The sequence below is a fragment of the Pelobates fuscus genome, chromosome 3 (assembly GCF_036172605.1).
Source record: "Pelobates fuscus isolate aPelFus1 chromosome 3, aPelFus1.pri, whole genome shotgun sequence".
Lineage (NCBI taxonomy): Eukaryota > Metazoa > Chordata > Amphibia > Anura > Pelobatidae > Pelobates > Pelobates fuscus.
In genome coordinates, this window is record NC_086319.1 from 40393916 (window position 1) to 40538094 (window position 144179).

The 144179-nt window shown below is 39.7% G+C and overlaps 1 protein-coding gene across 4 annotated transcripts; it reads right to left on the reverse strand.

The window, feature by feature from the left end:
- Positions 1-6213: 6213 nt before the first annotated feature.
- Positions 6214-97214, reverse strand: SLC38A4 (solute carrier family 38 member 4). 4 transcript variants are annotated; one of them, XM_063446955.1, is made up of 17 exons: positions 97115-97214; positions 42633-42740; positions 37924-38154; positions 36553-36646; positions 35944-36059; positions 31349-31422; positions 30811-30903; positions 28434-28515; positions 28229-28311; positions 27965-28023; positions 25822-26091; positions 25280-25359; positions 24597-24697; positions 22425-22549; positions 12685-12829; positions 9688-9785; positions 6214-7565 (listed from the first exon to the last, which is right to left on the reverse strand). In XM_063446955.1, exons 3-17 carry the CDS (start codon positions 38040-38042, stop codon positions 7464-7466), a joined length of 1641 nt encoding a protein of 546 aa, XP_063303025.1. In that variant the 5' UTR covers positions 38043-38154; positions 42633-42740; positions 97115-97214; the 3' UTR covers positions 6214-7463. The 4 variants fall into 4 exon arrangements, with proteins under 4 accessions (XP_063303025.1, XP_063303024.1, XP_063303026.1 ...); XM_063446954.1 differs by having other exon boundaries at positions 42608-42740; XM_063446956.1 differs by lacking the exon at positions 97115-97214 and adding an exon at positions 60720-60777 and having other exon boundaries at positions 42608-42740.
- Between the last annotated feature and the right edge of the window lie 46965 nt (positions 97215-144179).

Genomic DNA, 144179 nt, shown 5'->3' on the forward strand with positions numbered 1-144179 from the left:
AGTAAAGGAGGAGACTATATTTAAAAGAAGAAAAACTACCACAACAAAAGAACATAGTCTTAAATTAGAGAGGCAAAGGTTTAAAAATAATATCAGGAAGTATTACTTTACTGACATGGTAGTGGATGCATGGGATAGCCTACCAGCTAAAGTGGTAGAGGTTAACACAGTGAGGGAGTTTAAGCATGCGTGGGATAGGCATAAGGCAGTCCTAGATACAAGAGACTAATGCAAGTATTAAGACAATTTGGCAGACTAGATGGGCTGAATGGCTCTTATCTGCCGTCACATTCTATGTTTCTATGTTAATATGCATCTTATTATTATCTTTGTAAAAGACTAAGATGCCTACATTTTTGCAGGTTACAAGTTTTGGAAAAAGCCAGACGTTCAGCTTGAAGACATTAACTCAACAGAGAAAATCAGTTTTACATTGTTGTACTAGTAATCTACAGATTGAGAGTGTTACTTTCTAACAGTGTTATTCGCTAAGCTCAGAATTTTAGATAATTCAATCAGTATGGCTAAAGTGGGACTACTAATTGCCCAGATATGACTATAAAGAGATCGTGGCAAGTTTGTGTCCAGCAGCTTGTTAACTAAAAGCAGGCGCTATCAATAATCAATTAAAGGGAGACATATTTTATTTGTTTATACTGTCTACTAGTAGGTTTCTTTCAATCAATAAGAAATGTATTTGTTAAATACTGTATCAGCTCGAAAATAATTTGTGACTTCATTCAAAAGCATTTTGATTCCACATCAAGAATTTCTCAGGGTCAACGAGGGTCAGTTTGATTGATTCTATTTTGAAACTCGTAATTATCATTCAACTCTAAATTACATTGTTTATATAACTGGAAGAAAATATCAAATTCCGTTAGATTCATATTGAAGAAAGCGTCTTCTTGACTTTACAATAACCACACACCAACATATTTTCTAAATATTCTTTATATACAGTTTATACATATATATAACTACTAAAAAAAAAAAAAATCTAATTTTAAATTATATCACAAACTAATATAGTAAAATATATTACAATATAATTAGGTGAAACCATCCAATGACAATCTGGCATGTTGTATTGAAAAAGTACAAATTCCATTTTTTTTTTGCAAAATGTTTTAGAAGCAAATTCAAGTTTTATCCTATTTCTAATAAAAGTATTATGCAACGTCAGACAATGAGATACAGCCTACATGTTTCCCAAATCTACATGTATGGGGTGAAAATGAAAATGAAATAAAGGACAAAGTAGATAAAATATTTCTAAGAGACTTTGTGATTACAGTACATAAACAATGGCACACAATTTTATATCAGAAGAAACAGATAATAACAAATCACTCCTCAAAGTATCATGCCTATAGCATGTACCAATACCAGCCATGATCCAGATTTCAAGTCAGGCAAACAAAACAGCTGGTCTCCTCCAAATATTTTTGGGTCGAGTTGTTTATAACTGAAGTAGTGCAATTCGTGATTAAGGAATCAGGGTTATTGGGGTCCGTGCAAGCAAATCAATATGGAGATACTGATATCCTCGATATTAATCACTTTATAGACTTTCTGTCCATAATTGCCAACCAGTGAGAGAGTTGAGTAAGTACCACATCTCTCTTCAAGATCTCAAAATAAGGACAATCTATAAGCCCGTGTTAATGTGCAATATTTGTACAGTGACAGGGAAATTCCATTGACTTTTATATCTTATAATCTCACTTAATTTACAATCGATTTTCATAGCTTCGTTTTGCAAAGTGCCAATGCACACAAGAAATTTAAAATACAATGTAATCAGAAAAGAGAAAAGAATGCATGATGTAATACATACTAGAAGCACTGCCTATTAAAATGCAATACAGTGTCTGACCACTAGGGGAGCTATTTCTGTATTTATCAGTTTATTTATTTAGTTATTGCAGCTGGTCTGATAATAATTGAGCAGAAGTTGACTTTGTTTTGTGTTTTAACAAACGTAAAAGTAAAAAATGTGTTATATAGCCATTATTATTATTATTATTATTATTATTATTATTATTATTATTATTATTATTATTGTTGTTGTTATATCTAACACCCAGAGCCTAGTTTTAGGTGTCTTCGTCCAGCTAATCATCTGTAAATTACATTCATATGTTGTCATTTATTTAGAATCAATAAAGATCTCAATCTGTATTATGATTTATTGAACACTCTGCTAGCTTAATTATAATATTAACATTAATATATTTTATTTTTTAAACACTAATGTACTATGTAACACTGTACAACATATCCTAAGGGTTTATGTACAGAAGCCAGAAGGCATATATTTTTTAAATATACCTTCAACAGAGAAATAAACATTTGAATCTAAATTATCTTACTTACTAGTTCGAGTTTTGTAAGTCAAATGTAACTCCTGAAAAACAAATAAGAATTGTATACAAATGTTTTCAAACCATTTGTTGGCACTCAATGCAGTTATTGGAAGACAAAATTATATAATGAATCAACACTGTTGTAACTGAAGCACTAAAAGAAAAACAAACTATCTACTACCACCACTCTTCACAGGAAAAAAATCGTAAAGAATAATTTTAAAGGAAAACCTGATTAGAGAGGCCGGGAAAGAGGCAATTTAATTTGGAGCTCAATTAACGAATGTAGGATAATTTTAAAATTACAGGAAATAAAATAAGGATTTCAATTTATATAGATTTTTCCCCAAAAAAGGAATTCAAAATACTTAGCACAAGTCATTAAGCTTAAAGCAGAGCCAAAACATGTTTAGCAATGACAATGTGTAGGTTTGAATACAGTTATTCCGTGTGAAAGGTTTTGAAAAAGTAACAATTGGTTTTGCTCCTTAAGCCCATCTGTTCTGCCCTCAAATTTGTCTCCAAGATTATTGTAATACTTGGCTGCATAAAGCAGACAATAAAAGTACAACTATCACAATACCTTACTCGGCCCAAAATGAGACCTGTGTACTGTGAGAATATTTGGTTTGGCCTGACGATTTTTTCCTGAAAATAAAGAATTTTCCAAGACACCATATGTCAGTATGGCTCAATAGAATTGTGGTATCGTAAAACCGAACTCCAAACCAAAAGGGGGCAAAATTGTGCCAATATATGTACTGCAAAACACATACTACTATGTACCATATATATTCAGCAGTATGCTAATTGGCTCAGTTACGCACAATTTGGTTCACAGATCAAGTGGGAAAAAGAAACCAATAAAGGATAATCAGGAGGAGCAATAAACAAAACTATATTTGAATATTTACTAAATATATAATTTAGCAATATAGATTTTCTTTTCTGCTCATCTCTTTTCCCTATATTGCTCTCTTCTCACATGACCTGTTTGTAAAATCAAGATTTTGTGACTGTCTCCTAGCCATCAAGCATCTTTTTTTCCCCAATTAAGCATCTCTTTTTTTGCGGTATGGGTGGAATTCAGAATCCCAAATCATAACGAACATGTTTGGCCAGTGCTTGTTTGGTTCATGAGTTGGAGTTCAGGAATTTGTTTGACCTATCATGGACAAATTGCAATTCAATGCAAAACAAATGTCAAAGTCTACTCAAAATGCATTGCATATAGTATAACGTCATAGTAGCTGTTGAAAGTGAGCATCACGATAGACTTAATCACTTTGTTCATTTGTGAGAAATATGTCTGATCAATTCAGAGCTCTATAACTCGCTATTTAAAGGAACACTCAAGTATTGTAAATAAATACATGTATTTATAACAATGAAGTGTTGGTGAATCGTCTGAGCCCCATTCCCTATTAAAGGTTTAATCTACCTTCGCCCCCACACCATTCCATGCCTAAAGACTAATCTGATTCTACTTATGTGAAAATCTCTCAGAATCTCAGAGAATCTCATTGAATTAAATGATTGTCTGCAAGAAGCATTGATTCCACTTTGTGCTTGGACACAAAGCAATTAGGAAGTGCACCCTCCTGGCTGTCCGATTGACAGCTGTGAGGCTTCAATTTAAAGGGACACTCCAGGCACCCAGACCACTTCGGCCCATCGGAGTGGTCTGGGTGCCAACTTCCACTACCCTTAACCCTGCAAGTGTAATTAGTGCAGTTTTTCATAAACTGCACTAATTGCCTAACAGGGTTAAGTCCTCTTCTAGTGGCTGTCTATGAGACAGCCACTAGAGGAGCTTCTGGGTTCTTAAAACACTTTTAATGTTTTAAGAGATGCTGGACGTCCTCGCGCAATGCAATGCATTGAATAATGCTTTCCTATGGGGTGGTGTAATGCGAGCGGCAGTGGCCACGCATGCGCTTTAGGTCTCCCCCGCCGGCTGACGTTGGCGGGGGAGGAGAGTTGGAGGAGCCTGACCCAGCGCCGAGGGACATTGGCGCTGGATATAGGTAAGTCACTGAAGGGGTTTTAACCCGCTCAGCAACCTGGGATGGGGGGTGGGAGGGGGAGGGGACCTGCAGTGCCAGGAAAGCGGTTTGTTTCCTTGGCACTGGAGAGTCCCTTTAACACCTTTATAAAAGAACTAAAATTAGAAAAAAATGATGCAGTGTGAATGACGGGACAATCTATTAACCCATAGAATACTTTAAAGTTGAAGTGCTATAGGAGTATGCAATGTTCATTTATAAACAATTTGTGCATGGACTAATTAATTTTTTGTTTTTGCTGGCATAACAAATTTTAGTTACCTAATTCAAAGAAAGCAAAAAAAAAAAATGAAAGCATTTTCTATGAGATTGTATTCAGCTACATAACTGTATGACACATCTGTACATTAGTATCCAATAATTTATCATTTAAACCCTATTTATAGAAATCTAGCTGTTTTTTTTTTTTTTTAAAGGGGGTACTACAATGGAATATCCCATACCAAACCATATTAATATTACTGAACTAAAATGATATCTAATATCGGGATGGTTAGAACTTTTTTTATATAGATTATGTCTTGAAGATAGCTTAGAGAAACAATAATATGAAAATAATGTCTTTGTAGATTGAAAAGCTCGTGTTATTTGCTTTGCTTCTTTCGAGTAACTACGAATTAATCCTGAAACCTGTGTCTGCTTGCTCTCTGTGAAAACTTCAACTGGATCTCACTTTCTGAATTTGATTATTCAGAGATCAGTGAGTTTGAAGGTGTTTTTGATTAATCTTGTATCTGTAGAAATATACTCTGGATTAGGGGCTTTCTAAATCTGCTGCAATGCGGCCAGAGATGATTTAAATAGCTTTACTTGTTTTATTGAAAAAAAAAAAAATAGATCTTATAACAAACAATTTGGGCAAAAAGAGCATTGGAGCATTTGCAATTTTATGAAATCTAGTATCGATATTGAATAAAAAGGGACTGTAAATATCAATAATGTGCTCTCTGCTCAAAAGAGAAACACGCTAAAATAATAATTGAAAAATCATGGTAGTGCTATATTGGAACTAGATATATTAAATATATTTAAAAGGTTATGGAGATAATTTACATAATTTTCTTACCAAGAACTAAATAACTAAAAAATATATAATAGGCCAAAAGTACATTATAGTAATCTTGCCTCACGCAAACTAAATATGTTTTTTTTTTTTATCTGTGAATTTACAGTCTTTAAGTGAATGTTAGAGTTCACTTAACAAACCGGTAACAAGCCCTAAAACAACTATTATATATAATTTATCATAAAGATAACTGAATATTCAAATCACTTTGGTGCAGTGCAATGGCCACTCACCTCCTCTCTACCATTGCAGTGCCTCTGTGATTGAAGGACTGTATTTGATGCAGTATTGTAACCCTCTTGTAATGCCTTTTCTCTGTTCCCCTAGAATATGATTGTCCCTACTGGGGGACACTTCCTCAACTTGGACAATACTCCCTAATGATGCTGTCATGCTGGATTCATTGCACATCAATGTCAGAGACTGCTGGTTGGAAATGTACTGTGGTGAAGAGCTGGAGAGCCAGCTATGCTCTCCCTGTCACTCAGTGGTTGACATATACCTCCATGTCATTGGTGTAGAGGTTTATGCAAAGGATCATTTGACAGGAGGGGGAGCGCCCATATTTAAACATATTTTCATTACAATCTATACATTCTGCTAACATTTCTGATAAAAATGTATGTGGTTTCAATTAACGCTAGGTTATATGTGACATGACTTAATTTTATAAAAACACACTCTCTCAAGTTTTTTTTTTCAAAAAATGGTCTATTATAAAAATACACATTTTATTACATAGACATTATAATTCCAGTTATAGACATTATACGTCCAGTTACTCAGCATCAATGATAAACTAATGCTTAATGATACAGTATATTAAAAAAAATATCTTGCTTATTCTAATATCCTTCGATAAAAAGTCTACTTAATCAGAAAAGTCAACTGTACACCCAAGCTGAGATATGAAGCATTTTGCTCGACAGTTGTACGATCAAATAATTTCTCTATTTATCTCATGGAGTTTTGTTTGTAAATATAGGACGTATATTTGTTTCTTACGTTCCTATGAAAACATTAGTTGCAGGAATTTCTCACTGTGGGGCACACCCATCGTACAATGTTACTCCATGAATGAACTTGTTGATACGATCTGCTGATTCATGAAGCAGCTTTGTAACACAGTAAAACTCTACAGAACGAATAATAACAATAACAAATAATAAAAAATGCTAGAATGCTTCTGAATTGATTTTTTTAACCATCTCCTAAGACGCGCGACACTTTACAGCTGAACAGGTTCTGACCTGCACACTCTACCTACGTAACACATTCTGGTAGATTTGTACATCGAGATAAGGTATATAGGTAGTAGAATTTCAATTCTGCCTATGGCATCATTAAAATGCCCTCCCACTAGAAGAGTGAATCAAAGTAATATTCAGATTAGCAGGTGGTTTAAAAGCTATAGAATAAAAAAGGTGCAAAAACAGGCACTAATAAGAAGATATACAGTTTTTTTCGAGACTGTACGATGACCATTTTCATCGTGATCAATTAGTATCATTTCTCTACTAGTATACAATTCAGTGCTGCAATATAAACTAAAGACGTATATTAAAATGCAATATGTTTGGTTTTGTTACAGAAACCCTTCAAAATAAGGACTTACAGAAACTTGCAGTGAATCCTGCCTAAGAAACAGGTCACAGAGGTATGGACACCTTCCGTTAAGAGATAAAAAAAAAAAAAAAATAGAATGTTCTCGCTTGGTTTGTAGCCAAGTATATCCAAAGGATGATTACTCAATTTTAAAATATCTAGTAAAACAAACATTTCTTTTTCTTCAAATGTTTCAAAAATATAAATAAACTAGCAGTAAAAAAAAAATGTATTCCACATGTTGGTACCAGCAACAGTCTCTGGATTGTTTGAAAGTCTTTGTGAGATCATTTGTCACTTGTCTACACTGTTATCAATCCACGATTCATTGAAAATCTTCTCCAATTGTAGAATTGGTTAATGGTGTTTTGAAGACGGGGGATTGTGGATCCAGTCAGATATGATAAGGGACATGCTTCCGATCATAAATATGATTCCGACAATCAGGAAAATTAAGGCCTGAAACACAGAAAATACAATTAAATGAAGACCTATTCTCAATTCTGAAATACTTTGATATGCGGCGATACAAAATGATTCCTTCTGTCCTGCATTTCGTTAACATTTACTATTTCCACGACTTTTTCTCGTGTGTTCTATTACAGTTTATTGTGCATTCTCTTATTTACATAATAGGCGTCATAACAAATATACATCGAATAACTATGTTTTGCATGCTTTTATGCTGCTGTATCTTCTTTGCCTTGGGAAAACCATAATAAATGTATTAACACTTATCTATTTATAACCAAGAAAGGAACTGCGACCTCTGCTGTCAACTAGTACATACAGCAAGGATGTGACTCATTTAATGTACTCAAGTGCAATGCGTAATGCATTCAAATATTCATTCCTGTCCCAACGAAAATATTGAGTCACGTATTAACTTGTCGAATCTTGTGTCACACACCCAAAGAAAGCACACATGTGACTGGTCTAATTTGAAGAACTTTGTTTTAAAACAATTGGCCATTTATAATGTTATACAAAAACATTGCTGATTACATGCAACCAACCCCCCCCCCCCCCCCCCCACCTAAAAAACAACCCCCTAAAAAACATGTAATTATCTATTAGTTGCAGGGCTAGGTATTGCATTTGAGTATGATACATTCATTTTGGTGGGGGAAAAAACTGTGATTTGACAAAACATATGCAAACAAGTAGCATTTGAACATGTATTAAATTACACTATACATGTTGCATCTGCATTTTTATTGAATATTTTTACTAACAGTTATTTACTGAAGTGAGAATTCATAGTGAATTTAAAATTTAAGGCCAGAATATTCAGGCTAAAAGCACAGCAGACTCTTTTTGTTCCAGATCGTGTATTTTGACTTTCAATTTGGACTTCACTTTGAATTCTCACAGTAAATTGCTCTGTATATGTCAACTGTTAATAATGCCAAATAAAATGTTCTCACGTATAATAATATTTTACTTGGATACATATTTTACATTTTTGAAAGTGGTTAATGTAAATAAAGAATAATCATTTATTTATCCATTAAGTGTAGTTATATGGCTAGCAGCGTACATGGCCTGTATATTGATTTACATTTGTAGCTATAATATGAGCTATGACTCACTACAAAAAAAAAAAAGCCAAACATTTCTTTAAATGCCACTGCATATATTGTTTGTTTATTGAAGGGAAGAGATTATGATGCTGTATTTTATCCAGCATAGACAATCGCTTGTCATGAAGTTATGGGCTCGAATAAACCATTAATGTTTGCCGATCACTAAATATAGGTCACTAACTCACAGTTATCCATGAACAGATTTCTACATACAGGATTCACCAATGAACTAACCCAAATCATTTTTACTGGCTACCAGGCATTGAGAGTAAATTATAAAGCCCTAGGTGTACGTTTATATGACTGGGTCAAAATGTTTAGAAAGAGCAAAGCTCCCTCTTCTGATCAGAATAAGGTACTGCATATTTAATGCTCACTAAATGTGTACACCGTGAAGGCAGATAACATTTCATGGATAGACAGCTGCATTAAACAAATATATGCATCAAAAGAGGTTCCTCAGTCATCTCAACAAACGTATCATCAGATACACTTGTGTGGGCAGACTATTATGCTTTTCTGCCTATCTGTTATCCTTCCAGTCTGCCTGTCTGCTTTTCTGTCTACAAGCCTTCCGGACTCCTTCTCCGTCTGTATTCTTGCCTGTCTGCCCATTCTGTCTGTCTGTGTGTCTCTCTCTCTCTCTCTCTCTCTCTCTCTCTCTCTCAACCTTTCTATCACAATATACATTTGGAGGAAATGTAATCTAGTAATCTGGACCCAGTCCTGAATTTGCCTTAGTATCCGTATGTGTAGAAATTGTAATTTGCCTTTTGATAAATAAGTAAGCTAGGGGTTTCTCATTTGGATAATAATGTTTCCTAAATCCAGAATCGGCATGCCGTGTACCCATTACATTAATATGAGTTAGGAACTTTAAGAAATTAATCAAATACAAGACAGGACTTAGTCATATATACTTTTTATGATTTGTTAGACTATTTTGACCATTTTGAGTATTTCCTTAACCATCTACAACAGATACATAAACGTACCCCAATTTTCTGCGGTGAACGTAATGGTTCTTTTTTCACTATTCGTAAATAAAACGCTGCTGGAAGAATAAAGATAAGCAGCGTTGCAGCCGACGCACCTTTAGAAAAGAAGATATAAGACATGTTTAAAAACAAGATTTCATAAATGAAGTAACTATATGGACTCCCATTTTATTTCATGCCTAACTAAAGGCAGTGCAGAGCGACACTACATTGTAAACATTACAATATTCAGATAAAACTCTTTCACTGGTCTAATAACTGCTATTTGCATTCATTACCAATTAATACTACTTCCAACATTTCTACACAAAATCTGTTACGATGTGCAGAGTTGACAAGAGTTATAAAACATTGGATATATAAATGAAATACACTTTGCAATCAATCCACTTTAAAAGCTCATTAAAGGAACACTATAGTCACCTAAATTACTTTAGCTAAATAAAGCAGTTTTAGTGTATAGATCATTCCCCTGCAATTTCACTGCTCAATTCACTGTCATTTAGGAGTTAAATCACTTTCTGTTTATGCAGCCCTAGCCACACCTCCCCTGGCTATGATTGACAGAGCCTGCATGAAAAAAAAAAATGGTTTCACTTTCAAACAGATGTAATTTACCTTAAATAATTGTATCTCAATCTCTAAATTGAACTTTAATCACATACAGGAGGCTCTTGCAGGGTCTAGCAAGCTATTAACATAGCAGGGGATAAGAAAATCTTAATTAAACAGAAGCCTAAATAGGGCTCTCTTTACAGGAAGTGTTTATGGAAGGCTGTGCAAGTCACATGCAGGGAGGTGTGACTAGGGTTCATAAACAAAGGGATTTAACTCCTAAATGGCAGAGGATTGAGCAGTGAGGCTTCAGGGGCATGTTCTATACACCAAAACTGCTTCATTAAGCTAAAGTTGTTCAGGTGACTATAGTGTCCCTTTAATATACTGATCTATTTAAAAATACATTTCTGAACCCAACAGTCGTAATGGATGAGTTAAACAAGCAGCAAAGTTTCAATGGGGAAAAGTGTTACAAAGTTAAAGCTTTTTTGTACAAATTACATGCTGTGACTTGCTTAAATAGTTCATTTGCATTAAATGCATTGGCACCAGAACTATTTTCCCAGAGAGGTTTTGACACTTAGTGAACTAATTTACCCTAAAAGACCATCTTTGTTATTTTATCATGAAATTCATAATAAGGGTAAAGAAATGTCACTTTATGCATATTATTTTTTCCACAGTCAAGGCTATAAATATTTTTAATTCACTTCCAATTTAAGTTGTTTAGTTGAATTCAACAAATGGGTTTAATAAGTGCTCGAGGCCCTTATCCTCAGTTGAGATATAAAGTGTTCATTGTACTTTATATAATGCTATCTGTACATTGTGTGCATTGTTCCTTTGTTTCTTTTGTATTTACATATGTGAAATTAGATTGTGATTACACTAGTATTGCCAAGTGTAAAATAATTATTATCTTTGTATGTCTAAAGTTGAGCATTTGGCTAAATAAAGATTTTTTTTTTTTTTTTTTAAAGAAATGCTTGGGGCACCATTGTAAACAAAATCAAGCCATATAGTAGCAAAACAAGCACAACTTAGATCAACATTTTCTTAATCATGTACAAACATAGAAACTTAGAATGTGACGGCAGGTAAGAACCATTCGGCTTATTTAGTCTGCCCAAAAATCATAAATATTTTCGTTAGTTCCTTGGCATTATCTTAGGATCTTTAAGATAACCTTATGCCTATCCCACGCATGCTTAAACTCCCTCACTGTGTTAACCTCTACCACTTCAGCTGGAAGGCTATTCCATGCATCCACAACCCTCTCAGTAAAGTAATACTGATATTATTTTTAAACATTTGCCCCTCTAATTTTGTCCTCTTGTTGTGGTTGTTTCTCTTCTTTTAAATCCTTTACCGTGTTGATTCCCTTTATGTATTTAAATGTTTCTATCATATCCCCCCTGTCTCGTCTTTCCTCCAAGCTATACATGTTAAGATCCTTTAACCTTTCCTTGTAAGTTTTATCCTGTAATCCATGAACCAGTTTAGTAGCCCTTCTCTGAACTCTCTCCAAAGTATCAATATCCTTCTGGAGATATGGTCTCCAGTACTGCGTACAATACTCGAGGTGAGGTCTCACCAGTGTTCTGTACAATGGCATATGCACTTCCCTCTTTCTACTGCTAATACCTCTCCCTATACAACCAAGCATTCTGCTAGCATTTCCTGCTGCTCTATTACATTGTCTGAAACTATTACCCCTAAGTCCCTTTCCTTTGTTAAACATAACAAATTAGGGAAAAATTCCAGTCTTATTCTTTAGACTAATTAAAGACTATGTCCTCTTGTTTTGGTAGTTTCTCATCTTTTAAATACACTCTCCTCCTTTACGGTGTAGATTCCCTTTACCATGAGTTACGGAGTTTTCAAATCAAGTACCTCTAATATCAGTTCTGATATTAAACATGTATAAAAGTCTTATTTGGAACCTTTAGAAGTACCTCATGGAGGTGTGTGTTCCCAACTCAGTACTCAATACATAACAACATACCACGGTTTGTCAGTATTCCCATTGTAACAGAATTGGTGAGTACCTTAATGCTGGACTGTTACACTTTGTTAGACAATATGGGTACTATGGCATTATTGAACCCAATGGACTTCGTGCACTTTTAGCCAATTTTACTTTTTAGCATGTATTAACAAGCCCCATAAGAGAGCAAGACTTTTGTGGTGGTTACATGTCCCAACACTGGTTGCCATATAGGATGACACATTTGAGAATAATTGCAATTGTTTACAGTCTCTAGGAGGGGTTTTACACTCTTTCATAAGTGAACACAATGGAGTAAGAAAGTGTTATGTAATCATTTTAGCTCCGCATATAATTTCACATTTAAGAACCCAAGGACACTGTCTTAAATTAATTTAGCAATATTGACTTCTAAATGTAAAATATGTGTTCACGGCATGTTCTCTTACCAATAAATCCAAAGATATCTTTAATCGTTGGTACAAATATTACAAGAGTGTTATTAAGAGCAAGGAGTACAAATGCTATTAAGAAATGTCTAAGCATGTTGAATGGTCTTCCGGGAAACAACATTGTAGTGACTGAAGTACGAATCTGTAATGAAAACAAAAATAAACAGACATGAAAAAGCTTTTTCAAGACTGCATCGTGATTTTTTTTGTTTCAACAGATATAACAATTTCTATACCAATGTCTTTTGCCGGACACATTATCTTTAAGAATAAACGTTTCTTCAAATACTAAATAGGAGCAGAAAACTCAAATAATTGATCTCACTTCAACCTTCATTTTAATATTTTTGGATGAGCTTTACAAATTGATATTTGTGATATGTAGATTTTTTTATATATATGATGACATTTTTTACATTTTAATATTTAGAAAAAAATCATTTGAAAACCTTATCCGAAAATATAACATTAAACAAGCTTATCCAGAATGGATTTATTAATTTGAATACAATAGTTACAAACCCATATATGAAACCATTTTAGTACTCTGGTCTCAATGTAATTTGCTTCTCAAAAAATCAACATTAAAGTATATAGTGATCTTTGTAAATAAATCATTTGGCAATAATATTAACCCCTTAAGGACACATGACATGTGTGACATGTCATGATTCCCTTTTATTCCAGAAGTTTGGTCCTTAAGGGGTTAATTGAGGGCTTTATTTAGCAGTCTATTTGGACACAATATACATACACACTCATCCCTGAATGGCCTTTATAAACCTTTAGCTCTAATCCTGGAACTTGAAACATAGGTACTCTATGTAGGGTACTTAGATGGGGCAAATAGTATGTTCCAGATTCTTAAGACGCAACTAAGAACTTTTTGAGATGTCTCATCCAATCCTCTGTCCCTTGCTGTTATATATGAAGCTACAAGGATGTATGTTCAATAAGTCAACATTTAAGTAAATGGAGTCTACTTGCATGGCCAACCATTACACGCGTGCCTTTCAAAGCTTACGACTGTAAACTTCCTGTTAGCAGACATGCTAGGTCTCAGCTCTTTCCGTCAGATATGAGTTAGCACGACAGTTTAGTTGTACGGCATTTTTTACACATTCAGATAATTATTATTGTTTGATATTTGATCAGATGCATGGCTGCCATGAATGTACCTTGATTGTCCCTTTAAATATTATTTCCATAAATTCTGTAATTGTCAGACTGCAATATTGCAATATGCAATAAGCAATATTACAGCAACAAACCTGTGTCCCAAGTAACCAAATTACTTTTTATGCAGGTTTATGCATTCCTCAATCCTTGTATTGCGACGGTTAAAAAGAAACTAACCATAAATCCATGTGTATTTTAAATATATAGGAGGACAAATATTATATGGGATACTTGCTAAGAGCTGAAAAGGTTTTCTGTACAGCCTTAACTTTTAGCCAGAGCACAGACAAGGGAGGTTTAATCAGAATTTGTTATTCTCCATTGCTTTCCTGCTCAGCAAACAATGTTATCAACGCTCCCACTGTTTAGTAAAAGCCTTTTAAATGCCCTCTGCAAGGCCACACACACTACAGTAGCTTACTTTGGTCATTATCGCACAATTATTTTGGTGCTGATGTCATAAATGACAGGCTTTCTGTGAATGGGCAGGGCGATTGGAACAGGATGTTCAGAGCTAAATTTAAAGATCGTTTGCAAGCAGCCCTTCCTTGGCTCGAGAGAAAGTGTGTGAAAGTTCAAAGGCATTTAGTAGGTTGGGTTAAATTCCGTATATGATACGGGTGCAGCCAAGACACACTGTAAATCACTTGCCTGCAGTTACTGTGAATTGTAAACTTTTATTATTATTATTATTGATATTTATATACTTATTCTACAGCGCTTTACAATATTATGGAAGGGGGAAATTTAACATTAAGAGGGACAATTAACTGGAATACTTTCTAATAATTTAACCCCTTAAGGACGCAAGACGGTTCAGGACCGTCATCGTCATTTTTCCCTTGCCGACCGACGACGGTCCTGAACCGTCCTAAATTTAAAATGTACTTACCCGATCGCCGTCGTTCCCCCGGCGGCGATCGGCGTTGCTCCCGTTGTGGGGAGACTGCCTGCAGCCCAGACAGTCTCCCCATGGCGGTTTAGGACCCCTGTGGCCATGTGATCGCCCAACAGGGCGACCACATGGTCACAATAGGTGTCCTAGTCTCTGCCTGCAGGGGGACTGTCTGTGCTGACAGGCAGTCTCCCTGCAACTGTAAAATCATAAAAAAAATTTAAAGTGAAAGTTAATAAAAAAAATTATTATTATATATGTGTATATATATATATGATATATAGACATATATTATACCTATATAATATATATCTATATATCATATATATAATGTCATGCTAAGTGTATTTTTATATTAATATGTACATATATTAATATAAAAATACACTTATAATTAATTTACACACGTATATATATAATATATATAATAACTATATATATATTGTATATATATATTATTATAAAATACGAATAATAAATAATTTTAATTAAATTAAAAAAATTAAAAATAATAATAAAAATTTAAAAAAAATTATATATCTATACGAAATGTTATTCTAACTGTATTTTGATATTAATATATATATATATTTATATCAAAATACACTTAGAATGAAATTGTATATATATCTATGTATATATAAATAAATAAAAAGAATACGAACTATTCATATGTCCATATACAAAATGACATAAATAATTATATAAATATACACGTAGACTTCAAATATATAAATATGCACATATATTTAAATTCTACGTGCGTATTTATGTAATATTTTTACATAATTAAGTTATTTTATTGATTGCAATTTAAGGGACCTGCCTGCCAACCCAGGCCGAAAGTCTAGAGAATTTAATTTGCTAGCACTGTATTTTACCCTGTAACGTTCTACGACACCCTAAAACCTGTACATGGGGGGTACTGTTTTACTCGGGAGACTTTGCTGAACACAAATATTAGTGATTCAAAACAGTAAAACATATCACAGCGATGATATTGTCAGTGAAAGTGACTTTTTTTGCATTTTTCACACATAAACAGCACGTTTACTGATGATATAATTGTTGTGATACATTTTCCAGTTTTGAAACACTAATATTTGTGTTCAGCAAAGTCTCCTGAGTATAACAGTACCCCCCATGTACAGGTTTTATAGCGTTTTTGAAAGTTACAGGGTCAAATATTTTTACATTGAAAATGGCCAGGTTGGTTACGTTGCCTTTGAGAGCGTATGGTAGCCCAGGAATGAGAATTACCCCCATGATGGCATACCATTTGCGAAAGAAGACAACCCAAGGTATTGCAAATGGGGTATGTCCAGTCTTTTTTAGTAACCACTTGGTCACAAACACTGGCCAAAATTAGCGTTCAATTTAGTTTTTTTACTTTTTTCACACACAAACAAATATGAACGCTAACTTTGGCCAGTGTTTGCGACTAAGTGGCTACTAAAAAAGTCTGGACATACCCCATATTGAATACCCTGGGTTGTCTACTTTAAAAAAAATATGTACATGTGGGGTGTTATTCAGCGATTTATGACAGAGAATAGCGTTACAATGTCACTATTGATACATTTTAAAAATATATGTTTTGAAACCGCAATATCCTACTTGTACTTATAGCCCTATAACATGCAAAAAAATAGCAAAAAGCATGTAAACACTGGGTATTTTTAAACTCAGGACAAAATTTTGAATCTATTTAGCAGTTTTTTTCATTCGCTTTTGTAGATGAATAAAAGATTTTTCACATAAAAGTCAAAAAACATGTATTTTTTTCAATTTTTCATCATATTTTTTCATTTTTTAAAAATTAAATTACATGAGATTATATAAATAATGGTATGTAAAGAAAGCCCCTTTTGTCCTGAAAAAAACAATATATAATTTGTATAGGAACAGTAAATGAGAGAGCGGAAAATTACAGCTAAACACAAACACCACAAAAGTGTAAAAAGAGGCCTGGTCGCAAATGTACAACATCGCAAAAAAAGTCCAGTCCTTAAGGGGTTAAACAAGTGTTTCCACACAGGCAGGCAGAATTCTGTAAAACACTCTTGCACATGATCACAGAGTTCCAGAATACCTCTACTGATCTCAGTATATTATAGACGTACTTGGTTCAATAGAGTGCGCATGCAGTGATTTTTTTTTAAATGGTGAACATGTTCTAAATGTTCAGTTATAAAAAGACCTTTATTTGTGTTAATCATACAAACTAATTATTGAGTATATTTTTTGAAATTATTAGCTGAGCTGTACTTTACATACGCACATAGATTAGAGAATTCAAGCCAAATTCAAACTAAAGTGCAGGTAGCAGGCCTCGATGCTTTTCAATTTTGGTGGGACAGTTGTGATTTTCAGGTCCTGTCTCACTGTCCCGACTTGTCCTGTTTTTGAGGATACTGGGGAACTGTCCCCAACATGCAAAATTCTCTACAGAATTAAATTCAAGATAAATTAAGCTGGGTAATTCTTTATCAAATCAGCTATTTTGGCTTTGATTTTGCAATTTGCTTTCCAATTTACCCCCATTAATCGTTAAGGACAGGGGTAGGCAACCTTAGACACTCCAGATGTTATGGACTCCATTTGCACTAAGCAATAATATTGCTGTAAAACATTATGTAAGATTTTGTCCACAATATCTGGAGTGCCGAAGCTTGTCTATCCGTGGTTTAGGGGATAAACCCCTATACCTTGGCATTGGGTTGCCACTGGGTACTACTCTGTTTGTACCTCTATACTATCTGTATGCTAAAGCATGTAGGCCTCAATTGAATAATTTAGGCCAAGCTCTTCAAATAATTCAAATGTATTAGAAAAACGTTTTAAATGATTTATCTACAGACGTCACTATTAAAGTCGATGAGAATTTTTGTAGATAAATAATTTGAAACGTTTATCTAACAGATTTGAGAAAGTTGATAAAAAAAATCTTAAATCAAGGCCATGGATTGCAGTTTTCATTTGTTTTCTCTGGTTGACCACCCTAGAACAGTAGGGATTTTTTGCTAATCAGAGACGGTGCAACTTGGACCTGGGAGTATAAAAAAAATGATGATAAAATTATTTTTTTTTTTTTTCTACAAATGTTCCTTGTAAAACAACAGAAATATTAATGTCCTTCTTCTAGGAATGTCCCCTTTTATTTGTGTTGTGTTCATGTTTATCAAAGACTGTTCATTCAGTAGTGTAATGTAACGTGTTGATTTTGTGTTTTTTATGGTCTTGATTTAAAAAGCTTTCCAAGAAATGTATTATTTCTGGATAAACTTTTAAAATGATTTAATATGAAAAATATTTACATTTTGTTTAAATAATATATTTTTTTTTCATGAATTGATATAGTTTTATACATGGTATATCGTTATATATGGTATATTATTTATATATTTTATATATGGTATATGTTTTGATATTGCGTTAGGTTTAAAAAATAGTTTCAAAAGTTTTTCCAAAAATATAAAAATCATTTGGAAAGCTTAAAGGGACACTCCAGGCACCCAGACCACTTATGCCCATTGGAGTGGTGTGCAGCGCCAGGAAAATGAATATGTTTTCCTGGCACTGGACAGTCCCTTTAAGCAACAACATGGAATTGAGGCCTATATGAGTAACAGTCCTAAGGCACATTACTAACAGCTATACTGAAGCAGCTTTCTTTAAAAAAAAAAATCTCTCCTTTAAGTCACTGCCTAGTGCCATCTACTGGTAAATAACTCTTTAGTTTGGTGAGTTTATCAGGAAGAATAATAGGTGTTCTATTATGCTCTCTTTAGTCACAGTAATTTTTCAGTACGGCAACCTCTTTTTACCCCTATCTTTTTTAATCCTTCATTAAGTCTCTCTGATATCTTCAGTCAAATAATATTTTTCTCTCCACCGGACTGAGAATTGTAGAATACCGTCAAGGGGAATTATTTATTTATTTTTACAATATTTTACCAGGAAAGATACATTGAGATTTCTCTCGTTTTCCATTGCAATATTTAGAAGAAAAAAAAAGCCAAATTAGAAAAAAAAATCTCCAAATCTTTTTTTCTCTATTTTGCCTAAACTTTCATTTTGTTTTTACTTCTCCGCAATCTCTAGTTTTACACCAAAGTCTTTATCACCAGGACCACCTGATAGCTACTGGTTTCAGACCATCAGGTTCTAAGAAACCCAAAATAGGAAATACCCAGGTGACCACAGGTTTTCTGGGTCGTATAGCAGTAGAGAGAAAAAGATATGCATCACCAACTGTGGCCCACCAGGGACTAAGACCACCATTCACACATAACTCATTCAAAAATCATTGGGGTTAAGGTGTCCCCAGATTATTCTGCCCAGGGCCATGCGAATGCAAAGGGTGGCCACGTTTACAATTGAATAAAATGCTTTATGCAAATCTTACATTAGTCTCAGAATATCTGAGCAGAAAACATTTTAGTATTAAATGTCGATACCATTAGGACAAGTTCATCGCTAATGCACTGCCTTATCTATAAGGGGAATTTATAGCTAAAACAGGCAGATCATAAATTATTATCCCGAATGAAATGTCATGTGCTGGTTAAGCACATGTAAATTGAGTTAATAACTGCAGATTAAAGTGCTTGACCACCTGTTTCCTGTTTGGCTTTGTGGTGCCTTTTTGTTTTGTGATCTAGATCTTTCCAATGACTAATTCAAACAGAAATGAAATCCATAAAAAACTGTGCAAATCATTTACGATGGCACATTAAGGGTTAATAAATAATATTTGATGCAATTTAAAGTGCCAAATCCTCTTATTTTCTGATGTTTACAGACTCTCATTGCTCAGCATGAGCACGCAAAACTGGTAAATACTTGAACTTGTAATGAGGATGTTAACTTTAATTCTAATACATTTTAATGTCTTAAGGTGCTGGAGTGGACAAGTGACTATTGAGAAAGCAGACGAGAAACGTACCACCTCCAAAACATACAAGACACATGGGTGGCATGGCTGTAACATTGTTATCTGTAAGATTCTGTAATTGGTCCCATCATAATAATCGGCACCAGGGCTAATACTATCTTAATTCTGCGCTGGTTATGAACTGCTATACTATAGAACAGGGGTGCTCAAAAGGTAGATCTGCAGATGATTTAAAACTACAACTACCATGATGCTTTGCGTGCCTTTAGAATGCTTTAGAATGACAAACATCATGGAAGTTGTAGTTAGACAACATCTGGGGATCCACCTTTTGAGCACCCCTGCTATAGTATAAAATTACTCCTCTGGGAGGTGAAATGGGTATGACTGTTTTTTCACTTGCTTGCCGATAAATAGCATTGAAAGAACCCAAAACAACCAGTGGCTAGCTTAGAAACTGCCCATGAAACCTAGAAGCCACCATTTGTATACAATTTACATACATAAAGAGCAAGAGAAGAGAGAAAATAATTTGACAAATATTTAGCCACGGAGAGCTCTTCCTTCACAATGGAATTTTGACATAATGATAGAAAGTTATGGGAATGGCTAGAAGCTACTAGAAGAGGTTCAGCAAGCGTGTTTATAAATTCATCCAGAATGACAGGTAGAACATGTTCTATTAGTGAAGTTTGGTTAAAACACGAACTACAGTGGATTCTATTTCTCCTTGAGGGCAAAACTGCTATTTTAAAAGAACATTTTTCTTTACCGCCATTATATATTTGCTTGCTATGCAGCAAAAAACATAAAATAAAAAAAGTTAATTGAAACAAAAAAAAATACATTTCAATTTGGCAAAGGGTTTGTTTGAAACAGGAGACCTCTGTATTCAAGTGTGATTGTGCATACTGTGTGATTGTAACGTGAAAAATATGAGCGACAACAGATTTATATTTATAGACTATGAAAGGTAATACTGCCGTAATAAGCCACCAGCTGCCCCAAGACTTCATGGCAATAGTTCCTTTTAAAAAGCTGTCTGTTCAAAACCTGGTTATCGTAAATGTAAATTAGAATGGAGATTTAAAAAGGATTCTAACGGTTTTAACGCAAACTGTAACTAACATTTTTTTTATTTTACAGTTGTACATGATGCAATCTACATATAATTATTTATCTGCTTGGAAACCTAATGTTTTTTTTTTGAAGCCTAAAATACATAGCTTGTACAAAGAATATTGTCTGAACAGTAAAGATTAATGTTTAGGGCTGCCTTAAAAATGTCATCAAGTACACCTATAGAGAAAGACAATGTTTTTAATTTGAGAGATCAAATAGAATGCTTTGACTTTATAATTCTGTGGAATAATCTGTAAGGTTGCATAATTTTTGTTAGTGTAGTTGTGGCAGTAGTAAATTATGTGTAAGCAATCTGCTGCTGTGTTTGGGAATGCAGATTCCCAAAATGCCAGCACAACATACAAAATGTCATAAAAATAAGCACAGTGATTGTGTAAATGTCACACTGACATTTTAGATTGTAAACAGTAATTTAATGCAAGATCTCTCTCTCCCAATCCTTCCTCTCCCTGAACTTTTACCTCCTCTCCAAGTGCTGTTACATAAATCTATTGAACTTAGCAACACTGTCCTGGGGCGTTGGGATCCTGGCCTTACTCTGTACTTTGCTAAGAGAAACAAGGCACCAAAACGTATATTTTAGGTAGTGACAGTTGCATAAGTAGAGTGGGCTCTTTGGAGAAGGGGTAGTTTAAAAACAAACAAAAAAAAAAAACAACAACCTAAAAACAAAAGATAAATACATTAAATATATTGATTTAATTGCAAAGGAGTTAAAATCTGGAAATAACAACAGTAAGCAGAAGTGAGGTAGGTACTAATAGGATGCACCAACCCTGCTGTCCACAATATAGTTATCTCATGTGCATGTTTCAGTAGAACAGGCCCACTAGTAAACTATATTGTAAAAAGTAATTAACATGTGAACATGGGTTACCTATCTCACGGACACGATCTACTAAATTGTGCCCGCAACATAGTACAATGTTTTCACAATGTTAAAAATATTTTCTCTGTCATTATTGGGGTTCCATAAACTTATGATGTACATTCACTAAACAATCCATTGTAATCAACAAAAGAAAGAAATTTGAAAGCGGCTTAGTTGAAAAAAAACATTATATTTCAACATGTCTATTTTAATTCAAGTTTTGCAAATCTGCCTATCAAATCTTTACAATTCAATTTTTAGAGTAACATTCTTGTAGCCTTGAATCTCTAACTGTAAAATTCTGTGGAATTGTCGACTGAAAATGAGATTTCAAACTCAAACCAGCTTTTATAAAGTTTAAAATACCTTTTTTTTTTGTTCAGGACCTTCAGCTGGGACACAGCAGGACTCTGATGAAGTGAAGCATGAAACGCGTTAGCACTGTCTGTGCTACTTTTCCTGCTGTGTCCCAAACTAACATCCTGAACAAGAAATAAAGTTATTTAAAACTTTATGAAATATTCTTTTTTTTTTTAGGTTTATTCATATTGAATATTGATGCAAGAACAGAACCTGTGACAAACTCACAGTTGAAGTGCTTTGCTCGAGCGTTGCAATTTTAACATGAACTGACCTCTAGCAGATATAAAAGTTTTTGATTTGTGTAACAAGGCAGTATGATAATGTTTGGAATCTTAATGATCACTGGTGAATATTTACATTTTTACACATATTCAATTTATCTTACTTACGGGGAATAAAACAATGGGTACTGTCAAAGTCACAGCAACCAGAACTGCTACGCGAACACACAGGAGAAGAGTGTCAAATTTGTACACCTTAGTGTAGGTGTGAAGCAGCTCGTCTCCAACATCTCCTGCAATTAAAAGGCAAAATATGAACACCAATACATTCAATCATTTAATCACAATAAATCAGCTTAGATCAATTAGAACACATCTTGTTATGCTCCTATTAAAACGGACCATGCTGGGCTATATAAATAAAAAAAACAACAGGGGTGGTAATGGAAAGCGACTCTATCAGTATTTCATAAAGATACACTGTAACGGATCGCCTGGCACCCCGACTTGGTACCTCCGTTAATGGATGCTCCTAGTGCTTCCTGAGGACTCCAAGCACTCTGGCAGACACCACAATCACCGAACCGATGCAGCATATGAACCTTCTCAAGCATAGGAATGCTGTAGACCGTTGAATAGGAACCATACGAATAGGCTTGCACTCCTAGCAGTCAACTGGAACAGCATGCAATAAATCCTCCCCCCCAATAATGAGACGACACATCACTTTGAGGGTAAAACAGGAACTCTGGACTGGCTCATCCAGCCTGGCTTTTATTTCCAACTCACACATACAGGCCACACCCAGGGGGAGGCATAAAAGAACCAATGACATAGATGTTACCTCCCACACATCCCCTCCCCTTAGTGTGACACATAATCCCATTATTCATACAGTTAAAAATATACTTTTTACACAATATTTATAACTTCAAAACCATACATCACATTCACACAAAATTACATATCCACAATCAATCCATTCAGGGGAACAACATATTAAAAAATGGCATGGATCAGACCAGGGGTTCAAAAGTTACTAAAAGTATCTTTTAAAACCCCTAGCTTTCCAGGGCCTTCTCTGTGCTGGAGAAGTAATCCAATTATCTCCCAGCACAGAGACAGACTCCATTAAGTACATGGGGACACAAAGACAGTAAAACACTTTAAAATACATAAATTCACCTTTTACACATAACACACAGACATTTCACCTATCCCCAGATAGCTGGGATCTGCGCGCACAAAACTACCGAATAGCGCGCAGATCCTACTCACACAGTACAATTGCCATGGAGCTAAAGTCTTTCCCATAGTCTTTCATTATGAATAGGCTCCATGGTATAGCTATCTGGGGTATCACATTCCCATAAAGTCTGGTCCATAGTCCAAAGGCAAGAGGCGGGCAATCGGCCCCCTCCAAGGACACGTGGCGAGGTCGGTTTCGCCACAATCCCAAAAAGTCCCAATATGTCCATCGATGATTTTAAAAGGGCCAGTTGCAGCAATATAAAGTACAATATGCCCCAAATAACCCAGGGGCCATAGTCAGCAGGTAGGAGGCTAGCAAACAGGCTTCTCCAGGGCCCAGTGGCGAGGTTGGTTTCGCCACATACACTCTGTATGAAATACTGATCCTGACTGCGTTAGAACGTCCGTGAAATTCTTACTCGATCCTTTGATACCATAAGACATAGTAGGGACTATTTTGTGTTATGGTAAATTTAAGGCTGATAAAAGTTGACAAAAATTATGATTTCCAGATTCAGACATCGATAGTCTCGCAGGATCCTCCACAGAGCTCAGTGCACTGTGTACTATGGAGCATGCACTAGAGTATCGCACTGATGCGGCTCCCGGCAGATGGAGCCAGGAGGTAAAGAACATGCACAGAGCAAAGATGCTGGCAATTTTGAGGGACAGTTTCAGGTAAGTACAACTACCTGCCACTGCACCACATGGCCACCAGACCATCTCTGGAGATATCACATTCTGGGTCACTGCAAAATATGCAAAACCCCCCGAAAGTAACAGATGGACTTTAATGACACTTATTACATAGATTTTTGCTAGATTCATAATGATTTGGGATCATAAAGTGTCACTTTTTTAAGAGTGTTCGGTCTTTTGTTGCTTTATACATGTGTATATACATCTGTATGTACATATATTTGCGTATATACACAAACACATACATGCATATAGTTGTTTTAGTTGTTTTTACTATTTAACATTTGCAGATTCTCAATCATCAAGTAACATGATAAAGATCACGTTTATGAGAATACACCACATTTCAAAGCAGTCACCTGTTATTAAAAGTAATAAGCATTTACTTACCGTAAAATGTAAGATAGCCAAAAAGGGCAGCAAAGAGATACATTGCCAGCATGGCAGCTATTGAGACATTCGATACATTCTGCATCTTTCTCCGAGATCGGCTGTAAGGGTTATACGAACATGCATGTGTTAATGTGAAATTGTTTTCTATTACATTTTGAACAAATACATATAAAAATTGAAGTTTCGTTTCCTTAAAAAAAAAAAAACAAAGCCAAAAAAATGAAAAGGACTTACATAACTTTCTACGAATCAGGGAATTTATATCTAAATTCTAAATAGTTAAAGGGAAGACAGTATTCAATTTATTTTCTTTTATTAGCTTCTGTCCTACTCCACAATCTGCCTGGGATCCTAAGGCCATTGTTTTACGTATGTACGAGTCTTTCAAAAATTTCATTTCAAGGCTTTGACTAACTAAGAACATGCCTCCAGGTCTTTACTGAAAGCAAACCGCAAAAATAAATATTAGGCTACTATGCAACAGCTAGTCACATGACTTGTGATTTGATATGTATTATTAAAAATATGAAATAATTGATTCAATAGTTAACACCACTATTATATCATGCCAATAGTACAATATTCTAAGCTGCTAAGTTAATATGACTCTTTTTTATTAAAATTAAAAAATAATTAGTAATTTTATCCCCAGTCTCCCCAAAGTTTTTTGCATTTGGTACCTTCTCAGCTCACTGTAGATTGGCAAAACTTCCGGATGACACACAAACGCAAAGGCCAAAATTGGAATGGCATAGGCTGTCTAAAGGAAAGAGGAGATTATTATTATTATTATTATTATTATTATTATTATTATCGTTCTTAGACAATATTAATTAACAAATCACTATGTATACAAACTAATGAAGACATGATTACATGTATGAACACAACAAAATATAATCCTATAATACATTAAAAATGGAAGCATATTTATTATGTTTAAAACCCCCAGCCCCCAATATTTCTGCAAAGGAGGAAAAAAAGAAACATTTTGTAAACACATCATTTACATTTTATAATCAAAATTTCAGTTTTGTGATACTTTAATATGCTAGCTATAAATCGGGGTTTCAAATAAATATAAAATTTGGAGGAAAAAAAAAGAAATGTTTTAATAATTTCATGTATCAGTTACTGAAATTGGTACAATGCTATCACTATAAGAAAGATACATTTGGATGGTACGGGTAAAGGTACATTAAAAGATTGGAAATAATTCTACCTGAGAATTGAACACAAAGTACTTGGGCTGGCATTTGTCATCTGTGTGGGCTTCATATTCCACTCGGCTGCCTTGATTCTGGTTTTCGTGGTCATTGAGTTCTGTTGTTTGTCCTTGTGTATAATCCATCATGAAATTTGCTTCAGAACTGTCAGTGATATTTTGTACGATGAATGGGTGCAGGTCGTAAGTACTGTTGCTTGTCAAATTCCCAATATTGTGGTCCAGTAGAGGTAAAGGGCATGGTATTTGCGTTTTCTTATAAATGACCTGGAACGCAAAATGAAAGAGACACAGTGTTAAAGTATCTTAATGCAAAATGGACTGTCATGAAAACTTTCCAGATGTTAAAAATACATGTTGTAAAAGTATGTGTAGTAGATTTGTGTTTGTTGTGTGAAAGTTGTATATTTTTGGTTATTTAACCCCTTAAGGACACATGACATGTGTGACATGTCATGATTCCCTTTTATTCCAGAAGTTTGGTCCTTAAGGGGTTAAAATATCTGGCTGATTCCGTTAATTTGGCAAGATATTTGTATACAAGTGGATTATCAATGCAGGATGGAAGCAGGTATAGCAATAAATAAGGTATCTAAAGAGAAATATGATGAGATCTGGGCCCTTTGGAATAGATATCTTAGTTCTAAAACTTAAACCCCCCCTCCCACCCCCTATTGAGAACCACTCTTAGGTAGTAGTTTTATGTGGAATTGTAAGGAAGAGGATAATGTATGTAACTTTCTGTTTTTGATTGTAGTTAGTGTATAATTGTATAAAATATGGTTTTACTAAAAATATGTACAATATTTAATTCACTGTAATATTTCAAACCTATTTTTGAAAGTGTGTATATGGATGGAATTTTAAAATGAAAAATGAACATTTATATAAGTAAAAAAATAAATAAAATATCTGGCTGATGACAAGATGAAGGTACACACTTGGCCGGGAGAAGAGGAGCAGGGTTGAAAGGCATCATCTACTGAAATTTGGGGTTAAACCATTCAAAAATTGTTTGACTACTTAAGGAAAGATTGCACCCAGGACCTCCAGGCACCATAACAACATCAGTGAGATGTTCATGTCGTGTCCATTGAGTTCCATTGACAGAAATCTGATAAAAGTTTTTAATTATTAAAAACCCTAAACATTTGTTTCATTGGTCCACTGCCTGCTGTACATGGTGTATGGGAAGGCCTTCTTACTCACAGATTCTGTTATAGTCTTGGAAGCAAATTTTATATTTATTGGCATGAAAACTTCAATTTGACTTTTTAGGTTGGCTTAAGTCAGTCTTTTTACTGTACACATAAACAGCTGTAATTATTTAGCTTTCCTATTGACCAATTTTAGACAAATAACTTGAACTGACTTAAAAATATGGTTGGCAGGTACAAGTGCATAGACCCCTTGTATCACTCAAACTTGCTCAACATAAGATCATGGTGTGCATTGGAGGTCCATAAACCACAGTTAAAAGGATACTGGCATTTCTCTGGAAATTAACCCCTTAAGGATACAACTTCAGAAATAAAGAGGGAATCATGATGGAATATTTCCGTCATGTGTCCTTAAGGGGTTAAACTACTGAATAAGGGATTGATAATCACTCATACATTGTGTTAACCTTTCTTGTTTCCATGGGATACTACATTTTATTTAAAATTTACATTAAAGATTTAGAAAATTTCCCTATAATGCAGTTTAGACCAGGTGCAGCCATTTCACACACCATACGAGGAGGAGAAGTTAAAAGCTGTGTTTAATTTCTCCTCTTGTCTGTATGTTTTCTCTATTCTGACAGGTGCGAGAGGTAGAGCCTATAACAATCATTGACACGGATCCAAGATGGAGTCATCCAACTGCAGAATAAAGAGGTTTAGATTTCCATCTTTTACATTTAATTTTATCTTTATACGTCACAAATGCATATTTTAAAATAAAATATAGGGCTAAGTAAATATAATACTAGAATTCTTGGGAAGTGCAAGTTCCCCTTTAAGAACTGCTGTATCAGTATATACATAGTATGTAATATATATGTAGAATGTAGAAATATAACACCTACGAGGTATTATGCCCACAATAGTTATAGCTCAGCCAAGCTATCTTCTAAATCTAATTAAGCATCACTACTTACCACACTGACAAAAAACACCATACAGCCGAGAGAAAATCCACTTGTGTATCCAAGATACCCTATTTAATTCGAAAAAAGAAATAATGAACAGATATCAAAGTACTAAATTCCTATCTTACAAATACACAGCACATCGGAACCCCTATAAAAAGAAAAATTGACAGTAAGAAATGTATTCGAAATCCTTATATGTCAAACACATCGTTTTCCCTTCTATCAGATTCTTATGTAAACTCTTCGATAAACAGTGTTTTAAATAATTACCTAAATTCTTTAGCAGAGATAGTGGAAGAATTATTCCAACTGACACAAATATGACGAGGTAGTTGCCATTCAGGTACCATTCTCTGAATATGGAAGAGAATGAGTATATTGTATCAGATTATGTCGCTGAAAACTTATAGAAAACTAATATACGTCCTTTTTATTTATATGGTGATAATCTAGGCAGTAAGCGTAAAGCACATACCCGGAATTTTCCTCAAGGCCCATAAATGTTCGTATTACTTCGGGAAGTTCATATTTTACAATAAATAGGTAACTTGACATCGCTGCAAAAAAGAAGACGGAAAATATATATTTTATTTTCCCCAAATTCACAATATACAACTGTACATTGTCACTTCGTAACACAAATTTCACAATTTCACAGATATCCGGGATTGGTACCAACATAAAACCCTTTTTTATTTGTACATTCGTAAAGTAAGTGTTATGTGGTGTACTATTAAATACTTGTCAGACAGGTTGATCGTGTCAATGGTTTATGAATGTCTTTCTAACTTGACCACTTTTCAACTGTGTACTACGTTTTACAAGTTGATTATCAAATTATGGTAACTTGTTGTGTAATATATAAAAATGTAGGATTAATGAACTTATCCTCAAAAGATTCTTGGGATGGAATGCTTCAATATTTTGTTAACAGTTAACCGAACAGTGATAACATGTGCCATTTCAAATATGATAACAAGGAACAGGCCATAGTTAGATCAAAGCCAGCTTAAAAGGATACTATAAGCACCAAGACCCCTACAGCTTATTCTAGAAAAGGCAGTGTTTACATTGCTGCCTAGTGCCACCTCCTCTATTAGCTGTCACTCAGCCAATAGAGGAACGTCCTGGTTTCATCCCTAAAATCTTTGTAGGACCAAGCTTCAGTGTTAATGGAGATGATGAACGCTCTCCACAAAGATACTCTGAGGAGATGCTGGCTGGCACAATGAAGCAATTGCTGCACATGCGCACTCGGAACCTAATGATTTCAAATGGATTGCCTGATATCAACAGTTTTGGTGATCTCAGCCAGGGGAGAAGCTGGTGTGCATGAGGGAAAACAAGGTAATTAACTAATATTAGAGTGATCCTTTAAAATTACTCTTTTAATGTGAAGGTTTGTTGAAAATTAAAACATTTATAACATACACTTTTCAGATATTATATAGTTAACATCAATGGGGATATCTGGATAGACTCTCTTTAGAGAACTAAAAGAAACAAGATTTCTCAATGTTAACAACTTGACAGAATTTAGCACAAAACAAAAGAAAATTGGTGCAAAGTAAATAAAACAAACTTAAAGGACCACTATAGTGCCAGGAAAACATACTCTTTTTCCTGGCACTATAGTGCCCTGAGGGTGCCCCCACCCTCAGGGTCCCCCTCCCGCCGGGCTCTAGGGAGTGGAAGGGATTAAACTTACCTCTTTCTCCAGCGCCGGGCGGGGGACTCTCTGCCTCCTCTCCTCCTCCTCGGCTGAATGCGCATGCGCGGAAAGAGCCGCGCGCGCATTCAGCCAGTCTCACAATGCTTTCCTATGGACGCTGGACACTGGCGTCTTCTCACTGTGATTTTCACAGTGAGAAGCGCGGAAGCGCCTCTAGCGGCTGTCAACGAGACAACCACTAGAGGCTGGATTAACCCTAATATAAACATAGCAGTTTCTCTGGAACTGCTATGTTTATAGAAAAAACCTAATAGGACCAGGCACCCAGACCACTTCATTAAGCTGAAGTGGTCTGGGTGCCTATAGTGGTCCTTTAAAAAACAAAAACAAAAAAAAACCTAACTTTTACCTTGTTTTAATAAATCAAAATGAATGTTTCTATCAACTAGTTGCTAAATCTGTTTATTAATGTTTTATTCTAACCCTATAGTTATAATTTTCTGTAGTATTATATTATTTTGTAATATCGTCAGCTAGATTTAATTTATTTTTACATTTTTTCTTACCATTAAAATATTTTTCTCATTTACCTATATGACACGAATCATTCTTTATTTTTTGTTTGCTTTAATTGTACATTTTGCCCCGGTACTAATGTAAGCTACTTATGTAACTAATGACTAAATAATCCTTATTTTACTGTAAACTAATTCATAGTTAATTGTAAGCAACACAAACTGTGTGAGCTGGAGTTAAGTATTAATGTGGATTAAATGAAACAGAATCCGTGGAGCTCTAGGGGAATTTCATTAGGATATGTTTAACCCCTTAAGGACACTTGACGGAAACATTCCATCATGATTTCCTTTTAATTCTGTAGTTGTGTCCTTAAGGGGTTAATGGATGAGACTAATATTAACCTTCCTTTATAGCAATCTTAAAGTATCAAAGACACTCATATTTTTCTCATGAGGTCATATTCCTAAAGGAACAATGCTTACCACATAAGGAAGAATCAAATATGTTCTAGTGTAAGCACAGATAGGAGGAGAATTCAAGTTTAAAATAGGCAGACAGATCTATTTGTGGAAATATTATCTCAAAAGTGGTTAATCAGGCTACAAATTGTTATTTCCGGTTTAACAATGTTTATTCAACTCTATTCATGGTGATATCTTACCTCCGATGTTCTGCATTGTGATAGATATAAAAGCTGCAAGTTTTCCTGGCCATCCAAACGCCCTTTCACCTAATTTTTCATAAATTAATGAACCTATTCGGATAGAGAATAAACAACATAAATAACACAAAGCAAGCATATGGAAAAAACAAAACAAAAAAACTTGAGTCCAAAATATTATTAACCTCTTAAAAATGATGATAATCTATATTGTCATAATAATATTTTCTATGGTTCTATTTTCAAATGGGAAATTCTACTCAAATAACTGCTGCAGTGCTGACTGGTATACCCTCTGGAATACATGTTTCTCTATGTGGGCTGCTGAATACTATAGTCACTGCTGTCACCGAAGAGTAGTGAGATTACACAAAAGTGCTGCCACCCACCCCATGCATGCCCTATGTTAATTGGTTTGTAGGGAGTCATAGGAATGCCAAGTTCTGTTTTGCCTGAAAACAGCAAGGTGTATTGTTAGTGAAGGACTCACCTAAGAGGTTTGATGTTAGTACCAATATGCATGAGATAGAAGACATACCTCCTTCTTTTGCAGTCTTCAGTAGAAGGTGGACAGAGTACAGGGATAATATTGCAACTGCAAGAAGAAGAATCCTGCAATAAAAGTAATATTAAGGTAAATCAATTTAAAATGAACAAACAGAACAAACTACATTTTTGTAATTGTTTAATTGTTGCTACACAACTGTTGAACTTCAACTCTTACGCCAAATGTATCTAGACACACCTATGACACCTATATGTCTACAAGCATATATAACAAGTAATATCAGTAATTATTCACCAAATCTAAGTTTGGTCGGTCAGTTCTACATCGGCCTGCCAGTGTTACAAAGTTTAATGTAGAAAAGGCAGTGTATACAGTACCACCTATATTACCTGTAACTCAGACAGCCACTAGAGATACTTCCTGCTTTAGGCCCTGTAATCTTTGTAGGATGAAGGTTCAGTGTGCATGGAGATGCTGAACATTCCCGTAGAGATAAATTGAGTTAACGCATCTCTGAAGAGATGCTGACTGTCGCAGTGAGGCAATTGCCGTGCACGCTCTTTTGCTCCCAAAGCTTCCATATGGATTGGCTGAGATTATCAGTTGCAAAGGCAAACTTAGATAGAACTCAGCTGAGAAGCCTTAGTAGCAGTAATGAAGTTGCTGTGGTGCCAAGAGGTCCCTAGTGTCGGCTTAACTTCAGGGGTTAAACCGTTTTTGAAAAGTGACAAAGTGACGAAGTCTCGTCTCCAGTTCTATTTATCTGTACCCCTGTCCTTTTATTTCTTTTAGATTCTTCAGACAGGAAGCCTCGGACTGCGTCGGACAGGGGAACTGATGATTGACTGAGAGTGTCAGCTGATGCTCTCATCCAATCAATGCTGCCCCTGTCCGAGGCAGTTCGAGACTCCCTGTTTAAATAATATCAGAAAAGTGGGAGGACAGGCGTAGAGCTAAACACATTTGAGTAAGATTTTGTCACCTTTCACAACGGTTTAACCCCTAAAGGTATGATGGTAAAAGGGACCTTCTGGCATGTAAAACAACTTCTTCACTTCAATGAAATTGTTATGCTGCCTTAAGGAGGTTCCTTTAAAAATGCCATATATAGAAGGGGAGAATTAGTAATTATATTTACCATTAGGAGGATTTTTTTTTTTTTAATGATACAGAACATTTTTATTGCTGCATATTCCCAAAAAAATGGTTTATTGCTACAAAACATAAAGGTCAAAATGTGAATAGCTTGGGCAATGAATATATTAAGATGTATAAAACTTTCAGCCCACCCTCTTCAAGTTGGGCAAACTTCTAACCTTTTTAAATTAAGAAGTTTCTATATGTTGCAGTGCTAAACTTGTGTTAACATTGAAAATATGGGTCATATACTCTTTGAAACATTCTAAAATTACACACAATGACTTTATTAAAGAGTGGATGTACTGGTAATGTTTTAATTAAAATTGTGATTGTACCAGTGAATTTTATCATACAGTATGAAGATTTCTCTAGCCTTTACATAGCAACGTAATAACTTTTTATGTTTTAATTTTTTTTTTTATAATAATGAAAACAAGCCCGTGTGTGAGGAAGGCATCTTTTGTGGCCATTGATGTAAATTGAACAGGCAGCCATACATCAACAACACATGACCCCATATTGCTAGAAAGAGTTTGCCTGATGCAACTTCACAGCGGAGTTGCTCACATTGAAAACATGCAAGCTATGGATGAAACTGTACCTGGTCTCAGCCATGCTGTAAGGGCCTTTGCTCTCATTTCTGATATCAACATACGTGCAAAGGTTACATACTTCACTTTTTTAACTAAATAAATTTGCGAACTACATCAAGTCAACATGCATCCACTAATCTGGTCATATTATCAGCAGCTGATTGCACCAGCAGACTAATAGTACATACTTTGTTCTCTCTATTATTCTGGATTAGGCCACAACCATGTGTATATCATGACCAGAATATGGGTTATGCTAAAATTTACTGTCTCCAAATTGAATTAGACTGCGAATACTACTGGATGAACACTATACATTAAATTCTAAAAAAATATCATAACGGAAAGTCCTGGGGGAAGAAACATCATTGTTTATTACTGCTGCAGTCACTAAGGCAACAATTATTGCTGAATTGTACAAGCAAATCCTAAAAGAAAATATCAAGGGACTTGTCCATGGGCTAAAGCGGGACAAACATTAAGCATTCCGTATCTAGTCAGATCCTGTTTCTCACAGTTCTAAAGCCCTAGTCATGTCAAGTTCTTTCCAAAGACACTACATACTGTAGCTATCATCATTGTGTAGTATCATTATAGTTAGTATTACTATATAAAAGAGTAGACATGTCTCCTGTTTTTTCCGAGGTCATGAGCTCGTTATTGAAGGGGCAATGAGCCTTAGTTTGAGCAATCAATAGTTCCTAGGTATGAGTTTTTCACATCCTCTATAACAGGGTTAGGCAACCAGGACTCCAGATGTGGACTACATCTCCTTTGATACTTTGTCTGAATTATGGCTGCAAGAGGATTATGGGAGATGTAGTCCCCAACATCTGGAGTGCTGAAGGTTGCCCACTCCCACGCTATAGAATCAGTACCAAAGCGTCAGACCTATAAAGCTCCATATTATATGTTCCAATCATCATCTAAATAAAAAAATACATGTATAGAATCTGATGAAAATATAGCATAACAAACCTTTATAGTTGGCATTATTTAAGACATTGATCCAACACTCACTGCATTTGTTATTAATTTTATTATTATTATTGCCATTTATATAGCGCCAACAGATTCCGTATCGCTTTACAATATTATGAGAGGAGGGATTTAACTATAAATAGGACAATTACTATTACAATTAAAAAACTTACAGGAATGATAAGTTGAAGTGGACCCTGCTCAAACAAGCTTACAGTCTATAGCAGGTGGAGTATAAAACAAATTAGGACAGGAAATATCAATCAAATAAGGTGGGAGTGAAGCAGAGCTGGAGGAGAGAGTAGAGTGCTGCCCTATGGGAGAGAGCAAGAGACAGGTATGTGAGGTAGAGGTTACTCTGGGAGGCCATACACTTTCCTAAAGAGATGTGTTTTAAGGCACTTCTTAAACGATTGACGACTAGGGGAGAGTCTGATGGTGGTAGGCAGGCTATTCCACCCACGAAAAGTCCTGCAAGCGTGAGTTGGCCGTACGGGTGCGAGCAGGGGACAGGAGACGGTCACAGGCAGAGCGGAGAGACCGAGAAGGGGCATACCTATGGATCTCTGCTTAGGCTTTTCTTCAGGGCTTGGTTGCTTGGGTGTTGATAATAATGCTGTTATTAGAAAACTCACAAATTGTCTTGTGAATCTGAAATTTGGCAACTTCTGGCATTTTATTTTTTAGCCATAAAATCCACCATATATTTCCTTTACCCAATGATCAATCCTGTGCATCAGCTGCACATATTTGGTACCACTCCTTTTTGAGAGAACCATTTAATGTCAATCATTTGTTCTGAGATTTATAGGCATGCAGTGCTTGCTTCAGGTTATACCAAAACATTTCTGTAATGATACAGTAAGGATTTTTGCTTGGTCATCATAAAACCTTAATTTCCTTCTCCTTCATCCATTCAGTTGGAGATTTACTTGTGTTTGTTAGATTTACTCATTTTCTGCTAAACTTGAGCCCATGGCCGAGAGCCCTGACATTTTCTTTTAGAATTTGCTAGTACAATTCAGCAATACTTGTTTCCTTAGTGACTGCAGCAGTTATAAACTATGATGATTCTACCACCATGATATGGTTACTTAGTTAGCATTTAATGTATAGTGTTCGTCCAGTAGCATACTGTACCATCCTGGTGGAGATGTATTTTTGGAGAGGAGTTTTATCTCCTTTCATATCCCTCCACTGAAAACCACATTTTTTATGATAGACGTGTGAATTCTCCATTGCCACATATATCTCCATATCTTCATAAACTTTTATCCTGAGATGTTTTTCTGTTGTACTGGATTTTTTAATAGGTTTTAAAATTGTTGCTGAAATTCATTTGAATACTATCAACCTGGTCATTGATTAATGACTAACAAGTTCAACTCTTTTTTTTTTTTTTGAGGGTCTCAAAAACCTATTTTAATTGGGGACATCATTCAAAATCAAAAACCTGTGTGGCAAATTGAGGTCTCCAATCAATTATTGTGCTTTGTTTAGAGGAAAGGGCACCTAAAGCGCAAACGTACTTGAAACATCTGTCTCAAAGTCACCTCCTTAATAGAGTTAGGTTAGGTAAAACTTCAAATATTTATTTAAATAAAAATAGTGATATTGCATCATGGGCATGAGAATAAAAACAAACATATTTTTATATTAAGTGACTTGTTTATATCACATTCTCTTGGTTGAGATTGTATAACTTTTTAAGTCAATTTAATTGTGATTGAGACCATTGTTTGATTTATTAACACAATATAGTCATTTGGGTAGCAAACATCTGTTCTCAGCAACAATATAAAGTACATGAAAATATAATAAAGGTAAGCTTTTATGTTTCTGAGGTCACATTAATGGTAAAAATGAGGTATTTGGTTTATGATTATATTTCTTATCCTTATTTGTACTTACACAAAAAGTATGATGCCCGTATTTGCCATCGCATAGGAGAGTCCAAGAATCCCGCTGCCCATGATGGCATTACCAAGGTTAAACACTGACATTCCAAATGAAGTGGTCCCAGGGTGCTTTTTTGGTAAAAGTAAACAGACGGATTAGCAAATAAACAAAAAAGACAAGAACATATTTTATATGCATGATATACCCTATGTGATTAAACAGGGATTTACGAAAATACGTCTATCGCATCCCTAGCTTACTGATTTCTCAATACTCTGATTTTTTAACGGTGAAACGAGCACAGAGTTCATAAAATTCACGAGTTAATAATTACACATTGTAAACTTATTGACACTGTCCTAGATTTACTAAGACTGCTGTGTCAAAGTAACATACGAGAGAGGGTCAAGGGTTAAGGACAGTATTTCAAAAGGGAAAGATGAGACTGGTATTTCAGTGACTGATGGGCATTGGGAGCCAGATGGTGTGCTAAGCATCTTGTTTTTCTTTCAACGAAGTCCTAATCAAACACATTTACATTATTCAGCAAATTATACCAAAATTGAGCAATTCTGCTGATCAGCCCAGTTTTGCTGATAACCAATGCACAGTCATACTTACATGTTCCTCTGTATATTCTTCCAATTTTTTCTTTCCAGGAAGCCCATTTGTAAGGAATTTTTGGCTTTCTGCATCTTCCCCATCAACATATTGACTGCGCAATAAAACAAATATATAGGTCATATATCTGTCTTTTTTTTTTAAATAAACAGTTACATCTTTTTTTGTTCCCTACATTTTTATTCTATAGATGTTTTGAAGAACGCACAAACAAGAAATAAAAATGACTTTCAGAACACCATAAAACACACATCATTTCATTTCAAAAGGAAATATAATTAAAGGACCTCAATGAAATGGTCTGGGTGCAGTGGTCCTGTCATTTTAACCATTTAAGGTAAAACATTTCTGTTTGGCAGAAATTAGAAATGTTTACCTTAAAGGGTTAAGCACACCTACAGTGGCTGTTACTCTAACAGCCACTGGAGACACTTTCACCTTAATGTCTGTGAAACACTCATCACGTGACCATTGCATTCCCCCATACAGGTCCTACAGTTCCTCAGAGAGAAGCATTTTATGAGCCATCACAGAGTAGGCCATGCCTCCTCCATGACGTCTAAGGTGGAGGCGCTGGAAAAGGTAAGTAAAACACATTGTCATTACTTGTATGGTAGACCTGTGGGGGAAGGGGACAGACCTCTATAACTAGGGACAGGGACAGTAGAGCGATACAGGCTTGTATTCCTAATACTTTAGATTTAAATACTTTAAATGGAATGTAGTTATACAGACAATGCATCAACAATTCCTCAAATATATATAATTTACGTATCTATTATTTTCTTAGGGCTAATTACTAACATTTGAGTTGTTGAGCATTCAAAGTGAACTTCACATTTTAGACCTGTATTGTAGAATTTATTAAATAAAGGTGAAAATATTTGAAAAGATTCAGGGACTCACTGATATTTGAAAAGCACTCATACTAACGCGTACAGACGACTGACACTTTTGTGAATAGCTCTGTTAGTGTCTGTTATCACAGTAAGGTACTTGTATGACATGCTCCTGCCTACTGGGCACATGTCAGAGACATTTTTGCATGTCAGAAAAAACATATTTTGTAGGTAATAAGAAAAGCATCTGCAGTTTGAGGCGCGTGTACCATAACTTATACAAGGTACAAACAATTCACGGTGCTTCAAATGACACCACAAGATTAAAGGATTAATGCTGGAAATCTGTTAATTCATTAACCGCACATTTTATATTTTATACATATAATTATTAATATTAATAAATGTATTAAAGTATTATTGAAAGGATATACAATTCAGAACGTTAATTCTTGTAGAAATTGTATAATTCTTTCTCAGTTTTAGTTACAGTTATATTTTAACATGCTAGCAGGGTCATGTTACATACTACCTGCTAATAGTAACTTTTTCAGAATCCATTTCTTTGCAATATCCATCTTCAAAGCTCTCTCCACTGTTGCTGTCATCATCACATTCCATGTTGACTTTTTGCAGTTCCATTCGATCCATTTAAACTCGTCAGTAGTTCACCGATTGACAGGTGATCTTCCTAAAGTGCAAACAGTATAGCTTTTTTTCTAAGTGTTCTCACGCAATGTGTTGGGTTTCAGGACACTTTGTTCTGCAAATAAAATCCAAAGAAGCCGTTACAATTCTTCTCTAAATCAGATAAAGGACTATGAATCATAACTTGATAATATTTTCTCTCCATCCAGAGAGATACTGCAAAGAATCTATTAAGCCAATAATTACTGAAGCCATTAATATTTGATTGACATCTCTTTTCAATGGCATTATTTATATTTGATAACATGTCTTGCAGTTAAATTTTTTAATAGATAGTAAAATAAAAAAATAAAAAAAATAAAACAAAACAAAAAAAAAATGTACAATATAACATGTACAAGTAGGCTGGTAAATTCAAATTAAAATGTATTCTAAGTCTACAAGTTAAATATGCTGTATCACAAATATCACCAAAGCTGGTATAAATGTATTTTATCCTATGTTATCTAATATTTGCAAAGATTAATGTAACAAACACAGAATTTTGCCGCATTTACATGTGCCTTGGGTTTGGAAAATATAGAATTCTGATTGGATAACTGTCTTTTCATGTTGCTAAAAACATAACTAATTCGAAAAAAATTGTAAGAATTTATAGTCAAGTGAATGTCAAATTTAAGGCCAGACTAGTCAACCTGAAAGTATAGCAGACTTAAATAATTTGTCAGGTTAAGCTATTTTAGCCTTAAATTTGACATACACTTTGAATTCACTTTGAATTCTTGCTTCTGTGAATATCCTTGCAAATATTCTTACTTTAGTAAATAATAATGTTAATAATAATAATGTTAATAATCCACCTACTCTTAAATAAAATGATTATTTTATTCAACAATGGTATTCAAACGAAAATAAAAATATATAATCTCAAATTCATATATTATTGTATCATTTAGAATTAGTAAATTGTACTGCCACTTAAAATGTGCACATTTGCAGAAACACACAAAAACAAATAACAAAATTCGAGTAACAAATTTACATTACCCTGAGATTTAATCGATGAAATTCACAATTGTATAAAATATCATTTTTCTGGTACGTTACACAAGTTGAAATATGTCCTCGTTATAAATAATCCAACAGTATCGTGTTCAAAGACAAGCATACAGTGTAATATTAAAGAATCACATACCTTCAGCTTAAATCTGTGTTTTATAACAGGATTAAAAAAAAAAAAGAAAAAAAAAGATTCTGGACAGCTACACCAGGTGAACAGTAGAGTAAAGCAAGTCCTTCACTAGTGTAATATTTAAAGACAAGAGGGAGTGTATCCTCTAAACCAATCAAAATGGACAAAAAAAACAAACCCTTTGCCGGTTGCGTCAGGTTTTGCAGATAAAGCCTGATTACGCCATTCACTGTGTACTCAATGAATTTGGCTTTACACATATTCTTGAAACAAGTTAATTGTTTTGTGCCCTGATTCACAGAAAGATAATAACACGTCTATGTTGGTGTCTGCAAATTCCTTAAACTCATTGACCTAATTCTTATTTTTGAATTGATAAAAACTTACATCTATACGAAGGCCAGGTGATGCATAGTCTCCTGGATCCATAAAGGGGTCAACTGTTCATGTACAGAATACTGGGTTCAAAATGGTACACCTAAACATAGGCTTAATGTACAACTAGGCAAGTTGTGTCACACGACCAATCATGTTTTCAATGCCACGGTGGAGAGCAACTCGATGGGCGAATATAATGCCCTTTTTATCTTCCTTGTGGTGCTGAAACTCTGTTAGACCCCACTGTGTGATTTTAGAGAGACAATCAATTCTCCTATGTGGAAAGAGATGATTATCTCTCATTAACACAAATAAATAATACAAGAAAAAGTGGGCTCCACTGTATACTTAATACACAAAGGGCCAGGAGATACTGAGTCTCCTGGGCCCATATTGGCCTCTTACAGTGGACACTGGGATGCCAAGCCTTTCATGCATTATTTTGGCACCATGAGGGGGCACTGACATTGTTAATCTCTCAAAATCCCAAGCATGTATTTTTTTTTTTTACTGTTTACTATTTATATGTACAGCTATAATCACACCAATTATTTTTCCCAGCGTTGTACATAGCCTGCACTTACACTGGGAAAATAGAACTTCTGTCAAATTATGTTTAGAAGCCAGCCTAAAAGCAGTGATAATAAATAGAACGGTTCTCAAAATTATTTCTGAGCTTAACTCCCTTAGCAGCAGTGCAAGTCTTCTTGTTACTTAATGAATCAACGTGCACAAGATAAAAAATAATCTATGATTGCAGCTCACAGATTTTACCTGTAGTTAAACATTGTGCAATATTAAATATACAAGTTTACACTTTTTTTTTTTTTTTTATTTCACGGAGGGAAAGCTCGGCGACATATAAGTGTTTTTTTGTAGACTCTCTAATGCCCCTGTGATCTGACCTGGATAAAGACAGACAATATTTGTGCAACAAAGAAGAACATTTTCAGAATGAGGCATTATAATCTAGTAGACCATTTTTTTTTTACTGCATACTGTTTGGCGGTGTTCCCAGACTGTTGCTACAGTAACTGCATGCAGGATAAAACCAGGGAAAGGCTATATAACACACATACCTATGATCAAGAAGTAGACATAGTTTAAATTTAAAACTACATACAAATATCATTGTTTTACCTTTTACTATACATTGCAACTGTCTGGGATGATACTCCATTTTATAATCTTAGCTCACCAAAGTTCAGATAATTTCTACCCATTGTAAAATACATAGACATACCTCCCAACTATCCCTATTTAGGAAGGATGGAAGATCCCTATTTTGGGCCAGAATCCCACTGTCCTACTATTCTATCCTAATCTCCCGCTTTTCTGGGACCTCCTTATTGCTTGTGTACCTGAGTGTATCACAATGCTCCACAGCAATAATACTCAGTTTGTGTAAATAAGATACATTGTTCTTGCTCTAAATAAGATTTTAATTGCATCAATTGTTATTAGTAAGTCACCTAGAGTAATGTCTAAGAACAGCCAGCCTCGTGTCACCCCCCCACTTACACCTGTAAATGTAATGTGTCCCTCTTTGTCCATTTGAAATGTTGTGAGGTATGGATAAACCTTTACTTTAGTTTCTTGACTGTTAATCTAGCACAACTACAGCTTATTGTATCTGTTCTGGTTAGTATAGTAAGCCCCTGCAGGCTTTGTGCAGTAAACCGTCACGTATACATCCTCTCCATATGCTATGCACGAGTAGGAAAAGTGCTGCTCGGCGGTCCTATGCCATAAGGCTGGGCTTTTGCGACATGCTGGTGGACACCGGCCACTGCGGATCCACACTGTTATGTAGCCCCACATCTGTTCACAGTGGTAGCGACGTCGACGTGCGGGTGACATCACGCAGAGGACGCGTGTGCACGTTTTGGGGTCAAAGGCCGGGTATGGCCAATAGGATTCACAAGAGGAATATTTAAACTCAATCATTTCTTCTACTCATTGCCCTGTCATGGTTTCCCTTTGACAGTTATCCGACAGTGTGTTCCTGATCGTGTTTCTTTGGTTATTGACTTTGGCTTCATTCTGACTTCCCTGAATTCTGGTATCCCTGACTACTGGCTATTCATTGCAACTGTGTTTCGTTCTGTATTCCTGACCTCGGCTAGTATTTTGACTATTCTCTGGTACGTTCTCTAAAGTCCTGTCATTCTAAGGTCCGGTTAGGCGTTATCCTTATTCCTAAGTGTGATATTAATACTGTGTGTTGGATCAATTGTAATCCTGACATAAACACTGTGAGATGCATGGAGACACTGAACATCTCTACGAGGAGATGCTGATTGGCCAGGAAGCTGTTTAGAGGCAGATCAGAGGCAGAGCGAACACAAGCAGACTGGAAGAAAGGTAAGATTTTACTATATATATATATATATGGGGAGTAAGAGGGGCTGGGGGAAGGCGGGGGGAGGAGAGGGGGTGCTAGATAGTAATTTTAACATAATAGGGTCAAAAATACATATTTGTGTTCCTGTCCCTATAATGTTTACTTACTTCCCATACTGAGGCAATAATAATAGTATCATACAGTACAAGTGTCTAATTATATGTCAGGATGCTACAGGTAAAGGTGAGTATAATAGCGAGGAAATTATGTCCAATCTGACCTTTTGTATTTTATATATATAATCCAGGAGACAATGTACCACAAGTAAAATACTGGAAACAAGCCTAATGAACAGAGGAAGACAACGTGATTCTGATAATAAAAAAGAAATTATAATTTGTAATGTTCGTGAATGGCTTGCAGTACACCTGCAACAAAGCAGGCCAATTTATTAAAGCAGAGCAGGGTGTTTGATGTCAGGGCTATTGTAGCTAGAGGTGTGGAGCATGGTACAAATTAACAGGGGTATTAAAAAATAAAAAGGTGCATATAACACCTGTGTCCAATATGTAATTATCTTCATCTGAAAAGGTCATTTATGAAAAGTCAGCTGATGCAACAGACTAAAATAGTTTGTAAATACAAAGGACAAACCTTAAACGAAGCTTGGGTTACTTACAGCTCACCAGTAAAAGCACTATGGGTTGTAGTTAATCCTAGATTGTGGTTTACTTGAGGCTTCTCAGAGACAGCTGGTAATCCAGGTAAAGTGAGGTCAGAAATAGCCCTGGAATCAAATTAAAGATTGCAGGTAAATGGCATAAACAAAATCACAAATTTGTAAAAATGGTTTCATCAAAAATATAAAGAAAACCATCTCAATCAACAATCACTAGCAGAGATTATACACAAAGCAAGCAAATAGAAATATTAATGTATATATACAGTCTGTGCTTGAACGTATAACTTTCATTTGTCTACATCGAATCTTATCTGTCACTTGCCTGCCTAGTCCAGCAGTTTATCCAAATCACTCTGTACGAAAGTAACATCTTTTTCATACAGTACTAACTTATCTAATTTTGTGTCATATGACTAGTGATGTACCGAACTGTCCGCCGGCGAACAGTTCCCGGCGAAATTAGCGTGTTCGCGTTCGCCACGGCGGGCGGACACATGCGCAGTTCGATCCGCCCCCTATTCGTCATCATTGGGCAAACTTTGACCCTGTGCCTCTCGGTCAGCAGACACATTACAGCCAATCAGCAGCACTCCCTCCCTTCCACACCCTCCAACCTCCCTCCCAGCATCCATTTTCGATTCATTCGGAAGATGCATGCTTAGTGAGAGGAGGGAAAGTTTAGCTGCTGCTGATTACATAGGGAAATTGATAGCTAGACTAGGGTATTCAGTGTCCACTACAATCCTGAATGACTCATCTGATCTCTGCTGTAAGGACAGCACCCCAAAAAGCCCTTTTTAGGGCTATAACATCAGGCTGCTTTTTTTTTTTTTTCCTGTGTAATGTAATTGCAGGTGCCTGCCTGCCAGCTTCTGTGTGAGGTTCACATTGGATACTGTGCCTACTTGCCCAGTGCCACCACTCATATCTGTTTTAACAATAGGTTAAGCTTTACATTTAAAATAAATATTTTTTTTTCACTGTAATAGAAGAGCAGTTGCCTGCCTGCCAGCTTCTGTGTGAGGTTCACATTGGATACTGTGCCTACTTGCCCAGTGCCACCACTCATATCTGTTTTAACAATAGGTTAAGCTTTACATTTAAAATAAATATTTTTTTTTCACTGTAATAGAAGAGCAGTTGCCTGCCTGCCAGCTTCTGTGTGAGGTTCACATTGGATACTGTGCCTATTTGCCCAGTGCCACCACTCATATCTGTTTTAACAATAGGTTAAGCTTTACATTTAAAATAAATATTTTTTTTTCACTGTAATAGAAGAGCAGTTGCCTGCCTGCCAGCTTCTGTGTGAGGTTCACATTGGATACTGTGCCTATTTGCCCAGTGCCACCACTCATATCTGTTTTAACAATTGGTTAAGCTTTCGATTTAAAAGAAATAATTTTTTTTCACTGTAATAGAAGAGCAGTTAGTTGTCTGCAAGCGTCTGTGTTTCAGGCCTACTTCAGCGTGTGCTCTGCAGACCTGTGCCAGCGTGCTTTGACAGTTGCCAATCATATCTGGTGTCTCTTTAGCGTGCTTTTACAACCAAAATTTTGTTTCCACTGTAATAGAAGAGCAGTTGCCTGCCTGCCAGCTTCTGTGTGAGGTTCACATTGGATACTGTGCCTATTTGCCCAGTGCCACCACTCATATCTGTTTTAACAATTGGTTAAGCTTTCGATTTAAAAGAAATAATTTTTTTTCACTGTAATAGAAGAGCAGTTAGTTGTCTGCAAGCGTCTGTGTTTCAGGCCTACTTCAGCGTGTGCTCTGCAGACCTGTGCCAGCGTGCTTTGACAGTTGCCAATCATATCTGGTGTCTCTTTAGCGTGCTTTTACAACCAAAATTTTGTTTCCACTGTAATAGAAGAGCAGTTGCCTGCCTGCCAGCTTCTGTGTGAGGTTCACATTGGATACTGTGCCTATTTGCCCAGTGCCACCACTCATATCTGTTTTAACAATTGGTTAAGCTTTAGATTTAAAAGAAATTTTTTTTTCACTATAATAGAAGAGCAGTTAGTTGTCTGCAAGCATCTGTGTTTCAGGCCTACTTCAGCGTGTGCTCTGCAGACCTGTGCCAGCGTGCTTTGACAGTTGCCACTCATATCTTGTGTCTCTATAGCGTGCTTTTACAACCAAAATTTGTTTTTCACTGTTATAGATTGAATAGCAGTTACTTGTCTTCAAGCGGCTCTGTCAGTCCTTCCTTCAGCGTGTGCTCTGCAGAACTGTTCCAGTGCACATTGCCAATCATATCTGGTCTCACAGTAGCTTGCACGCATAGTACCACTAATCCCCCAAAAAATGACAGGCAGAGGCAGGCCACCCCGCAGGGGCCGTCGTGGTCGTGGTGCTGTGATTCCCTTTTGCCCTAGAATAATGCCCAGTTTTCAGAAGCCACGTACCCTGAACTTGAAAAGTTCTGAGGACTTAGTTGACTGGCTAACACAGGACACCCAATCTTGTACAGCCTCCGCTCGGAACCTTGACGCACCATCCTCCTCCAGCTTAGCTTCAGGCACCTCTCAAGATAGCACTCACCCGCCTGCCGCCACCAAAACTAGCACCACAGCCGCTTTACTTGGTATGTCAGAGGAGTTATTCACACACCCGTTTGAAGAAATGAGTGATGCGCAACCATTATTGCTAGAGGATGTAGATAACAGGGATATGTCTCAGGCAGGCAGCATTAAACACATGGAGGTACGGTGTGATGATGATGATGTTGTACCCGCTGCTGCTTCCTTTTCTGAGTTGTCAGATACAAGCGAAGCGGTTGATGATGACGATGCGTCCATGGATGTCACGTGGGTGCCCGCTAGAAGAGAAGAAGAACAGGGCGAAAGTTCAGATGGGGAGACAGAGAGGAGGAGGAGGAGACCAGTTGGAAGCAGGGGGGGGTCGTCGCAAGGAGCTAGTGGCACAGTCAGACAGCATGCATCGGCACCCGGGGTCAGCCCGACAGCACGCCAATCAACGCATGCTGTGTCCACCACCAGAAGGCCGTCATTGCAGAGCTCAGCAGTGTGGCATTTTTTTTGTGTGTCTGCCTCTGACAACAGCGATGCCATTTGCAACCTGTGCCAAAGGAAACTGAGTCGTGGGAGGTCCAACACCCACCTAGGTACAACTGCTTTGCGTAGGCACATGATCTCACATCACAAACGCCTATGGGATCAACACATGAGTACAAGCAGCACGCCTACTCTAAGCCGCCATCCTCCTCCTGGTCCAGCATCTTCAGCCACGTCAACCACTGCTGTCCTTCTTGCCCCCTCTCAACCATCCGCCACTCCGTCTCCCGCCTTGAGCAGTTCCCGCTCATCTGCCCACAGTCATGTGTTTCTGTCAAGGACATGTTTGAGCGTAAGAAGCCAATGTCACCAAGTCACCCCCTTGCCCAGCGTCTGACAGCTGGCTTGTCCGAACTATTAGCCCGCCAGCTTTTACCATACAATCTGGTTGAGTCTGAGGCGTTAAAAAAATTTGTAGCTATTGGGACACCGCAGTGGAAGGTACCCGGCCGGAATTTCTTTTCACAAAAGGCAATCCCCAACTTGTACTCGATTGTGCAAAAGGAAGTCATGGCATGTCTGGCACACAGTGTTGGGGCAAGGGTCCATCTGACCACTGATACCTGGTCTGCAAAGCATGGTCAGGGCAGGTATATTACCTACACTGCGCATTTGGTAAACCTGCTGACGGCTGACAAGCAAAGAATGCGTGGCATTGCAGAGGAGTTTTTGACACCGCCACGAATTGCAGGCAGTCCTGCTGCCACCTCCTCTACTCCTCCTACTCCATCCTCTTCCATAACCTCCTCGGCTGAGTCCTCTTGTGCCGATGCTTCTTGCTCCACATCAACGGCACCCCCCCAGCTCCCCAGGTACTATTCCACATCCCGGATATGGCAGTGTCACGCCGTCTTGGGTTTGACTTGCTTGAAAGCAGAGAGTCACACCGGACAAGCACTCCTGTCCGCCCTGAACGCACAGGTGGAAAAGTGGCTGACTCCGCAGCAACTGGATATCGCCAAAGTGGTGTGTGACAACGGAAAAAATTTGATAGCGGCATTGAAGTTGGGCAAGTTGACACATGTGCCGTGCATGGCACATGTGTGTAATCTGATCATACAACGCTTTGTGCATAAGTACACAGGCTTACAGGACGTCCTGAAGCAGGCCAGGAAGGTGTGTGGCCATTTCAGGCGTTCCTACACGGCCATGGCTCACTTTGCCGATATCCAGCGGCGAAACAACATGCCAGTGAGGCGCTTGATTTGCGACAGCCCTACACGTTGGAATTCAACACTCCTAATGTTCGACCGCCTGCTCCAACAAGAAAAAGCTGTTAATGATAATGAATATTTGTATGACCGGGGTGCTAGGACAGCCTCTGGGGAGCTGGGAATTTTTTTCGCCACGTTACTGGACGCTCATGCGCAATGCCTGTAGGCTCATGCGTCCTTTTGAGGAGGTGACAAACCTAGTCAGTCGCAGTTGTGTGTGTGCGTGTGTATGGCTGTCTGCCTGTGTGTGTGACAGGGTGAAGATTTCTTGCACATGGGTGTGACAGGGTGAAGATTTCTTGCACAGGGCGCCCAAAGGCCTAAGGCTGGCCCTGCGCATGGGTCAGTGGCTCTGCACCAGACTTCCCTCCAATTGATCAAAGTTAAAGGATTTCAAGTGGACTGATTACAATTACAGGGCCTCTAAAGAGTCCTGTATTGTTATTTGTCGTCACTACCTTCCCGCGTCGGGAAGATTTCTTGCACAGGGCGCCCAAAGGCCTAAGGCTGGCTCTGCGCATGGGTCAGTGGCTCTGCACCAGACTTCCCTCCAATTGATCAAAGTTAAAGGATTTCAAGGGGACTGATTACAATTACAGGGCCTCTAAAGAGTCCTGTATTGTTATTTGTCGTCACTACCTTCCCGCGTCGGGAAGATTTCTTGCACAGGGCGCCCAAAGGCCTAAGGCTGGCCCTGCGCATGGGTCAGTGGCTCTGCACCAGACTTCCCTCCAATTGATCAAAGTTAAAGGATTTCAAGTGGACTGATTACAATTACAGGGCCTCTAAAGAGTCCTGTATTGTTATTTGTCGTCACTACCTTCCCGCGTCGGGAAGATTTCTTGCACAGGGCGCCCAAAGGCCTAAGGCTGGCTCTGCGCATGGGTCAGTGGCTCTGCACCAGACTTCCCTCCAATTGATCAAAGTTAAAGGATTTCAAGGGGACTGATTACAATTACAGGGCCTCTAAAGAGTCCTGTATTGTTATTTGTCGTCACTACCTTCCCGCGTCGGGAAGATTTCTTGCACAGGGCGCCCAAAGGCCTAAGGCTGGCCCTGCGCATGGGTCAGTGGCTCTGCACCAGACTTCCCTCCAATTGATCAAAGTTAAAGGATTTCAAGTGGACTGATTACAATTACAGGGCCTCTAAAGAGTCCTGTATTGTTATTTGTCGTCACTACCTTCCCGCGTCGGGAGTGGGTCATTTGCGCCCCTGCTGCCTTCCTTGCATGTGGTAGCTGTTTGTCAGGGATTTGTCAATCCATATCTGCCAAGTGACCCTATGTAGGGGGAACAGTCTCTATTCTGCTCTGTGTCAGTGTGTATCAGGGATCATTAGGATAGGTGTCAATCCATATCTGCCAAGTGACCCTATGTAGGGGGAACAGTCTCTATTCTGCTCTGTGTCAGTGTGTATCAGGGATCATTAGGATAGGTGTCAATCCATATCTGCCAAGTGACCCTATGTAGGGGGAACAGTCTCTATTCTGCTCTGTGTCAGTGTGTATCAGGGATCATTAGGATAGGTGTCAATCCATATCTGCCAAGTGACCCTATGTAGGAGGAACAGTCCCTATTCTGCTCTGTGTCACTGTGTATCAGGGATCATTAGGATAGGTGTCAATTCATATCTGCCAAGTGACCCTATGTAGGAGGAACAGTCCCTATTCTGCTCTGTGTCACTGTGTATCAGGGATCATTAGGATAGGTGTCAATCCATATCTGCCAAGTGACCCTATGTAGGAGGAACAGTCCCTATTCTGCTCTGTGTCACTGTGTATCAGGGATCATTAGGATAGGTGTCAATCCATATCTGCCAAGTGACCCTATGTAGGGGGAACAGTCTCTATTCTGCTCTGTGTCAGTGTGTATCAGGGATCATTAGGATAGGTGTCAATCCATATCTGCCAAGTGACCCTATGTAGGAGGAACAGCCCCTATTCTCAGTGGTGTATCCTGGTTTTGTGCTGCCCTAGGCAGGACAAAACTCAGCCCCCCCCCCCCGCGCCACCCCCACCCAACCTTTACCCCGTCCCACATTCTAAATACACACACACACATTCACTGACAGATACGCATACACTCGCTAACAGAAACACACACACTAACAGACACACTCACACTCAGTAACAGACACACTCACACTCAGTAACAGACACACTCACACTCAGTAACAGACAAACACACGCACTAACAGACACGCACTAACAGACACGCACTAGCAGACACGCACTAGCAGACACGCACACACTAACAGGCAAACACACTAACAGGCAAACACACTAACAGACGCACACACTAACAGACACACACACTAACAGACACACACACTAACAGACACACATACACACACTAACAGACACACATACACACACACTAACAGACACACATACACACACACTAACAGACACACACAATCACACTCACTCACAGACACTCACACTCACTCACATTAACACTTTTTTTTTTTTACTTTAACCCCCCCCCAGCCTCCTTACCTTTGGGAATGCTGGGGGGGGGGGGGGTCATCTTTTTTCCCTGGTGGTCCAGTGGCTGCTGGGCGGTCGGGCGGCACTCTTGGGCGGCTGGCGAGGGAGCACTTCATCTGAGCTGTCTGCTCAGCTCCCTCGCGCGCCGCACAGTGAGGCTGGGAGGCGGAGCCGGAATATGACGTCATATTCCGGCTCCCAGCCTCACTCTGCGGCGCGCGAGGGAGCTGAGCAGACAGCTCAGATGAAGTGCTCCCTCGCCAGCCGCCTGCCAGCGCCGCCCGACCGCCCAGCAGCAGCCCAGCATGTCTGTTAGCCGCAAGGCTAACAAGACATTTGCCTTGGGCATTTGGGGGGTGGCTTTTTTTGCCGCCCCCTAGAAAATGCCGCCCAAGGCAAATGCCTTGTTTGCCTCGCGGCTAATACGCCCCTGCCTATTCTGCTCTGTGTCACTGTGTATCAGGGATCATTAGGATAGGTGTCAATCCATATCTGCCAAGTGACCCTATGTAGGAGGAACAGTCCCTATTCTGCTCTGTGTCACTGTGTATCAGGGATCATTAGGATAGGTGTCAATCCATATCTGCCAAGTGACCCTATGTAGGGGGAACAGTCCCTATTCTGCTCTGTGTCAGTGTGTATCAGGGGTTTTGAGGACAGGTGTCAATCCATATCTGCCAAGTGACCCTATGTAGGGGGAACAGTCTCTATTCTGCTCTGTGTCAGTGTGTATCAGGGATCATTAGGATAGGTGTCAATCCATATCTGCCAAGTGACCCTATGTAGGGGGAACAGTCCCTATTCTGCTCTGTGTCAGTGTGTATCAGGGGTTTTGAGGACAGGTGTCAATCCATATCTGCCAAGTGACCCTATGTAGGGGGAACAGTCTCTATTCTGCTCTGTGTCAGTGTGTATCAGGGCTGGGCTTTGAGGACAGGTGTCAATGTTAGGTGATTTCTGCCCTTTATGGATTAAAAGCAGACTCTGCATCAACTGTGCAATTTTCCATGGGAGTTTTGCCATGGATCCCCCTCTGGCATGCCCATTGAAGTCAATGGCGGTTCGCGCGGTTCGCCGGTTCGCGAACATTTGCGGAAGTTCGCGTTCGCCGTTCGCGAACCGAAAATTCCGGGTTCGCGACAACACTACATATGACATACTGACACATGATTTTTAATGCACCTTGCAAGATCATTAAAGGAACACTATGCCCTATAATTCATACTGCATTAGGAATACAAAACTGTTTTTGAAAGGGTTAATATATCTTCCTATGTGAAGTTGAAGACGTGAGGATGTCCAATGTTGTGAGGACGTCCAGTGTGACAGAGCGTGAGGAGGTTCAGCGTCGTTTCACTGAGTTAAACTCTGGGAAACTGCAGGAAGCGCCTTAAGTGGCTGTCGGGCAGACAGCCAATAGAGGCAGACTTAACCCTGCAATGTAAGCATTGCAGTTTCTCTTATATTACATTGCAGGACTAAGGGGGACAGGGATACTGCATCCAGTTCACTTCAGTGAGATGAAGTAGTATGGGTGCCTATAGTGTCCCTTTAATAAACAAATTGAAAAAACGAGAATAGTCTAATGTTCTCTAGTTACAACTTTTATCAGACTTGACAGTTTCCATTTCACTGCCTGCCTCTGTATTCTTTTTAAGCTAATTTCAAGTCAAGTACAAGTGTTCTCATCTAAACTTTTCTCATTCAATCTGGGCAGTAACTTTTTGAGTCCATTTTCCAAGCTGTATCAAATACTTTAGATAAATCTAAGAAGATCCTATCTGCTTGACACCCTCATGTATACGTTTAATCACTTCCATCTAGAAAACAATTCAAGTGTACCTAGAAAATAGACTTGTGCACAGCAAATACATTTATTTCACTTGAGCATCTTCACCAGAAAATATGTTTTGTGTTGGGAACTTGTTAACAAAAAAAAGATTTGAAAAACTAACTAAAAGGGGCAAAATGGGCCAATCAGTGTACTGCAAAATATATACTTAATATAAATAAACAGTACGCTGACAGTCTCATTGTCTGCCATTTGGTTCACAGATCGAGTAAGAAATAAAATAATAATCAATAGTTAGAAAAGAGAAAAAGCAGCAAATATATGTATATATTCTTTATATATAATATAAATATATATTTTTTCATTAGCCACTTCTCACTTGATCTGTGAATAAACTCAACATTTAGTGACTGTTCTCAAGCCCCCAATTATATTTTTTCCCTATAAATCACGTCTTTTTCTGGCGCCCGCAGGAGGTAGAATTCAGAATCATGAAACAAAAAAAAAAACAAGCATCCATTGCATGGCTTGTAATTCGGCTACACTTCGCCTCAATTCTAATGATCAACCAATCGACCTAAATGAGGATGCATTGCTAATACAAGCCATTAGGATTACAAGCTGGTTATACCTCCTGGTCGTTGTACTTTTAATCCATACATTATACAATACAGTTGCTTAATGCTATTCACCTTTATTTTTCTTGTGAAGAATGCATTTAGGCACATTCCTGCTTCACGCTATACCAGGGGTAGGCAACCTTCGGCAATCCAGATGTTGTGGACTACCTCCCCCATAATGCTCTCACAGCTATAATGCTGGAAAAGCATCATGGGAGGTGTAGTCCAAAACATCTGCAGTGCCAAAGGTTGCCTATCCCTGCACTATACGTTTATATACTGATATGCAGAGACATCATACACACATACAGACATTGGTTTAACAAGCTGGTGTTTTATGAAACCTCATTTCTAAAAATGGCATCAGGTAAAAATGCTTTACTCATTTATTGCATATTAATTTCAGTTATGTACCATCTATGCACATCACTTGAATTAATTATGTACACAATCTATTAAATTAATAAAAATAAGGAGACATATTCACTGGTTCTTCTGGAGCTGACCGTCTGCTCTGTATTCTACCCTAATCTTTTTCCTAAATTAAATGATGACTATGATCATGCATTACACTAACGTGATAAGAACAGCATTTTGTTTACAGAGCTCTGTATTTTTCTTCTCAATACAGCAAGATACTGAAAGGGTTCAAAACCGATAACTAAAAAAAAGCAGGCTGTTTTTTTGTTGTTGAGATAAGAACATATACCACTGTTTAGATCAAATATTTTGTGACCTTCGTCTCTTGCAACCAAGTGGGTAGTCCTCCCCCGGAATATACAAAGAAATATAAACGAAGAGTTCGACCACTGCAGGCAAATTTCCCCACTGCTATTTCTTCTAAAATAATTCCAAATTTTATTAATCCATTATAAAAATATCTATAAAATAATGGTGAAATAAATGCTCCAACCGTGTTGCTGCCAGCACAAGTCTACGCATTTCGTGCTGTCAAAGCACTTTCTCAAGATCTTGCAAACTAAACTTGCAATTCTGCTCAGATATAGCCGCTTTTTATACACATACACAGAACAGGGAAAATCAATGGTCACGCTGCCTGTGCGGTAAGTAATAATATGTCTATTTATTGCCGTTTTTGTATTAAGGTTTAATATATACATAGTATATACACATACAAATCTGCCTGTTTTCATATGGTGTCATACTATGCAATATTGCGTAGGTGCAGCTTGGGACATGCATTCTGCCTGAGATTAATGGGAGTTATACTCTCAAGCTGCAGCTGACATAGAAACATAGAATGTGACGGCAGATAAGAACCATTCGGCCCATCTAGTCTGCCCAATTTTCTAAATACTTTCATTAGTCCCTGGCCTTATCTTATAGCTAGGATAGCCTTATGCCTATCCCACGCATGCTTAAACTTCTTTACTGTGTTAACCTCTACCACTTCAGCTGGAAGGCTATTCCATGCATCCACTACCCTCTCAGTAAAGTAATACTTCCTGATATTATTTTTAAACCTTTGCCCCTCTAATTTAAGACTATGTCCTCTTGCTGTGGTAGTTTTTCTTCTTTTAAATATAGTCTCCTCCTTTACTGTGTTGGTTTCCTTTTATGTATTTAAATGTTTCTATCATATCCCCCATGTCTCGTCTTTCCTTCAAGCTATACATGTTAAGATCCTTTAACCTTTCTTGGTAAGTTTTATCCTGCAATCCTGACAAAGTTATATTCCCTCTCCTGTTATTGGTATGCCAGGTGAGGTACTGGAGAAAGCCAATGACCATTTAGTGATGAAAGCATGGATGCCCAAAAGGCTGATTCCCAGGTGTTTTGGAAATTCAACATTCTATAGGCTGGAAATGCATCTTGGGAGTTGGAGCTTTGCAACGTCTGGGGATCGCCCTTTAAGGAACCCCTGCACTACAATATGAGAGTAAAACACAAATGAAAAACAAGTGTACACTGAGGCAAAGTTCTTGCATCACTACAGCTAATGTAGTTACTGCCACTTTGGTGCGCATAAGTGTTGTTTGTGCAAAATGTTCCAGGAATAATACTGTTCAAACAGCAATTTCCCCACCAAAATGGTCTCTGCCTCTGATCTATTTTAGTCTTGTACAGCATACAATCTTACTTCAACCGATTAGATCCATAACCCTCTAACTGCAGTCAGTGTGATAGATGGCAACCTATATAGAACATGCTTCCTCGCATATACTGGTATCAGTGGTTCAGATCACATTTGGTCGGTTATTTAGCAAACAAAGAATTGTGATAAATTGACATTCAGATTGTAAAATGTAGGTAAAAATAGCACACTTAGAGAAATTCTCCATCTAATTTCTATTTGTTTAGCTTTGCTATTTTGTGCTCATTTTCTCAATTTTGTTGCCAGTTCACAACAATTCACAGTTTGACCAACAAACCGTCTTTTGGGGATTGCTAACCAAACTGTGATTGAGAGCAGAGCAATCCTTTCCCTGAAAGTGTCAAATCCCCATTCATTTACACTAGTTAATGCTACTGGAGTATTAAAAGCTCAGTGGATGTTGGTAAAAAGCTCACTTATCTCCAATTAATCTCCATGTCAAGGAGACTTTGCTGCCAATAATGCCTCAGACACTCATACATGCTTAGACAACTTCAGTCCAGACCAGTCTAGAAGACAACCACTAGAGGTTGTCTTAACCCTGCAATGTAAGCATTCCAGTTTTTCTGAAACGGCAATGTTTTAAATTACAGGGTTAAGGGGACAGGGGCAAGCACCCAGACCGCTTCAATGAGACAAAGTGGTCTGGGTGCCTATACTGTCCCTTTAAGCTAACTTGCATGTTATGCTCTGGCTGTTCCCCCGAAAAATAAATCAATAAAAGCTAAATCTGCAGCTAAGTTTTACTTGGCTATTAGGTCATGCTAAATTGTCGCAAGTGACAGTTTTGCTTTAAGGCAGAAAGAAATGAAAACATAACTGGTTTGAATATGTTGAAAAATATTTCCAATTAGACTATTTTGCTCAAAATATGCAATTAACGGATAAACTGTTCTACACAGTTCCTGGTTTCGTTAATTAAACCCCATGGATTTTAATTTGTTCTTCAATTTGAGCAGAGCTATTTTATGCGTGGCGTTTTAAAGGTTATCTGAGGACTGGTCCAGAAATCGCTGACACGTTCAATATAAACAAATTGGGTCATATTGCTGAATCTCTCTGAGCAAACTAGCCTTAAAATAAATTCATATTGAAAGATAAATCTGGTTCTGCAGGTACACATACTTACAGAGAGTTTATGTGTTAGGTCCCTGACCTGTTTGTGAAACAAAGACGAAACAAAATTTTACCCAGATCAGCAAAGCAGCTGTTGAAAATACAGCTGCCTCTCGAGTTCTGGCCATGACCCCATATGGCCATTTTGACAAATTATCTTCTCAGTAAGAACGCAACAGAATGTGTTTGATTCTCTCCTGAACTTTAATGTTTAACTATAAACCAAGGTGTATGACTTCACTGTGTCATGGTGCATATTTGCTTGGAATCACCTTTTTCCAGATTGTTATTTAAACAACTTGTTGATGCAGATTTCACTTTTTTTTTTCCTTCAAGGTGATCAAAACAAAAAGAAAATAAGAAACTTATACTATTTACTTTTGCATCGATTTCTCTGGGTTATAGGATGATTGGTCCATATATGTATTTACAAGATCTGATGATTAATAGTGTTTCACCATGAGCCTACAAGCTTATCTGTAGGCTGCATTTTCTTATGGTTTGAAGTGTGAACCAAAAGCTGTCTGGATGATTGGATGCTGAATATTGTGGTATGATGTGAATGTCCCCGTGGGCCAAGTCCCAAGCAGATTCTCCTGAAAATAATTATTTTAATGGAAGACTTAGGCCTTTGACTTTATGGCATTAGTCCTTAGAGGATGGTAATGTAAGATACAGCTGGTGCAGTGACAGAAGGCACTAACTATTTATCCAAACCTCTTGTCTTGTCATGTCTGTCAAAAGAGGGAAGGATTAATGGGAGCCTGAAATCCTCAAGTTAGAGTGCTCCCTAAAGTTGGACTTGACCATCCATTGTGGTTTGTCTTTGACATGGTCAACTTGCACAGTGCTGTTTTTTGGTTGAGCATTAAAACATCAAGCATAAAGGGCTCATCCAACTTGGGCTTCAATTAAAAAAACATAAATTAGGTGCCTCCTATATATTCTGCTTTCGGGGCTTATTGTACAGTAGCTGCATGAGCCAATGCCTTTCAGCATTTCCACATAACCAGCATGGAACACCATCGCTCTCAAAAGATGCACCAACCAGAGTTAAATAATTTTATAGACAATTGCCATATTGATATTTCTTTGCAAAAAACATTACATGGTTACAGATGTGGGAGAATTTGACTTCTCAGAGGCAAGGAAATTGTATGTATAGTTGCTGAAGAACAATAGTTTGGCATACCAGTTTTTTTTTTAGATTGATACCACATCAACCACTGTAGTGACAACTTCAAATTCTCAGTGAGCCGGAAATTGGTGGATGTTATACTCATGGAAAGGCATTGCTGTTTGTGGCTTACATCCTAATATCATCTCCATTCCCTTTACTAATATGCCAGGATAGGAACTGCGGAGAGACAATATCACTGTCTCACTCTTAAGTCCTCTCCCAGCCTATCAATATCAAGAGAAGGACTTAAATGAACACTATGATGTTAGGAATACAAACCCTAGTTCTATATAGGCCCCCCTCCCCTGTGCCATTGACATACGTGAAATAAAAGGTTTACATGTTTTTCCAGCACTGAGGCTCCCTCAGCACTGCTCAGCTCTATGCCTTCCACAGTTTAATGGAGGAGCTATGACCTCCTCTTTGATGGCTCAATCCAAGCATTAAGATCTGAATTGCATGCACAGTGAATGTTGAACGCCCAATCAAGCTTTTCCATAGCAAAGCATTGTATTTAATGTTTTCCTATGGGCTATCCGCATTTTGTGACTGAGTTTTAAGCCTCTCCAGTGGCTGTCAGTATGACAGCCACCAAAGGTGGGTTCATCCCTACGTTGTAAACATTGCAGTTTCTAAAAACTGGACAGAGTCACTGCAACCTCAGTGAAGTGGTCTGGGTGACTATAGTGTCCCCTTAAATTATAGCAGACTGGAGACTGTGCTGTCAATCACATAATATATTCTGTTTTTCTGTTCCTTAAGGAATAAAAGATAAATAGAAAAGGCTTCCTTATTTTAAATTTTCGAGTGCAGTATCCTCATACATACTAATTTTTAATGTAACAAATATATTTAAAATAAACACAATGTACAGTACCTCTTCTATATAATCTCTCTCTCTCTCTCTCTCATCCTATGAAGATAACAATACAGTATAATAAAGTATTTCCTACCTATCCCAACCTTCCTTTTAATTTTAGTTATAAATGTAACTCTCAATGAGACTAGAACTGTTGGACAAGAGATGTAGTTTCAATGTGAATTACTAAGCAAAGTAGTTACACTCTTTCTAACCACCCAGGTAGCATCTTCACAGGTTTTCTGAATTGAATCCCAAAGTTCGTCATCAAACAAGTTAATAAAGGGGTCTAAGTTCTGGAAGAATACATTGGTAAAGATAAGATCCATGAATTAAGCCAATCTATTCAAAAGGTGTTCTAGCTAGAAGTACAGCTTGAATGAGGGCTCTGAATGGATCCATTGATGGAATATTGTTTTCCTGGCCACAGTAGAAGTCATCTCTGTGAATTTGTGGGTTTGGAAGCACACCAAATGTGGATCCTTCTAGGCTAGGGTAAGCAAGTGTTTAGTTCTTTTCAAGGAAGATAAGTACTGATTACCTACCTCCAGAATTGATGTGTCCCTCTACTAAAGGCAGTGAGTATATCTGTTCTTCCCTTTCATACTTGGGCCCTAAATTAGAATCTTGAATTTCAGATCTGTGTTGCTTTTAGGGGAGTTGTAGGCTTGATGAGATTTTTGCCTACGCATTTCTTGATATGTAGTTGATGTAGTTTATATGTAGCAATTTACATTTGCCATCAGTATGCCACTTACATCAACACATCGGTGAGAATGTTGTTCACTGTTTAACACTTTAGTCTAAGGAAGAATTGTCCTAAAATTATTACATAAATGGAATGCATTTCATTTTTTGATGAATGATGTCACCAACCAAGCAGTAAGGGATGTGAAACCATGATACGTCTATTGAGATGGCAGATAGATCATAAGTGATATATAAATATAAAATTGGCCAGGTGAATATTTGTGCTAATCAGCGGTGTCTAAAAAAAAGTACAACATATGGTGTTTCCATATAATGATTTTTTTTTTTTTTTTAGCACAGAGACCCATGGCTAAGCAATGACCAGGAAATTGCATTTCACAGATAAAGGGCTGACAACCAGACCCTTTCACCTCTTTTGCTCTTGATTCTCTTAATCACTATTGTCATTACAAAATGTTTATAACACACTGTTTTAAAACCAGCAAATATCTTGTGCTGCTATTTTTATTTATATTATATTATTTATATTATTATATATAATTATATAGATGATTTATAGCTCACCTGGATCTTCTTAAAATGGACACTATAGTCACCAAAATAAATTTAGTTCTTTTTTTGTGTGTAGATCATGCTTCTGAAGTTTCACTGCTCAAATCTCTCCCATTTAAGAGTTAAATTATTTTTTTACTGTTCATGCAGCTCTAGCCATACCTCCTTAGGCTGTGACTGACACAGCATACATTAAAGCAAAAATGGTTTCATTTTCAATCAGATGTAACTAGTTTTAAAAGATGTTATCTCCTGCTCTGTAAATTGAACTTACAGTACATCCAGTAGACTCCTGCAGGGTTTAGCAAGCCATTAACAGAGCAGTAGATAAGAAATTCTACATTAAACAGACTGTGCAATCAACAAAGTGTAAAAAATTAGCTGACTCTTTACAGGAAGTGTTTAGGAAGGCTGTGTAAGTCACATGCATAAACAAAGTGATGTAACTCCTAATTGACAGATAATTCAGCATTGAGACTATAATGGCATGATCTATACACCAAAACTGCTTCATTAAGCTAAAGTTGTTTTGGTGACTATAGAGTCCCTTTAAGACACAGGTGTAAATCACAATCATCAAGCATATCAAACATTCTTTTTACTTATTTCTGTTGGTGCACAATGGGATATTATGTCTCATGCAATACATCCTTTTTAGTCCCAGCAGGTCAATGTCACACATTCAGGCATCAAGTTATACATGGGGCACTCTGTCAGCTGGAGGTACATGTAATAGATCTCTGGTCACAGATTAGTTACAGCAAAAGCTGAAATTGAGGAATGTTATATATAATTGCAGGAACGTTGACAAACATCTATGCTTGCCCATACCATTGTGCTACAATCACTGATGTTGTCAGGTTACGAGAGCAATTAGGGAGAAACCCATGGGGTCTTTGGGGCCACAGATCAATTCTCCCAGCATGCCCTTTCTACATGGGGATCAATGTCTAATGATCTTTGCAGATGACCAAACACACAAAAGACAACTGTAGCTTAGCACAGCTCTGCCATGATGACATTGAGCTTTGTAATACAGAGTGGTAAATTTTGTTTCTCCATCTTATGCTTACCTCTTCCCAAGACCTGCTTTCCTGGAGACAGCATCTAGATAAGTGGCTGATAGACCACCTCTGTATTCTCTCTCGCAATCCTCATGCACTGGCTATATACCCCTTACAGAGTCATATTTCAATAACATATAGCCTATCTCTATGAAGTCCATATACCTTCTCCTTGATGTCCGTTTTCCTTCTTTCCTTCATTTCTCTCTTTTCCAACTTTCTAACATTCTTCTTTGTAATTTTTGGCTATTACTTTAAAAGTCTATACATGAATGTATGGATTGGCTTTTTATATATATATAGCGTCTTAACATTGAGTGATTTATCTCTGCCTCAATATATAGTGTTCATCTTTAAATAAAAATTACCAAAATAGTAATTTCAGAATAGTAATGATCAATAACCGTATATAGATACATACATACACACACACACATACATACATACATACACACACATACACACACATATATATATATATATATATATATATATATATATATTATATATATAATAGAAATGTACGTAGAGCATGTTACAATGTCTGATCATACACTGCAACTAAGTCCCCATTTTTTTTTTTACCAATGCCAGGTGTTATTTAAAACTTCTTGTACCTTATCTATTTATTGTCTATCAGTCTCCAGCAGCACCCTTATAAATATAAATGTTAAGGTGAGTGCCTTCTCTCTGTTCTAGGTATAATATAACATATTCTAATATAATTATAATAATACCATTTAATTTAGGACATTTTACTCGCCTTAGCAATTATGTACAAAGTATTACAATTTTTTCACATTTATTAATATGTATTCATACTATATGATGTATTATTTATACGTTCATGATATCAAAAGAGAGCTCTATTTATTGAAAAAAATAAAAATAAATAATAAAACCTCTATATAAGTGCACTGAATTAGAAAGTAGTAAATTAATCATGAACAACAACGAAAAAATACAAACTAGCGTTAACACATAAGTGATTGCAGCACTAAAAACCATGGTCATTAAGATGTTAAGCACATTAAACACTGTGATGAAGCCACAGATAATATGATAATATCTTCTATCTTCATTATACAATCTTCAATAAACAGACAGTCTTTAAGAAGGATAATTATATTGCATTTTTCATTCTAATTTGGTAGATGCTAGATGCTTAAGGCCATGCATCTAGAAAGTTTCAGCAACTGTGCATTTTTCAGCCATTATATAAAATGATCTAAAAAAATATAAAATGTAATTCTTGTGTTTTTTTTTCATATTACAAATAAATCAAAATCAACTAACCTTCAATGACCGAACCAGGTAGCGGGTGCCTCCAATTTACGGATATCATAATGCTATGATTTTTGCATGCATTCTGAGATTGCACATCCAGTGAATTGGAGACTATTAAAGAAGGGTGGGAGGGGCGTTATCAAAGAGGTGCTTCTGACGCAATGAGTGTCTCTATTGACACTTGGGAAGGCATAGCTAAATAGGGGATGTGTCGACCTGATAAACAGAATGCACAAGTAACAGCTAAAACTGTAATAAAATACCCCAAATATCTTCTTAGAAACCAAATGAAAGTTTTCTAAAATATCAGTTACCTGAATCTATCCCTCGCATAATATGCATATATGTATAATTGCAGAAGAGGATAGCATTCCAGGGACTTTTATCATTGTCCTGATGAAAGTTTCACATAGAAACTGAAATGTTGCTTTTTTATAGATACCTTTTGAATAAAAGGTAAGTTTTATTTATTTTGAATACTAAGTCTCTAGAGTGCTATCCTTTTCTGCAATTTTGTATGTTATGCTGAGAAGCACTAGGCAAGTGAAATTATACCCTTGAGTACAATAGTACAAGTATAGCAGTTTATATATAAATATATATATTTATTTATTTTTTAACATTTTTTTTAGCAGAAACCAATTTTGTGTGTATTAGATTCAATTATAATGGTTATATTTTACGTACTGATCTGAATGACTTAGAATTCTAGTTATAGAACATTAAAAGAGCAGAATCTCATACACCATTGATATGGCTGTTTTAGGTAAATTATTTGTCTACATGACTACTTTAAAGACCATAAGAAAATGCCCAGTGTTTTTTTATTTTTATAATTTGAGAAGAAGGATGCATCATCGCTCTCCAGGGAGATATTTATCTCACTGTATGAAAATGTGTTTTTTTATTTTAGAATTACTCATTACAATACTTGACAATGAGAAAATTGATAATGAAAGATGCAGGAGATCCATGATAGACTTTACATATAAGAAGTGGTTCCCAGTACAGTTCTCAAAGCCCATCAGCAATCTGGGATCTACACATTCCCCAATTCTGTTCCATCATGCGTACTCAGAAAATATGGACTATTCGAGTGTCTTGGGGACTAGATTTGTAAACACCTATCTAAAGAATAGAATTACTGGGAGCGGGGCTCAGGTAAACATACAGAAAGGAACATATAACCGCAGACCAGTTAACATAATAAAAACAAATCAATGGTTTAATATACTTACAGTCATCAAGACGATTTGACACTTAATTAGAATGTTTGTCAACTGTTTACCTGTCTACATAAAATTATTACCCATTGAGACTGACGTTGTGTTGGTCATTTATATCTTGTATCTATAGCACATTGTTATCGGCATAATTATATTAAAGGACATACAATATTGACAGCAGTGTATTTCTAAACGGCTGAACTGCGGTTTTCCAGATGCAATGGCTGCACTACCTGGGTGTCAGACAGGAGATTAACACTGACATGATTTAATCTGATAATTTATTGTTGGAAAGTTTAATGATACTGTGGGTGCTATAAACTCTCTATTGTATGAGACAGACAAGTGCTCTTCACCACCACAACAGTACAAAGTAGCTAATAGACTTGGGCATGGCAAAATAAATTTTGTTCAGCCGCATTGAGTCATGCGAAAAAAATATTTTGTTTGAGTGGTTCAAGGATTCATACATAGGGTATTTTATTGTCTATCAATTGCTCAATGCAACCTTTCTGTCCTTGTATGTTAAATAATATTTACTGTAATTGTTCCTTAGTCTAATAGATTTTATACCTAGCTATATTAAAGCTCAGTGATTGTATCAAAATTTTATTTTCACTCATTGTATAATTCGTTAATCCGGGTCCTAAATAAGCAAATTGTCAAATATATAAATAAATTAGTATTTTATTGTAATGATGCTGTAAATTGATTTTGCAACTTGTCTACCATAACTGTCACATTGTAAACATACATTTAAATTGAGCGTTGAGCAATGATCTCAGTAGGAAACAGATATTGCTGAGTGTACACCTTGCGTTTTGTTGTGTGAGTAAGCAATGGAAATGTTTGTTCAACTGTTCACACAGCTGGCTAGCTGATTCTGAGTCTTCGAGTCAGCTGGAAGTCATTTTGTACATGTGGCATCTCTGTTCTGACATAGGTGCTTTTGGCAAGTGATCCGTACTTTAATTACAGTGGGAGTCCTATTCATGGAAGGGATGGCATATTTATTGGAACGGACTGTGGCCAATGGTGATGACGCATTGGATCATTTTATAATCTAGATTCAACATGTAGCTAATTTCATTACCGAGGAATGCAAAGTATTCTATTTGTTTTTAAGCTGGATGGAAAACAGGTGCGATAGGTGGATGGGGACTAGGAAGTTTGTGCCCTTCTTTTACAATGTGATTATAAAAACATTTATCTTTGTAGTGGCGCAGAGCCAAGAATATACTAACATAATATGCAATGGTATTTTCTTATTTATTTCTTAATCTGTTGGAATGTCATTAATGTTTATTCACAAATATTGATATTACCCCTTCCTATGCATTGGCCATAGGACAGATAAGTGAAGCTAACAGACTCTTTTTATAATGCATAAAGTGCTTTACCTTTGTCTGACAAGTATCTAACATGGGTCTCATGCTAAGACAATGACATTTTTGCTACTAGACAGTCTAAATGTTAACATTTCAGTTTACTCCTTTCAGTGTAGGGGGTATGGTACCGAATGTAATTTAATGTTGATGCTTGTTGATGTATGTATGTGCCAGTCATACAATGTGCAGTGAAAAATATCAATAGTAAAGCCAAATACACAGGTTACTGTACAGATATGTTATATATTAGAGGGACACGGCAAAAATACAACAAAAACAAAAAAAATCACTGTTGAATACATATACCCCTAATGAAAACATGCATGCATTTCATTATGCATTTCTCTAGGGGTATCTAAAAAACAACAGATCTCAGGTCTGCAGATTTTGCAAGCCCTCCCATTCTAACCCCGCCCAGACTTTCTGTGGCTGTCCAATCACAGACTTCCCAATGCAGCTCAATGAGAAGTCTTTGCAAGGCAGGTGCTCTGAGCAATTGCTGCCTCTTGAGTATAGCTGCACTGAGCTTAACAAACCAGGAAGTAACAGGACCGATTATTTGCTTGAAAGGTGAGGGGTGGCGGGTGGTTGGGGGGCAGAGGGGTAATAAGGTTTATTCATTAAAGAGTACATTCCTATTGAAATCTTAACTTTTTGTAAAATGGAAAAAGAGGACACAATTTTCACACATAAAGCACTTCAGCAAGTTAAAGTGTTTTAGGGGTTCCAAATGTCCTTTTAATCTATATTTAGAATTCTTAGCATACTAAAGGTACAAAGTGATTTTGGTTTATACTTACAATGATTTTACTTTTGTCAGTCAGGATCATGCAAACACATTTCATTGTAACATGAACAGTAATAATCTTTAATGATGATCATCTAGGGGAAACTCCCACCCTATCAGAGTAAAATGCTCTCCCCGGCCTTTCCCACATCCTATAATCCCAGTTCCAGTACCAGTACTTTATTTAGTATACCGCTGTAATGAACCTCTTGTATTTCGTTTACTCCTTTCGTTCGCACAGTCCCGAAATGCTAGAGACGTAAGTGATTATAGCCCGTTCACATAGTACGCTAGTTCGGACTCTCCCGAAATACTAAGATCGTGGGAAAAATCAATCGGTTCACCTTTTGCATACCCAAACATCAGTCGAGACTTGATGAAGGGTAAAACTGTAATGTTTTATTCTGGCCAAATGGCCCACTTATTTACACAGACCCACAGCATGGGTCTCAAGCAAAGACATAGTAAAACAAAGTAAAACACGCCCAAAACACTCCCACAGCCCTCAAATTGTCTGGGAGATAATTTAGTGTACTTTGCTTAAACTAATTATCTCCCAGGCACTAGAGGTACAAAGTATAAAACATATAATACCCAAAAATATATATAACACATATAGGAACCCCCACAAATATTATATCCCCGGATAGCCTGGATCTGAGCACCCAACACAACCAAATAGCGCTCAGATCCAACGAACACAACCAAATTGCCACCAGGGTAAAGTTTTGACCAACCTCACACGTGGTGTCTGACCAAGTCAGTTTCAGAGAATCAGGGGTAGCAGTCGGTCACTTTTAGGAGTTCCCAAACAAACTAAAAGTCAAACGGTTCCCCTGGCTCATAGGTAGCGATTGTTCTACTTGTTTGTGCGAACAATCCTACCAAACAGTGCTCTCCTGGCTTGTCGTGGAAAGAAGCAGGTGTTCATACCAAATCACGATGTTCACAGGGTCGAGTGCCCACTTTACAGTTCCAGACACTCGTTGATCAGGTACTGCTACCTGATTTTGGGAGACAAGATTTTTCCAGCACACGTGTTGTTCGGTTATACGAACGGTGGCCACACAGTGAGAGCACTTAAGTTTGTGGTTTTCTTTGAAGTTAAATGAGCCAGGGGGTTGGCCAATGTTTGGTAGAGTAGTCTGCCAAATGCAGAGGAAAAAAATTACTGGGGCAAAGAAATATGGGGTTTTGTCACAACCGCATTACGAAAAGAAACTAGCACAATACTAATTTTTCATAGAGCACCGCAAGTATGGAACAACCTCCCAGACTACAATTAAACCTTTCTCCACAATCAAATCCTTTAAGAGATCCTTGCCAACATATCTCAGTGACGAAACGCGTTGGATATCACATCTTGGACTTTTTATATTATTTACTATTTCAGTCTATTGTTATTATAGTCCACTTTTGATTTTATTTAATTTTATTACTTTTTATGCATCTCTACTCTGGGATTTCTTTCCATTTCCAGCTGGAGTCCTGGTCATCACTTTAATGTGGAGATATGCTGTTTTACTACTGATCCGTTGCAAGTGCAATCTGTGTGAATACATTTTGTTATTTTTACCATCTGCACTATTCCTTTTTCTCTTTTATTCATGAGCCTAAGAAGAAATCACTTTATCGTGTAAATGAACGAGTTTGGAATTCTCCTTTTATACATCCTGTGGGATAACCATCCATTTCTACTGCTATCCAGTTCCATTCATACATCTGGTCTCTGGTTTGGACAGTACCACTGAGAGGGTGACAGGCGTGATCATTACTTCTTTTTTGTAAGTTTTCTACCACGTGCGCTACTTATCTTGTTCTTTCATACTTCACCATATTTTGTATTTTGTCATTTTGTAGATCACACGTTCATTATCAGCCATATCCAGGTTGTATTGTTCTGTACCACCCTCTATTAGTGTATACTACCCTTCGGGTTATATACACGTTTTTTGCATGTATTTTGTATAGTGTTTGTGAGGTACACTTTTTTGGGGGAGTGTTCTCTAGTGTGCTATGTAGTAGGCATATTCTTTTGTATCTATATTTCTTACCTGTTTGTGTTAAATATATATTTATATATGTATTTAAATATAACTTTGTATTTTTAATATTATACTGCTCATTTTAATATTACTTTGTGTTTGTAATATTATGCAGTACCCTATTGTAACAGTGCAGTGTTTGTGTTTCAAGCAGTTGCTCACAGTAAAGGTGAGTGACACATTATTATATAGTAAATGTTGTCGTTTTTTTATCTTCTGGTCATGCCCTACTTATTGTAATAACCTAACCCGTTTGGAAGTAGTATACTCATAAACATGGGTGACTAGTTACTTTGTCTAGTCAAAACTAATAAAACCCTTTCTTAAAGTTACATGTAAGTTAAAGAATAGGCTCTAGATGAACATGCTAGAGCTTTCTGCCATCGACAAAGTTATACAAATGTGAAAAGTATTTGTTTTCTCATGTAGCATGGGAATAAGCAGTAAAGTAGATTAAACTATTTTATCACTCCATCTCAACTGTTTGTTTATACTGTTTGTTTTGTCTTTTTCTCCTTTAGGAACTATAATATTATAATCAGGACACATATAGACAGACATATTGTGGGTTATAACCGAATAGCACAGAAGACAGGTTGCACCAATTAAGATTAAGAACAAAGCATTAAAAGTACTAAAACAAAATATTAGATACAATAGAGTAAAAAGCAGATACAATAGGTTCTTAATTATAGTCCTAATTTTTCTTCTAATGGCCCGTGTTCTTATTTAGTCTACTCCGTCCTCAATGGATGTAAATGTAGATAAAAGAAGGAGAGAGGAATACTGATAGTGTAGTATTTGATATACTGGGTTAATGACAGACAACAAAGTGTTGTTACAGTTGTCTGCCATCAACCCAGTATATCACATACTACACCAGGGTTAGGCAATCTTCAGCACTTCAGATGTTTTGAACTACATCTCCCTTGATGCTTTGCCATCATTTTGACTCCAAGAACATCATGGCAGGTGTAGTCCCCAACATCTAGAGTGCTGAAGGTTTCTTACCCCTGTACTACACTATCAGTATTTCTCTCTTTCTTTCTTCTATCGAAACATGCAGTACATCCAATGATTCATGGAGTAGTTTACATAAGTACTCAGGCTATTAAAAGAAAATGTGAACTATTATTAAAATGTATTGTATTTTTACTCTAATTTTATCTAATATTTAACTTTAATAGTTTGTTTTAAATTGGTACAACCTGTCTTCTGTACTACATGTTTATAACCTGCTGGGGCACAGAGGGGTCCCCATATATTCAGTGATTGCTGCCTACGGTTTACCTCCTCTAGAACTTTCAGCGCTTGTCCCATTTTTTGCTATTCTTGTGTCCACATTGTGAATTATACATCAAAATGATGGCATTACTCTTTCTCTCCAATATTATGAAGCTTTCATATTTTGCTTCTTATTTTGCTGTTTTTTGTACCAGAATATTTCTTCTTGTGCTTGCCCCATCATACTGTTCTCATGTTATCATCTTTTTTTACTTTTTTGGACCAAATATTTGTCGCTGAGTATGTATAAAAGAAGTTGAATTTTGTATGCCTTTTTTTTTGTCATATTTTACATCTCTATCATTGCGGCAGATTTTTAAGAGGCAGATAAGAGTAATGTTGGAGGAACACATGCATGGGAAAAAACCCACAAAAATATATAAAAGTATGGAAAGGTTACACATTAAAAATGGCACAGATGGAAAATGATGACACAAAAGATTTTATTTATATAAAATGGCATGAACGGAGAGTTAGAAAGCAAACTTTTTACATAACTCCCAATTGGTCTGATTCTTATCTCACACATTTTAATGAACGGGTTTTCATTTGATTTAAATGAAATAAAATTCTGCTTGACAATCAGCACTGCCATTTTTACCTGTTACAATATAAAAGATCTGCCTTAACTTGTATCACCCCCAAGAGGCCAATTTCTGAACATATCTTAAATAGTTTAAGTGAAACATCCTAGGTTTTTAGAGGAAATTAAGTAATTAGGACCCCATGATTGGAAAGTGTAACCTCGTCTATCCTGCAAATGTTGGCAACTGACATGATCTAACAATGTACACATAAATCAAACCTTTGCTAGAACTGTCTATATGTTACTTAAGTTATTGAGGTGATTGTAACAAATAACTTCTGAATGTGATAATATTGTTTTTGTTATTACCGTTATTTAATATTTCACAATGCCATATAGACAAACATGCTATTCAATAAAGTGAATATAGTTGTGAATTTAGAGTGAATTTAAGGTGAATTTTAATTAAAAGTTTTTGTAATGTCTGCTGCATGTTACAACAAATATACATTCTTGTATATGCTAAGATTTCAGAATCCTTATGCATAATTGCCAGTTAAATGGATTCTATAGTGTTAGGAATACAAATCTGTATTTCTAATACTATAGTGCACTCTGCCCCCCCCCCCTTTCCCTCCAGGAGATAAAGGGTTAAAAAAAACCCCTTTAAGTTCTTACCCAAATCAAGCGCTGATGTCCCTCAGTGCAGTGTGTCGGTGCTCTGCTTCCTCCAACGTTATCTGATGAGGGAATCAAATGTGCATATTCGGCGAGCCTTGTGAGCGCATGAGGCATGAGGACGTCCAGTGTAAGGCGACCTAGAGTCCGGTATACTCCCGGGAGTATACCGGACATTACATTGTAGGACTACAGGGGACAGGGACAGTTCACTCAGACCATTTCAATGAGGTGAAGTGTTCTTGGTACCTATAGTGTCCCTCTAACTGATACCGTGGAATCTCTTATTATAGCTGAAATGTCGTATATTTTTTTTTTGCACTACCAGAAGCCATATAAATTAGTTTAGCCCCTATAGTGCTGTACCCTAGACTTGTGCATTCCTTTTTGAAAGAACTGCAATCTGGATGAAAATCAGCTTGCTTCTCCATTCATCCACGTTCTGAATGGCACAATGGAACAATGAACCAACAAAATTGCACAAAATAAAAATCTTTGTAATTCATTCTTGTAAATTCATAAAATTGGTATGCTTATATGGGGATACCCAGCCATATTTAAGGGTATCACTACCAAATTAGCTAACTTTTGTTATGTTAGTAAATGCCAAATAAGGGAGCTATGTACTAACAGCCCCCTAATGTATCCTTAAATTTAGCAATCCAACATAACAGTACCAATTTTATTTAGGGGGCTATCTATGAAACAGCTGAAAGATCAAAATTAAGAAAAGCTCACTAATTTAGTATCCTTATGTGGGATTGCCATATTTAGTGATAGCAAAATCGGGAGGTATCTATTAAAAACAGCTCGCTCCCTAATTTTGTACCCTTCAATTTGGCAATCCCACATAAGGGTACAAAATTAGGGCTTATCTACTTTCCAAACCACTGAAAGATTTACCGGTGACGGTGATCTTAACTGGAAATTTTTAACCGAACATATTAGACGAATTGCGTCCGAAATGAATCAACTAAAGTATGCCATTCATCCCTGATGAAACTTAATGTGTTCTTGTCCAAATTCATTCAGACGATCCGAAAATTTCCGCCGTGTACAAGTCCAATGTACACTCATACTTCACTTCAGAAGAAAACTTAAGCGTACATTTGCTAGCATGCATTTCTCAGTAGATACCTGAGGGCACATGTTAAATGTTTGTAATAAATTTTTTTTTACAAAGTAGCAGTTATTTGCTGTGCTTGACAACATTTTAATTTTAGAAGCCTTTTTGACAGTTTATACATGGTCTGGGGAAGAAAATCAGAGTTCTTTGCATTCAGCGGTTTGATTTGGGCTTTATTGTCAGGGTTGTTCACTAAAATGAGAGTCCAAGGTGCATTAAAGTAAATTTTACATTTAAAGGGACACTCCAGGCACCCAGACCACTTCTGCCCATTGGAGTGGTCTGGGTGCCAACTCCCACTACTCTTAACCCTGCAAGTGTAATTATTGCAGTTTTTTTAATAAACTGCAATAATTACCTTGCAGGGTTAACTCCAACTCTAGTGGCTGTCTACCTCCAGCGTCGCTCATTTCCCCATAGGAAAGCATTGAAATGCATTTTCAATGCTTTCCTATGGGAGCGCTAATGCAGATTGTTTTCCTGGCACTGGAGTTTCCCTTTAAGGTCAAAATAGCCAAATTAAAAACATTATCTAAGTTAGGTATGCATTCAGTTTTCAGTATTCAGTATTTCAGTATTCTGGCTTTAAATTTAGAATTCACTTTAAATTCTTAATTTTGTAAATACTATTATGTGATTGATTGTGAATTAACTGAAGGACATAATACTGAGTTCTGCGAACTGGCAATACAGTGAATTCCTCTTTTTCAAACATAAGGGGAACATGTTGGACTATCTGATACAGATAACAATCCTTGATTTCTCCAGAACAGACTGCAAACGTCTACATGATAAATGTCATCAAAATGAAAAAGTTTACCATGTGCTACGCAATATTTTTTCATGCTTGCACTTGAATTTAGTTAATGATTGCATTTTTCCCACCTCTATTTCATGCAAAAAAGTGTCAATAATGTATACATTGTGTGCCTGATATTTGTGATTCTTGTAAAAATTGGCACATATGATTTTTGTAGCTTCCTTTGGACGAACAGCGTTCACCGTTTTATCATTCCATTGCCTTCCACAACAGGCCCAGATTATGGCTGGCCAGATTGGGGCCCGCTCCTAGAGCCCGTGTATGGTGAGTGCTGTGTGAGAGAGTGTGTGGAGGAGGGTGAGAGCTGTATGGGGAGGCTGAGTGTGTCTATGTGTGCACATTGAGAGTTGTATTTGGGTTCCACCCATGTGGCGTTTTGGTTCAGGCAAATTTCATCAATGCAATAATTTTTGGAAAAACGCTTCGGACAAAAAAATAAGAGTAGTGTAAATATTTAGCAGTACACTGATCGGAGATCAAGTGAGAATAACTACAGGAAAAACAGAGGATCAGTAAAAAAAAAAAAAAAGTTGTATTTATATATCATTTATATAATATATACATTTATGTTTACTACTTTTTATTTTGCTCCCTCCATCTAGTGGCCCCTTCTCACTTGAGAAATACATAAAATCCACATTTACTGGATATCCCCGAGGCATCAATCTGTCACTGTGGCCAGAACCTATTCATTCCTCATTTAGGTTGTTTTGTGATCCAGTCATTTGGTGTTTTAGAGTTCACAGATTCTGATGACTTGCCGATCACGCTAAATCACAATTCATCTGACATTGTATAAGTCTACGATTTGTTCTCTAATTGTTTTGGTGCCTCATTTTGAAATAACCATACCTAAAATTCCAGAACCCATACATTATTTATCCTCTTCATTAAAATGCCTGTGAATAAGACAATGGAAATTATGCAAAAAGGTCCACTTTTTAGGCTGTTTTTCTGATGTATTGTTTCTTGTAAATAAAGACAATATGTGCAAATAAATACATACGTTATATGTGTACAGAGTAAATATATGTGTTGTAATGTGTGCCTATAATGTACTAGTAATTGCTTTGAGGGATTACATCATAAGTTAAAAATTATTACATGTGTTGGTGAAACATGTCGCATGGAGAGGACCCTTTTTTACAAGTCATTTTTAAAGGAACACTATAGGGTCAGGAACATAAACATGTATTTAATTCCTATAGTGTTAAAACCACCGTCTAGCCCCATTGGTCTTGAATTGCCCCCCTATATATGGCAAAATCATACTTTTATTTCAGTCTTCTGCTGCTGTCTCTGCCCCTGATTGGCCTGCTAGGCTGACATCTTCAGAAGTGGTGTTCTTAGCATATCACAATGCTTTCTCATAGGAAAGCATTGTATTGGCTGAGACTGTCAAGAAAGCAGATCAGAGGCAGAGTCTAAACAGGAACTGAAGAGGGACATAATGTCAGGTTGCTTCAAAGGAAGGTGGTGGGTAACCCCTAATGGTAATAATAGGGAGCCAAAAGGCTGCCAATAGAAGAGGATAAGACCAGTGTACAGATACCTCTAGCTATGGGAAGGAAACCATAAATAATAAAACTTAACTTTTAATAAATTATAAAATATAAAACCATACATATATCATGCTAATCAGAACTACAGCTGTCTAATTCTGCCACATAAATGATACAAAATTGGATATAACAGATTAACAATGTACTATTCACCTGTAGGCAGCATCAATATATCTCTACCTTCTAAAATGTAACAAGTAAAAAATAAACATTGTCCAAATGCAAGAGAGGGGTGACATTGTCAGACCTTCCGGCATTCGCTAACCGTGGACTTCCGGGTTCTCGGAGCGCGGCCACTCCCCCTCCTATGACGTGGTCGTTCCCAGGGTTCATAGAGAGTCCGCGTCAACACCACAGTGCTTGATCAACTCGAAAGCTCCCGCGAACTTCAAACTGAATAATTACTTCTACTGTGTATCGGACCCGGACTGTTTAATCATTTACCCTCCTTCTCCTCTCCTACGACCTCGGACTGTTTTTGGATATTCTCTTGCCTGCTGCAACCTCGATTCTCTCTGGAATCTCCATCACCAATTTGGATCATCACTCCTTCATAAGTTAAGTAAACCAGATTGGCTCAACCTTAATATATAACCATCCTAAATCTAAGTGGTTCGCTATCTGCTCCACATCAACTCATAATCTTATTTCCAACACCTACTTATCTGCATCCTACTTTGGAACTTCTCGCTGGTTGTGTTAAAATTACCTTATCCTAAAACAACTTCAAACACCGCTGCTGGTTATAACCTGCCAGGAATTAAAGAGACAGTTCATTTTGATTATCTTTTTTATTTAAAGTAATAAACGTTATCAAACTCAGAAATCTGCAGTTGTTTCCATCTTATCAACAATTGAGCGTTACAGATTGATCAAGCCTAATTAATGGATACAGCAGATCTCACTTCTGAAATCACCAGATTAAACCAAAGGGTGGATACTCTCACTCAAGGCATGCAAGATCTACAGATCACCAATGAAAGAATCCTTACTTATGTAAGGGACTTGCAAACCCATACTCCTCACACAGTTACACACTCGGCTAGTGACCCTGCTGTCTCCAACCCCGAAAAATTCTCTGGAGACAGGTCCCAATACCGAGAGTTCATCAATTCCTGCAAGTTGTTGATTGCATTAAAACCCCGATCATATCCCACAGAAAGATCTAAAGTTTGTTCTGTTATTTCATTTTTGAGAGGTGAACCCATGGCCTGGGCTCATTCCTTTCTTGAGAATGATGATCCCATATTGGATTCTCTGGATGAATTCTTTGAAGCCATGTCTCTCCTTTACGAAGACCCAAACAAACAAGCGACTGCAGATTTAACCATTAGAACACTGCAGCAAAGAAACCGGCCTGTTGAAGATTACATTGCTGAATTCAAACGATGGGCACCTGAAACTCAGTGGAATGACATAACTCTACGTAACCAGTTCCGTATTGGGTTATCTGAAGCTGTCAAAGATGAGCTCTCCAGAACTGAACTACCTACTACACTAAATACACTTATTCAACTGTCAATCAGTATCGACAGAAGACTTAGGGAAAGAAAAGCTGAGAAAGCACTCACTAGCTCTCTATGGAAAAAACCCTTCACCTCTTCAAAGGCACCGGAGAAACCTATAACTCCCGCTGAACCTATGGAAATAGGGGTTGTGAGAAGTTCTCTTACTCCAGAAGAGAGAACCAGAAGAAGACAACTGAACCTCTGCATGTACTGTGCTTCGCAAGAACATGTGGTCCCAGACTGTCCCCTATTGAAACGTCCAAGAGGCGGTAAGCATGGTTCTACCACGACTATAATGAGTGTACTTCCTTCTAAACCAACCTCTCATTTCTCCTCTGTCTCTCTCATATTACAGTGGGACAAAGAAAGAATTACGACTAAGGCCATTATTGATTCCGGTGCTAATGGGGTGTTCCTGGACTCATCCTTTGTTACAAAAAATAAAATTCCTTGTGTTCAAAAACGTAATTCCGTCTCTGTCAGAGTTATTGATGGCTCCTTAATCTCCTCGGGGCCCATTCGCCTTGAAACTGTCCCTTTAAGGACTACTACTAATTATGTCCATTCTGAATTTCTTATTTTTGATGTCATAAATTCTCCTCTTTATCCTATAATATTAGGGATAGACTGGTTACGGACTCACAACCCACTTATTACCTGGGCTCCTTTCTCTCTCACGTTTAACTCTGCATATTGCCAGAAAACATGTCTACAACACATCCCCATTTTGCATGTTACTAGGGAATCCACTATACCTTCCAGCTATTCGGAGTTCGCTGATGTGTTCAGTAAAAAGGAAGCAGAGACACTTCCTCCTCATCGACCCTATGATTGTCCGATTGACCTTGTTCCTGGTGCTCCTATCCCTTTTGGACATATTTATCCCCTCTCTGAATCAGAGCTAAAAACCCTCAAGGAATACCTAGATGAAAACCTCCGGAAGGGGTTCATTAGACCTTCCTGTTCACCAGCCGCTTCCAGCATGTTTTTTGTAAGAAACAAGGACCAGACTATTCGGCCAATCATCGATTACAGGTCTTTAAATAAAATAACTATCAAGAATCGTTACCCTCTTCCCCTGATCAATGAACTGATCGAAAGATTAAGAACAGCTACCATCTACACTAAACTTGACCTTCGTGGGGCATATAACCTTGTTAGAATCAAAGCCAATGATGAATGGAAAACGGCGTTCAGAACCCGATATGGTCTTTACGAATATCTTGTCATGCCCTTCGGGCTATGTAACGCCCCTGCAACCTTTCAGCATTTCATTAACGATATCTTCCGAGATCTCCTAGACGTTTGTGTCATCATTTACCTAGATGATATTCTCATCTACTCCAACAACCTTGAAGAACACAGAAAACACGTGAGATGGGTATTATCCAGATTAAGAACACACAAATTATACGCAAAACCAGAAAAATGTATATTTGAAGTCAATGAAATCACTTTTTTGGGATATGTTATCTCCCCTCATTCAATAAGTATGGATACCTCCAAAATAGATTGCATTGTCAACTGGTCTACTCCTACTAATACTAAAGACTTACAACGTTTTCTGGGATTTGCCAACTTCTATAGGAAGTTCATTAAAAACTACTCCAAGGTTGCTCATCCCCTCAACCTGCTCAATAGCAGTAAACGGTCCTTTGCTTGGAACGAAGAGGCTCAAGCAGCCTTTGATGAATTAAAACGGAGATTCACAAGTGCACCCATTCTTCAACTACCTAATCCTGCTTTTCTCTACGTCATGGAAACGGATGCTTCTGATACAGCTATCGGGGCTGTCCTCTCTCAACACCAAACGCCTCAAGATCCTCTCCATCCAGTAGCTTTTTTTTCACGATCCTTGTCTCCTGCTGAACGAAATTATCCTGTAGGAGAAAAAGAATTATTAAGTATTAAAGCTGCATTCGAAAACTGGCGTCACATACTTGAAGGCACACGCACTCCTGTAATTGTTTATACCGACCATAGGAACCTTGAATATCTTCATTCCAACAAAACACTCTCTGCCAGACAAGTACGCTGGAATCTTTTCTTTTCCCGTTTCAATTTTCAAATCATCTACAGACCTGGATCCAGAAATAAAAAGGCAGATGCCCTGTCCAGAATTCACCAAGATCTTCCTGCAAACGAAACTCAACCTCCTAAAATCATAGGTATTATTTCGTCATTAACTGATGATATTAAACATCTCAAGGAAGAAGATCTTGAACTTCCCAAACAAGGCAATCTATCAAAAAAGGACGGTTTGTACTACTTCAAAGACAGGTTATACATTCCTCCCTTGTTTAGGAATAAAATACTCTCCCTGATTCATGATTCCCCTCTGGCTGGTCATCCTGGTACAAGAAAAACACTTGAGCTGTCTAAAAGATATTACTGGTGGCCTCGCCAGGACAGAACCATAGAATCTTATGTCAAAAACTGTCCAACCTGTCTGAGATCAAAATCTGACCATCATCCACCATTCGGTCAATTACTGAGCCTACCTGTTCCAGAAAGACCTTGGCAGTCCATCTCAATGGATTTCTTGGTAGAACTCCCTCCTTCGCAACATCATACCACCATTCTGGTAGTGGTAGACCGTTTCACCAAGATGTCCCATTTTATTCCTTTAAAGAAATTACCCTCTTCATCTGAACTTGCAAAAGTATTCATCAACAACATCGTGAAACTTCATGGTCTTCCTGAAGAAATCATATCAGACAGAGGAACACAGTTCACCTCCAAATTCTGGAATGAGATGTGTTCCTCCCTCAACATTCAACGTAAATTATCTTCAGCCTATCATCCTCAAACCAACGGACAAACAGAGAGAGTTAACCAATGTCTTGAACAATACTTGCGATGTTATTGCTCTCATTTACAAGATGATTGGATCACGTGGTTACCAATGGCAGAGTTCTCATACAACAACTCGGTACACTCTAGTAGCAAAATGACTCCATTCTTCTCAAATTTTGGATTCCATCCTTCTTCATTCCCCGATCAAGGACTTCCTTCTTCTAATCCATACGTCTCCAACCATAACTCGTTCATGTCTGCCCTCTTCCTCAGGTTACGTGATAACCTTAAAAATGCATCATCTGCTCAGAAAAAGTTTTTCGATACTGGTAGACGACCTTCCCCTACTTACAAGGTTGGTGATCTAGTATGGCTCTCTTCAAAAAACATTGTTACCAACCGTCCCTCAAAGAAACTAAGTTCACTCTTCCTTGGGCCTTTTCGTATATTGTCACTCATCAACGAAAACGTGGTTAGATTGAAACTTCCACCTACCATGAAGCTGCATCCAGTCTTCCATGTGTCGTTGCTTAAACCACACCACTCCGACCCTTTCATGAGGGATGTTCATACCACTCCTGATCCCATTTTGGTACAAGGTGAAGAGGAATACGAGGTTCAGAGGATTCTCGATTCACGAATCCATCGTGGTTCCTTACAATATCTTGTCCGGTGGAAGGGCTACGGAGTTGACGAAGACTCATGGGTGTCGTCCTCCGCGGTGCACGCTCGTCGACTTATCAACGCGTACCATGCTCGCTACCCATCCAGACCTCGTTGACAGCATCCGGTGGCTGCTTCTTATGAGGGGGGTTCTGTCAGACCTTCCGGCATTCGCTAACCGTGGACTTCCGGGTTCTCGGAGCGCGGCCACTCCCCCTCCTATGACGTGGTCGTTCCCAGGGTTCATAGAGAGTCCGCGTCAACACCACAGTGCTTGATCAACTCGAAAGCTCCCGCGAACTTCAAACTGAATAATTACTTCTACTGTGTATCGGACCCGGACTGTTTAATCATTTACCCTCCTTCTCCTCTCCTACGACCTCGGACTGTTTTTGGATATTCTCTTGCCTGCTGCAACCTCGATTCTCTCTGGAATCTCCATCACCAATTTGGATCATCACTCCTTCATAAGTTAAGTAAACCAGATTGGCTCAACCTTAATATATAACCATCCTAAATCTAAGTGGTTCGCTATCTGCTCCACATCAACTCATAATCTTATTTCCAACACCTACTTATCTGCATCCTACTTTGGAACTTCTCGCTGGTTGTGTTAAAATTACCTTATCCTAAAACAACTTCAAACACCGCTGCTGGTTATAACCTGCCAGGAATTAAAGAGACAGTTCATTTTGATTATCTTTTTTATTTAAAGTAATAAACGTTATCAAACTCAGAAATCTGCAGTTGTTTCCATCTTATCAACAATTGAGCGTTACAGACATGTAAGCAGAGTCTCAAGGATGAGGAAAAGAGCAAAACCAGATAGAGGTTAGGAAAGGTAAAAAGCCCCCACTCTATCCTGTCTGTGCCTTCGAGGGCACCCCTTAAAAAAATGCTAACCCACCCTCCAGCTAATCAATAGTAGTCATGAATAGTAAGTTTAAAAACAAAACAAATATAAGGAAAAGTAGTGTGCAGTGATAAAGTCTTCAAAATACGATCATATCAGGCTGCAGCATCGTCTCCAATTTGTGGATCACTAACACACAAACAATGTCCCGACACGTGTTTCGACACTAAATGGCTCTTCCAGTGGAAGGGGCAGAGCCAGCACAAGCCAAACACAACCCTGACCAATCAACATCTCCTCATAGAAATGCATTGAATCAATATATCTCTATGCAGAAAGTTCAGTGTCTGCATGCAGAGGGTGGAGACACTGAATGGCAGTGCTCACACTGTGTAGCACTGCCACAGGAAGCACCTCTAGTACCCATCTGACAGGTGGCAAGTGGAGGTATCCCTAGGCTGTAATGTAAACACTGAATTTTCTTTAAAACGACAATGTTTACTGAAAAAAGCCTGAAGGTAATGAATCTACTCAACAGAACAAATAAGATAAGCTGTAGTTGTTCTAGTGACTATAAAGTCCCTTCAAGTAAGCTTTTATTTTTTATTCATAAGGATTAATAATAAAAAGTATTGCTGACATTAAAATGTTCCAACTGCAAATATAATAATGTTCTAACTGTGCATATTTATCATGATTCAGTATGGCTTTCACCAAAATCTTTGTAGCCACAATGGTATATTTGGAAATCTCTTGAAAATGAAAAGGTTAATACATATATTGTATATATCCTCACATTCAACCCTCCCACTCACCATATCAGTGAATAAGTCAGAGTTATAAAGAACCCGCACTGTTAGGATTCACTAATGGCACTTGTGTCATATTATCAAAAGGGAAAAAGGATAGGGGGCACTCCAGAGACCTGAATTTTGTATGAAAGGTGCTGCTGCTGTGACCAAAACTTCATGAATGAGAGAATAAATTGTTGTGGCGCTCAAAAAAAATATAAGAAACAAAGAAGGCTACTAAAATGCCTAACTAAGTATAAATATGGGGATTTGGTTCCACCATATGGCCATATGTTGTTAAGCCCACCACTACTTTCAAAGTACCGTATATACTCGAGTATAAGCCGAGTTTTTCAGCACATTTTTTGTGCTGAAAAACCCCAACTCGGCTTATACTCGAGTCAATAGTCTGTATTATGGCAATTTGCATTGCCATAATACAGACAGGGGCTGTGGGGGCTGTGAGAGAGCATTACTTACCTCTCCTGCAGCTCCTGTCAGCTCCCTCCTCCTCCGCACCGTCCGTTCAGCACCTCGGTCAGCTCCCAGTGTAAATCTCGCGAGAGCCGCGGCTCTCGCAAGACTTACAGTGGGAGCTGACAGAAGAGCTGACCGGACGGCGCGGAGGAGGAGGGAGCTGACAGGAGCTGCAGGAGAGGTAAGTAACGCTCTCTCACAGCCCCCACAGCCCCCCCACTGAACTACCAATGCCACTAGACCACCAGGGAAGGAGAGCCCCCCTCCCTGCCATGTATCAAGCAGGGAGGGGGGACGAAAAAAAATAATAATAATTAAATAAAATATAATAAGAAATAATAATGAAAAAATATATAAAAAAAAATAAAAAAATAATAATAAATGAAACAATAAAATAATAAAATTGCCCACCCCCACCACTGCAACACACACACACACACACACACACACACTGCACTCATACACATACACACACACTGCACACATACACACACTGCACTCATATACACACTGCACTCATACACACACACACTGCATTCATACACACACACACACTGCACTCATACACACACACACACTGCACACACACACACACACACACACACACACACACTGCACACATACACACACACTGCACACATACACACACACTGCACACATACACACACACACACTGCACTCATACACACGCTGCACTCATACACACGCTGCACTCATACACACGCTGCATTCATACACACGCTGCATTCATACACACGCTGCACTCATACACACACGCTGCACTCATACACACACGCTGCACTCATACACACGCTGCATTCATACACACGCTGCATTCATACACACGCTGCATTCATACACACGCTGCATTCATGCACACGCTGCATTCATACACACGCTGCATTCATACACACGCTGCATTCATACACACACTGCATTCATACACACACACACTGCATTCATTATATACAGGGAGTGCAGAATTATTAGGCAAATGAGTATTTTGACCACATCATCCTCTTTATGCATGTTGTCTTACTCCAAGCTGTATAGGCTCGAAAGCCTACTACCAATTAAGCATATTAGGTGATGTGCATCTCTGTAATGAGAAGGGGTGTGGTCTAATGACATCAACACCCTATATCAGGTGTGCATAATTATTAGGCAACTTCCTTTCCTTTGGCAAAATGGGTCAAAAGAAGGACTTGACAGGCTCAGAAAAGTCAAAAATAGTGAGATATCTTGCAGAGGGATGCAGCACTCTTAAAATTGCAAAGCTTCTGAAGCGTGATCATCGAACAATCAAGCGTTTCATTCAAAATAGTCAACAGGTTCGCAAGAAGCGTGTGGAAAAACCAAGGCGCAAAATAACTGCCCATGAACTGAGAAAAGTCAAGCGTGCAGCTGCCAAGATGCCACTTGCCACCAGTTTGGCCATATTTCAGAGCTGCAACATCACTGGAGTGCCCCAAAGCACAAGGTGTGCAATACTCAGAGACATGGCCAAGGTAAGAAAGGCTGAAAGACGACCACCACTGAACAAGACACACAAGCTGAAACGTCAAGACTGGGCCAAGAAATATCTCAAGACTGATTTTTCTAAGGTTTTATGGACTGATGAAATGAGAGTGAGTCTTGATGGGCCAGATGGATGGGCCTGTGGCTGGATTGGTAAAGGGCAGAGAGCTCCAGTCCGACTCAGACGCCAGCAATGTGGAGGTGGAGTACTGGTTTGGGCTGGTATCATCAAAGATGAGCTTGTGGGGCCTTTTCGGGTTGAGGATGGAGTCAAGCTCAACTCCCAGTCCTACTGCCAGTTTCTGGAAGACACCTTCTTCAAGCAGTGGTACAGGAAGAAGTCTGCATCCTTCAAGAAAAACATGATTTTCATGCAGGACAATGCTCCATCACACGCGTCCAAGTACTCCACAGCGTGGCTGGCAAGAAAGGGTATAAAAGAAGAAAATCTAATGACATGGCCTCCTTGTTCACCTGATCTGAACCCCATTGAGAACCTGTGGTCCATCATCAAATGTGAGATTTACAAGGAGGGAAAACAGTACACCTCTCTGAACAGTGTCTGGGAGGCTGTGGTTGCTTCTGCACGCAATGTTGATGGTGAACAGATCAAAACACTGACAGAATCCATGGATGGCAGGCTTTTGAGTGTCCTTGCAAAGAAAGGTGGCTATATTGGTCACTGATTTGTTTTTGTTTTGTTTTTGAATGTCAGAAATGTATATTTGTGAATGTTGAGATGTTATATTGGTTTCACTGGTAAAAATAAATAATTGAAATGGGTATATATTTGTTTTTTGTTAAGTTGCCTAATAATTATGCACAGTAATAGTCACCTGCACACACAGATATCCCCCTAAAATAGCTAAAACTAAAAACAAACTAAAAACTACTTCCAAAAATATTCAGCTTTGATATTAATTAGTTTTTTGGGTTCATTGAGAACATGGTTGTTGTTCAATAATAAAATTAATCCTCAGAAATACAACTTGCCTAATAATTCTGCACTCCCTGTACACACACTGTAAACAAATATTCAATTAATATATTTTTTTTAGGATCTAATTTTATTTGGAAATTTACCAGTAGCTGCTGCATTTCCCACCCTAGTCTTATACTCGAGTCAATAAATTTTCCCAGTTTTTTGGGGTAAAATTAGGGGCCTCGGCTTATATTCGGGTCGGCTTATACTCGAGTATATACGGTACCCCATTATTGGTGGGTCCTACACTAAAATGTGGGGGGCAAATAAATAGTAATAGTGTTACAAATAAAAGTGTCAAATTAAATACTGGTAAGAGCATAGTGAGTATACAAACATAAGTGATGAAAGCAATTAAAAACAGTGTTAAAACTAAATAGTTAATGTGTTGGTGCTAAAAATGAGTATACTCACTAATGCAGATGACTGTGCTAGCTGGAAAAAATAATAAAAGTGACTTGACTATTGATAAACTCCTCCTTAATATACATACCTGTGGCCACCTCTAAAGGAGACTCTGAAGCTGGGGGGCATGGGCGGGGTGCTTAACCCCTAAGGAATCTGGTCTGGATTCTAAATATAATATAAACAGAGAAAGGATAGGGGGCACTCCCGAGACCTGAATTTTGTATGAAAGGTGCTGCCGCTGTGACCAAAACTTCATGAATGAGAGAATAAATAGTTGCGGCGCACTCAGACTACAAAAAACAATATAAGAAACAAAGAAGGCTACTAAAATGCCTAACTAAGTATAAACATGGGGATTTGGTTCAAAAGGGATCAAATGTGATGAACATTCGAGGCATTAGAGTAATCGGTGTGGATGGTGGCCACAACAGAAATTGTAATTTCGTCTGAACCAAATGTTGTCCATTGGGCAAAATTTGGACAAAATTCGACCAAAATAATTTTATCCAGACGAGAATTCATTCCACTATCTACCACAAGATTTATTGCCTATGGAGGGAGCTATATCTAAATAGGAAGTAGGTCACCATTGCGTTAGTAATATCGGTTTGTATTACTAGCACTGTAATGTTCATTAAGAACTTCATTCATCACATATGGATCTGAGATTCAATTTACAAAACAAGCAGTTGATTTTGACAATGTAAAGCTAAAGACTGTTCGGTATTTTCTAAAAATAAATCACGTTTTTAAAGGACACTATGAACAGCCTTAAGCAATGTCAATCAAAATACAACCCAACAAGACTTACTTACTCTCCAATTCTCCTTGTTTTTATTCTGTTGAGAAAATCATTACAACTATCTCTAAAGAAGTACTTTGAATGGCAGCACCCTCCTTCTTCCCACTGTGCAGCAAATTTTGAAAAGGGGGGCAAGCAGGACTTTGAACACGCGTATGGTAGAAGGAGAGGGTAGCACCTTGATGTGATCTCAGAGGTAGAAGTAGTCACAGTGGTAGTTGGAGATATAAAAGAGAAAGAATACGACAAAGTATAGTGTAGTATATTCTGTATAAAATAGTTTAGAGTAAGTAGAAGTGTACTTACTAGTATATAAAAATCCCCATATTTGTCTTCTAAGATAGGTCATTTTAAGTAGCCATAACCACTCTGCTTACGATCATATAGACTCTTCCCTGGTTGGGCATACAGGGAATATTTTCCCTTCTTATACCGAGTCACTTTATGTGGTTACAACCACAATTTGCAGTAGGTAGGTCTGCATGTTTTCGTAACATTTAAGGACCACTCCACACTCAAAAACATAGGCGAACAAAAAACAAACAAACATTTTTTTTTTAATGCATATATTCATTGGGGTATATCTTAAAAAAGCAAGCAAACGCTGCAATCTTTGCAGCCTTATCAAGCCCTCCCTTTTTTCCTGGAAGTAACCTTCGCATTGAGATGTAAATGTAATATGGACTGACAGTGAGAAATAAATATACCCAATGGGATGAAATAACAGTAGGGCTGCGTCACATACAAGGGAGCGACTTATTAAATGAAACCAAAAAGATATAACTGGTATGTGAGCGCTCCAATTAATTATGCAGATCTACATAAAAATCAAGATGAAAATATCAATAAACTTAAAAATGACCAATCTCGCCGAGATCACCACAATGACCACCATAAACCACAATTGAATGTACTGGGTGAGTCTTATCTGAATCAGAATACTCTACACATATATATATAAGAGTATAACAAAATATCATTTATTGTATAATAAACCAATCATAAAAAATGAAACAACATCTCAAAACGTCCAGTATCAGATGTAATCGTAATGAATAGTAAGGGGCCCCTTATTCATATTCTTGTCGACAAAGGACTGATGTAAAAAATCCGAGATGTGCACATTAGCATAAAAACTATATGTGAACTCAAAAAAGTTCAAGCAGTAGGCTCCAGTCCAGTCCGTGAAAAAATATATAAGTGGATAAACGGATAGTGCCCAGACGACCAAGCCGTCTTACGGAGAGGGAGCTCAAACACCAGCCAAACACCCTGGTCAAGACTAAGAGGGAAGCGATAGGGATGGCCCCAAAGGTGAAAAATCACATCCAGATATGGAAAACTATGGGGATATCACTTCAGCAACTTACCCTATCCGTCCGACCATCGGGTGAGAAACTGGGAGCACATAAACTCCAAACCGTGAGGGCTGCAGGAAAAAGGCCGTTCTCGCCAGGTCGCTTGCCGAAAATCAATGGCGGGTCGTAAAGGACGAATCGGCTGGGAAGTTCAAATCCGTCGGCGGTGTGGTGAGGTAGCAGACAGCACGTCTACGCGTTTCGTCCTAGCTGGAGGACTTTTTCAAGACAATGTCTGCTGTCTAAGAGCCGGGTTTATATACCCACTCTTAATTGATTCATAGAATGGTCATGATTGTTAATTGATTCATAGAATGGTCATGATTGTTAATTGATAAACTGAGATCATTACAGATCTAAAGTAAATGGTCATAATTGTTAATTGATAAACTGAGATCATTACAGATCTAAAATAAAATATGCTGCAAGTGGATAGAGAAACACAAAATATAATAAATGAAAACATATATCCTTATTAGGACAATCTCATATTATTAACATCGAAAAATTATATATATATAGACATAAAATAAAGATTAAAAATATATTTTTATTTTTACTTTTATTTTTACTAATAAAGTATTTCAATCTCAAGTTTAACAGAGATAATTAATCAATCTTGATTTGTGAGCCTTTTTTTAAAAATAATAATAATGATAATATAGTTCAATTGTTTTATAAAAATCTGTTATTTATATATATTAGATTAGGAACAAGAACATTAAAATAAATGTTGAGCACTATATTTTTGTATATATATTTATATGTATAATTAAGAAAAAGAACATTGGAAAAAAAATGCTGAACACTCATATAGGATTCATATAAGTGTTAAAAAGACCATGGGGTCTAAGGTGAATCGTAATATATATGTGGTTCCCGATTCATCCTCTCCCACATATAGAGACAGTGAAAGATCTTTCACTCACAGGGACAAATAAGTATGTCTTCCAAATTTTAAATGTTACATTCCACTTCTTCATTTAACCCATTAGGAGTAAGTGTGTTGAGTCTACTGCTTGAACTTTTTTGAGTTCACATATAGTTTTTATGCTAATGTGCACATCTCGGATTTTTTACATCAGTCCTTTGTCGACAAGAATATGAATAAGGGGCCCCTTACTATTCATTACGATTACATCTGATACTGGACGTTTTGAGATGTTGTTTCATTTTTTATGATTGGTTTATTATACAATAAATGATATTTTGTTATACTCTTATATATATATGTGTAGAGTATTCTGATTCAGATAAGACTCACCCAGTACATTCAATTGTGGTTTATGGTGGTCATTGTGGTGATCTCGGCGAGATTGGTCATTTTTAAGTTTATTGATATTTTCATCTTGATTTTTATGTAGATCTGCATAATTAATTGGAGCGCTCACATACCAGTTATACCTTCGCATTGAGAAGCTTCTGAAGCCATCTTCCCATGCATGTACACGCACTGGCTCGCACAAGCACATGTTTCAGAAAGAACACTGGTCTGATATGAGTTCTGAGAACAGGTATATGTTGAGGGCAGGCACACTAAAGAAGAACGCATCTGCCACCTCCGCAAGCTTGAGGGAGCTAATGGAAGCAGGAAGGAAACGTCCCTGGCTGTTTGATTGGCAGTCATGGGCAGGGCCGGACTGGCCTACCGGGATACCGGGATATTTCCCGGTAGGCCGCCTGCCCTGGGGCCGCTTTGAGCCGTGGCTGCACCTATCCACAAGCCAGGAAAAAAAATCTGTTTTGGTTCATCCTGTCGCAGCCGCACAGCGAGCCACGGTAAATGCTCCAAGGAAGCGGCCCGCTGGATGTGAGCAGCATCAACATGAGCCGGATGTGAGTAGCAAATGCGCGGCGGCCGGCTACAGAGCGCAGCGTAGCGGTGGCATCTTGCCAGATCTGCAGAACGCTCTGCAAGACAGAGCTGAGCCCAGACAAGACTGCCCTATGACTGTCTGCATCTGCAAGTACAGTACAGGTAGGGGTATTGGCACTTTGTAAGTACCCTTGTCTTGACTCCTTTATCCTATTTTTTTTATTTATTTTTTATTTAATAACGCTTCTGTTTAACCCCTTAAGGACCAAACTTCTGGAACAAAAGGGAATCATGACATGTCACACATGTCATGTGTCCTTAAGGGGTTAAGATATATAGTCTACTAAATAGTTGTCTAGAGTGTTGAGGACAACCACTCGTGAGACAAGCTGCATGGCATTCTAAATATGAAATTAAATGGACATATATATTTATGGACACTAGATATAAGTAATTTAGTTATTGTATCTTAGCCCCTATTAACCCACTACACCCCGTGCCATTTTACCCTGTGATAACCCACTACACCCCCTGCCATCTTAACCCCTATTAACCAACTACAGCCACTGCCATTTTACCCTGTATTAACCCATTACAGCCCCTGCCATCATACCGCTTATTAACCCACTACAGCCCCTATTAACCCACTACACCCCCTGCCATCTTACCCCCTTTTAACCAACTACACCCCATGCCATCACACCCCGTATTAATCCACTACCCCCCTACCATTACACCTCCTAGTAACCCACTACAGCCCCTATTAACCCACTACACCTCCTGCCATCTTACCCCCTATTAATCCACGACACCCCCTGCCATCATACCCCGTATTAACCCTCTAAACCCCCTGCCATCTTACCCCCTATTAACCCACTACACCCCTGCCATCATACCCCATATTAACCCTCTACACCCCCTGCCATCTTACCCCCTATTAACCCACTACACCCCCTGCCATCATACCCTGTATTAACCCTCTACAACCCCTACCATCTTACCCCCTATTAACCCACTACACCCCCTGCCATCATATGCCCTATTAGCCCTCTACACTCCCTGCCATCTTACACACGATTAACCCACTAAACTCCGTCATTTTACCCTGTATTAACCCACTACACTCCCTGCCATCTTATTCCATATTAATCCACTACACACTCTGCCATCCTGCCCCCTATTGACACACTACACACCCTGCACTTACACACGACACACTCTATATACCCCCTGCACTCACACACACACTACGCACATTCTATACCCCTTTAAATACACACACACTACATCTCCTGCACTTCCACACAAACACATTACACACACTCTATAACCCTTATACACACACCCATCATTCACATACACACAGTACACAAACGCTATACCCCCTAAACATACAATACACTATCCGCACTCACACACTCTATACCCTCTATAAATACACACTATACCCCCTGCACTCACACACTTCACCCTCTATAAATACACACTACACCCTCTATATCCCTCATTCACACCACACCCCCATGCATTCATACACACACACACACACACACACAGACTACTCTATATACGTATATACACACAATTAACACACACCCTTTTGGCCCCGCCTCTCACAGTGGGCTGCTCTGCCAATAACTGCCCGGGCTGAATTTTCGTTCCAGTCCGGCCCTGGTCATGGGGTGTTTCATTATTTAATAATAAAATTCTGATTTATCATAGAAATCAGCACTTTTATAAAGTTCCTTTTTAATAGGATACTCCTCACCAGCTGAAATGTTTGATGGTTGTGGAGTGGTCCTTTAGGCATCTTGGCCCATAGCATAGCGAAGAAAGCTGGTTGTGCTATTTATTTGTGAAGAAAATGTGCTATCTGATGCTTCTAACAGTTATGCGGTTATTGACGTAGAATCAGGGGCGGCTCTAGACTTTGCAAGGCCTTAGGCGAAACTCAAACATGAGGCCCCAACTAATACCATTAGTGAAAAAAATAGGGGTTACCTTGTGTGTGTGTGTGTGTGTGTGTGTATAAGGAGCTGTAAATATATTGAATGACAAGCTTTGCAGCGTTAGATACAGAAAGCTAGTTTCTGTATTCATCTTCAGAGGCTTGCATTGTCGCAGCTCCCTATGCCGCTGCGTTCTGAGCTCTCTGACTGTAGCTATGGCATAATTTGCAATAAACAAATTTAATTTGCAATTATGCTATCGTTTAAACATGATTGCGGAGTATGGTTGTATAGCCTGGCAGTCTTGTATGCATAAATACCAGTGTGAAAAGGTTATTTGAAACAAAAATGAACATTTTGGTTGGGCTTTTAAAAAAAATATTTAACAAGTAATAAAGTTACAGATAAGAAAACAATATATGCTATAATCCTTTACATGTATATTATTATGTATGTGTTTCCCATGTATTGTATATGTATGTATGCATATAATATATATGTTGCTTGCAACTTTACCTTTGCCTTGCCCAAAGCATACCACCCTCATATTGCAGACAGACACACACTAATGCATGCACACATATACACACTAATACACAAATAGAGAAACACACTGATACATGCACATGCATACACACACAAACTCACATGCTCTGATGCACAGAGACACAAATATTGACTAATGCAGACATACAGGCAAGATGTGTTTTAGCTGGCTGTGTGTATATCTTAGTGTGTCTGGCATTGTTTACCTGTGTATGGGTCTGACAGTGAGTATCCTTGTATGTGAATGTATGTTTCTGTGACCATGTGTATTTTTGTGGGGTAGCTGCTTGCTGTGTTTTGTGTATGTGGGGGGTGGAGGGGGGGGCAGGGAGTAACTGTGGCCTTTGTGCACTTTGTTAATAGTGAAGTTATGTTTTATTACTTTGTGTGTATGATGATTGTCTTGATGATTGTCTTCAGGGGTGACTGTGACAGGGTGAGTAAAGGTGAGTGTGACAGGGCGAGGGGGTGACAGGTTGCAGAGTTAGGAAGGTGGCAGAGTTGCGGGGGTGGCAGAGTTATGGGGGGCTGGCAGAGTTATGGGGGTGACAGATTGCAGAGTTAGGGGGAGTGACAGGTTGTAGAGTTAGGGGGGTGACAAGGGGCAGAGTTAGGGGGGTTGACAGGTAGCAGAGTGGGAGAGCAAAATACCTTTTTCCCTGGTGGTCCAGTCCCCAGTCCTCCCTATTCGGTCTGCAGCTCCACTGGGTGTGAGCTGCAGACCACGTGATAGAGTCTCTCGATCTCCACATTTCAGAGCGTTGCCATGGTAACTCGCGACAACACTCTGATTGGCTGGGGGTCACAAGACACTTCAGTCCAAGCTATCATCCGGGAAAGCTGCAGACTGAAGGCTGACTCTCTGGGAAGATGGTAGGGTGTCAGGATCGGGACAGGGATCCAACACGCAGAGTACAAACAGGTGGTAGGTACATATACCGGACCTTAGAATGGCCGGACTCAACGTAAGGAGTAAGTAGAGAATGGTCTAGGAACAAGCCGAGGTCGAGGGAACGAGAGGACAGGTAAGCGAGAGACAAGCCGAGTCAAAGGGTAACAGAGATAAACAGGGTAGAACAAACAAGCCGGGTCAGAACCAAAGAGACAACTAGAATACAAGAGCACTGAGTGACTAGACAGGCTAGAACCACGACAGGGCAATGAGCAGATGCTGAAAGCCTTACTTTATACCTTGATTCTAGAGGGTAATCACGCCCCCGACGAGTCCTGATTAGTGCTCGGGACTTGACTGACAGGTCGACCCGGGTTGGCGTCATGACGTCGACTACTGAGCGTCGCGTCATATAAGGAAGTGGATCCCTCGCGGTCGGCTTGTAAATGGCCGAGAGAACCGCGAGGAACGGAAGAAACAACCCCTCTGGGAGGATAAACGTCTAAGTCTCTCACCTCCTCTGAGGTAGAGACTACAGGTACCCTGACATAGGGGCCTTGCACCCGGCGGCACACAGAGCAAGCCGCTGGGCCCCCTCCCAATGTCAGGCCCGGTTTGTGTGTATATCTGCGTGTCACTGTGTGTATCTGAGCCTTAATGTGTGTATCTATGTGTATTTGTGGTTCAGTGTATATGTCAATGTGTGTATCTGAGTATGTATGTATGAATGTGCCAGTGTGTGCATCTGTGTGTCAGTGTGTATGTGCCAGTGTGTGTACCTGTCAGTGTGTATATCTGAGTGTGTGTATAGCTTTATGTCAATATGTATATCTGAGTGTCAGTGTGTGCATCTGTGTGTGTATGTACACACATACACACACACTGGCACATACATACACACTCACTCAGATACACACACTAATAGATACAGTGACACACACATACACACAGATACACACATTGACACTCAGATACACATCTTAACACACAGATACACACACTGGCACATACACACTGACAGGTACACTGACAGGTATACAGACATATACACACACTGGCATATACACACTGCCAGATACACACCGACACACAGATATCTGTGTATGTGCCAGTGAGTGTACCTGTTAGTGTGTACGACACATACAAACACAGAACACACTTTAACACACAGATACACACACCTTGACACACAGATACATACATACATATAAATATACATACACACACACACACATACACACTGTGTGTCAAGGTGTGTGTCAAGGTATGTCAGTGTGTGTATCTGTGTGCCCTATATGCCAGTGTGTGTGTATCTGTGTCTCAGATGCATACACACACAGATACACACTGACACACAGATACACAAACTGGCACATACAAACACAGATACACACGCACACCTTGACACACAGATATACACCAGCACAGGTTTATGCAACGGCGCAAAATTGTGTTTTTTTTGGAGGGGGGGTTTCCATAATGTTGATACACTATGTCAAAGGGTTCCACTGGAAATATTAATTGGGAACCCCTGGTCTTGAATTAATAAATAGTAACAAATCTAATACAACTTGGATTATTTTCCCCCAGTCTTGCATAGATATATTGAAAAATAAACTTGTTTCACCAATTTCTCTTATAAATACATTACACACTGCTCAGTGACATTTATGTTATGATTGATTTTAATACAGTGAAACTTAAAAAGTAATATTTTAAGTTGACTCTGGGTTTAGTCTGTGCAATTTTGTTTTGTGTGATATTTATTTCAACATATTGAAGCTTAAAAACAATCATTTGTAGTTGATATTGGATTTAGACTGGAAAATGTCATAGTTTGGTATTTTATTTTAACACACGAAGGCTGAAAATCAATTAGTTTACAGTTTTAGTGGATTCATGTCAAAAAAATTAAACCCTGAAATATGTTGCTGACAAAAGTACAGGAACCCGAGGCAGCGAAAGCTTGAAGTTCAAAAAAGGATGAAAACTATTCTCATAGCAAGGACACGATAACCCATATTTGACCACTACAACCCTACCATTGCCATCGTGGCAATCTCAAGAACAGGTTCTCCTGTTACCAATTGAAAGTCATTCTCTCAATCTCATTGAGAATCTGTAGCATAATAAGATCGTTTTAGTCCAAATTGAAGTACATTCTAGAAACATTCTTCAACAACTCTTTAAAATGTAACCTTTTCTTAACATTTAGAATACAGCAGTCATACTGTCTCAGGGGCAGGCAATCCCTAACATGTTTCATCTAGTATACCACATGCTCTGTACATGTACATGTACATGCCTGCAAACTGGATTAGATCTAAAAACAAGGAGTGCCAAATGATTTGCAAGTTGAGTGTCTAAAATTAAAATAGTGAATACATGTTCACACTATGATTAATATAGAACGAAAATGGGCACAATAAATATAACGTATAGAAAATCACATATTAGAAAATACACATCATTGTGACGTTTTAACATGAGATCACATAAAATGCTCAAAAAGTTCTAATTTGTAAATTACCAAGTTAAGAAATGTACTAGTAAATCTCAATCTGACCACTAACTGACTGCTGGATACAAAAAGCAGTGACTTTTTTTTTACTACATGCTTTCTACAATGCGTTAGTGACTAGTATTGGCCAAGTTGGAGAAGACTTTTCTCAAATAGATACAACCTTTAGTTAGGGTCGCTGCTCCCACAGAAGCACTAGGCAGCTTTTAATCATGCTGTTATGTTATTTACCTGGGAACACTACCATATAAACTTATTAGATATATTAAACTACAATGGAAGTTCCTCTTATGTTATTAATTACAGCAAGCATTCCTGTGAAGTATGTTGGAGGTAACGTCTTTAGATAAAAACAGAGATTGTGTTATGGCCTGGGGACTTTCTGGTGGTCAGATGAGAAGAAAAATGAAGAGTAGTGCTTAATCATCACTTAAAGGAACATTGTAGTGCTGGACTTCATGGTTAGGTGTCTGGCCTGCCTCTCTGTGGAGTTAAGAGGTTATTTTATTTACCTTTTCTTAAATCTTGATGATCTCAACCAATCTAATGCTTTGCCATAGGAAAGCATTATGAGGCTAATGCGCATGTGTGGCAAAACACTGCATGGTGTCAATCGGCATCTCCTTATAGAGATGCATTGATTCTATGTATCTCTAAGGGGAGTGTTCAGCTTCTCCACGCAGAGCATAGTGCATGCACCTCTAATGGCCATCTGAGTGACTTACACTAGAGGTGTTCCTAGGCTGTAATGTAAACACTACCTATTCTCTAAAAAGGCAATGTTTACATGACTGAGCCTACAGTCTCTGTGAAGAGGGGCCCCAGAAGTTTAATCTTCTCCTCCAGCAACTCCATGGCAACCTGCAGCAACGCTCATGTGGCTCGCAAGAGGAGAAGACATGCTGCTAGAGTTGTCCACAGGTAAGAGGCAGGAAGGGGGTAAAAAACCTAATTATACATACATACATAAAAAAACAAAACTGTTCACCCCTCATAGCCCCTATCCAACCTCACTACTACATGTACTACACTATACACAGACACTGCATCCACTACATAGACACACTCTCTGCATCCCCTATACACACACATACACACACTGCATCCACTACACACACACACACCATCCACTACAAAGACACACTCTCTCTGTCCACTATACACACACACTGCATCCACTACACACACTCTCTGCATACACCAAGGACGGATTCAGAACCTAATCCCAGGACGGGCACTGGTAGATTATTTAAAGGAACAATCCAAGCACAATAACCAAAACAGCTCTATGTAGTGGTTATGTCACCAGGAGTACCAGAGCGCTCTCCCAGAGTAAGTAGTGAAACATTTAAGAACAGTTTGACAACTTACCTGGGATATGCTGGGATAGGGGCTGTAATGGGGGATATGGCCTATAGAAGAGGATAAGTGCATTAAATTGTTTGAGGGGTGCAATGTGTGTGTGTGTGAGGGGTGCAATGTGTGTGTGTTAGGGAAGCAATGTGTTTGTGTGAGGGGGCGATGTGTGTGTAAGTGGTACAGTGTGTGTGAGGGGTGCAGTGTGCGTGAGGGATGTAGTGTGTGTGTGTGAGGAATCAAATGTGTTTGTGAGGTGTGCAGTGTGTGTGTGAGGGTTATAAGGGGTGAAGTGTCTGTGTGAGGGATGAAGTGTGTGTGAGGGGTGCAGTGTGTGTGAGAGATCAAGTTTGTGCGTGAGGAGTGCAGTGTGTTACTGTGTTGGGACTGATACAGGACTGTATTGTGTGGGAAGGTGCAGACGGGAGCACATAAATATATATATCTATATATATTAATTTTAAATAAATGAATATATATTATATATGTTTTTTTTTATTAAATAAGTAATCTTTATGTCCCCTTTCCCTTTTTACTTTTGCTCACGGAGGGGAGACATTACAACGCAATCGCTGGTGGTCCCAGTAGGGAGTGAACTCTAGTCTGCAGCTCCTGGGCTAGCGTTCACTCTCGCAACATCCGGAGCCATGGTAACCGCAGCAAGCTCCAGGCTCGCAAGAGGAGTACCCAGTGGAGCTGTTGGCTAGAGCTCCCCTGCCGGCTGCTACATTTAAGCGGGCCGGTGAGAGAGATCTCCCATCTCCCCTCTGGTCCGTGAAGGCACAAAGCAGCACCGGCTTTGCATGGGTGAGCAGGGGAGAGCAAGGGAGAGGGAGAGCTGAGTGAAGGGGGCAAGGGAGAGCTGTACTATTTTCTCAGGAGGATGGGGGGGGAGAGGGGGTGGGGGGCAATTGCTGGAGCTACAACTGCTACAACAGATACTGCATCCATTACGCAGACACACTGCATCAAAAACACACACACACTGCATACACTATATACACTCACTGCATCTACTACACACACCATACACTATACACACACACACTACATCCACTACACACAGACACTGCATCCAATACACAGACAAACCTAATCCAAAACACACTCACTGCATACACTATATACACACACTCTGCATCCACTGCACACGCACTCTACATCCACTATACACACCAAACACTATAAACACACACACTACATCAACTACACACAGACACTACATCCACTACACAGACACACTGCATCCAAAACACTCTTACTGCATACACTATATACACACCCAGGTGGCACCATTTCTTGGGCCGGCCCTGGACAGGTTATATTTGAGACCAGTTTTTCTGAATTCAATGCAGTTTTATTTTATTTTAAACCCAAAATGGTATTCATTAAAGGGAGAATAGTTGAGAATGCAAAGTGATTTTAAAGTTAAAATCATTGCCAAGAAAGCTGAACTGGATTCTTTAAGTCAACTTTATTTAGTTCAGTCATTTGCCCTAAATTGTTAAATTCATTTTTCAAATTCACTTTGAGTTCCAGACAATGCACACTCTAGTGAATACCCCTGTTACTGTTGCTTTAATGTATCTTTTATTCATATTAATTTTAGTTATTGTCACTGGTGACCTCCTATAGCTTGAAGGAAGCCTGGGGCAGTACAGTTCAGATCATGTGGTTAATTATAGAATAATTGCAGGTTCACACACAAACAGTGACTTGTAAATTCACTTTGACACGGTAACTCACGTGAAAATAATTCAAAGACTTAACAAAGCTTGACAGCGTCCTGTTCTTTATCTGTCGCATGAAAACATTCCTTAGCTTTCCCCGCTGTTCTAAAGAAGGGGGCAAGGAGTGCACACCGTGGGGTTTAGCTCTGCTTTGGAAGAGGGATGTGTTGTTTGTGATGGAAACAAGACACTTCTCCACGAGCTGCAATAGTTCATGGTAATGTGTCAGCACTCTGAATAACACCTGCAATGTTCTCTGTGACTATTTATAGAGCTGTATACACACATGTATGTGTCTATCTATCTATCTATCTGTCTGTCTATCTATCCTTCTATCTATTTATCTGTCCATCTGTCTATCTGTCCATCCATCTGTCTGTCTATGTATCCTTCTATCTATCTATCTATCTGTCCATCCATCTGTCTATCTGTCCATCCATCTGTCTGTCTATCTCTCTGTCCATCCATCCGTCTGTCTATCTATCTAGCTGTCCATCCATCCATCTGTCTATATATATGTCCATCCATCTGTCCATCCGTCCGTCCGTCTGTCCGTCTATCTATCTATGTTTACAGAGACATACGTTTAATAATTATGAAAACGCATGACAAGGGTTGCCCTGCAATGTGTATAAAGCATATTCTGCATTAACATCTACTGCCTCATTGCAGGACTCTTCAATGCCTAATTGCTTAATCTCATACACCTTCTTCTAAATTCTACTTACTGCAGGGCAGCCCTTTTTATGTGCTGTCCATCAATATGTATATGTGATATGTGTCACAGAAAAACAAAGGGCAGATCTGATCACCCTATCCAAGTTAGCTATTTTGACAAACATGTTTTCATTCGGATTTTAATGTGGTGCAATTTGACCTTTCGGGAATAAACCTCCAAATGTATTATTCAGTGTTAGTTGCTCATCGTGATTTGCAAGAAGGCAAAGAATTGGAGATGTTTACCATCTTGGTTCGTTTGTATTTTGCTGGTGTCTTAGCAATGTGTTCCTATCAAACGAATGAAACATCTTTAAACAATAAACTTCTGCAAGTGTTTGATTTTTGTTGAGAGTATAACCCCATCACACAACATAGCGATCCCCATTGCACGTGCATTAAGCAAACATGATACTGCCTAGCTAAACTAGCATAGACAGAGTGTCTATATAGATAGTCTCAGCTCAGGTAAACATAGGGAGATCCAATGACATACAACTAAGTACACAGACGGCATGGTCTTATATTAAATATCTTCCTTTGCATGTACATTTTACGAGTCTTGGAAATGTACTGAACGTCTGCTCACTATACCAACTTGCTAAATTTATACTAAACAGTGTTAGTGGAAAAAACAAACAAACATTGATAAATTGTATAATGTTATTCTAAAATATTCTTACTATTTGCCCTGAATTTTATCCTAAATTTTGCATAATCTCTAAACTCATTAATTTATATTAAAAAACTACCTTATGCGATTCACAGAGAAATATAAAACCAACCACTTTTGCTGTTATTGCTATTATTATTATTATTATTATTATTATTATTATTATATTATAATGTATGATTTATAAAATATGTTATGATGGGAGTAGATGCAATGTCAGTGATTGTTTATCCTTGGACCATAAATCTATTTACATGATGACAAGGTATAAGGAAATAAAATACTTACTACATAAATAATAAATAAAATGTATTTCTGGTTGATTTCTACACTGCCAACCCAAACTGACAAACTAATAGTAAGGGATAATATTACGATCATTCACACAGGATACAAGTAATCTTTGACTTGATACAATGGACTAAAATATATATCTTACTGCTCGACATATCGAAGAAAATCACAGATAATACACTAAAACAACAACATGGAATACATTATATATATATATACATTATTGCTGCTAACTATGTAATCATTGTCCGATAAAATCTAAATGCAAATGTCATCAACAACATTAGATAGAGATGCATATAAAAAAATTACCTTTTCTTTCAAATCATTCAGCTCAGCCAGCAACACCATCTGTACTAGCAGAGGGTAGTTATTTTCAGTCAGTGAGTTCTTGTTAAATGAGGCAGGGTCTGCTGCCTGGAGCATCACATTTCACTAAAGGCAGACCCTACTTTTAAAGAAAAAAAAAAAAAAAAAAAAAAAATCCTCAACAAGTTTAATAAACAGTATGTAACCTTTGACACGTAAAACCGGTATATAAATCAAAGAGAACAGAATTCTTAAAGTTTATGTCGTAACATTACTATGATCGTATATTATCATGCAAAGTATTTAACAGAGCATGTCACAACCTGAGTTTTGGCAAAACAGGTACATAGACTGTAAAGCACAGATAAAATAAAACTATGCATAAACTTTACATTTATTGGTTATGTACACCTTTTATCACGTGTAATAGTTTATTTTTGAAGACTTTACTGACTTGAATTATTTATTTAAAATATATTAGAAATTAATAAAAGTTGGCTTAGCCCACAAACAAACACACACACAAACTAACAATGACATAAGCACAGGGGATACCCTATTACTCCACGAAATTGTTTTGGGACTTAATAGGGGAAATGCTTGATGTCAGGTTCATGAAATTCAGTTATAGTCCATGCTGGTGCAGACGATAACTAAAATAATATATGTTAACTAAAGAACATTTTTATTAAGGAACACTTCCACCACTATAACCCCTTTAGCTCATTGGAGTAGTTGTGGTGCCAGGAGTCCTCCGGCACCATAAACATTATGATAAGTGTTAATCATGAAACTCTGGCTGCTGAATATTACTTTAGGCTAGAAATGATCTATTACTTTATTATTGAACCAGAGATTAAAATTTCAATTCCTACACTACTAGCCAGGCTTTAAAAGTTGTTTGCCAATGCAAGCCTGGAGTGCTCATGATACACCTGCCATGGTTGACTTTCTACTGAGGGACATCAAAATAAATAACGGGAGGTGGACAGTGATCTGCCCACACTCTTGTTCAGCGGTTGGGGCTATTATAATATAAGGGGGAACCTAGTGTTCCCCTATCCGTTCCCACCTATCTTTAAGTTAAATTGAATGATTAATCAGTGTTTTGCTATGCCCGGAGGTACCTACAGATGCACAATACAACTAGTCGCCTAAGGAATTTGCAACATTCCTATGTAGATATGGCTGACTGAATAGTGATACCATCAAAAAAAAGTTTTGTTAACCAGGACGATGATACTTGTTATAATAATTGTAGATGGGTTCCTGATATTTGTAGGTGCTAACAGAATGTTTTAGGAGGTCCTACGTTTACGCAAACGTATTTATAATGATAACAATATAACATCTTCTGTGAATTGTGGTGAACTGAAAACTATATTTCAAAAGTTCCGATATCAACTTGCACAACTCACTTTATAGTTTATAAATCCCACTTGTTAAACTTGTATATAGTCCTTCCCTTACACTGTCTTACAGTTGTGGCGTAGTTCTGGCAAATGTTGCTTAAAGGACCACTATAGTGCCAGGAAAACATACTCATTTTCCTGGCACTATAGTGCCCTGAGGGTGCCCCCATCCTCAGGGTCCCCCTCCCGCCCGGCTCTGAAAAGGGGAAAAGGGGTAAAACATACCTTTTTCCAGAGCTGGGCGGGGAGCTCTCTGCCTCCGATCCTCCTCCATTCCGCCCCGTCGGCTGAATGCGCATGCGCGGCAAGAGCTGCGCGCGCATTCAGCCGGTCGCATAGGAAAGCATTTATAATGCTTTCCTATGGATGCTTGCGTGCTCTCACTGTGATTTTCACAGTGAGAATCACGCAAGCGCCTCTAGCGGCTGTCAGTGAGACAGCCACTAGAGGATTTGGGGGAAGGCTTAACCAATTTATAAACATAGCAGTTTCTCTGAAACTGCTATGTTTATAAAAAAAATGGCTTAACCCTAGCTGGACCTGGCACCCAGACCACTTCATTAAGCTGAAGTGGTCTGGGTGCCTAGAGTGGTCCTTTAAAGGATAGGTCATAAAATGTTCACATTTTTTTTAAAGCTTAATCTAATGAAATGTTATGATTTTAAGAAAAAAATGATAGATATTGATGTACTTGAGAAATGTAACTTTTTTATCTGGTTGAGCATCCATGTTTGGTCAGACTCTACTGTTATCTTACCAAATACTGCTCAACCCAACTTGCCTGCTGTGACGGAGCTCCCCTACTCTGATCAAGTCCGCTTCCTAACCACTTTAAGGGACCCAGTCACAGGGTGGTAGTGTGTGTGGTGGGGGGGGGGGCTCTCAAGAACTCTTTCACTGAGCAGGTTGCAGCTCTCTCCGTCCAGGCAGGTATCTAGTGGATATGGACATTACATTAAACTTACCGTGACAACTTCAATAAAATACAAATATTTAAATAATTTGGAAAACATGCAGGAACACATCATACCATAATAACATATTTATAATGGGGTGGGAGGATAATAAAAAAAAAAAAAAAAACATCTTACCTGCCTACAGAAATCATATTACGCAAATCTACCCGAATATTCAAATTAACAAGCCTTGCTATTCGGGTAGTACATAGAGCTTTTCAAAAGCAATTGATACATGGTGCTGTACAGACTCCTTAGCCAAATTCACCAAGGTGATTGAAAGCATCAGCAGGACAGGAGAGCACACAAACACTTAAAAATGAACAATACATCATACGCCTATGCACTTATAATGGGCACAGGGCAACTAAGACATAAGAATAATCTTGGAGCCTACATAAAGCGTCTGTCTTCAACCCCCATGATCTTAAATTCCATCACATGTCCCCACCCCCAAGGGTAGACTAACCAAGTACCTCCAATTGGTCTGTGCCTGAGTTAGTCTGGTAACCAGGGCTCAAGTCCTGCAAGAACGCGTTGGAACGGTGTTCCTGCACTTTTTTTACAGCAGGAACGCCATTCCCATTGCTCCTGCAGGCACTCAGGGGACGGCAAAAAATGCCGCCCCCAAATGCCCCCGTGTCCCCCTGTAATGGGGGGGCCCAAGAGGTGGCCTGATGGCCACCTGATGGACCTCCCCCACCTGCGGGCACCTGTCTCCCTGTCAGACACGGCGAGGGAGCTGTGTTCTCTCTGTTTGTTGATGCCGGGAGCATCAGTAGCTCCCAGCAGTAGCTCCCAGCATCAGTAGACAGGCCACACGGCGAGAGGGAGCAGAGAGAACACAGCACCCTCGCCGCGTCTGATAGTTGATAACATGCGAATTATGCTGACTGTTATTTACATCAATTATTTAGGTAAATGAGAAAACTATCATTTGCATAATAATTTGGAACAGGGTGTATATATATATATATATATATATATATATATGTGAATGTATATTATTTTTTGGAGGGGGTGAGGGGTGGATCTTGGGTGAGTTCCCACACTTTATTCCCCAGGACTTGACCCCTGCTGGTAACCAGCAACAAAAGTCCATCCATCCTTAAAGCTTTCTTGACAAAGTTCCACACTGTAGCAGCATTGTGCTGTTGAGGAAAGCCAACTGTCTCTTATGCTGCTGGGGAGTAAGGTTGCTGATCCCCCCTTCTTCATGCTTCTTTGGCCACTGGTGAGTGAAGGTGCTGGCCCTCCCTCCCTGGAATTCACACTGCTAATGGGTAAGGATCCTCTTCCTGGTACTCCTGCCACTAAGGAGAGAGAAAGAATACCCCTGCTCCCCAATTTGTCACTGGCGAGAGAGGCCGAATACCTCATCTCCATGGCTTGCACTCTGCCGCTGGGTAAGGAGGCCGGAAATCTCTACCTCCTTTTTGCTGGGTTGCATTCTACTTCTGGAGAGTGAGGCCAACTACCTCCTCACAATTTGTTAGAGACCGCCGCTGGGGAGGGAGGCCAACAACTTTCACTCCCTTGTTTGGAAGGGAAACCTCTACCTTTACTTGCTGGGTTTCCATGTGTCGTTGGAGGAGGGAGGGGGTGGGACTGCCTCTAAGTCTGTTCGCTGGGTTTCTATCTGCTGCTGGAGAGGGAGGTCTACTGTTTCCACTTCCTGTGCTGCTCTCTGCCACTGGGGAGGGAGACCATCTGCCTCTACCTCTCCTCGCTGGGTTTCCATCTACCGCTGGGAAGGGAGACTGGCTACCTCTGCACCCTTGGTTGTGATTTGCCACAAGGGAGGGAGGCCGACAATTTCCACTCTCTTGTTTGGGATCTGCTGCTGGGAAGGGAGGCCAACTACCTCTACCTTAGCTTGCTGGGTTTCAATGTGCCGCAGGGAGGGGGGGAAACTGCCTTTACCTCTGCTTACTGGGTTTCCATCTGCTGCTGGAGAGGAAGGCCTAGTCCTTCCACTCCCTGGGTTACACTTTGCCACCTGGTAGGGAGACCAACTGCCTCTATCTCCATTCACTGGGTTTCCATCTGCCACTGGGAAGGAAGGTCGACTACCTCCTCTCCCATGGTTGGGATCTACCAGGGGGAGGGGGCGGGGGGTGAACCTTCTGTCCCTGTCACAAAATGCAGGATGGTCTACACCAAAAGAGTAGGGCCTTAAAATGTACTACAGAATTTACTGGCACTATATAAATAATAAAATAATAATAATAAAGGTCAGAAATGTCTAAACCAGGTCAATTAACTCTGAGTGATAGTTGGAGGACACTCTGTAGTCACCTCCTTGCAGATCAGTTGCACCACTTCTGCTGAAAAAGGCTGCAACTATCTTGTACCCTGATCGAGTATCTCCACCCAGTCTGCTTCCTAGCCAAGGGACCCTGGAATGCTTCATCCCCAGGTTGCAGAGAGAGAGGATTGACTGGTGGCACCAGGGAACTCTTCCACCTGACCAGGCTGCAGCTTCCAGGCATGTATCGTCCTCTATTCCTATTTCTCTGCAGCTATCTCCTTGCAGACAGGTATCCACACCTCTACCTACAGTGTGACTCTCAGGCTTAGCCCTTTTAGAATTGTCAGGGGGTACAGGGGCAATGCAGCCAACCAATAGGTCAGAAGACTCTCTTATTGGGAACCCTGAACAAATACAACAGGACACTGTCACGTTTAAACATTTGTTATGAAGGAACACAACTGCAGATTTCGTATAGTTGAATTTTTATTAACGAAAGTAAAAGGAAAAGATTTTAATTCCAATTTACAGGTACTGAAGCTTTAAGTAGTAAATGATAACTGAAGTCCACAGTTACAGGCACTGTAGCTTTAAGGAGTAAACGGTAGTAAATTGCAGACACTGAATCAATAAAGAGTCTCTTAGTAGAGTTAACGGTTTAGGTGATAAGTAATTATAATAGCTGTTCCATACTTTAACTGAAGCAAGACAGATGCAGATAACTGATATGAAGTATGAATTGAAGTTAGCTGTAACGGGATTGTTTTTTCCGAAGGACTTTTGGAGACAGGTAATAACAGCTTTTAGATGCAACTCTTATCACATTGGTTTTACTTAGCTTCCGGCACATAGAACACTGGTTCCCGAGATCTCCTCAGAGGCGTATGAAGAGTGTTTAATCCTTAGTCGTGGATGAGGAGAGGTGAAGGGAACTTTGCCAGAGTCTTTCAGTCCGGTCTGGTAGCAGAGGCTTTCACCATGAAGTTGTAGCCGGGTTGTGAGTAAGGAACGTAGTTCAATAATCCAGCCCTGATCAGCTGGTGCAGTCAGATTAAATAGGCAGACCGTGTCATAAAGGGGTGTGGCTAGGCTCCGTGGAACCAGGAAGTAAGAGGATACCATAGTTAAGGCATGACAGACACACAGTTCTAAAAGGAACTAGCACACACAGCTTTATTTTAACTCGAGACAAGCCCATATAATTAAATCATATAATCAAATCATATGGGAAAAATACAGGAACACATGATAACATAATAAAATTTTTATAAAAGGGGTCGGAGGATAATAAATAACCCAAAATATCTCCCCTACCTGCAGTTATCATAATATGCAAATCTACCTGAATATGCAAATTAACAAGCCTTGCTATTCTGGTGCAGCATAGAACTGTTTCAAACAGATGGTGCTGTACAGGCTACACAGCCAAATCCACCTCGCTGAATACAAGCATCAGCAGGACAGGAAAGCACACATACATTTGACAATGAACAACACATTATACACACCCTGCACCTATAATGGGCACAGGGTGACTAAGACATCAAAATAATCAGGGTAACCTGCATAAAATGTTCGTCTTCAGCCCTCTGTGATGGTGACTACCGTCACACCTGCTGCTGTGAGTGATCTCTGTGAAACTATTGCAGCATTGCACAGATCAATCATAGCTGAAGGCAAGGTAAGCTTAGGCAAAGTAAAAAGTGTAATTTTCTAAAAAAAAAAATCCATATACAATAATTTAGAAAATATTAGGTTTCATTAAATATAATAAAGTAAAAAAAATAAAAAATAAAAAAATTTGATGACAATTTTGTCTTTAAGGTAGCTTGAAATACATAAAGACTGGATGGACATTATTTTATACCTTTATGGGAAGCTGAAGTGGCAGGAGTCAGTATGCTTTTAGTGAATGAAAAGTAAAAGTTACATTTTATGAAGTCCCTGAGAATGTGTGGATTTACTTTTGTTCACCGGTTGTTGGCCTCATTGGTACTCGAGGTTCTCAGGGGAACCTGCTGGGCTTTTTACTTGATTAAGATGTATTTCAGGTTATCAAGCTGACTTGGCAGATTCATAGAGACAGGATGAATGGGAAAGTCTCAGGCAGATTGGGTAAATCCTGACATTTTCTATTAAATTTGGTTCACAGTCAAATTCAGTAAGAAAAATGGACATTGGATCAGGGTAAATGAAAAGCATAGCAATATGTAATTATTAAAAATAATAATAATAAAAAAACAACAAAACCTATGAATCATGTTTTATGAGATGATAATGCACCTTGGACGTAAAAACCCAAGGGCAGAGTATAGGATATTTGATAGCCTACTAACTTCAACATCTGAGGAAAGGGATTTAGGAGTAATTATTTCAGATGACGTAAAGGTAGTCAGACAATGTAATAGAGCAGCAGGAAATGCTAGCAGAATGCTTGGTTGTATAGGGAGAGGTATTAGCAGTAGAAAGAGGGAAGTGCTCATGCCATTGTACAGAACACTGGTGAGACCTCACTTGGAGTATTGTACGCAGTACTGGAGACCGTATCTCCAGGAGGATATTGATACTCTAGAAAGAGTTCAGAGAAGGGCTACTAAACTGGTTCATGGATTGCAGGATAAAACTTACCAGGAAAGGTTAAAGGATCTTAACATGTATAGCTTGGAGGAAAGACGAGACAGGGGGGATATAACAGAAACATTTAAATACATAAAGGGAATCAACACCGTAAAGGAGGAGACTATATTTAAAAGAAGAAAAACTACCACATCAAGAGGACATAGTCTTAAATTAGAGGGGCAAAGGTTTAAAAATAATACCAGGAAGTATTCCTTTACTGAGATAGTAGTGGAAGCATGGAATAGCCTTCCAGCTGAAGTGGTAGAGGTTAACACAGTGAGAGAGTTTAAGCATGCGTGGGATAGGCATAAGGTTATCCTAGACTTAAGATCAAGCCAGGGACTAATTAAAAGTATTTTGAAATATTGGGCAGACTAGATGGGCCGAATGGTTCTTATCTGCCGTCACATTCTACGTTTCAATATTTCAATGTTTCTATGGGAGCTCCCACAGCAACTATAATTTTGGTTGTGTTTGCAGCCACGCCATCCAGTCCAGTGCACCATATAATCTTCAGCTAACTATGGCCTCAATTTACTAACCTTTCCAAGTAATTCAATACAATTAGAAAAACTTTCGAAATTAATTGTAGAAATTTTTTTTTTTTGCTTCTAACATTATTGAATCATTTGCAAAGTTTATTAAATTGAGTCCGATATATTTTAATGTATGCACCTGAATAATATACAAACGTAATTGTAGATTATGCTAGCTTTAGTGTACTGATAATCTTAATTTTATTAATGACAGGAGGCGAGTATTTGCTTAAGACTTTCTTTACTTAAGCTTCACAGCAGCACTTTTTTACTTAGTAACAAGGTAACCAATCAGAAAAAAGATAACATGGTATAAAAGTCCCTCCCTGTGACGTCACTTCCTCTTTCTGGCTGCGAACCAAAGGAACGGGAAACTGTAAGGGAACCGATAAGAAATCCGGAATGCCAGACGAGAAAGTAGATGCTTGAGAGGGAACAGGAACGAAAACATGACTTCTAGGAGAGCTGAGATGATGCTTGAGATGAAACAGCAACTAAACTTGTCCTCTTGAGGGGCTTTACGCTGAAACGAAAGAGCAGAGTCGAAACCAAGGATTAATCAGAGAATTGGACTTCTAAAATTAAGGTGTCCAGTAATTAGAAAAAATCATATATAATAGACCACCTCCCCTAAAGTGTTAATTTATACAGCCATGGAGAGAAATTCTTAGCCCCTCCTGGTAGAATATACAATAGCGTGTTACTCTAATCTGAGATAAACTTACCTAAAGAGGCGACCCAAGGGGGGGGAAGAAAACGAAGGTGAATGGGTGGGAAATACTCGCCTCCTGTCATTAATAAAATTAAGATTATCAGTGCACTAAAGCTAGCATAATCTACAATTTTATAACATGACAGGAGGCTTCGTATTTGCTGTTTTAACGCTCCCCCAGGAGGGCTAAGGAAGCGTGCACAGCTGGACGAAAGTAGAAGTTGCGGAACGTCTGTTCCCTGGACCAGTCTGCTGAGCGAAGGATGTCCCGAAGGGAGGCTCCAGCGTTGAATGCTCCCGATGCCGCCGCACCCCTGATGGAGTGGGCTCCGAAGGAAGTTTCAATCCCGGCCAGGGAGAGCAACCACCTAAGCCATCTGGCAAGGGTTGTGGTTGATACAGGATGATGGGGTCGGACGTATGAGATTAATAGCTGATTGGAGGAGGTTGAACGTAGAGAGGAGGTGACTGATAAATAACGAGAGAGAAGCGAGACCACACACAATTTTGGATGGTTAGGGAAATAAGGGTAAAATACTGAAGAGGAGTTTGATTTTGTCCGTCTGGACACGGAAAAGGTGACACCTTCTGGTGAGAAGTTGATAGCGTTATGGTCAAATGCTCGAACGTCTGATACTCTTCGGAAGGAGATTAGGCAAAGCAACAGAGTGAATTTTGCTGAGAGTTGACGTAGGGTTAGATCTTCGTTGTTCGGCCAAGCTTCAAGGAAGCGAATCATGACATTAACGTCCCATAGATGGGAGTATTTCGGAGTTGGGGGGCGAGCTAGTTTAATGCCCCGCAATAGTCTACAAACCAATGGGTCCTGGCCAACTGGAGCTCCATCTAAAGGTACGTGGGCCGCTGAGATTGCTGACCGGGCAACGTTGATGGAACGGTATGAGCGGCCTAAGTCGAACAGATGTGAGAGGAAATTCAAAATGAACTGTCTAGGGGCTGTAAGGGGATCGGTATTCCGTTCCAGGAACCAATTGCACCAAGCACCCCAGGAGGAAAGGTAGCATCTTCTGGTTCCAGGCGCCCAAGAATCCCAGAGGAGTTCCTTAGCTCTCTGCGATAATTCTCCGAAATTCCAGGATCCCCTGAAAGAGTCCAAGCCACTAGTTGGAGGTGGCCCTGAATTATCATCGGATGAGGGTTCCCTTGAGGGTCCTCTAGCAGGTTGAGCCATGGAGGTAGAAGGAGGGGATGTTGGCAGGATAGGTCCAGGAGATCTGGGAACCATGCTTGGCCCTGCCAGAGCGGGGTGAGTAGTACCAGCGTGACTTGTTGTCTGCGAATCTGGAGAAGGACTCTCGGGATCATTGCGAAAGGAGGGAAAGCGTAGGCTCCCGTAGTCGGCCACTTTTGAAGGAAGGCGTCTACCGCCGAGCATTCTGGGTCTGGTAGCCAGCTGAAGAAATGTGGGACTTGAAAATTCGTTCGGGAGGCGAAAAGGTCCAGAGTAAACGGTCCTCTGAGCTTGGAGATGCGGAAGAAAACTGATTTGTGCAGGCGCCAGTCGCTGACGTCCCTCCAATGTCGGGAGAACCAATCCGCCGTAATGTTCGTCTCTCCCGGGAGATATTCTGCTCGAATTGTTATGTTGCGTTGGAAACAAAAATTGTAGATGTCCTTTGTCACTTCGGATAGGGTACGAGATCTGGCCCCTCCTAGTTTGTTGATGTATTGGACAGCTGAGATATTGTCCATTCGAAGGAGGATGCAGCAGTCTGAGAGGTGGTTGGCCAGACTGCGGATTGCGAACGAGCCTGCAATTAACTCCAGACAATTGATGTGGAGAGAGTGTTCCGCCGCAGTCCATGGTCCCCCGGTGGAAGTTGCATGACAAGTTGCGCCCCAGCCTTGGAGGCTCGCGTCTGATTCCACCACAAAGTCTGGAGTGGGGCCGAAAATTGCTTTGCCATTCCAGGCAGACATGTGGCGGAGCCACCAGTTGAGTTCCTCCCTCACCTTGGTAGTGATCGGGACCCTCTGGTCGTATGATGGATGGGTCTGGAGGAACTGAGCCTTCAGGCGTTGCATGGCCCGATAGTGGAGGGGACCTGGGTAGATCGCCTGAATGGAAGCCGAAAGTAGGCCTACAATCCGAGCTAAACCTCGGAGAGGTATATCCGCTTGTCGAAGCGTCTTGCGTAGTTCCTTCCTGATCGCAGTTAGTTTGGTATGAGGTAGGCGGAGAACACAGGTAGAGGAGTCGATCTCGAAGCCGAGAAATTTAATGATTTGGGATGGAGTCAGTGAGGATTTCGCCTTGTTGATAACGAATCCCAAAGATTCGATCAATGAAGATGCGTAGTTCGTTTGTGACGGTATGCTGGATGCGTCGTCGCAGAGTAGTAAAAGGTCGTCGAGGTAGATTAGGCAGCGAATGCCTCTTGCTCGAAGATGTGCGGTGACTGGTTTGAGTAGTTTGGTGAAGCACCATGGAGCGGAACTCAGGCCGAATGGAAGGCAGGTGAATTGGAAGACCCGGTGGTGCCAGAGAAAGCGGAGAAAACGTCGGCTGGATGTATGTACCGGTACGGAGAGGTAAGCATCCTTGAGGTCGAGTCTGGTTCACCAATCGCCTGGTCGGAGGATGTCTCTGAGGAGATGAATCCCTTCCATTTTGAAGTGCCTGTATATCACGAAAGTATTCAACTGGCGAAGGTTGATTACTGGGCGAAATTCCCCTAATTTCTTCTTGACTAGGAAGATGGAACTTAGAAAGCCTTTGTCGTTTGGAGCTGGTTGAATAGCTCCTTTTGTCAGTAAGGAACGTAGTTCCGAATCGAGGAGTGTGGTTTGAGCTCTTGACATTATCGGGTAATGGGGAAAACCTGTTTGAGTAGGGAGAGAATAAAATTCTATCAAATAACCCCGAACTGTGTTTAGAACCCAGGTATCTGAAGACAGCGTCTTCCACATATCTATACAATGTAATAACCTGCCCGCATGATAAACCGTAGTAAGGTGAAAGGTAGGAAATCTCACCAGTAGGGTATCTGTTGCGTCCACGGGCTCTGCTTCCTCTTCCCCTGTCTGCTCTTTGGGTGTAGAAACCCCTTGACTGGTAGTTGGGGAAGAAGGATGAGGTGGGGGGTCGCTGTCGTTGGCCTGTGGCCCAGAAGCGGCTGACTGTACGACCCCTTGAACGGCCAGCCCTTCCAAAAACCTGTGAGGGTTGTTGGTGGAATACTCTTTTCATGGATGATTGTGCTTTGTTCAAAGTAGTGTATAAGTTTACATGCTTGTGTAACTCTTTGATATAGGGTTCTCCAAATAATAGACCCTTAGCCTTGGGGCCCAATTCTTTGGTACCCAGATCGGTTAGTTTGGCATCCATACGCAGCAGCACTGCTTTTCTACGCTCCGTACATAGGGAAGTATTTGCATTGCCCAGCAGGCAAATGGAGCGTAGTGCCCATTCTCTTATAACCGATGGGTCTAAGGGGCCCTCGTTAGTGAGGGCTTCATCAGCCAATAGTAGAATTCTTGCCAGGGGCCCCAGGACATCCAACATCTTGTCCTGGGTGAGGCGTAGGCTGCGCTCGATGCCCTTTTTAGGGTCACGGCCAGTTCTGGCTAGGTATGTGCAGAGCATAGGATCGAACTCCGGGGTCATGGCAACCTTGTCCGGCAAAGTCGGCCTAGGGCATTCAGCTCTTAGGCGCTTGCGGACCTCCCGGTCTAGTGGTCTCCTGATCCAGAAATGGATATATTGGGAGAGATGAAATGGGAGTGACCATTCAGAAGACCGAGGATATCTGATATGCCGTGGGTCAAATAGGGGTTGACCCAGTGTATCCATAAGGTTTCGGCGTCTTCCGAAGGGTTCTGTTCGGGTACAGAATCCTCTGTTGTGAGATCTCTATTAAAATCTTGAGGGAAAGGTGCCCCTTTAAAAGAAGCCACAGGCCAGTCTTCTTCATCTTCAGAAGAGTGGTCGGCTTGCCATTCATCTAGGATGGCCAAGGGGTGTAAATCAAAGGAGTCGTCCTCTTCCTCTGACAGAGTAGGTTGCACGGGATGTTTAGTTTTGGTGTCAGTCTGTTTCGGGCGTTTTGCCGGTTCTTTCCCCTTGCGTTTGAGGGGTTCTGGCCCATCCCCTTTCCAATATCTTTTATTGGGTTTGGAAGGGTTCCTTCTTGTGGAATCTGAATCATCCGCCTCTTCCTCAGAAGGCGGGGGCTCAGAAGTTTTTGGATCTTTAGGCTCAATGGGCAGCACCCGAGCCAGGGCCTTTTCCAGTGAAGCGGCAACAGCCGCATTTATAACAGCTTGTAAGTTTTGGTCTTGGATTGAAGCCTCCATAGCAATAGTGATGATACCTATGGGGCAGAATAGGCCAGCATTAGAATGTATTGAGGCCGTCCGAAATAACACAAAACTTTATTAAAATGTTTTAAAACAGTGCAAGCTGTAGCTGGGGGTCACCCAGTCTTAATAACCTCCGGGAGTAATGTTTCAAACCCGTATAGAGGTATGGCGGCACAGACAAAGCGGGCCAATCATGGGCTGTATATCATAACAGCAATCATAAATATATTTAGGGATTTACCCTGAAAATAATTCAGTATTAATGTGATGAAACTCAGGCTGAATGGTAATGGGGTAATCCCAACAACGGTATTGAGTTGTTTAATATGAATTCGAAATATCAATATTTGGTTCCAAGTAGTACTTCCCATTCACCACCAGGGGAAGTAGTATAAGCCAGTAACTCATCAAACTGAATTACAGAGTGAAATATTTCCAAGGGGAGTGAAATCAAACCTACTCAGAGGTAATATTATTATTATTATCTGAAAATTAGCAGTGTAAAATATATATATTTCTTTGTTAGAAATTAATATACTGCCGAAGTGCAGTTAAAATGGCCGCCGTGCGGCTATTTGGGCTCCGATCGCGGCTCCAAGAAAATGGCCGCCGCGATCGTGCTCATGCGCACAAGGAAGAGAAGCGGCCGTTTGGATCTCGCAGAGGTGCGCGAGATCCAAGATGGCCGCCGTGCGCACTCGGGGCCGCTGGAGGCGTTCTCCACGGCCCAGAAAGCCCGGGAAAACGGGGCAAAATATGCCGACCGCAACCCGGACCGTTAAAATGGTAAATGTTTTAAAAAATTATTAATTTAATACATTCAATAGATACACAACAGAAATGGAACTGTAGAATGAGGAAAGAAAAATAAGGTGGTAATAAGAACTAAGTTAAAAGAAACTTAGGGAAAAAAATAAGCTAGGGTAGGAAACGAACACCTATGAATAAGAAACCATATTTAAAGTGAAATTGTGACAGAAACAGATAGGTAAAAAATAAGGAATAAAGAATAAAGAATAAACCACAGAAAACCACAGAAAAGTAGGAGACAGTGGCACTCTGACCTGTACTGGTGTGAAGCAGCAAAGAAAGAGGAAGTGACGTCACAGGGAGGGACTTTTATACCATGTTATCTTTTTTCTGATTGGTTACCTTGTTACTAAGTAAAAAAGTGCTGCTGTGAAGCTTAAGTAAAGAAAGTCTTAAGCAAATACGAAGCCTCCTGTCATGTTATAAAATTTCATTAACACAGTATATAAATGATATCTACCTGAAAGTGGATGACATGTTCACATCGTATATTGTCAGGTTCACTTTAAATATTGATGTATTGAATACTGACAGCCCATATGAGTTATTAGTCAGGTCCGCACTGCTAGAACCCAGCACAAGGATATCTGGCTCTTTAAATGTTATTGTAGCATCACCTTCCTGTATGTTTCTATCTGTGTTCACTTCTATATTCTCAAAACATTTTGCGTATTAATATTATAATGTATTTGTTACTCCCATTTTTATTTTATTTTTTTTACGGTCAAAGAGTTCACATTTGCACCTCAATAACTTTGTGTCTTGCCTTGAGATGGAATTTTTCACTCTGTTATTGAAGGAATTTTTAGTCTAAGGCACTCAGCTATATTTAGTTGCCATTCTTTTCGTTTTGTTTTGTCTCTGCTGTTTTTACTGTATTTGCTTGATTATAAGATGACTCTGATTATACCTTTTAATCGATTCCTTGCTGGTCCAGTGGGTAGCTTTCCTGTCTGCAGCTACGCCAGGTACAGAGATGCAGACCAAGTGATTGATGTCTCGCGAGTATCAGAGCATTGCTGTGGTAACCCGCAGCAATGCTCTGATCCGGCTCAAATTATGAGACACTTCAGTCTGCAGCTATGCAAGCAGCGGAGCTGCAGACAGAAGGCAGTGCTGTCTCTCTCTCTCTTAGGGCAGACTGAGCGGAGAAGCCCTGCACCAGAAGGCATACAGGGCAAGCCACCGGGCCCTCTCCCAGTGTCAGGTCCTAGGTCAGAGATCGAAGACCCGACACATCAGTCTGCCATGTGGCTAACTGACACATCAGTTAGCCTTGATTATAAGACGACCTAGATTATAAGACAATGCCGTTTTTTTCTGAAAAAACCTTGTCTTATAATTGAGCAAATACGGTATTTAGATATGATATCCTTGATAAATGCTATGTTATTCATACCATGTTTATTATTATTTTTACCTATAATGTTTTATTAGTCATTGAAGCAGTTACATTACACAACTCTTACGCAGTCATGCTGATTTAATCATAATCTCATGGTTTCTACAGTATCTCAAAGTGGTAGGAGCACCTGTAGATCTTTTGTTTTTATGATCAAAGTTTTTTTTTATTTGTATTAACTCTTTGAGGGTACAGTACACCTTTGAGAAAAAATAAATAAAAAAACAGTGTAGAATTGATACATTTGTTGAGTAATGCACAAAGGTAACTTTTTTCTCCTTGTGTTTTTTACAGGACGTTATTTTTCATCTTCCAATGAAACTCTATTGGTTACAAAAAGATATTGAATTTAAAAGTCAGAAGGAATCATAAAAGTATGTATTCAGGAGGGGGCAAGGCCTGACTAGCATGGAGGACAGACGTGCCTTAGCAGAACCCCTCAGAAATCAGGACGATTAATAGCACATCTAGCCACAAAAAGCCTGCAACTGGCGACAAAACTCGACCTACCCGACCCACGATTGGACTGGACACCGATGCTGCGGTCTGTGACCCACCTGGAGCCAGTTGGCTGCACTCCTCACAGCATGAGGCCTAACGTGTGCTGGCCGGGGGAGGCGGACAATCTCTCGGTTCAGCGCCGCATGGTGATGACGCAAAATGAGCAAAAGCCCCGTTACTCCACCCCTGGACCATCGGGGGGATTGTGGTCCAACCTAGAGAGGCAAACCAGGATCAGGGGGAGCGCAAGGTGAAGCCTCTTCAATATGCCTACAATCCATGCAGTCTTCTAACCAAGAGGCTGCCTCCAAACCGAAGGAACGTGCCGAAGGCCTTACCTGCAGGATAGACCTCATCATGGTGGCCGACCAATAAGCACAAGAGGCTGAAACACTGCATGAGACAACACTGAGGTCCCAATGCACAGTGGAGAAGCAAGACACGACATGCTCATTTGCTCCACCTGGCGGTACCCGGGTCCAGAAACCTGCAACGTCCGCTCCACTACAGATCCGGACCCTACTAGCAGACCAGCCCCTTGTACCGGCAGTTGGGCACAGGAACCCGCACGGCCTGGCCGAGATGCAGAAATGCGGGACATCCATGGCAGGCAACGGCGGAACGGGATACCAGTCTGCGCAACCACTCCTGCCGGAGACACTTGCTAAACAAAGCTAGCTTACTAAACAAAAAGAGAAATCTAGCTGTTGAAACGTTGCTTCTACTAAAACAAAAATGTGCCTAGCCAGCAAATGTCACAACTTGCATTGCATACTAAACTTCTATATACCTTGATACCCCTGTTGTGGCGTACCGAGGCTGTTTGTTTATTTTGTGCATAACAAAAAAATAAAATAAAAAAAGTATGTATTCAGAGATGTAAAAGCAATAGGTTTGCAATTGTTCAAATCTGAACCATTTATGAATCATACACCAGCTAGCATTGTATCAGAGCTCTTGGTATCTGAAGATAGACAATAGAGTATGGTTACACTAGTAGTGTAATTTCAATATTTACAGTGTTATTTGCTAGAATAAGAATTCAAAGTGAATTTCAAATTTAATGCCACAGTAGCGAATATGAAAGCATAGTTGACTCAATATGAAATCATATTTTGACATTAAAATTTGAAGCTAGAATATGAATGCTAAATAAAAAAAATTGAAAAATCTCGAACCTTCATGGCAAGGTAAAATAAATATTATTGACGCATATATCCTTCCCAAGTGGCTATATTTGTTTTCCATGGTTCCGCTTAAAATCCCCAGGCCTTGGTTAGCAATGATCCAATCGAGCTTTAATAATTTTATTTGGAACAATAAAAAAAAACAGAATTAGTCAGAAAATTCTATCTAAAAAATTGTCCAATGGTGGCCTAAATTTTCCTAGCATTATCTATAGTTATCACGCAAATATTATGGGCTTAACATCATATGGCCATATGGTGGAACTAAATCCTCATATTTATTCTTAGATAGGCAATTTAGAAGCCTTCTTTGTGTTGTATTTTTTTTTAAGTCTGAGTGTGCCGCAACTATTTCTTTCATGTAAATATTATTAGGCACATATATACTTTACAGGATGCTAAACAGGTTTCCGAACCATGGTTTATTATCGAGTCTGAAGTGGCTCATATTGATAAATTACAATACTACATGTGGACAGTTACCAGGAACACCTTAATGAATTCTTCTCCAGCAAATTTAATGACACTGTCTCAAACCTTAGAAGAATGGTTGGATATTAAGAAAAAAATAGGTTTTAACAATCTTATACCTAAGTCTTGTAGACTTGATATATTAGAAATTATTATAAAAGATTTCTCGTTCAAGAATTGGGCCAATGTTGAAAAATTAACGATCGCTGATATTATGTAGGGGGATAATATATTATCTTTTCAACACATTATAGATAGCCTTCATATCCCACGGAGAGAAATTTTAACTATCTTCGTTTAAAAAATGTAATTCCTAAAAATTTCATCAACTCCTCCTCCCCATTTGCCAAAAAATTGGAATTTATTTTCAGTAACCGCCCTATCAATAAGGTTACGTCTGCTGCAACCTCCATGTTAAAATGTTTTAAAGAGTCTCCCTATAAATTAGTTAAGACTTGGGAATAGGAATTGGAACTTGAGATTCCTCTAGTTGACTGGCATTCCTCTTTAATTCATTAAACAAACATATTCATTGTCTGAATTTGACCAAATGCCACTTTAAGGTCCTTCACAGATGGTATTATACTCCGACTAGATTAGCTAGAATGTATGATTCCTATGACTTACTTGCTGGATACTTACATATATTCATATTTGGTGGTCGTGTCCCGTTTTTAGACCTTTATGTCATGGGTAGAGATGTTGCGAATATAAAGTTTTCCGTTCACGAATGGCAAACGTGAACTTCCGCAAATGTTTGCAAACGGGCGAACCGAGCGAACCGCCATAGACTTCAATAGGCAGGCGAATTTTAAAACCCACAGGGACTTTTTCTGGCCACAATAGTGATGGAAAAGTTGTTTCAAGAGGACTAACACCTGGACTGTGGCATGCCGGAGGGGGATCCATGGCAAAACTCCCATGGAAAATTACATAGTTAATGCAGAGTCTGGTTTTAATCCATAAAGGGCATAAATCACCTAACATTCCTAAATTGTTTGGAATAACATGCTTTAAAACATCAGGTATGATGTTGTATCGATCAGGTAGTGTAAGGGTTACGCCCGCTTCACAGTGACAGACCAAACTCCCCGCAAACAACTGCAAACAGTCCATTTGCACAACCACAAACTCCCCATTTGCACAAGGTTGGATACCAAGCTAGCCATGTCCCATTCCTTGTCCTCACTGATGTCATTGAAGGTATCTTCCTCCACCCAGCCACGTACAACACCAAGGGTCCCCAAGGGTCCCCAAAGGTGACAACAAGCCCCTGTATTTTTTTTTTAAATGCACACTACTGTTACACCAGATATGAGTTGCACTGGTGTAACACTGTGCCCTGGCTGGCCCTGAAACGCACACGTGTGAAGGAAACTGACTGCTATTATTTCACAGTCAAATTTCTAGTTTTTTTTTTAATGTACACTACTGTTACACCAGATATGAGTTGCACTGGTGTGACACTGTGCCCTGGCAGGCCCTGAAATGCACATGTGTGAAGGAAACTGACTGCTATTATATTACAGTCAAAAAATATATATTTTTATAAGCTATTGTGACACCAGATTTGAGTGGTGGCACTGGGCAAGTGGGCACAGTATACACTGTGAGCCTGACACACACGCTGGCAATTAGATTACACAGGAGAAAAAAAAAAAAGCAGACTGATGTTCAAGCCCTAAAGAGGGCTTTTTTGGGGTGCTGTCCTTACAGCAGAGATCAGATGAGTCCTTCAGGAGGGTAGTGGACACTGAATACACTAGCCTAGCTATCGATTTCCCTATTAAATCAGCAGCAGCTACACTGTCCCTCCTCTCACTAAGAATGCAGCTTCTGGGGGGCGGGGCCTAGCTGTCATGGAGGAAAGACGCACTTCGTGTGAGCTCCCTCAATATCTCACTTTAAGCAGCTATCAACAAGCGAATTTTACCCCAGAAGGGGATGACCCAGCAATGTTGCTCCACCTGACCAACCCGACATGCTTAATAGCGGTCAGCAACTCGACAGAGTCTTACTTACATCCGCGTGGCAAGTGTGGCCTGGTGCTCACCGGGCGGGAGAGGCGGCCGATCTCCCGATCCTGGGATGCCCAGGAGCAGCTACTTCCCGGCAGGTGCTCCATTACCCCCCCTCGGAACGGTGGGGGTTATCCCGGTCCACCCCTGAGAGGCTGTCTGGAGCTAATGGACACACAGAGCATAGCCGCCCAGGCTGACATACTCATCTCGACTCTCCCAATATGGCGGCAGCCGCGTGTCCTCCTGGTACCAGCAAAGCATGGCAGGATATTGAGTCTAAGCTGGACAGACTCTTTAATCAATTTTGGAAGCAAATAACAAGCAGGAAGCCCCAACCAGCTCCACCACAGCCCCAACAAGCTCCACCACAGCTAAGCGAAGCAGTCCCCATTAAAATCCACCAACGCGAAAGGTGTCGAAGACGGGACTGGAGACACAAACAGAAATGCAGAGCCTGCCCTACATCAAGCACTCGCCTCCACCTTAAGCCACCACAATCCCGCACCGGACGTGAAGCACCACCGGGACAGATCCGACCACCCGACAAAACAAGCTTCCGCCACCTCAAGCCGCGAACCCGGCACTCAGCCAGAGACTTGCCTTTGTTGTTCCAGGTATCAGTAAACAGCAGCCTGCCAAGCATGTCTCACTATAGCCGATCCTGCACACCATGCCTCCACCTTTTAGGTTGCCAGTTTCAAGGTGATTTCTTCTATGACATGTGTCTGCCCATGGGTTGTGCTATTTCCTGTTATTACTTTGAGTTATTTAGTTCTTTTCTGGAATGGGTGGTGTCCCGGGTGGCGGATAGTATCTCTCTTCTTCATTATCTAGACGATTTCTTGTTCGTTGGTCCTGCGGACTCTACGGCCTGCCTCTCACTGTTAGGTCACTTTCGGTATGTCATGAGGGATTTGGGAGTACCGGTTGCAGAAGATAAAATGGAGGGACCTAGCACAGTTATTTCCTTTTTGGGTATCGAGATCGATTCTGTGCTACGCGAATTTCGTCTTCCAGTAAGCAAGGTAAGGATATTGTCATCCATGGTGAACTTGGTTAAGGGTTCTCGTAAGGTCCAGCTTAAACAGCTTCAATCTCTTCTGGTACATTTAAATTTTGCAAGTCGGGTCATTTCGATGGGCCGGGTCTTTAGTCGTCGTCTCTCTTTGGCAACGGTGGGTATTCGGCTTCCTTTCCATTTCATACGCATAACGCATAGTTTAAAAGCTGATTTGAGCATGTGGAGTGAATTTCTAGCAGGTTACAATGGTCACACATATTGGCGTAGTGAATCTGTCTCTAACTCGTCCCTCGAGCTCTTTACGGATGCTTCTGGATCTATCAGTTTCGGCGCATATTTCCAGGGTCACTGGTTTGCGGGTCGATGGCCCGCGGATTGGTGTGAGGGGACTTTGCTCCGTAACCTAACCTTCTTGGAGTTATTCCCTATTGTTATAGCTATGGACTGTGGGGTCCGGTTTTCGCTAATACTCAGGTCCTGTTCTGGACAGATAACATGAGTGTAGTTCATGTGGTAAATCGCTTATCGTCAGGGTCCCCTCCAGTCTTAGCTCTCTTGCGGCACTTAGTTTTGCGATGTCTAGAATTCAATATATGGTTTTGCGCTGTTCATGTCCCTGGAGTTAATAATGCAATTGCGGATTCCTTATCTCGTCTGCAGTGGGATCGGTTTCGGGAGTTAGCTCCGGGAGTCGACGGGACGGGTCTGCCGTGTCCAACCTGCTTATGGAACCTCAATTTCGGAATCTAGGGGAACTGATCCAGGGATCTTTGGCTTCGTCCTCTTGGCAGGCGTATGGATCGGTATGGGAGCGCTGGTTTTCTTCTTCGTCTGGGGAGTTTGACTTGGAGTCATCAACTGGTAGGTTGTGCGCTACTCTAGCTTTTTCTGTCCACCTTGCATTCTGCGGGAGCTTCCGTGGCTTCGGTAGAATGGAATATGGCTGCCCTTTCGTTTCTCATGAGGTTTGTGGGTTGGGAGGATGTTTCTAAGTCCTTCATAGTTCAGAGGATTCTTCGGGGTTAGAGGAGAGAAAGGTTGGCTGATTCTCTTCGTCCACTTTCTGTTCACCTGCTGGAGGACTTATGTGGTATTCTACCCTCAGTCTGTTTCTCCCCTTTTGAGGTTCTTCTGTTTCAGGTAGCTTTTTCCCTGTGTTTTTATGCGACCTTGCGTATTGGTGAGTTAGTGGCTCCTCAAGCAAGTTCTGCGTCTGCTTTGTCCATTTCGGATGTTTTCCTGATCCTCAGTGGAATTGTGGATGAGAATGGAATGGTACTCACGTGCGCGCAGTTTGCTAGTGTCTTCAAGTTAGCGCTTCGCGCTCTGGGCATCCAGGATAATGGTTATTCCCCCCATTCATTCCGCATAGGTGCAGCTACTCAGGCTCGCAGACTAGGCTTTACGGATGTCGCTATACAGCGTTTGGGCCGGTGGGACTCTCAGAGGTTTTGATTATATGTGCGCCCGCATCTATTGTAAGGCACTAAGGGGGGGGTCTGTTAATTTCCTTTTCTGTCTTCCAGGACCGGTTCGTTTTCTTTGGATACTAGGGCACTCATTTGTTTACTGGGCAGCCCGGCGTGCTGAAGAGAGACCAAACGGCAGGAATCTGGGATGTTCATACGATCAGGTCAGGGTAAAATGGAGAGAGATAAGGGGTCTCAGATGGCATCAGGTTTACCCGGAATGCATTGCTCTTAGGCGTTTTGTGTCAGGCCCAGTGACTTTAATCATCCATGCAGGTGGCAATGATGTGGGATGTGATAGAACAGTGGACTTAATCCACGCCATGAAGCATGACTTGGCGCGTTGCTTTGCCGTATTTCCTCATTTGGTCTTAATCTGGTCTGAGATAATACCCTGTACCTGTTGGAACGCATTGCCCAATGCTAAGGCGCTGGAAAGGTCTCGACGCCGGCTCAACATGACGATTTCCAGATTCGTTCGTGGTCTCGGTGGCTTGGTTGTTCGTCATGTTGAGCTGGAGGGAGACAATCGGAGCATGATGAGGTCCGATGGGGTCCATCTTAACCCTATTGGTTTAGATGTGTTTAATATCAATTTGCAAACCGTAATTGAGACAGCGCTGCCTTCGGGGGGACGCAGCCTTTCCCCAGTCTAGGGGCCAGGCTGCGGTGGCGGGTTTTCCTGAGCCAGCAAGGATTAAGGACATTGCCCGGATGGGCTTGGGGAGTCGCATTCTGAGTTGGTGGATCACGATACAGACTGAAAAGACTCTGGTTAAAGTTGGGTTATCTGTCTGCTGGGTAAAACCAGCAGCTGACAGTAAGATTGCTGGTTGTAATGGAAATAAAGCTGTGGCCGTTGCCCTTACCCACTACTATGGTGTTGCGTTGTTTATTGGGGATAAGGTCAATGGGATTATGTATATATGTTATCACGGAGGTATCAGCAGTCAAGGCCAACCCACGGACTGAATAAGGAGGGGGAAACATGACCGCTGGCCGGAGTAGTTGTCATGGGAACAAAAATTGTTACAAGTTATGTTGCAGGAGCTAAGTGCAAGGAACTCTGGGAGTACTCACCCTTCTGCTATAGCACAGCCGAGGGATCCTGGTGGTGCTTTTTCCCACCCGCCCTCTCCGTAAGGTGGGATGGTAGGAAGTATTATTATTGTCTGTTTGTGTTTGTTCATCTGTTTTTCTTCTTTTGTCACAGCTGCAGGTTTTCCTGCGCCAGCAAGGATTAAGGACATTGCCCAGATTGGCTTGGGGAGTCGCCGTCTGAGTTGGTGGATCACGATACAGACTGAAGAGGCTCTGGTTAAAGTTGGGTTATCTGTCTGCTGGGTAAAACCAGCAGCTGACAGTAAGGTTGCTGGTTGTAATGGAAATAAGGCTGTGGCCGTTGCCCTTGCCCACTACTATGGTGTTGCGTTGTTTATTGGGGATAAGGTCAATGGGATTATGTATATATATTATCACAGAGGTATTAGCAGTCATGTATTATTACTTTCTTCTTTTTTAGGGAAATTCTCCTGCTCTTAATAGGGTGCTGTCATTTTATTTATGTTTTGTATTTATACGTTATATCATATTCTGGTCACTTTGTGGTCATGTTCCAAGTAATTGGAGGATGTATAGTGATGTAATATGTTTAATATGATATGTAATTTTTTATTTGTCTGCTGCATATGTCACGAACTTGATCGTAAGGTGCAGTCTATGTGTCGTCTATGGAAAAAATTTGAAGCTCACTTACAATTCAACTTAAATTTTCACTTGAGTGAAAAACTCTGATTGTGTTTTAATATGATATATTAATGATTTTAATTCATATTTTATGAAAATAAATAAAACAGTTATAGTCAAAAGTATTGATTAAAATATCGAACTAGACCGAGCACCGTATTGTATTAGTCTTGTGCACTGTGAGAACATTCGGCTCAGCCAAACCAATTTATCAATTCATCAATGCCAATACATTGATTGATTGAATACAATTTGCTGAGTTATTGTGGAGTGCAGTATAGTATTCAGTGTGTATTTTAAAGGGGGCATACATATTTACACATTTATCCGAAATAATAGCATTTAACTTTACTTGTAGTTCAAAAACTGCATTGGGTCTACCTCAGTCGATACCTGAAAGACTGTCCTTGTACGATCTTTAAAATAAAATCCAAAAACTGAGCAAATGATTCCAGCTGCTATTTATCTCACTAACCCATTTAATAGCATTTTAATTTGCACTCTCTGATCTTAGTCCTATATCGTATATCTTCAATTTGGTGGCGCTATTCAGCATTGCACAGTAAATGTCTTGTCGGAAACCTTAATTGGATTGAAGTTTGCAAAGAGAATCATTAATTTAAATTTGTCCCCAGTGCTATGTTATGAGACACACACACACACACACATGCGAGCGCGCACACACACACACACACACACACACACACACACACACACACACACACACACACAGTGAAAAGTTAAAAACTAACCATTTATATGCCATAAACATACTTATATTCTCTTAATATTCACCTGCATCACATAATAATTCATAACTGATTCACTGTGGTTAAACTATTTGTGTTATTGAATTTAAGCATTTTCTATACTGATTAATTCTTTTTTTTTTTAACCACATATTGATTTATATTCATTAAGCTTTGTTTTGTGTAAAGCAGTAAATGTTGCGCAGACACCATAGAGATCAATGGCTTGTTCCTTACAATTGATTATACATTTAGTACTATGAACTGTTCATTGTTACTTAGCATTGATGTGATTACTTCCTGTGCAAGTAAACAATAATTGTATACTCTTATACATAATCAGAATCACATTGATTATATATACAGTTAAATAACATAGCAGCGTAATGCTATAGAGGATCAGGTGACTGTTCTTTTATTATTTAAAGACATTTTCTACATATTCAAAAATCCCGGCACCCACCTTTGCCAACTCTTTCACGCACAAATCTAAGACTGTCAACATCTTATTAGAATTATATTATAGGCATTTTCTAAATCATTAAAAAAAAAAAAAAAAGAAAAGAAAAAGGATTTCTAGCACTTCTGATAATGTTTGTAGGCAGCTAGGACAATCCAAGCCAGAGTATCTTCTTTCTGGTATTAGGTAAGATGTAAGGTGAAGAAAGAGGGTCACAACACCTTGTGAGTGTCTTCTGATCCAGATGGTGCTCAGTGCATGTGAAAGAGCAGGAGACACAATATAGTGTAGTACTACTATTCCAGGAATAGTAAAATCTGGATACCAGGCAGTAAAAGTAATAAAAGTATAAAATAATAAAATAATAAAAAAAGTAAAATGGCACAATCAAATAGTTTAAAAGTAGCCAAAATACCTTTATTCAACACAATAATAAAATATCCACATCGTGTTTGCCTTTATGGCTTTTTCAAGGGAGTTTACATTTCTGATGTATTTGGGATTTTTGCCATGTTTTAAAAAAAATGTTTAGATACGGAGTGATTAGGGTATCCTTTTACAATATTACGACAGTGCTCTGACAGTCTTGTTTGTAAGCATCTTGAAGTCATGCCTACATACTGTAGGCCTTTATGACTTAGTGTTACAACATATGAGGTCTTTTATAGGGTAAGACTTTTTTGTATTGTTTGATATAAAGTGCGTAGTTTTTGACCATGTTGGGGTCAGTGTTTTTGCAGACTATGCAGCTATTGCACTTTAGAAAGCCTTTAGGTTGGGATAAAAAAAGTAAAATTTTTGTTTATGTGCTATTTTGTATAGTTTTTTGTAAGAATTGATTTAAAATTCAGAGCATCTCTAAAAATAATACTAGACTTATCTGGGATATAATCTTTTACAATATCATCTTGTTTTAAAATATGGCAATATATGTTAATAATTATTTTGACAGTTTTACTTTTATTATTATTAACAGGCATAAATGGAGAATCATCCTTGTTTTTTGATTTGTACTCTAAGAGGTCTTTTCTGTCTTGGTAACTATTTCCAATGTCTTATTAAGATTTGTTGGTGAGTACTTTTTTTTCCAATATATTTATTTTTTAGCGTCTGAACCTGTTCTTCAAAGTCTTTAGTTTTTGAACAATTTCTACGGAGGCGTAGGAATTGTTTTTTTGAGATTCCATTTAACCAGGGTTTGAAATGACAACTAGATTGTCCAATCACCGTATTTGTGCAGACCTGTTTGAAAAAAGTTTTTGTATTAATAATACCATATTTTATAAAAAAATTCTAAATCTAAAAAATGAATACGATAACTGCTATGTTCCGAAGTTAAAATTACAACATGATTATTAGTATTAAGGTGATTTAACAAATGTGTGAGGGAGGTCTCTTAAACATTCCAGATAAAAAAAGAGATTGTCTATGTATCTGTCATGTCTTAACTGCCGGCATTACCGTTACCCTGACACTTCCGGGTAGACGGAGCTTGGCCACACCCCCTTCTCTGACGCGGTCTCCCCACGCTACATAGGGAGACCGGGCCAGATTCACAACGCTGGATTATTGAAAAGCCTTACCGCGAATATCAAAACCGGCTAGCAAGTATCTTCAAACCCTTTTGTGTATCGAACCCTGACTGGAAACTGTTGCCCCACTCTCTCCTCACCTCAACCACGGAATGTAAAAGGACCTTCTCTTTACTGCTAAAAACTCTCTCCTCCCCGGAGGAGAACTTAGGCAAACCTGGACTTCCTCCATTTAAAAGCTAAGTAATAATATCAACTGTATTGGATTCTGCCTGCTTTCAAGTCTGCTTACCTCTCACTCCAAACTAACTCTTACCTGCTGCAACCTACAAATCTTGATTCCATGGACTGGTAAATTGCTTTCTGCTATACTGCATACCTATCATAAGCTGCTTACTCCGTTTAAACAAACCACCACTGAATTAAAGATACAGTACCTGTACTATTCTCTACTATCCTAGTCATTAATCTAAATCCTGAGTTATCTGCAGTTGTGTTCCACATATATTCATGTAAGCATTACAGTATCTAAAATAGGTGACCAGGTTTGCCTGCCAGGCATGTGCCCCCAGATGGCCTCTGACTCCCATTCTGCCATTAAGTGGTTAGCAAAGATGGGGGCAAACCTAGTTCCCATAGCCATGCCATGTTTTTGAATATAAAAATAATCTAAAATCCAAAACTAATTGTTGTTTAAAATTAAGTTTATTCCTAGTATAATAAAATCAATCTGTTCTCCTTGGCTAGATTTAGCTTTCTTTAAGATATTAAAAACTGCTTCACAACCTTTTTGGTGGGGGAATAATAGTGTATAATGGTTGTACATCACAGGTGACTAAAGTATAATCAGGATACCGAATAAAATTATTTTAAAAAACAGAGAAGAGTCATAAAGTCATTTAGATAAGATTTCATAACTTTAACTGATGGCTGTAATAAAATATATGTATTCTGATAAATTGGACAATATGAAGTATATTCCAGAGACAATGGGTCTACCTAGGGGGTTAGCTTGGTTTTTAAATTCTTTATTTTTGTGGTGCAAATAGCGAACACAAGCTCTTGCCATGCCCCAACAGCAAGTACAAGATTGGTAAAATACATATATGAACAAGTATAAGGCGTAGAAGGTCAGTGCACACATTTTTAAAGTTAAGTAGCTAGGTCACAGAGTTGTCATACATGTCTAGGGTTTTTAGCAAGACATAAGACATAAGATGTGGTCTAAGGACGTTACATAGACATGTGAGTGAGTATATGAAAAATTTATTTCCAATCAAGCCGGTGAGACATGACTGTTGAATGTTGAAAAAGGAAAATAATAAACATGTAGATTATTAGGCAGGCATATGTGTTAGTGTGAGATTAGATTAACAGACTAGTTGAGCACATGCCTAGTGGGTGCCATAGGAAATTAGAAAAACATAAGATTGCAAAAATAGAAGCACACTGGCTACATGCATACAAATGCTGTTGGCTGTATAGCTATATGCTAGGTTAACATGTCGTGGTGAAAACCGCTATATGCCAGGCGGACCGTTCCCGCTTAAATCAGCTATGCTAGGCAAACATATTATGGTTACACAGTTATATGCTAATTGCATGTCAGAGTAATACAGTGGGATTAGAATAACTTGCATGTAAGGCTATGAAGTTTAGCTGGATTAGTAGTACACGCTTCGGAGTAGGTACATGCGTATGCATAGTAGAGAGGAATGGTGTCAAAGTCTCGGTGATGAGAGCTCCTGACTAGTGTCCCTGCATAACTGCTCAGCGTCCTTTGTGGTCGCGGGGAAGGCCATGCCGCCCGTCTGTTAAGGGATCAGCCGATTCCTCTAGGTGGAACTTGCACTGATGGCGTCGGGTAGTTCTTCCAGAGTCGGCACCATGCCCCAACCCGCGCCCGTGCGCAGTTCTCGTTGCTCTGTGCGCTCGTTGCTCCATGAGCGCGGCCTGGAGGTCTGTGTTGCGTCTGGGTAATCTCTCTCTGGGCCCCCATCTTAGAAGGGTAGTGGCAGGTGTGAAACAAGGTGGGTCGTGTGTGGGCAAGCTTGAGGTGGGCTTTCTTCCCCTTATGCGTCTTACTAGTATGAGGTTTTCGCGGCTTACATCTTTTGCCGTCCTTTGGGTTTGCGACGCCATGAGGTAAGCTCCGCTGCTTGTCGCTGCTACGTGGCTTCTCCATCCCCTGCCGGGGCTCTTGTGCCCTCACCCCCCTGCCAGGTTGGTGGTCTAACTCCGCTGTCCGTACCTCTTGTGGTGCTGGTAGTGCCGGGACCTGGGTTCGGCTCTGAATGCGAGCCCAGAATTCTTGGCATATCCTCTCAAAACGGGCATTGAAGCGTGCCTGCCAGCTCTGTCCCTCAGAAGCGTCAGGAGGTAGTTTCACCCGCAGCTCGGCAGCCATCTTGGGATTGCCACGCGCACGCGGTGCCTGTGCGTTCTGGTCGCTGTGAGACTCACCGGGCCCTCAGGCTTGGTAGGCCGCGCTGTCAGGCATCGCTTGTGCTCGGTGGAGCCCTTAAATTGAAGTGCGCTCGCGGTGCTCCCTCTCACGGTGCCCGTTTGCTGTCCATTTAGGGCTTTGATTTCTGCAATATTGGTCAGTAATAGCCTGTATTTAGCTATATTAGGCAGGAGCCGATCTGAAACGCGTCCGGCCATCTCGGCTGTCAGGCCCCGCCCCCTAGCTTGGTTTTTATGTATCTTTGGTAGAAAATAAATAACAGGAATGTTTGGATATGGTATGTTAAGATAGTCAAACTCTTTTTTGCTAAGAATATTATTTTCGAGACCTTAAGATAAAAAGTTTGTTTTTAATAGAAGGGGTTGGGTCTGAGTTTAGTTTCTCATAACCAGTGAGGTAATTTAGTTGTCTTAATGCTTTATTTATGTACATAGTTTTTTGGGAGTATAACTAAGCGCCCCCCCCTCCCCTTTTTGTCTGCTGGTTTTATGATAATGGATTCTTCTTTTTGTAGTTCTTTAAGAGCTATCTGTTTTTGAGAGGATAGATTAGGGTGTTGGTGTCTATATTGTTTAATTTTATTGAGATATTTTAGCACCAATTTTTCAAATACCTATGTGGGGCTGGACTTAAAGCTAGATGGGTAAAAATTGGAATTTGTCGTTAAATTAGTTCTTATTACTGGAAGTTCAATTGAGGTAGTAGGAAGGGTATCTGTGTCATTTTGTAAAAAGTGTATTTTGCAGTAGACTTGTTTATAAAAATCTCTTTAATGTAGCCTTTCTTACAAATGTATTAATATCCAAAAAGGCTTGGAATGGGTTAAAGGGATTTGTAGGGGCAAATTTAAGACCTTTACCTAAAACTGAGATTGGGTGGAAGTAAAAATTTGATGTGACAAATTAAAAATACCATGATCTTTTTCCTTTGAGTTGGTTAGTGCCTCTCTAACTTAGTTAGTGCCTTTCTCTTTTGAAGTCTTCTTCCACCTCTCCCTCCTCTATACTTAGGCTCCTCTTTTTTGCTCTTGATGGGTATGAATAGTATCTGTGACAGACCTCCCTGACCCTGGATTTTACAGCTCTTTTGTTTCCTTTGTCTGTTTGTTCGATGAAATACATCCACCACATACTTTAACTTGGCCCCGTTCGAATACCGGATGATCAACCGAATGACCGACCACCCAGCTGTGGAGTGTGCCACTTGTTGACCCCTTTAACCTTACTAACATCTCTGTAACCGCAAGCACCTCAACATTCTAAGTGGCCGGCTGGGTGGTCGTTGTTCGTATGTGCGAACACATGGCGGCGCCCATCTTGGGACACGAACACAGACAGCCGTGTTTAATGTATTTATGTTTTACGCATGACAACTGTACCATGACTGCTCAACTATAAACATGGACACCTGTTACCTTCATAATTGATTCTTTAATAATCTGTATTGTCTAGTGTTATATACTTACAGAATTCAATAAACCGTTAGTGAATATAAATTACTGTTGTGCATCACCTGCGTACCATGTTGGACATGTTGGAAAGTCACCCCTGGCGATGTGTTTCCACAACTATCCCAGAGTTCCCAGCTGGACATGCAAATAAGCACAGACAGGCACTGTGATTCAGACGTCATACTGCATTTTTGCTGATATTCTTAGCAATGGACACTGTCTTAAAAACAAATTTTTCTTTCAAACGATAGCATGCATTGCGACTAGTGATGTCGCGAACATAAAATTTTCCGTTCGCGAATGGCGAACGCGAACTTCCGCAAATGTTCGCGAACGGGCGAACCGGGCAAACCGCCATAGACTTCAACAGGCAGGCGAATTTTAAAACCCACTGGGACTCTTTCTGGCTACAATAGTGATGGAAAAGTTGTTTCAAGGGGACTAACACCTGGACTGTGGCATGCCGGAGGGGGATCCATGGCAAAACTCCCATGGAAAATTACATAGTTGATGCAGAGTCTGGTTTTAATCCATAAAGGGCATAAATCACCTAACATTCCTAAATTGTTTGGAATAACGTGCTTTAAAACATCAGGTATGATGTTGTATCGATCAGGTAGTGTAAGGGTTACGCCCGCTTCACAGTGACAGACCAACCTCCACATTTAACGCACCGCAAACAACCGCAAACAGTCCATTTGCACAACCGCAAACTCCCCATTTGCACAAGGTTGGATACCAAGCTAGCCATGTCCCGTTCCTTGTCCTTACTGATGTCATTGAAGGTCTCTTCCTCCACCCAGCCACGTACAACACCAAGGGTCCCCGAAAGGTGACAACAAGCCTCCTGTATTGTTTTTTTAAATGTACACTACTGTTACACCAGATATGAGTTGCACTGGTGTGACACTGTGCCCTGGCAGGCCCTGAAACGCACACGTGTGAAGGAAACTGACTGCTATTATTTCACAGTCAAATTTCTAGTTTTTTTTTTTTTAATGTACACTACTGTTACACCAGATACGAGTTGCACTGGTGTGACACTGTGCCCTGGAAGGCCCTGAAATGCACACGTGTGAAGGAAACTGACTGCTATTATATTACAGTCAAAAAAGTTATTATTTTTTTTTTTTAAATACAAGCTATTGTGACACCAGATATGAGTGGTGGCACTGGGACCACCTTAAAAATATTGGATATCGCTAAAAATCATGATCACTATATACTTTCTCTACAAACCTCTAAAACTAATCCATCCGTTATACCACTTTATCCCACCTAGAACTAGTGCCCATTTAAAATACTTGACTCTTACTTACCCACACTCAGTCATGCCACACACATTTCACCACTACTCTCACTGAATCCCTCTGACTACGGCTAAATTCATCTTCTACATCAGAACACTACTCCTAAGATTGGGTTGTATCCATGTCTCAGGTCTTTCATTTAGAATAGGGGCAGCTTCGGTCTCCTTCAACACTGACACTCCAGTGCATATTATTAAAATATTGGGCAGATGGAAATCCTCAGTCTACAACCGATATATTCCTCATCCCGAGAAAGAAATGAGGAAAGCTTTTAAAAGTTTGGCTTTGTAAATTTGATGCAATAAGTGTGTTTTTCTTTAATACCTTTTCACCCTCTTTACATGAACCCAATTTACATATATTACTAATATGTTTCTGAACATATATATTATATTATTCACTCACTCACTCTCTGGGCCGGCCTAAGATATCATGCTGCCTAGGTCCAACGATAAATGACTATGGGGGATAATGTATATTAAACACAGGTTACTGGCTATGGGGGGGATAATCTATAATAAACACAGGTAACTGGCTATGGGGGGGGATAATGTATAATAAACACAGGTTACTGGCTATGGGAGGATAATGTATAATAAACACAGGTTACTGGCTATGGTAGGATAATGTATAATAAACACAGGTTACTGGCGATGGGGGATAATGTATAATAAACACAGGTTACTGGCTATGGGAGGGATAATATATAATAAACACAGGTTATTGGCTATGGGAGGATATTGTATAATAAACCCAGGTTACTGGCTATGGGGGGATAATGTTTAATAAACACAGGTTACTGGCTATGGGGGGATAACGTATAATAAACACAGGTTACTGGCTATGTGGGATAATGTATAATAAACAAAAAAATACAAAAATAATAATACAAAAATAAATGAATGCAGCTTCAGAATTAATCTAAATTGTATGCTGTCTAGGAGGTGGGAGGGTCTGGGAGGGAGGGTCTGCTGCTGATTGGCTGGAATGTGTCTGCTGACTGTGAGGTACAGGGTCAAAGTTTACGCAATGATGACGAATAGGGGGCGGACCGAACATCGCATATGTTCGCCATATGTTCGCTATGTTCGCCTGGAACTATTCGCCAACAAACCGTTCGGGACATAACTAATTGCGACCCACAAGGGCCAGTGACCAGAAACCAGCCATGGACTGTACTTTAAACCCTATGATTGGCAGTAATCAAAAAGGACCAGAGACCAGAAGCTAGCCATGGGCTATACCATAAACCCTATTATGGGTAGTGATCAAAAAGGACCAGTGACCAGAAGCTAGCCATGGACTGTACTTTAAACCCTGTGATTGGTAGTGATCAAAAAGGATCAATGACCAGAAGCTAGCCATGGGCTATACCATAAACACTATTATGGGTAGTGATCAAAAAGGACCAGTGACCAGAAGCTAGTCATGGACTCTCTTTCCAGAGTCTTGCCAGCATGGCACTTGGTGCCTGGTCTTGAATTTGAAGTCTCTCTGAGAGAGCATAGTGTGACTGTAAAAAAACAAACTGGAATGCAAAAATGTTTAGTGCTATCCCTGTATCTTTAAATTGTCATTATATGTAAAATTAACAAAGTAAAGTAAGCTGACCCCAGATGTTTTTGTGTGGACAGCTTTGGAATGTTCTCAAAATGCACCCTGGACTGTGGGGTGAGTTAGAGAGCTCAGAAAATATTTATCCATTTATTGAGTCAAATTTGGGATTTTTACACTGTAGAAATAAAGTCTTCAAATGGCCACAGTTATTTGCCGATTTTTCAAATATTTTTTAAACCTGTGTGTAGAATTTTCAGATCACCAGCTGTGGGGTGGAACACATTGTCTGCTGTTTATTTCTTTCTTCCTGTTTTGATTTTGGCAAATGTCCAAATGTTTCTTCTTCCCTTTTATCCATTTTCATTTGTGAAAACAAATGAACTCATTATCCACTTAAATGTTGCCCACATGTTTATTTCAAATAAAAAAGAGAAAATTACTGCTCTCTTCCTATTTCTCCTGATTACACATTTTCAGTTGTATAACCTTTAGTTTAGACAGTATTATTATTATTATCCTTTATATTATTTAACACATTCTGAACTAGAAAGAATTTGTTTTTTAGTAGTCTATTTGTTTGATGATACATATATTTTTAAGCAGAGGCAACTCTAGACTTTATGAGGCCTTAGGCGAAACTCAAACATGAGGCCCCACTAACGCCAAAATAAAAAAAAAAGAGTTGCAAAACATGCACACATATACACATTGGTGCACATAGACACACACATTAACAAATACAGACATGAAGTCACAATGCGTATCTGGCTGTGTGTATTTTTGAGTATGTCTTGCACTGTCTACCTGTGCATGTGCCTGAGAGTGTGTGTCTGACAGAGAGCGAGTGTGAATGTATGTCTCTGTGAGCATGTGTGCGTTTTTGTCTGAGACTGTATGTGTATGGAGTAGCTGCTTGAAGTTGGTTTGTGTGAATGGGGGTCTGCCTGCGGCCTTTGTGCATTGTGTTTATGACAAAGCTATGTTTCCTGACTGTGTGTGTGTATGATGAATGTCTTCAGTTGGTGACTGTGAAAGGGTGAGTAAAGGGGTACCAGTGGCAGAGGGAACGTGACAGGGTGAAGGGAGGTAATGGAGGTAAAAAGGACGGGGGGGGGGGATGATTGTGATAGAGAACGAGGGTGATGGAGTATGACATGGTTTGATGAGGGAGTGTGACAGGGCAAGTGGAGGTAAGTGTGGCAGGATTGAAGGGGTTAATGTGACAGGATAAGTGTGACATAGTTGGGGTGGTGAGTATCAAATGTTGGAGTGAAGGTGGCATGGTTGGAGGGAGGAGTGTGCCAGGATTAAGGGGGGTTAATGTGGCAGGATGAGTGTGGCAGAGTGCGGAACTGCAGACCGGTGGCCTTTGGAGCTCTTCTCCTCCAGGGCAGACTGGAGGGGCCTCGCACCCGGCGGCATACAGAGCAAGCTGTCGGGTCCCCTCCACCATGAACTTGATCAGTGAATAAAATCAAACATTTAGTGTCTTTCCCCTAACCATTAACCATCTTTTTTTTGGTGCCTTAGACAGAACTCCGAATCATGAAGCAAAGTGGCTTGTCGATTGTTCATTTGATTTTTTTTTCGGGATTTGTCCATATGCTATTTTGGAGTTCGGCATTTCGGACGAGTCTATGATCACCTAACTTTCATGGGATTTGGAATTCAAGAGAAACCAAATGCACAAGTCTAATGAAAAAAATAGCTATACCAATTAAAAGCTGATTAAAAATGTAGGATCAAACTAGGATGGCCAAACAGGGAATACTCTTATATCCTTCACCTATAGTAAATTAATTGTTTTACAAAAAGTGGAGCTAATGTGATAAAAAATAAGAGGAGGAAGCTATGGGATTGGGGGTAAGGCATTTACCAGAAAAACTAAGAAATTCCATATAAAACTTAATTTTTTATTCAATTTAATTAAAACCATACTATTAACCAATATCTATAACATGAAAAGGTGTGTTTCACTACAATCAGTCACTGGATACTATAGCCAAAAATATCAGTCTCTATATATACGTAGCATAATCGCTACATAGTTATAAGTAATGGAACCACCATGGAGACTGTCGTAGGGTAGAAAGTGAAAATTGGCCAAAAAGTTGCTGAAATTATAACTTAAATTGATGGGTCGTTTCCTCAATGTGCCTCCGAAGGCACCTCGATTAAGCTCTAACTTTAGCTACTAATCCCTGATAAATCGTAATGCAAAGAATGAATAGTACAAAAGTAACAGAGTAGAATGAAATAAAAGATCCAGTAAGGCTCACGTATAACGCTACTATTAGTGGTAAGGTTGCCAATAGGCATAACGTAGCTGAGCCAGTTCAGGGGGCTTGCACAATGAAAGACACAATGCACCATTGTGGACAATGTTTGCAGGCGATACTCTGTGTAACAGATAGGTAAGTGAAAATGATGGATAACTATTTAAAATACAGTGCATAATATACGAAGGCATCATTATCATAATATCTAGGGATGCATGGAATTGGAAATAATGTAATTTGTATGTAGTTAACTGTTTCTGGTCTTGCCTAATCCCCAGTTCCTTATAGGGACACTATAGACAACAGAAAGTACTGGTGAGTATAATCCGTCCCTGCAGGCTTTTTGCAGTAAACACTGTCTTTAACAGTATAGGGTCAGGAATATGTTTGTGTTCCTGACCTTTATAGTGTTGCTTTAAGAAATGTTGTTTCAATGTTATGCAACTGATAATTGCACAAACATAGGCCTCAATTTGTGTTTTTTGTGCAATATGATTTAAAGGTAGTAAAGGTGAAATTATTGCACGTATTCAGTTCTCATTAAAGAAATACTTTCACTTAATTTACCATAATTTTAAGCAATTTTACAAGGTGGTTCAAAGCTAACAAGTCCTTGTATGACAATTTGAAATAGATGGGTTTCTAAGGTGATTGATTTATGAAATTCTTGTTTTGTTTAGCAAATGATACCTGAGAATTCTAAAAATGCAGAATGACTACTACATCTGCAGTGTCTGTCTAAAAATGCAATCAAGCTAAGTCAAAGGAGGACTATAATAAATGCAAATGATAAAATATGGCATAATATACAGTTGTGCTCGAAAGTTTGAATACCCTTGGAGAATTGTAGATTATGCTAGCTTTAGTGTACCTATAATCTTAATTTTATTAATGACAGGAGGCGAGTATTTGCTTAAGTCTCTCTTTACTAGAACTCCACAGCAGCACAGAAAAACAACCAATCAGAAAAAAGTTAGGTAATATAAAACTCTCCTCCCACAGCATCATTTCCTCTTTCAAGCTGCGACAAAACAGAACAAAAGGCAGAAAATATAATGGGGAAGAAACGAAGTCCTAGATACAATGAATACAATAATGTCCACCATCCGAGAGGAACTGCCAAAACAGATAGCGTTGATGGACTGTAAGCTGAAACGAGAGAAAAAAACAGAATCGAACAGGTTGGTTAGCCAATGAAATGTACTCTGAACAAACATATAGGACCCAGTGTAGCAACCAAAATACCCTAATATATAGATATCCCAACCCTACTTATGGAAAATAGACATAAGAACAAGTGACTGACAAGTAGCAGAGACAAACGGAGTTGCATACGTACCTGATGAACCCAAACTCTAAAGTTAAACCAGGGAGGGAATAAGAATGGGCGGGAAATACTCGCCTCCTGTCATTAATAAAATTAAGATTATAGGTACACTAAAGCTAGCATAATCTACAATTTGATAACATGACAGGAGGCTTCGTATTTGCTGTTTTAACGCTCAGCCAACAAATCCAACGCTGTTTGTTTCGCTGGTACCTATTCCAGGAGATAACCAGAGCAATCCCCAATGGACCCTCCAACTGCGAGAAGTGACAGTAGACGGATCAATGAAGATGCTAGCTATCGATGCACCTCAAAATACGGGAAAAACTCCATCCGTTGCACTGGACGTGGGGCTACGACCTGATTCCTAGAAGACGTCCATGAACTGCAAAGCTGACTAATAGCTATTTCCCTGTAGTGTAAAACACTGAGGGTCATCCATGGATTTTGGATCGCGGAAAAAAATGCCACCATATCTCGAGCTTAATGTGGAAGATGGCTTCTTCGAACGTGCTGGAACACCAGGCGATGTGTCCTTGTAGACAAAATTCCAATCTCAGGTAATGAGTCTATCATAATTTCTGTAACCGAACCGAGTCTTATCGTTCCCTCATGACCTATTCTGTGAGTGATCTCGTCCGAGAATGAACCTATTATGCCGGTAAGAGTGTTTCCAGTACTCCAAATGGACTGCATAACCCACAACTGTGGTAGAATAAGGTACTCCCCAGGGACGTCCAATCAGAGTCCCAACTCTGAACTAGCGTAGCGAAACGGTGGTCGACTACTCTGAGGACCTGTGAATCCTGGATATAACCAAAAAAGGGGAAACTAAACTAGAGTGTGAGATTTCCATCCAAATATATCCTCGTCAGAAAGTGATAGGTGACCCGGATCCAAGGGTAATAGGGCCCTGCATTGTCGAAGAAGAGTCTTCGAAATCGTTTCGATATGTAGGCCGGCGAAAAAAAACAAAAAAACGAAACGGTCCTGGTGGGTGGGTCTGAAGTAGGACTTCTGTCCGTGAAAACTGGCGACCGCTTAGGGGAGAGTGAATAGTCTGATTAATCGCCTGTACGATCCTGTTCCATGCTAGACCTGTTAAAGTTTGTGGAAGCACTCATGGTCAGCACGTCACTTTCAAGATAGGGTATAGTATAGTGAGACCTTAGGTCCCTGTATCCCTGACTATCCGGGCACGTATCTCCACGAGTAGGCCCCAGGGATGTGAATTCGAGAACCGTGCTATAGGAATTCCTCCCTTCCTAGCCTGGAGTCCCACAAACTCCTAGCATTTTCAAATACGCAGGTAAGACGTAAAGTCCCTTCACTAACGACAGGAAACTCAGGAGAACAGATATAGTGAACAAACAAGGTCCTAGTTAGAACCGTCCGAAGCAGGGTCAGTCCAGTATGGGAATATCGGCAGTCATATCCAAACCTGCTACCGATCCTGAGCATTACTCCACCTGTAAGTGGTGTCCCGACTTGTGACATTTGTGTTAGAGTCAGGGTACAAGCAGGTCTCCTTGACTGTAGTAGCATAGGTGGGTTAGCGGAAACCCACAACCAAGACGGTTCCCATGAGGGATTAAAGCATACCAAGAGGGTCCTCCATAGCCGAATTATGTTCTCAGAAGAGCAGAGGCAGTCCTGTCCTCTATCCCAAGGTTGTAAACAACCAGGGAGCCAAAAGTCGACCAAAGATTCCACTCTCTCCATGCAATCTAAGCGTACGTGTACCTGCAGCCCAGGTTCTGGGCCTTCCCCAGTCTTGTCACGCAGGCAAGGCAGTGCACGTTTGCTCTATGAAGGTCTCAGGGTCTCATGTCACCCTGACCTGTGTAAAAACAGTCTGAATCGTTTGTATGCAATGGTCTGTATAACCTGGACAGGGTGCTATTGTTAGTTTGATATAGCATAGATCATACTAAAGCCTGCACTCTTGTAATAACTGGGGCACCTCTGTTAGCCATACCATCTCCAGGAGTACATCCCATAGGGAGGTATAGGGTCACCAACAAAATGGGTCGATCCTGGGAGCTGTACCCAAGATGCACAGTTCAAACAGCACCTACACTGTCCCATAGAGTCTCAGGGGAGCATGTAAATATGGTGGAACCTCCCCCAGTAATACCTCAGTGAGTATTTCTTGTGTGAGATACCGTGGTACGGACCCAGCAGGTCCATTATAGGAGGTGAAATAGAGAAATCCGGTCTAAACAGTTACACCCTGCATGATCAGGTAGCCCTCTGCAACGAAGTCAGTAGCACGGACATTAGATTAAATGGATGGGTTCTCTCCCCTTACCCAGTGATTATGGAGCATCGTCACCCTTGCATACCAGTGAGGTACTAAAACTCTGTACAAGAGCTGAAGCATGAGCGGGAAATCCGGTATGTAGCACGTACCTCCATATAGAATTGAATGTAGGAGGGACGCCCCTCTATGCAGACATCATTGTCCTGTACAGGTACAAGCCTGAGTGATGAACAATGGGTAGGTACCGTAGTGCGTGAGTGAAAGAGAGAGAGAGACGCACTCTCTAACAGTGTAATCGAACACTGTCAGCATCAGGCTGATAGCAGGAGCGGGCCGTACCCGTTCATAACAAAAGGTGTCTACATCTGTGTCCGGTGCCTTCAATGAGAGTGGGCCACACTCAGAACATGTCTCCTGTATCCATCTCAGCATCAGACTGAGGTAGGAGGAGGGCCGCGCCCTCTAATAACGAATCAGTGTTCGGTTCAGTATATGAGAGGGGTTCGTACTCTACTCGTGAAAATAAAAATAAATTTCGGGCCGAGGTGATGGGAGAGCCGCCCCTCTTGCAATCCAAACTAGAGTCCATATCAGACTCAGGGTGACCAACTGTAGTAATATCAGCCTAGGACTGAGGTCCTGATGGGGTCCCTCTCTGACCACAAGACTGTTCTCTGAATCACTCACCTGAGAGGTGAGATCAACTGGTAATAAAGCTCGGGCTGTGCCCTACTTGAAAAACAGAAAGGATGTTGAGATAATGCAACCTCTAGAATACGAATGGAATGTACCAACGGTCCGCATGGTCCAGGATGACCGTCGGCAGCCTGAGGAAAGCAACATATAGCCATATGGTGGAACCAAATCCCCATATTTATACTTAGATATGCATTTTAGTAGCCTTCTTTGTTCTCTTTGTAGTCTGAGTGCGCCGCAACTATTAATTCTCCCATTCATGTATAGAAGTAAATGTGACTAATCAAAAATATCAAGAGAAAGGGATGGGCAATAGGGATATGTATATAACCTTTCCACTTATACCAAAGAATAATTTTTAACCCATTACTGGACTAGAGTAACATTACTTTCCAGGGTGCGAATAATGATTAGATAGGGAACAACATTTTTGATAATTAACTTTAATTGAATAATAATAATAATAATAATAATAATAATAATAATAATAATATTTTCTGTTCAGATATGAATATTTTTTGTTCAGATATTAATTCCATATATTTCAGTACAAGGCACACTATAGTCACAAGAACAACTACAGCTTAATGTATTTGTTCTGATGAGTGTTGGGAATAGGGTGAAGGGGGGGGGGATGACAGGCGAGCTAGATGGTGGGTTTAACACTATAGGGTCAGGAATACATGTTTGTGTTCCTGACCCTATAGTGTGCCTTTAACCCCTTAAGGACCAAACTTCTGGAATAAAAGGGAATCATGACACACATGTCATTTGTCCTTAAGGGGTTAAAAGAACTCCTGCTTCAGTTCCTCCCATTTTTCATTAAAATAAGATTACAAAAGAATAAACAATCCAACATCATTATGAAATTAAGTTCTCTCCCTTAATTTTTACGAGAAATATAATAATATAATTTTGACAAGGTGACTTTTCAGGATTGGCATAGCAGTTGGCATAGCAGACTGACACTGTAAGGCTATTAGGCTAGGCAATATTGTAGCTATTTTTGCTTTGCAGCATGCTAACAGGCTCTTATTTCCTTGTTTCTTACATGCCCAAATGTTTCACTGTATAGGTTTTTTTTTTCAATTTGACAATTTTTATTTTTTTTTCAAATAGGTGGGATCAGGGTTAGGGTTACAGAAAGGAAAAGGGGGAGTGGGGGGAAGGGTTTGCAAAGGTAACACATTAGAGACATTGGAAACATCTCACTGAAGACGTCAAATTAAATACACATTGCAGCATTGTATAATAGCATAGTCTAATCATATTACACAGGCCCATTATCTTGTTACATATTTTTTAATGCTAGCTTAGACTGTTGGCTCTCTGCAGGGAGTAATTGCGAGGTTGGTGTCAAATTCTCTGCCATGTTGTTTGGTGCACTTTGTTGTTGGAGCTGGCACAACATTTCTCTGTACATTAGCCACAATCATACTTTCATTGGTTTATTGTGGGATGCATCCAGTGAGCTTTGTGGGTCATTGCGTGGGGGGGGGGGGAACGGTTAAACGTTAACTTATGTACAAGTGGGTTCCTATAATCAGTAGTGGAATCATCTGGTGGGTCATACTACAGTGTGGGCTTTACCTTACTCGGGGTCGTTGTTTGACTCAGGTGGTGCCTATCCTCAGGTGGGGGTCTCCATAAGGAGTATTATGATGATGATGATGATGAGGATTGTGGGGAGCAACTCAGTTTATTTTATTTGTAGGACCTGGTACACTCATGGTTCATGGGCGGCTTGCCCTTGTTTTCCGGTGGGTTATTCCTCCTTAGTATGCTACGGTGTGGTATTATGTGACAGTGCTGCAAGCTTGTCCCTAGTTTGATTTTAATTCCGTGGGACTTTCTGGTATCCTAACTAAGACATGGTTTACTGCCTGAATTCTCGTGGGTCAATTGCTCACTCCTCTCCTATGTTCTGTATTCCCAGTGTTTGCCAATACGTTTCCCATATCTGCCCCGCATCCCGTGTCACCCCCGGTTGCCTGATGTGTCGGGCAGCCATCAGTTCATACTCCCAGTTAGTCTGTATTTGTAGCTTTAGTGAGTGGTTTGTGGGTGGGGGGGGGGGGTGGCCGCCTTCCATGCTCTAGCTATTAAGGTGCTTGCTGATATTAGGGTTTGGAATAGAAGTTTAGCATGGACCTTAGAGAGATGTTCGGGCCATATGCCCAAGAGACACATCTCAGGGGTTAGTTCTATTGGTACTGGTATGATGTGGGCGAGTATTTCGGCTACTCCTGCCCAGTAAGGACGGATAAGCGCACACGTCCACCATATATGATATAGCGTGCCAGTCGCAGCCTGGCATCGCCAGCAGTGACTGGGGGTGCCGGGAAACATGTGTGCCAATCTTGTTGGGACCAAGTACCATCTATATTGTATTTTCCGTAGTTGTTCCAGATGGGCTATGCATGCTGTGTTACCTTTATGTATGATGTATGCTCTGTTCCATTGGTCAGGCGTGAATGTTCGGCCTATATCGTCATGCCATGCTTGTATGTATTTGTTTGCAGAAGCTGTTGTGTTGTGAAGAATTGTCGAGTAAATCAGTGAAAAACATTTCTTATGCGGTTCGCCCTTGAGGCACCATGAGTCAAACTTTGAGATGGTAGGCGCCCGGAGGCTGCTTGTGGTCGATTGCATGAGGGATTTGAGTTGGAGATATAAGAAGATTGCTTTGTGTGGTAGGCTAAACTGAGTCTGTAAGGTTGGGAATTGCTTTAAGGTGGTCCCCTCATATAATTGGTGTACATGTGTGCAGCCTGCTTTTATCCACGTGTGGTGATCAAATGTTTGGTTCCTGAGATGTATGCTGTGCATTGGGGTGGCCAGCGACACCGCCCCGGGTCAGCTGAGACGGTCCCGATATCTGTCCCATGTGTTTACCAGTAGTGCGGTTGTTGGTAGCATGTCTGGCATCGCAGGTCTCTGCGCTTTAGGTACCCAGAATAGGTAATATAAGCCTGCTTTGCTGGACCAGTGGGATTCTATGGCTACCCATTGTGGTGTGTTACCTTGTGAGCGTGTATGTGTGTTCACCACTGTAGAGAGGATCGCTGCTGTGTAGTACAGTTTAATGTCGGGGACGCTCATCCCCCCCTTCCCTACCGGTCTTGTGAGTGCAGGCAGTGCTATTCTAGGTCTTTTTTTCGCCCAGATAAATTTCGTGACTGTTTTTTGCATTGCCGTCAGGAATTGTTTAGATAGTGGGATCTGAAGTGTGCGGAACAGGTACTGCAGTTTGGGGAGTAGTGACATTTTGAATGCCGCTATTCGGCCATACCAGGATATGAAGTCGTTGCTCCAAGATTCTAGTGTTCGTACTATTTCCCCGTGTAGTTTCTCGTAATTATATTTGTGTAGGAGGTGTATCGTTTTGGCTAGTCTAATCCCCAGAAAAGTGATGTAGTCCTCCCTCCAGTCGAAGTTAAAAGATGACTTGAGGGTCTGTAGGGTGTGTCCTGGGATGTCCAGACCCAATGCCTGTGTCTTGGTTAAGTTGAGTCTGTAGTAGGAGACCGCGTTGTAGTCTTGTATGCTTTGTAGTAGATTGGGGAGTGATATGTGGGGTTGCGTCAGGGTCAGGAGAATGTCGTCTGCAAATAAATTTAGGGTGTATGTCTCATCGCCTATGGATACGCCATGTATGGATGGGTTTGTACGGATCGCTGAGGCCAATGGCTCCAGCGCCAAGACATAGAGAAGGGGGGACAGGGGGCATCCCTGCCTAGTGCCGTTAGTAATTCTAAATTTGTCTGATACAAATCCCGAGTTCAAGACTCGTGCTGTTGGTGCTGAGTAGAGAGCCCTGACCGCAGAGATGAAGACCCCCGGGAGCCCAAATTTTAGGAGGGCCGCCTCCAGGAATCCCCAGCCCAGCCAGTCAAAGGCTTTTTCTGCATCAAGAGAGAGCAGTATTCCCCCTCCTCCCGATTTTTTAAGGCTCTGTATTACATTTAGGACTTTCCTCGTATTATCTGCCCCCTGTCTCCCCATCACAAACCCCACCTGGTCACCGTGTACTACATAGGGGAGTATGGGTCTCAGTCTCAATGCGTATAGTTTGGCTAGTAATTTTGCGTCCGTATTCAGGAGTGAAATTGGTCGGAAATTTTGTGGGCATGTTGGCGGTTTCCCCGGTTTTGGGAGGGTAACAATGTGAGCCAGAGTTTCCTCAGGGAGTGATTCCTCCCTTACTGCCTCATTAAAAACCTCTGCTAGCTGAGGCGCCAATATGTCCTGGAATTTGATATAATAGGAATTGGCGAAGCCATCGGGGCCCGGAGCTTTGCCTTTTGGTAAGGTCTGTATTGTAGCGGCGACTTCTTCCGCTGTTATGGGATGGGATAGTGCGTCGCGTTGGTGATCCGTCAGTGTGGGTAGGTTAATTTTGTCTAGGTATGTTGCTATGTCTGAGGCCGAGGGGGTGTGGGTGGCTGGGTCTCGTTTGAGGTTGTAGAGTTCTGAGTAGTATTTTGCAAACTCATTACCTATATCAATTGGAGCCATTGCTTTCCCTCCTATTTTAGTGTTCAAGTACGCTATTTTCTGTGCCTGCTGTTGTTTTTTTAATCGGTTAGCCAGCAATTTCCCTGCTCTGTTCCCTTGAGAGTAATGGGTTGCTTTAAGCCTTCGTAGATTGTACCCCGTCTTGTGGAGGGCCTGTTGGCGGATTTGTGAGCTTATGAGGGATATTTGTTCCCTCAAGCGCGGGGTTGGGTGGGCTTGGTTTAGGGTCGTCAGGTTGTAAAGCTCTTTCTGCCATTCCAGTAGTTGGGTTTGTGACTTGCGCTTGAGATACGAGGCTCGTTTTATTAGGATTCCCCGTATAACCGCCTTATGTGCCTGCCAAATCATGTGGTGTGGTAGTGATGGGTTTATGTTGTCTTCAAAGTATTGGTGCAGGGAGGTAGTCAATTCGTCTGTGAATGTCTGGTCTGTCAGAATTGATTCATTGAGTCTCCATGGACTTCTGTGTTTAAAGTCGTAGGAGTCTTTGAGGGTCAGCTCTACCGGTGCATGGTCTGACCATACAATTTGGCCTACTTTGCAGTCGACTACTTGTCCCAATGTTGCACCTCCCATCAGGAACCCGTCAATCCTTGAGTAGGTGTTATGGACTGATGAGTGGTGTGTGTATTCTTTTTTGTCTGGATGTACCACCCTCCACACATCATAATAATGATGCAATGCCAATAGTTTCCCCAAGGCTGTGCATTGGCGCCTAAGCGGTTTATGCCTGGGGCTTCTATGCGATAAGGTGGAGTCCATTGCCGGGTTTAGGACATGATTCATATCCCCGCATATTATGGTTATCCCCTGCTGGATTCGTGATACCTTGCTTATGATCATGTGTATGAAGTTTCTTTGATTTGTGTTAGGTGCATATATATTCGCTATCGTGTAAAGGGTGTTGTTTATGCGTCCTACAAGTATGACATATCTCCCTTCCCTGTCTATATCCTCCAGAATTGGCTCGTAAGCTACGTGCCGGCTTATGAGGGTGGAAACCCCTTTAGATTTGGTTTGTGCTGTAGAATGGTATTGATGGGGGAATTGTTCCGACAGAATACTTGGGTGTGTCGTCCCCCTAAAGTGAGTTTCTTGCAGGCAGAGTATATCTGCATCACTGTGTCGTATGTCCCTCCCCAAGAGGTGCCTCTGCACCGGAAGGTTTAGCCCTCTTACATTATGAGTATAGACCTTTATGGTGGATTATATGTGAAGCGTCTGTATATTGCCAGTAGACTTTTAATTGTTCGGAGGTGCTGCCCGTCCCATCTCTCTCGAGCTCGGCAGTTCCCTCCTTGAGTATCCCACCTAATTAGGAGTATGCCATTCTGGTGTCCCTCACCAGAGTCCATCTCCAGTGTGGTGGACCTGTCCCATTCAGTGTAGCTGGGACTGGCTGTTATGGATAGGCGACCCGGTGTACCTTTGTGTATGGGGGAGGGGGTGATAGGGGGGGATTGTGCAACAACATATATACATAACACAAAATAAATTGTAAAACTATATACAAGCAAACCTTTAAGTATTATCTTGTAAGCCAGATGTATGGCTTGGCGCCTATAGGAGGCGCCTTGGGGGTCGGAGCTAAGCGCTTCGATCCTGGATTTAACTGCTCTCGCGAGGTCGGCCCTCGCTAACATGGTGGTTAAACATTTTGACCCTAATTTTTATATTCTGCATACTGTATAATATAATTCTGCCTCATTTACCAATACGGGTTCCTGTGCCGGCACCCCTAGTTAGCTTTACTGATTTGAATATGGGCTAGTTAGGCCAGCTTCACCCCTAGTGGTAGCTGAGCATGAGGTATCGTTACAGTGCCCAGGGGGAAGGCTGTTTCATGGCCTCTATTGTCGCAGGTTAAATATGCATTAGGGGGTTAACAGTATGATTATAGTATACAGAGAAAACACATTGTATGATACTTGCGTACTCTGGAGAATTCTATTATTATTGTTAGTATTATGGCCTGATTTGCTGTATGTCCATGGCCTGCACGCTATTTGCGGGCTTTTTTCCAAACTTGTTGCAGGTGACCTGCTGGCTGAGTCTCTGGCTGTTGCGCCGGTGGGTTGAGACCCCATTCTTTCAGCTTCAGTAATCCATCTTCTGGCGTGCAGATGGCGGTAAGGGCCCCATTGCGTTGTATCAGCAGTTTTGTCGGGTATCCCCACCGATAAGCGATGTTGTTGTTCCTAAGCAGGTCGGTGATAACGTTGAAGGTTTTCCTGCATCGTAGCGTCATTGCTGAGATATCTGCAAAGATTTAGATTTTTTGGTACGAAGCCGGTAATTCTTTTTGCGTACGGCTGGCTTTCATAATTGCTTCTTTGGCGTGATAATAGTGCATCTTAAGGACTATATCCCTAGGCTTGTCAGCTGGTAAGTACTGTGGTTTCGCCACTCTGTGAATCCTGTCCATTAACAGGACATCTTGGGGCAAGTCAGGGACCAGCAGACGGAAAAGTCCTGTGGCATAAGCTGGTAGATCTTGTGGGCCTATGCTTTCGGGTACATTCCTTAGGCGGAGGTTACTCCGTCGCGCTCGGTCTTCCAGGTCGGCCATTTTGGCTTCATAGCTGTTAAGTTTGTCCCATGCCTCCTCCACTCTATCTGCCAACCTGTTGTGGGCTTCCACATGTGCCTCCATGTTGGCCTCAAGCTCCGAGGTACGGGTGCCCAGTGCTTGTATATCCGTTCGGAGATCAGTGAAGGACCGCTGCAGGGTATCTTGTAATTTTGCGGCCATGCTGTCAAACATCGCTTGCAGGCTGTCTGTGTTAAGTATAAGGCCTGTGGGGTCTGGCGTTCCCGCCTGTTCGCTGTCTGTGTCAGCGCCATCTTGGGAATCCTCCCGTGGCAGCGCACCCTTTGACTGACCTTGTTTTGCTCCGAAGAAGTGGAGCTTATCCTGCTTTTCGGTCGCCCGCTTGCCTTTTGCGTGGGACATGGTCAGTAAATGCTTCTGTGTTATTTTTCTCCTGTGTTCGGGTCTTAAACTCGGTGTGAGGGCCTAATGC

Coding starts and splice junctions, on each gene's coding strand:
- SLC38A4 (XM_063446955.1), bottom strand. CDS start 38,042: ATGGATCGAATGGAACTGCAAAAAGTCAACATGGAATGTGATGATGAC. Junction 26,092..27,964: donor TGGTGTTTTTTGTCAGTGTG/GTAAGTAGTGAT, acceptor TTTGCGTTCCAG/GTCATTTATAAGAAAACGCA. Junction 7,566..9,687: donor GTTCACCGCAGAAAATTGGG/GTACGTTTATGT, acceptor TCTGTGTTTCAG/GCCTTAATTTTCCTGATTGT.